Genomic DNA, 101,736 nt, shown 5'->3' with positions numbered 1-101,736 from the left:
TGAAAATATTCTTAAAAATTGTTTGTTTTTTTTTTTTATTATTATTATTTTTAAATAATAATCATTTTTTAAAACATTATTAGTTTGTTCTTCCAAGAATTCCCAAAAATATATAGTATTTTTTTAAAAAAATACCTCATACTATCCAAAGTATTCAATTTTTCATTTTAGTCTTCTCATAAAAAAGTATTCATTTATTTAATTGTACTATCTACTTAACATTACAAATATCCTTCCAACTTACGATATATTACACAAATACCATTATTTTTATATCACACCATAATAAAGTTATTTTAGTCGTTTTTACTTTATTCCTATTACATCTCAACGTAATACTAATATTTTTAAAACTTCGTGTAAAAAACAAATGAATATCTAATTATGGTACGGAGGGAGTAATATAATATACATACTTATTATTTTTATATTATTTATATAATTTCTTATGTCTCACCTAAAAACAATTTTACTAAACAAACACACTCTAGTTTTTCTAAATAAATAAATATGTATATTCTCTAGTCTCAAATTCAAATTATTTTTTTACTATTTTTGTCTATTTTTTCTATCTTATTTCAAAATATCTCTTTCTAATTTTAGAAAATATAATTATAAATTAATATCAAAATACACTTTAAATTTGACTTATATTACAAATGGTAAAAATATAAAAAATCTATTATACAGTTCTATTGTTTCTTAGGGTGTGTTTGTTTGAGGGATTTTACCCTAAATACACTATTCATCCAAATTTTTCTCCCCAAAAATATCAGATCAAATACCTATTTTTTATTTTTTATATTATACTAAAAATCAATTTTACATTCAAAACATCGTATGAACACTTATTTATATCACATCATACAACTATTCAAATTCAAAATTTTTACTATTCAAATCTCAACTCAAAATCCAAACCTCCCAAACAAAGACACCCTTAATATACTACGAAATCTCAAATTTCAACTTTAAAGTGACGGAGGGATTAGTATTTTTAAAAAATTGAAATTACTTACCTATTTACAGAATTTTACGATTTTATTATGCATATTTATTGATTTGAAAATTTACATTAAATTTGCATTAAATATTACATAAATTAATTTAAAATGACACCAAAAAAAAAATTTAAATTATTCTTAAAAATTGTTTATTTTTTAATTACTTTTAAATAATAATTATTGTTTAAAATACTATTCTTTTCTAATAAATAAATAAATAAATATTGAATATATAATATTTTTAAAAAATGAAATTATTTACCTATTTATAGGATTTTCCGAATATTTTTGCATATTATTGATTTGAAAATTTACATTAAATTTGCATTAAACATATAGGACAATTTACATTAAATAAATTAAATATCTCATTTACTTTTTGTATATTTATTTATAAATATTAATTATTATATCAAAATATAGTACAAATTAAGAAAAAAAATGTAAAGATATTTCCTTTAGTGTCTTATAATACAAATAAAAAAAATGTAAAAAAAAATAAAGTATAAGGATATTTTTAATTTTTAAATACAACAACGCAAAAGGTTAATACGACCTTTAGAGGCGGACGGAGGGAGTAATATATTACACACATTTATTATTTTTTTATTATTTACACAAATCTCTATACCTCACATAAAAAAATTCATTCGAACAAAAACACAAAACAAACAAACCCATATTATTACATAAATTAAATTAAAAGAAAATATTCTTAGAAATTGTTTATTTTTTTAATTATTTTTAAATAATAATGATTGTTTAAAATACTAGTATTTTTTTTCTACTATATAAATAAATATTGAATATATAATATTTTTAAAAAATATTGAATACTATGGGTGTGATAAATTTTTTAAAAATTTATTCAAAATAAAAAGATTATAAGTCGCAACAAATAGTGTTGGTAATATAAAAAATATTATTTTTACCTGTCAAATTATATTATCATTCATTTTTCATTGTCTGTCTAAATTTATATATATTTTATTTATAATAAAAATATTTATCTAACTATAATTTTATTCTTCATATTTTAAAAAATAATAAAATATTATTTATATTATCCTTTTTTATTTGTTTCACTATTTTTTATATCAACTTATTAATAAGTTTTCATAATATCTTCAATTTAATCGAAAGTGTTTCAATTACCGTATTGATTTAGTGAAACCAGTACGGTGTGATTCAATTAACAAATATCTGTTTAAGAAAAAACGTAAATAAGAATATAATATATAACACATATTTTAATAGTATATTATGTAATTATATATATAAAAAAAATATATTCAAATTTCATCACAATAGTAATTTAATCTAGCTAATGTCTATAAAGAAAATATTCTATCCGTCTCACTTATTATATTTACATTTTCATTTTCGGCTGTCCACTTATTTTGTTATTTTTATAAAAAAATTAAAAATTATACATTCTAATCTCATTTTAAAATTTTCAATTTATAATTTTTTAATTTTAACTGGAGTAATTAGTTATCTTAATCTATAATTATTTTTAATATATGATAATTATTTTCACTAATACATTCTTAATTATTTACTAATTATATTTCTCTTAAATTCTCGTATCTACGGTAAAGTATACATGATATTTGGGACGGAAGGAGTAGCAAATATTATTATAATTTATAGTATATTATATAACACAAAATATGATATTTTTCTTGTGATGATTTTAATTGTTTCAAGTTAATATACTAACTTAATAATTTATTATTTGTCGAGTGATATTTTGCTAATTACATTAGCTTAATTTACTGATTTGATCGAATCAGTGCCGTCGTATTGAGAATTGTATTAAAAGATATATATATTTTATGAAAAATATATTTAGAGCGTTTCAAAAACTATATATCATATGTTGATTTTAATTCAAATACTTTAGGCAATATATTTTATAATTTTATGTAGCACAATATATTATAATTATAATAGAATAAGAAAATTATACAATATAATACAATATATTTGTATAATTTTTTACCCAAATGTTATTAAATAAAATTATAAAATACTAATAAAAATATTTTTGTTATTTTATCTTGATTTGTATTACATTTCATATAATAATTAATATTCAAATATCAACATCTAAGAAGTAAATGAGACATTTAGAGCCCGATGAAAATAGTATATGTTAATACAATATTTTGTGATTTCAACATATTAAATAGAGCATACAATATAACACAATATATAACTCACACAACACATATTACTCTCTCCATCCCACATAATTTGTTCATATTTTTATATTTTCGTCTGTCCCATGTAATTTGTCATTTCATTTTTTAAAAATATAATTATACACTTTAATCACATTTTAAATTTTAATTTTTTTAATTTTTAAAATTTTAATTAAACTATTTAGTTATCTTAATCTTAATCTTAATTTATAATTATTTTTAATATACAATAATTATTTTTACTAATACATTTTTTAATTACTTACTAATTATACTTTACCTAAAATCTTGCGTCTACTGTAATATACTCATATTATATGGGACAGAGGGAGTAATATACTACTTCCGCCCCGGCTCTAAGGATCTCATTTATTTTTTGCGTGTTGATATTTGAATATTAATTATTATATAAAAACGTTGTACATATTAAGATCAAATAACAAAAATACTTCTAGTCTTATAATACTAAATTATAATGATATTTGTGTAAAAAATTATACAAATATAAGAATATTTTTAATGTTAAGTATAACGACGCAAAAAGTAAATGAGATTTTTAGAATTGGAGTGAGAAAGTATTATCTATATATACATATATAAAAGAGATCGGCGTGGGTCCGTTTAACAAAATCTATTTTCTCATTTTTTTTATTATTATTTTTTTTGATAATTTGAATTTTTTTAATAAAATAAAATAAATAAAATTATAATTAATACATTTTTAAAGATAATAAAATAATTAATTTAATTTTATGATTAAAGTATATTATAATATAATTTTATGTTAATTTATACCCCTAATTAAAATTAGTGAAAATATAATAATTTTGAATTGTAATTTTTATTATTTTTATATAATTATATTGATAATCAATAAAATTAAAACTACGTAATCATATTGTAATCTTAATATATATATATATATACGTCAATAATTATCATAATTTTATAAAATAATAAAAAAAAGAATTATTTTTTTATTCTTAAAATTTTTTAAAATCAAACATATCATTTAGTAGTATCACATAATATTTATAACTAAAAAATTATTTCAAATAATTCAAATTCAGAACTATCCAAACCAAAAATTCTTCTAAAATTCCTATATAAACGCAACAATATCCACATTTGAAAGTATTTTAATTAAAATATTAACAAAAAACACGTACTCCCTCTGTTCCTCGATCATTTATTTTTTTTTTTTATTTTGATTTGTACCATAATAAAGTATTCATTTTTTTTATTAATTGTACTATCTATTAACATTACAAATATTCTTCTAATTTACAATATATTATACAAATATCATTACTTTTACAAAAACTTATTTTATTTTAATATAATACTAATATTTCCAAATCTTCTTAGTAAATACACATACTACACATATTGCATTTCTTCTTCATCCCCCGATTAGGGTTTCTGAACCTTTTTCTTCTATTATTCTTCCCCAATTTCTTCTTCACCAATTTCTCCATGGACGCAGTCGAAGGCAAGACCGCGACGTTCGCCGATAAGGTTGTGGAGAATGTGCACGAGAGTGGAATAGAGAAGACGGCAATGAGGTGGTCCGTACCATTCGTGATACTTGTGGTCGTCAAAGCGGTGGTGGTGCTGGAGAAGCTGCGAGCGGCGGATGCGGCGGCGGCGGCGGGAATGTTCGCCGGAGGTATGATAATATTTATGTTCCGGAACAATGTGAGTCGGCTGGCAAACGCAGCCGAACTTATAGGAATCTATTTGTTCTGCATCAGTGCGTACTTCGCTACCTCCTTATTTCAATTCCCACACCTCCGTCCGTTCTCTGGTTTAACGACTTTGATTGTGGTTTTTTGGTCGCCTCTTCTTTTGTGTCTGCAACCCTAATTGTTTCGTATTTCAAATCGCCGCGGCCGGCGGCCACTTCTGGGCTAGGGAGTGTTTGAATCTGTTTGTTTGTTTTTTGTTTTTTTTGAATTTTTTATTAGGTTAGAAGGTTTATGGAAATTGTTGAATGGAGTATAAGATTTTGGTGAATTGATATTACGATGCTTATTTTAGATATTCCTCCGTCGCTCCGTCTCTTAACAATCTATCAAATTTTAAATTTTAGTCTTTTTTTTTTTTTTTTTTTAAGTAATTGTACTGTCTACTTAACATTACAAATATCCTTCAAATTTACAATATATTATACAAATGTGATTACGTTTATATCATATAATACTAATAGGCTTAATTTAGTTTTTTTATCTTTATTTCTACTTTATTCCAATATAATAAATATTTTTAAAACTCTGTGCAAAAAGCAAATAGACGGATATATAGATATGGAATGGAGATAGTATATATTATTGCCTTGGGTTTTATTATTTGATCGTATTCTAATTTGAATTTCTTTAAGGTTAGAAAATATATATATTTTTATTTTGGGACATTCAATTATAAAGTAAATATTTAATTAAATACATTAATTTTTTATTTTTTTTCACAAATACTCTTATTTTACATTACATGATTACTTTTACACACACCAAAAAAAATAAGAGCAAAAAACGTTACACTATTTTTAACTTTTCTATTATTTTTTAAATACTGCTCCAAAAGTAAATATTTACTTTATATATGAGTGGAGAGAGTATATACTTCCTTCATCCCGGAACTAAATATTCATTTACTTTTTGCACGTAGTTTTAGAAATATTAGTATTATATTGAGATATAGTAGGAATAAAATAGAAATGACTAAAATAACCTTATTAGTACGAGTGATATAAAAGTAATGACATTTGTGTAATATATTGTAAGTTGTAAGGGTATTTGTAATGTTAGGTAGATAGTACAGTTACTTAAAAAAGGAAATTGATACTTTGTCTGACGAACTAAAATGGAAAAATTGATACTTTGTCATTGGACTAACTAAAATGGAAAAATGGATACTGTTATGGGACGGAGGAAGTATTATTTTTTTTACAAAAGTTTACACTCAATATAACATTTATAGTATTTAATATTTTTATTTTTGTTTATCTCATATGATTTGTCATATACTTATTTTTGAAAATAATTATATATTTTAATTAAATTTTAAATTCTAATTAAATTATTTAAATATTTTTATTTATAATTAATTTTATTTATTTTTAATAATGCACTTGGAAACTTTATCTATTCTAACCAAAGAATACGAATGAAATCGGTCAATTCTAATAGATCAGTTTTGGTAAAAATGTTACAACTTTCTTTTATTTTTTCAGTGAATATTTACAAATTTAGGACTTCCTTGTTCTGTTTATTGCAATTCCACTTCTTAAAATGGGTGTCTTTATTTGGAGGATTTGTTTGGATTTTTATTATTCACTAAAAAAATATTTTTAAAAAATACTCCCTCCGTCTACTTAGAAGGTTGACATTTATTTTTGGCGCGGTATTTATGAAATAATAGTATATTAATTATAGTTAGTAGTTAAAAGTAGCGTAATGATATTTTTACCCTTACATTTTTTTTTGTGTAAAAGTATGATGTGATGTAAAGTAAGAGTATTTGTGGAAAAAAGTAGAGTATTTAATAAAATGTTAACTTTGTAATTGGACGTCTCAAAATAGAAATATGTAAACAGTGTAAATGGACGGAGGGAGTATCAAATTAAACATTTATTTTTTATTTTTTATATTATACAAAAAATCATTTACACTTATTTTTATCACATTATACTACTATTTTAATTCAAAATTTTTACTATTCAAATTACAATTAAAATCCAAACTCCCAAACAAACACACCCTTTGATTGTGTTTTCTTGGTTTGATACAACACTACATAACATAATTATCACCACTTGCTAAAACTTTTTAAAAATATTTACTTTCATTATTTTTTAAATATTTTTTAAAAAATTAATGTAATTTTATTGAAAAATCTATTTTTTTCCACTAAAAATGGAATAAATATATATAAAAAAAACAAATAAAATAGTATATCTATTGTTATTAGATTATTTTTTAATTAATATATATTTTTCTTAAATTTATAATTTTAAATAAATATAATAATTTTAATAAAAAAATTATGTGTTAAAAAGCATATATATGAATTAATAATTTTAATACTTTTATTTTATCTTTATTTTAAAGAATGTACAATTTTTTATAAAAAAAATATTTGATATATAAAAAATATAATTACTTTAAATGTATATAAATAGATTTATAAGTTATTAGAAGAAAATATTCATCAAATATTTATTAAATAGTGTAATAAAAAAGAAAATTAATATATATGAAAGAAATAATTTATTTTAAGGGAAAATAGAAAATTAAAAAATTAAAATGAAAAATATAATTTAACAAATACAAAAATTAGCTAATTTACGTGTTTAAAAACTCTTTAATAAGGTAAACAAAATTTAAAAAGCTGTTCGCCAAGATAATTTTTTCAATTTTATAGCCATGACAAACAAATTTATCTAAAAAAATTTTATTTATTTTTTACCTACATCATTAATATTAGCTATAGTATAATTCTCACTCTGTCCCGCAGCAAGGTTGTCATTTGATTTTTTGCATCATTATACTATACATTAAAAATATTCTTATATTTGAATAATTTACTCTAAATATATCATTGTATTGTTATTATAATATACTAATAAATATATTTTTGTCTTTTTTTTTCGATTTGTACTATATCTTGATATAATAATTAATATTCAAATATTAAAACAAAAAGCCAATGACAACCTTGCAGCGGGACAGAGAGAGTACTTATATCCATATATTATTATATTATACAATATATATAATAGCGGTTAGCGGTAGAAATAATTAATATTTTTATTGGACAGTCCTATAATAATATTACAAAAAAAATATATATATTTAAAGGCTCGCTCAAAAACATTGGCCACAATGAATAATGGCGGGACCAGAACAGAACAATCAGATACAACAAAAAGGATTTTCTCCCAGCTGCAAATTTTTATTCAATTCAAATAAATATGTGTATATAAATATATATTTTAGTAGTAATTTTTTAAATTTTTAAATTTTTTTTACTCAATGGTTAGAAGTTAGCTGATCACTATTACCCAAAGGGATTAAATGAGTTCTGTCGTTAGAAGGACTTACATTCTGGTGTAAGGCGCCGCTGTTATCTGCATTTCCCCGGCGGGATTCGACGGCGCCGCTGCCGGGTGTCGGTTGGGGCTCCGGGTGCTTCTCCTGCGGCGACGACAAATGCAGCAGGAATCGGTGGATCATCTCGTAGCTCGTGAACGTGATCACGGCATTCGGGGTGGTTCGCATGAGATTTGTGGCGCATCCGCGGTAGAAACCCGGGACGCCTTCCGTTTTGAACACTTTCTTGACGCAATCGACGACGCCTGCGTAGTGTGAATGAGCGTCGGGATTCCTTAATTGCCCCTGCTCTTGTAGCCTCGATCGGATTACCTGACGCAAGATAACGAGCATTAGGTAATTTCTTTTTTGGATAAACTGATTTTTGTCCCGTAAGTTGACAATTTTTGCAATTTTAGTCCTCTGGTGCCGGAGACGTATTTGCCCAAGTCAGCAACACTGGACGGATATGCAGATTTTTTTTAATTATTATTTTTTAAAAATACAATAAATAAATTAAAATAAAAAAAAAAATCTGCGTATCCGCCGCCACGTATTGCTGACCTGGCGGACACATATCCTCCAGCTAACCACGTAGGCATTTCCGGCGCTAGAGTAAAAGTGTGAAAATTTTCCATTTACGGGACTAATTAACGACAAGCTCCGATTACAGAGTAAAATGATAAATGGTCCAGTTACAGGAGAAAAAAATAAGTTTACCTTTTTTTCTAATATTAAACAATCAGAATGGAAGGAGTAGTGAGAGAGAACCAGACGTACCTCGTGAGGATAAGTCGAGACGGAAGCAACTACTTTTGAAAACGATGAGGCAATAGCAACTTCCCAGGTTCTGAGCTCGTCGATTCTTTTATTTTCTTTTGAATCGAGATAGGAGGGAAAAGGAAACATGTTTTAATCATCCTATATATCGGAAATAAAGAATAAAACGATGCAGAAATAAATGAAATAAACGATTACGGTCCTATATTATACCTCGCTTGGCTAAGTACAATTTTATCCTTTCGTATGTAGGGAACTGGATGGCGACGTGACTAATTCCAGCCAATGAAGGTAGAAGGCCACTGAAAAAAAAAAAACAATGAAACAAGAATACAATACAAGTAAAAAAAAAGTTGCTTTTGTCAATCCATTGCATCGGGGAAGATAAAATTAACGGAAGTTGCTGCAGTCGCTCTATATCAGGCATGCTAATCAGGACAATAATAGCTCAAGTATTAATTTGCTGCAGTCGTTCAGCTTACTCGTTAAATTTCCTGACGTCATTTTTATAAAACCGAACAAAACACTGACCTGTACCAGCCTCGAAATCCTTCTTCATGTAGGATTCGTCTCAATGCAGAAAATATACTCTTGTAAGGAACCACGCCTTGTCTCATTCCTTGAGTCTAAGAGAAATGAGAAAATATCACAATTAATATAACAAGCTATTCGAGATTAAGAACATTCTTTAGAAAAACCGATTTGATAGTCCAAATCTAACACATCTAAGTTGCAGAAGAAAATCCATCGTAAAACAGAGTTTTCAGAACTGCTATGTTTAATTAATAAGCATGCTACCGATGGAGTGAAAAAATATTGTCATGTTACAAAGAACACTACAACCTACTTGAAGTCGTGTCTTGACAACCCATAATGGGTTTATAGCAATCGCTGTTGCAGCACCGGCTCCGGCAGCAGCTATCGCATTTGACGCAATTGATAGCTCGCCCTTGGTACTATCTGTAGCATCGCAAAATGTTAAATTGAGAAACATTTGAGAAATAAAATCAACCAAAAACAACAAAAATTGTTCTAACACATTTGTAGCGAGACCATAGATGAAGTAATGTCGTTTAAAATGAGCTCAGTAAAGGCGAACAGTGGAAAAGATATACGAAACTTGCCATATGTATGTAATAGGTCTTTAAGATGTCCATAAACTGTGAAATACACCTGCCAATGATAGTATTCAAATGAAAAAAAAAAAAAGTTAGCATAAGTTACGCAACATTCAAAGAAGGAAGAAATGGACAACAAAATTGTAAATCGAAATGATACTGCCAAGTACCAACATCCATTATTCCTTTATTCATTTTATTTTATATTTCTTTTTATTGAGAGGGAATGAAGGGTACATTTGGTAGAATACGAGTTGGGGCAATCTCGATGAGTGTGTGTATTTAAAAGTAAAAGTGTTAAATGTAAGACTTCTAAACAATGCGGAAAACAAGCACACTGCAATTGGCGAACCAGCAAAAATATCTGCATTTTGAGTATGGTAAATTTTAGTATATAAGTAGCTACAAACTGCAGTCCAAATGGCACCGAAAAAGGTCTAAATAGGTAACATTCAAATTCCAACAAGAAAATATGGTTTTGTTGTCATTTCTTCCCACCTTCCACCATATATAAATACCTAACACCAAATGTGCCTTCATCCCAAATCATATTTCTCTCCAATCCATACATATATGGAAATAATAATAATAATAATAACAATTACTTAACTATTACCTTGAATTAGAAATTGAGTTCAAAGTTGTTGTATTGAAGTTCATCCCACTGTAAAATCTAAATTTCAACATCACTCTTTCCCGAGACTTTATTTATAATTATATAGCAATATAGAAGAGTCTAAAAATAATTAAATTATACATTTTTTATCACCAAACATCTCATTCTCATACACACCCCAAAGTAATTATCAAAGTGACGATTCTTAAAATCGTGTGGAATCCAATGAATCAAACTAAACCAATTCGATCTGAAGACTAGAATACATCATCCCTTATTAATAAATAAACCAAAAAAGGGGAAAAAAAAATGCATAAAAGTAACAGTTAATACAGTGAAACTAACAACAATTTTCAATACTTGAAGGTAGTACTGACCGCCCAATTTGGGAGTAATGCAGCCAATGTTGGCGTCAATCCACAGTAAAGCCCCTTCACACCTTCGTTCCGGAGTATATGCTGTAGGCTCACAAGAATAACACTGCCTAATTGCCACCAGGAGAATATGCAATATAAGATGCTTCACCAATGCATCGAGGTTACAATAAATTTAATCAATGGATAAAACACCATAATTGACACCAAGAAATTTACAATATAAGATGATTCAATCATGCATTGCCAGCGGGGGTGTAACTATAGGGGGTCAAGGGGGGGATTCTCCCCCCTCCCCTTCCCCCTCTCCCATTTGATTTGGTTATTTCCCACTTATTTTTTCAAAAATATGTATATATAGTTAAAAAAAAACAATAATTGGAGTGAACAAAAAAATGATATAAATATAAAGTGTGGAAATTTTTTTCTAACTAAAAATTGTACTATTTTAGTTCGTTATTTTGCAATGTTCTCAAAATACCGAAACTAAAAGAAAAAAATTGTATGAAAACAAATAGACATATATTCTTATATATTTATAAATAGATTGTATTCTTTTGTAAGTTTGAAAAGTTACTCCCTGTTCTATCAAATTCTCTCGTTCCGTTACTGATTGCGAGAATACAAAATTTAATCAAGACCATCTTCTAAGATTCAATGGATAAAACAATACAACAACAAGAACTGATTAATTTTCGGTTTTCAAGCATCTAGTTATGTAGATTGATCTAAACAGTAAACAGGAATCCATAAATTATAATCAATCCATATTATCAAGAATCAATGTTTTGGAGTTTTCGAACGATCTAGAAGTAAAACTGATATAATCAAACACCTTATCACCCCCTTAAACCTGTGATCTTAAACTTAAATTTTTTAGTCCAGCAAATCTGAACATCTCTCAAATAATTGAGCTAAACAAATATCTAAGCAACTGTAGCTACAAGTAGAACCATCCATTTCAGTCCTGTTAGATAATTCAAAAAATTAGGGTTGTCAGTGAATCTACCTGCACGACCAGAAGACTGCATTGCCGGCAAACCATAGACTTGAAGCCTCGTCTTGATCACATCCAATGGACAAACAAATGTAGCTGCAATTGCACCTGAGGAAAAAGCAATCGCATCATTTCCTCCGATTGAAGTTCAAAAAGCTAAACACAAATCAAATTTCCCCAAAATTATTTTTAAAAAAAATAAAATTAACAAATTACCCGCGGCTGCGCCGGCCGAGGCATCGCATACGATTTCCCTCGCGCTGCGGCGGTCTCCAGAATCGCCGCCGCCCATCCTAAGCAATTTATTTGCACCGATCCACCGGAGAGCGCACCGGAACGGTGAAATTCAATGGAGAAATTGCAAGATCGTCGATTTGCAAGTATATGTAGTCGATTATAACGCGGCAGGCACTGCAGTTGATTGGAAAGTTGTTGTGAATTTCTGACCAGGAGTAGTCAGTCAGTCAGTCAGTCTGGGAGTTGGAAGGGAATTCAAATCGCCATTGTTGGTGGGTCGTTGCGGTTCCAATCTTGCTTTGGAATGAGAATACTTTCTTTTTTTTTCGCGTCTGCTACTGCGAAGAGAATAAAGAAAACCCTATAGGACAAAATTCAAAATACTAGATATTAAAAAAATAAAAATAAAAAAAAAATAAATTATACTCTAGTACAATTTAATTTGTCTAGTCTTTCTATTCTTGTTACTCGCATGTACTATGTCCTTACTTTTTTATTATATACCCGTCAACCAACTATTGTCTTGTTTCTTTTTTAAACACAAATTTTATATTTTTATCTTTCGTTCATTTATTACTTTTAATCTATATCATAGAATTAAGGACAAATTTGTCAATTCACAACAAAAGAACAATCACCTAGAAAATCATGCAAATATATTTTAGAACAATAGAAATTGGACGGAGAAAATATAAATTTATAATTTATAATTTTTTATTTTTTAATTAAATTATTTAGACATTTTAATCTTAATTTATAATATACAATTTTTCAATTAGTTAGTAATTACCCAATACTAAGACTCTCTGCCTAAGGACTACAATATTTGTGATTCAAGACAAAAATTTTTAAAAGTGTGTTTGTTAAAGGAATTTTCTAAACTTTCACTATTAATCAATTTTTTAGTCAAATTAAATATTATTTTTTATATTATATCAAAAATTAATATTATATTTTAAAAATAATATCATATAATTATTTAAATTTTTAAAAATTAAATAATAACTCAACTTTGTGTTTTAAATATTGTGTTTGTTTGTTTATTATTTTGATTTTAAGAATTTATTATGTAAGATATAGAAATATTTTGGGTAATACAAAAATTATATTTTATATTAAACGTAAAAGAATAAAATATATAAATTAAAGATAGTGTTAAAAGATCTGGACAAACATATATATATATGTTTTATTTAAAAATTATATATATATATATATAATTGTCACGTACGAATTTTATAATTAGGGTGAAAGACCCAAGATAGGAGGGGATATGGGCCCGTCGTTGGGCTCGTCATATTGATTAAGGGGTTTTTTAGGGTAGTCGGTTGGACTAGACATTCTTCTAAGGAGATAAGCCGACTAGAGACGGTTGGTTGAGAAGATCGGGCACAGAGGTCGGACAAGACAAGGTCGGACACGGAGATCGGATAAGATAAGGTCGGGCACAGAGGTCGGACAAGATAAGGTCGGGCATAGAGGTCGGACAAGACAAGGTCGGACACGGAGATCGGATAAGATAAGGTCGGGCACAGAGGTCGGACAAGACAAGGTCGGACACGGAGGTCGGACAAGATAAGGTCGGGCACGGAGGTCGGACAAGATAAGGTCGGGTAAAGAAAGATAAGGACCAATACGGAAGTCGAGCGAAGAAAGATGAGATGGCAGACACGGAGGCCGAGCGAAGAAGGGTAAGACAGCCAATATGGTGGTCGCTCGGGTGGACAGTTGAGTAGTCGTTCGGGACTAGCCGTCCATTCAAAGAGGTAAGGTATTTAGAGGTGGTCGGCCGAGCTTGTTGATTGTTGTAATTGGCGCGAGCAGTTAGTGGTCGGTCAAAACACGTATCAACAGATGAAGAACTGGTAGGTGGTTGAGAGTAGTTTCTGTAACCGTTTAGGCTTTCTTTGACGAATATTTAAGGATTTGAGTCAACAACTGGCAGAAGATCTTCAATCTTCAATGGACATCAAATTCAAGTGAATTGCTTTTTGGGATCACCATTTACTTTCTCAATCTATAGTATTTAGTTTCATAATTTATTTATGTATCTATACAGTGTATAGAGATTCTTAATCTCAGGCATTTATTTTATCAAATTCGAAGATAATTTCTATTTTGAAATTTTACTTTTTATTGTTGAAAAATTGCATCAACAATAATAAAAAGAAAATATTTTTATAGGTTGGACTTTATATGTATATTTATAGAATAGATAATTCATTTAATTAGCACTATTTATTAAATTAGAATTTGTCAATATATCACAATCTTTTTTTTTTTTTAAAAAAAAGGAAATATATATATATATATATATATAGTAGAAGATATTATAGTGTGATTAAGTAATAATCAAACAAAAATTGAGCAATCTATCAACATATACAAATGGTGTTTGGCCATTAGGTACTAGTTTATTTAATTAGCTTAAAATTTATAAAATTAATGATAATTTATAAAAAAATAAAAAATAAAATAAAAATAGAAGATATTAAAATAATTACTAAATAATGAAACAAAGACATCATTACATAATTATTACAATTAGTTACTAGTTTATTTAATTGGCTTTAAATTTATAAAATTAATGATAATTTGTGAAAATATAAAATATATTAATATAATTACTAAATAATTAAACAAAAACATCATTAGATAATTATTACAATTATTTTTTAAGTTATGAAAAAGAAGAACAATATAGTAGAAGTCATCTAAAATAAAAGGTTAAATTGCACAAAATTCATCAATAATTTCATAAAATTGCGTCAAATTCTCGTACTTTTAAAATTGCATTAAATTCTTTCGTGATTTCATAAAATTTGCGTATAACCTTCTCAGCGGTCCTTACTTAACTGTATTTGACATAAATGCGCTCAAACTGCGAATAAATTTTAGAATTTTAATTTCTAAACCCCTAAAATTATAAATATATTTATATTTTATATATTTAACCTTAAAAAAAGTAAAAATAAACTCTTGAAACCTGAGAAAAAATAATTATTTCGAGTATATTTACTATATTTTGAGGTTAAATATAAAAAAAAAATGAATATATTTGTAATTTTAGGAGTTTACTGAGATTCTAAAATTTATTCGCAGTTTGGGCGTATTTATGTCAAATATTGTTAAACAAGGACTGCCGTAAGGGTTAAATACATCATTTATGAAATCACGAAAGAATTTGACGCAATTTTAAAAGTATAATACATGATTCGCACTTTTTTAGTCGGCCGGAAGTTTACCTAGAGCACCTTCAGGCACCGACTGCGTATTTTCACGTTATCAAAAAATAATAATAATAATAATAATAATAATAATTAATAAATAAATAAAATTTATAATACATCTTAAAATTATTTACTATCTCTTATTTGACCGAGTTCATGGAAGACAATCTTCCAACATTGTCGTGTTTGGAAGACAATCTTCCGACATTGTCGTGTTTGGAATTAACTTTGAGATCATCATATTCAATATAACTCTTTAATGATAAATAATATTTTTTTATATCATTTAAATTTATTCATTTTTTTTTCTTTTTTTTTTTATGTTATCTAAATTTATTTCAGTTTCTTTTTAATAAAAAATGCCATTTTTTTTCCATTTTTATTTTATCCTAAAAAAAAAAAAAATTCTATTTTTACCTATCATTTAAAAATCTGTATCCGATCAAATTAACACACAACTAGATAATAGAGAGAATAAAATACTAATAATTGAATATTTCACAATTTCCGTTTGGATTGCTTCCATGAAAATCAAATTGGCTTTGTTTTTTCTTTGAAGATCCGTCAAAAAATTCATCTTCGGGATAACATTTTCCTTGCCAAATATGCATACAACAATATTATTGTATAATAAAATAATTATTTCAAAAAGTTTTAACAATTAGCCAACACAATAATCTAAAGATTTTTTTTAAAAAAAAAAAAAAAAAACCCTTAAGGGTGTAAGATATTGTATAATTTAATTATTTTTATACTCTTCTATATTAATATATAAATATTAAATAAAGTATTTAGTGATGTTGCAGTTTAGATTTTATATGAACTTCAATACAAAAATTTTGAACCTATTTTAATTCAGAGTAATAGTCAAGTAATTATTATTATTACCATATATATATATATATAGGGACAAATTTGATTTGGGATGAAGACACATTTGGTTGTAATGTTTAGGGGTGAGCATTTGGATTTTTGGTTCAGATTTCGCCAAATTCGAACTGATCCGAAAATTCGAAATTTTTGAAAAAATCAATCCGAACCGAATCGAAATAATCGAAATCCGAACTAAAAAATTCGAACCAAATCGAAAATTCCGAAATTCTAAATATTTTTATTATTATTATTTCTTAAATTTCTTTTATATTTTATTGTTATTTTATAATATTAAATATATATAATATATAAAAATTAAATATATTAAAATATAATTAATAAATTTGAGTTTTTTATATTAAAATATAATATTTTCTAATAAAATATTAAATATGTATAATAAAAAAAATATATATTAAAATGTTATATTCCAGATTTCGAATTTGTTCAGATTTTAAGTATACCGGTCTTATCCGATCCGAAATACCAAAATTTGTTAAAAATTCAATCCGATCCAATTCGAGAATCCGAAAAATCCAAACCAAATTTTAAATTTTGGTTTGGTTCGGATTAGATTTTCAAATTTCGGATATTTTGCTCACCGCCAGTAATGTTTAGGGGTGGCAAATGGGGTCGGTCCGAATTTTTTCGTATCAGCCCACCCTATCTTATTATGATATGTGCTGGGCCGACATTGCCTGGTTCAGAATTGGGCTTACAAGTTAGGTCCAAGCATGGCCCAATATAAAATTGGGCCGTACCTAGCGGGGGCCGTTTTGATTTTTTTTTTAAAAAAAAAAATTAAATTAATGTTGACAATAAGATTTGAACTCACAGTCACATATATATATATATATATATATATATTGGTGAAATAACACATTTACCATCAAACTACAATTACTATAAAAAAATGTGAAAATGCGCCTAGAAGAAAACCTTGGAATCAATTCGAAGCTACTAAAAATAATATAAATAATATAAAATTATTTTTATTTAATTGTTTTGGAAATTTCGAAACTTATTTTTTATATAATATATATATAATATAATTAATTTAAAAGATACGAAGTCCGAGATCATTCCGTGACTATTGCTATAAGGTTCGAAATTTTCCAAATTAAGTATAAATTATTTTGAAATTTTCAAAATTTTATTATATATATTATTGTTTTAATAGAAAAACCTCGAAAATTTCTGAGTACATTTATTAGTTTCAGAATTTCTGAGACTTTATTATATATATATATTATTATTTTAATTAAAAAAGTTATCTCAAAATTTTTGAGATATTTATTGTATATTATTTATATTTAATTAATAAAATAGTTAATTAGCGATAGAACTAACATTTTAAAATAAATAATTCTTTTTTTTTTAAATAAATCCCATCATTTTATCTTCATCTTGAAAGTTCGACCTAAGGTAAAATATAATAAATTGATTGGAATAAATTATCATTCGAAGTGAGATCAATATGTAAATTTTTTTAAAAAAGAGCACATAACATAATTAAAATAAAAAATAAGGCCACAATCCATAAAAAAATTAAAAAATAAAAATGAAAATGGTCTTACAGTAAAAAAAAGAAAAATCAAATATTATTTTTTTAAAAAAGTTTAATTATTTTAATAAAAAATTATATATGTATTTGTGGTGGGACCCACACCTAAAAACAAAATGATCGCTAAAAATATATATTTATGTTAGATACTCTAATCGTCTCGTCACAATTGATACTATTTATATTTTTATATGTTTTGAAATAATTTTATATTTGGTAAAAATTATTAAATCAAAATATATTTAATAAATATAAATTAATTTAATTAACTACATAATGTATAACATCACATATGACGTAGGACCCACTCAAAATCCTTTTATTCCTATATCTTTCTTAAAAAAAATAAATATTTTTATCTATATTTAAAATTACACATTTTTTATAAAATTGATTTATGTTAATTATAAATAAACAAAAATATTTATTTATTTATTTGTATTATAGAAAATTTTATTATCTACAAAATGATATTCATATTGCATATATTTTTTAATTGCTATATAATTTTAAAATATTTAAACATATATTTTAATTTTTTTAATCATATAGTATTAAATTTATTTTAAAATTATAAATATTATTAATTATACAAAAATAAAAATATCACAATATCATAACTAATTAAATATTTTTACCTTAAATACCGCGTCCCTAATCAAAACGTTCAATTCAAGTGGGACGGATGGAGTATTTTGTTTGTGTTTATAGATATTTATTGTTTTTTAAATAGGATAATAATTATATATGGTATTTTTGTATGAGAACATTTACGGCGTGTTTTGAATTTTGAATTGAGATTTGAATAGTAAAAATTTTGAATTTGAATAGTTGTATGATGTGATATAAATAGGTGTTTGATGTGATATTTTTTGAATGTAAAATTGATTTTTAGTATTATATAAAAAATGAAAAACAGGTGTTTGATTTGATATTTTTGGGGGAAAAAAATTGGATGAATAGTATAAATTCATTCCAATCCCCCAAACAAACACACTTCTAAAAAATCGTGTAAATATACTTTAGGATAATAAAAATTAGACCGAGAGAGTATATATGCATTGTATCATTAATATTTTTTGGCCTGCGTCGTAGTGTATATAGTTAAGTAAGGGTGTGTTTGTTTGGGGGATTTAATAAGATTTCTACTATTCATCCAATTTTTTCCCCCCAAAAACATCAAATCAAACACCTATTTTTTTTTCATTTTTTATATTATACTAAAAATCAATTTTACATTCAAAACATCACATCAACATCTATTTATATCACATCATACAACTATTCAAATTCAAAATTTTTACTATTCAAATCCCAACTCAAAATCCAAACCCCAGACAAACACACCCTTGTAGTATTTTATTACAATCGCTCGTAGTCATATATGTAGTAGTATGATTTTAATGTAAAATTTGAACATCGTATGTTGTATCTTATTATTTTATTTTATTTTATTTTATGTCAATTACATTTATTTAGGATTTTTTACATTTATTTTGAATTTAATTTTTTAGCACTATTTATAAAAGAAATTCTCACTAAAATAAAAAATATTTTTACTCATATTTTAAATAAAAATAAATTATTTTATTTTTTAGAATATATTTATAAAATAATACTAATAAATATTATTTCATCTAAATAATACTCCCCCCGTCCCAAAACTACGGTCTTTTTTGAATTGGACACGAGATTTAAGAAATATTAATATTATATTGATAGTTGGTAAAAAAGTACGAATAAAAAATTTATTTGCCTTTATGAGTGTATTAGTGTAAAAAGTAGTGACATTGTGTAATAATAATGAAATTACAGAGATAATTTAACCGTGATATGAATATTTATGTAAACAAAACTATTATTTTGAGACGAATAAAAATGGTAAAAAAACCTATTGTATTAGGACGAGAGGAGTTATGGTTGTGTTTACTTAGAATTTTTATCGGTTTTTACTATATATAAAATTTTCACCCTAAAAATTTAAATTAATTTTTATTTTTTATATTATACCAAAATTTAATCTTGCAAACATAGAAGAAATAATATCAAACTAAATAACTACTTTAATTTAAAGTTTATTATTTAAAATTCAAACTAAAACCTCAAATTCTACAAATAAATATTATTTAAAATTTTCAATATTCACTTTGGCAGCCGTTACGAATTTTCACGATATAAAGAAAATAATTATTTAAAATTTGATAGTGTAAAAATAAATTCGTAATAACAAGCTAATAAGTTCAAACTTCTGGCAACAAAAAAATAAAATATTTCCCTCTATTCCTCGATTTTTCAAAAAAGACTTTACATATATTTTTTTTGTCTTTTTAAAAAAAAAATATATATATATTATTGTTATAATTTGTAACGAGATTACAGAAATATTATCTCATGGGTTAGTTTGTTACTCCATTTTATTTATTCATTTATTTATTTTATTTTCTTTTATAATTTTTGTCTTTTTACTTATATTATATTAAAAATAATTTATACGTAAGTATCACAATATCTTATTTTTTCAAAAACTATTTATAGTCTTTGTAATGATAAAATTATCAAAATGATTTTATATATTTTTATTAAAAATAAAATATTACTTATTACAATTTATTATATTTTAAAATATTATTATTTTATTTTATTTTATTTTGTTTCATATCAAAACACAAAACAAATCAGTTCTATATATTTTTATTTGTCTAAAAATATGTAATTTTCATTTTTACTAAATAATTATTAGACTTTTTAATACATATTATGGAGTACTTGTTTACAAATATTCGACCACTATTTGTGTATTTAATTTATTAATTTATATTTTAAAATATTTAATTTTATATCATGATTAATTATTATAAACCATTTTTTTTCTTAATTTATTTTATTAATGTTTTAAAATACTTATTTTATACTATTTCCACCATATTGTCCTATTTAATTTAAATATGAATTTTAAATACTGTGTAATTAGTAAGTAAGAAATATATTAATAAAAATAATTATGATTTAATAAAAATATTTATAAATTAAAATTAAATAACTAAATATTTTAATACATAAATATATTATTGTAGATACAAACAATTATGTAAAATATAATTAGTAAATAATTAAAAAGTGTATTATTAAAAATAATTATCATATAATAAAAATAATTATACATTAAAATTAAAATTAAAATTAAAAAATAATTTAATTAAAATAAAAAAATATAAAATATAATTAAAATATACAGTCATATTTATAAAAAGAAAATGTAAAATAAATTAAAATTAAAATTAAAATAAAAGACAAATAAAGTGAAAGCTAGAAAATATTACAATCAATAAATATACTAATAAAATTTATAAACAAATGAACTAATTATATTTGGGAAATGGTGCTCAGTATTTTGAGCTTGAAATAATACAAAGTTATATTCATCATAAATCCTTCAGTGAGACAGTCGTCTCTCTTCTTCTTCTCCGCTGCGACTCTCTCTCTCTCCCGCCCCTTCTTTCTCTCTCACACAGCTGCAATGGCGGCACCGCCCAGGTTACCCCCAAACCTCCTGACGGCGGCGCTGCTGTTCCAGTTCCTCTTCCTCCGCCACTCAGCTGCCGCATCTGCCCATCCCGACGCCGAGCCACTACTGATTTTCAAATCCACCGCCGACCCAAACGGCGTTGTTCTGCCCTCCTGGAACGCCTCCTCTGACCCATGCACATCCGGTTCCTGGGTCGGAGTCTCCTGCATTCACAACCGGGTCGCCCGTTTGGTCCTCGAGAACCTGGACCTCCGAGGTCCCTTCTCCGCCTCCCTCACTTCCCTCACAGAGCTACGGGTCCTCAGCCTCAAGCACAACGGGTTGTCGGGTCAACTTCCGGATCTCTCCAACCTCACAAACCTCAAGCTCCTCTTCGTCGCTCACAACCGCTTCTCCGGCGACTTCCCGCCGTCGCTCCCCTCGCTGTCGAAGCTCTACCGCCTCGATCTGTCGTACAACAATTTCTTCGGCCGGATTCCCCTCGCCGTTAACCGCCTCACGCATCTCCTTACCTTGAGCTTGGAGGAGAACTCGTTTTCCGGCCAGATTTCCGGCTTGAATCTCCCCAGCCTGCAGGAATTCAACGTGTCGGGAAACAATCAGCTATCAGGTGAAATTCCGGCGTCGCTTTCAGATTTCCCAGCGTCGTCGTTTTCAAACGCCCCCAATTTATGTGGTCCACCATTGGAAAAGTGCAAATCAGCTTCCTCCGACCCGACGCAGCCACCAGGCGGCGGAGGAGGCAGCGGAGGAGGAGGAGCAATGGCGTCGCCGGTGACGGGGAGCCAAACGCCGACCGTTTCATCGACTCCAACCGCAATCCCCTCGGAGACGAAACCGCCTACCAAATCACGAAACCGTCACCGGAGCAGAATCAGCTTAATAGCCATTACCGGAATAATAATCGGCGACGTAATTGTTCTAGGGTTTGTCTGTTTGCTCCTCTATTTCTACTTCTGGAAGAATCATTCCAACAAATCGACCTCCGGGAAGAGCATCGCGTCCCAATCGGAGAAGATAGTGTACTCCTCGAGCCCCTACCCAAACCCTAACCCTAACCCCGCCCAAGCCCGAGGCAAAATGGTGTTCTTCGACGGGGAGCGGCGGTTCGAGCTGGAGGATCTGCTGCGAGCGTCGGCGGAGATGCTGGGGAAAGGTGGATTCGGGACGGCGTACAAGGCGGTGCTGGACGACGGCAATGTGGTTGCTGTGAAGAGATTGAAGGAGCTGAATATGAGCGGCCATGGGAGGAGGGAGTTCGAGCAGCAAATGGAGATTCTGGGGAAGCTCCGGCACCCCAATTTGGTGGGGTTCAAGGCTTACTACTACGCCATGGATGAGAAGCTCTTGGTCCTTGACTACATGCCTAATGGCAGTTTGTTCTGGCTACTTCATGGTAAATCACATTTCACTTTTCAATCTACACTGTTCTTGTTTTTTTTTTTACCTCTGCTGATCTATTGAATCGTATAATTGTATGATTTGCATTATCGAGTTTGGACTTGTCTGGCAGTGATGGTGGGGCTGTTGTTTCAGGAACAAGAACAAAAAACTGTAGTGTGGAATTATTGGTTCTTGATGTAGGTTCATGTGCTGTCTGTGGTTGTAAATTGTAGTTTACTTGTGGGATTTCGATTTAGATTTAGAGTAGAGCCGCAAAAATGGGTTGAACCAGTTGGATTAGTATTTAACCGAAGGTTGGGTTAAGCGGCAAATTCTGCCAAACAGCAAGACTAATCTTGAATTTTATTAATTGTTCGAAATTGTTGAAAATTGGGGACCAAAATAGGTTTCGTTAATGTTGAGATATTTTAAACATTCAATTTTAGATTTAGTAGATCTAAGCTTAGATTTGATCTTATCAATATATTAGATTATTTAGATTTGAATGTATCGAGTGTGTTTTATATTGGCTATATACATGTCTCTTATTTTGATGATCAAATAATGCAAATTTTCAGTTTTCGTAGTTTATTTTTACAGTTAAAATGAAAGCTACTTGTGGTTTGTTGATTAGTTACTGCAGTAGTTTTTATGTAATATTCCGACGAATTCTGCTAACAGGGAACAGAGGGCCGGGAAGAACTCCACTAGACTGGACAACGAGGCTAAAGATTGCGGCCGGAGCAGCCCGGGGGTTGGCCTTCATTCACTCGTGCAAATCACGTAAGCTCGTGCACGGAAACGTAAAATCAACGAATGTTCTCATTGACAAATCTGGAGACGCCAAGCTCTCCGACTATGGACTCTCTATGTTCGCCCCCACTTCCTCGGGGGCACCAAAAAACAACGGCTACCGCGCCCCGGAAGCAGTTTTGGACAGCCGAAAACAGAATCAAAAGGCGGACGTGTACTCCTTTGGGGTTTTGTTACTTGAGTTGCTCACCGGAAAATGTCCGTCAGCGGTCGATGGTTGCGGTCTGAGCACGGGATGCGGCGGAGCCATTGATCTGCTGAGGTGGGTGCAGTCGGTGGTGAGGGAGGAGTGGACGGCCGAGGTGTTCGATTTGGAGCTTATGAGGTATGTTACATTTTGCAATTTCAGAATTTTAGCAAGTTGGTTTCGAACTTTAATTTACTTGTAAACGAGTCCTATTTTTTTTATTTTAACTATGGTGTGAGCGAGTCCAATTTTCAATTTTATATTTTTTGTGGGCGAGTCCAATTTCCGAGTCTTAACATTATTGTAAATGAGTTTTTGTTTTCGACTTTAACTCATTGAGACTAGAGCTGGCAATGGGTCGATTCGTATTTGGTTCATGTCGAATTGAATAGTTAAATCATTCAATCCTAACCCGTTTATTATCGTGTTGGGTTTGTGTTGACCCATCTATTACCGTGTCGGATTTATGTTGACCCGTGTTGACCCATAACATAATTAAGTCGAAATCCTTGATTCAAATTCAATTAGTTATGTTATAGTGTTAGGTTAGTTTTTGTTAGTTCCAGTGTGATTTGTATAATGAATTAGGTTGAATTATTTAAAATTGAACTTAGTTTAAATTAATTGGTTGGCTAATTATTAGTAATAAATATTTTACATATATAATAAATATTAATTAATATTAATGTATTATATTCGGGTTAGTAGTGTCGGATTCGAGTTGAGAGCCTCAACTCTAACATGACTATTTTATTATTATGTCGGGTTCGTGTCAACCCGTATACATAATCGAGTTGAAATCTTTGACTTAAACCCAATTATTTCGTATTGATTTATCGTGTTGTGTTAGTTTTTGCCAGCTTTAATTGAGAGCTTTGCTTCTAATTCTGACCCATTGGCTTATCTTCGAATTCTCTAACAAATTCAAGTTATTTTGCAGCATCACTTGAGTTTGAGTGAGATGTTGAGACATTTTAAATATATTTAGACGCCATTTAGATCAGGTCTATTTGATTATATACATTAAATTAGGTCGTTATTATTTGAGTTTATCAAATTCGTGTTACGTCTATTAAGGTACAAAGGCATCGAGGAGGAAATGGTGGGGCTGCTGCAGATAGCCATGGCGTGCACGCAGGCTGCGCCGGAGCAGCGGCCGAGGATCAACTGTGTGGTGAAAATGATCGACGAGCTACGGGGAGTGGAGGCGTCGCCGTCGCTGTCGCACGATGATCTCGTTTCGATCTCGGATTCGCCGTCGGTATCGGAGGATACTAATGGCTAGGTACTCTTTAATCCTGCTTTCGTTTGTTGGAGTAAAACATGCTCTGCATTTGGGATGTCCTTTTAGGGTAAAATGTGATCAAATTGCATCTGTGTTTTATGTGTTTTTTTTTTTTTGTGGATTAAATTCATTGGGAGCAATTTGTGTTCCATATATATCTTTATCTTATTCTCATGGAGCCTTTAGGTTTTGTTTGGTTGGATAATGTGTTTAAAGGAATTAGAATCTGCAAGAAAATATGAATGTTTTTTAGAGGGTAATATGGTAGTCTTCAAGGCAGAATGGTTTTATTTTATTATTATTATTATTATTATTATTATAACGTGGGAATCCGCAGTGCATGCTAAGAATTCGATTTCTTTCCATAAAATTAAATCAAACATGAGAATGTAGTGTAATTGTATTCCAATTCCCCCAAAATCCAAAGGATTACTTACTATGAACCAAACACACATTGTATCTTCTTCAAAACCAAAACAACTTAGGAGCAATTCTTAGCAAAGGTTGTAAAGTACTAGGATGAAACTTTCTTGCAAATAGGAAACACATTGAGTTCATCATCTCCCCATTGTACCTACAATTCCCCAATCTCCTAATCCCTTCTAACAACTCCTCTCTAACATCATTTTTTCCGTACATTCTCGGGTGCGACCCTCCGCCCGACCAATCCGTCCAAGTCACCGTCCTATTCGACGTAAGATTAGGACAAACTTTTGTCACCATTGTCGGAAAGTAGTGCTCGTCCATGTAACACGGAGGCAGGCAATAATTTCTGAATATCGGGTAGTATTTGGTGTCTGAGACCATTATTAGGGCTAATTCTCGGTTGGCTTCGAACCATTGGGACCCTTTACGCCAATCGACGAGCGTGATTGTTGGTCCCATTTTCCGATTGTATCGACCCCGTCCGATCGGCCGGGGGTCATCGAACGCGTTGAGGAAACTTTGGTTTGAGTTTATGAGATAGGCGTAGATCGTCGAGAAGTTGAATAAAGGAATGCACGTTTCTGATAAGAGGACGAACCTTTCGTTCCTAATGTCTAGGAGAGCGTTCGCTAGTAGCCGTCTCTCTGCGTCGACCATGCTCGATTTTCCCCATTGAACCGCCTGTAAGATTTGCGCATTCGTAATGCGAATTTATATTACAGAGTCGTAAAATAGGGTAACCTGTATATGGATACTCTAGTTTGCAAGTTACTATGCTCGAACATGAGTTTATCCAATGTGCACTCAAAGAGTAGCGGTTATATATTCTTATGTCGTTGAAAAAATGTCGATGCATAGAACTCTTTATACTCCTTCCGTTTCATAAGAAGATTTCTATTTTTCATTTATGTCCGTCTCAAAACATAAATATTATTTCTCAATTTAGTAATTATATTACTTATCTAATAATGTGTTTGGATCAGCTGTTGATTAGGTCAATTCAGCATGATTTGGTCAAATCAGCATATGTTAATAAGGTGATCAACAATATTTATGCATATCTCATATAATTATAATACAACATATATTATATTATAACTCAAAGCATATGTAATCTTATAAATATATGTTGATCCCTGTAGCATATGATGATCATATCAAATCAGCACCATTAGCCGAATCAACACATAATCTGCCAGTTCTTGTAATTTACCATATATTACACAAAAATATCATTATTTTTATATAACACAATACTAACAGGGGTATTTTTGTTCTTTTACTACAAATCAAAGTAATACTAATATTAAAAAATATACGTGCAAAAAGCAAATATTACTATTCTTATGTGACGGAGGGAGTATTGAATTATGTGCTTAATTTTTTCTAACATGAATGTAAATTACAACCAAAAATTTATTTTAGTACAAATTTAAAGAGTAGCAGCGGCAGATTTTTACGTCGTCATAACAAACATTAATGCATAAAGTTCTTATATTTGGATTATGTACATATTTTTTTCTAACAATAATATAGATTATGCCATAAAATTTACATACGATATTTTTACGCAATTTTCATGTCATGTTTACCTGACTAGGTATTCGACGCTTATAGAAAACCGACGAGTCGGGTGGTTCATCCTTAAACTCCGGCGAAGTATGTAAGTACAAGGAGAACAATTCTTCATTCCCCTTAAAGAAAATCTCCCAAAGTGGCGCCAACGGCAATCGGCCCCTAGTTAAGAACATAAACGCAATTTTTGGCGTTCGATCAAAAGGGTATTTTGGTAAAATTGGCACTATCGACGCCCTCCACATTAATTCTTCATCGCTCATCGCGTGCCACGCATTTTTAGGAGAAACCCAATCCTCGAAGGTTAGGACACCGGAATTTGAGTTATTACACTTTTGCGCGTAGACATTTTTTGGGGGCGATTCGGAGGGGGAAAATATCGGAGGAAATGCATTGAGAGTCGAGAAGTAGAGGTCTTCGAGAATAACAAATTTCTTGAAATGGTCGTGGACAACCATTCCTAGTATTAGGACAAGAAATGAGAGCGACAAACAAAAGACTATCGTCGTGGTTACTTGGATTTTACCTTCTTTGATTTCGCGACGTATTCGCAACGATAATTCTTTTACGAGCATGGTGTTTAGGGGAAGATAATGAGGTCTGAATTAAGATGTTCGATGTTTTAAGAATTTGGGATCATTTTATATTGAGGATAAAAACAAGAATCTCGTGTATGAGTACGAAGAAATTAAGGTTAGCCTTGGGGAAGTTTGAGGTGAAGTGTAGTGAAAAATGCATGTCTGAAAGCACTGGCCATGAGGACGATGGATTGATTAACAGAATTAATCCTCAATTTATGGATTTCAATGGCAAGCTGCATCATGTTATGTTGCTCAACATTTTTAGGGTTCAAACATACTTTTTTAAGGTGGTTTTTATTTTTTTTTTATTTTTTTATTCTCTTCGTCTCATAGCAAAGTATTTATTTTTCCATTTTAGTCCGTCAACTGTACTATCTACCTAACATTATAAATACTCTTATAATTTACAATATATTACACAAATGTCATTACCTTTATATCATATATATACTAATAAGGTTATTTTAGTCATTTCTACTTTATTCCTACTATATCACAATATAATACTAATATTTCTAAAATTACGTGCAAAAACTAAATGGATACTTACTTTTGAAATGGAGAGAGTATTTTATTTAAGTTGGAGTGAGTTTGAAATTTTGAGTTTATGATTAAAATAATAGTCTATTCATCTTGAAATAGACGACTCATTTGTTTCGAATACAATTATTTAGGTAGTGTATACTAGAAAATTATTAATGATAAATTATAATATTATCTACGTCTATCTCCAAGGGTCTTATTTACTTTTTCGTATTGATCTTTGAATATTAATTATTATATCAAAACCTAGTACAAAATAACAAAAAATTGCATAAATATTTTTATTAATGTCTTATAATACTAATAGAATATCATTTTTACAAAAAAATATACAAATATAAGGATATTTTTAATGTTAAGTATAATGACGCAAAATATAAATGTGACATTTAGAGACGGACGGTTTATTATTTTTTTTATATGAGTATTGTGGTTGGTATATTTAAATATATGAATTAATATATTTATATGGTTAAAAAGAATTTAGAATATATATTTCAATTTTTTAGCATTATAATTTTATATAATATAAATAAATAAATAAAATGTATATATATATTAATTTATAATTAATTTTAAGTAGTTTTATAAAAAAAACAGTGAACTTTTAATGTAGATAAAAAAAAAAAAAAGTATTTATTTATTGAATAAAAATAGAAATTAAAGGGGTTTTATATAAATAACAAAACAAAAGAAAATAAAAAATCGAAGAATGTAAAATTCAAATAATATAAAAGTGCATAAGGAAAAATATAAAACATAACAAAAATGTTGTAAATTCACCAAAATTGCAAGTTGAAAAGAAACTGCTTCAAACAAAATACTACCTATTAAATTAAATAATTACTTCATTAAAAATCAAGTAAGTGTGTTTGTTTAGAGGTTTTGATTTGAATTTTTTATTTGAATAGTTGAATTTAAATATTTATTTGACGTGATATAAATATAAATTGATTTAATATTTTGAATGCAAAAATAATATTTAATGTGATATAAAAATATATATATTTAATTTAATAATTTTTTTTAAAAAAATTATGAATAATAAAAATTAAATAAAATAACTAAAAAAAACATGAAATCACAAATACAAATACAAATACAAAAGTAAACACATATTGAAACAAACTCTTGATTTTTCAAAAATAAAAATAATAATTATTATTATATATTCTCTCATATAAAACGTTATATGTTTAATTTCCTTTTTAACCTGTCATAAAAAAAAAAAAAAAAAAAAAATGTGTTTTTATTGGTAAAAAATTATACTTTCTTCTTTTAATCCAAAGTAGTAAGTTTAAAAATAATAATATTTTTTATTAGTTAATAAAAATGTATAAAATAATTTTGATATTTTTATTTTTTAAGTTTATATATAAATTAATTATATATAATAATATGTGTGTAATTTATGTAAAAATTAAAGAGTATTTAGTATTAATGTATAGTTATTTTTTTACTAAAATAAAAAATATATATTTTTGAGTGAGAAATACAAAATTAGTAAAAAAAATACTTGAGACGATGAGAATAAATTTTTTCTAGTTTTATACTTTTTTTTTTCTATTTTTCATTATAAAAATATAAAGTAACAAAAGTACCCTCTATATTAACATGGGAAAAAATTTTATTTTTTCATGATAGAAAAAAATAAAATTTTTATATTTGATATAATAAATATTTTTGATAAAAAAAAAAAGAAAAAAAAGAAGCAAATAAACAAACTATTAAGATAGAACGTGCTTCAATATTTATAATTTTTACAATATTAAATGATTGTTCTTTTATTATTTCAAAATTAAATTAATATTATTTATCTAATATAATATTTAATCATATAGTTTATTATTTCGCTGGGTTTTTATGGGTCTCATTGAACCCATGTGATGGTATACAATATTGGGTTATTAGGTTTTGGAGTTATTATTAGGTTGAGTCTGTTTGATGTATTTTTTTATTTAAATAAATTTTAAGATATAAAATTTGCAATCAGTACCGTTCTTAATAAAATTGTTCTATGTTTTTTCCCGTAGTTATAGTCAATACGTTGTTGATGAAACACGTAAATATGTGTTTTCTTTACGTTTTTCTTGTTATTCGATTACTAATCCTAATTCTAATCCTAATCTGTCACAACAAATAAAAATATATTATTTACTTTCATTAAATATTATACTCTCTCCGTCCCTTATCTATCTATTTGTTTACTCTCTGTACAAAATTTTAAAAATATTAATATTATATTAGGGGTGTAGTATGAATGAAGTAGAAAACATTAAAATAACCTTATTGTGTGATATAAAAGGTAATGGTATTTGTGTAATATATTGTAATTTGTAAGAGTATTTTTAATATTAGTAGAAAATACAGCTATATGAAAAAAAAAAAATGAATACTTTATTAAATAATTAAAGAACGGGGAAAGTATCAAAATATTATTTAAATAAAAATTTAAACCAACAATATATTTTAAATCACAACCTAAAATCGAAATGTTATATCTCAACCAAATAAAATTGCATTTATTACCCAGCTCAGTATTGATTGGAGTTGATCAGTACTGTGTTGAATAGCCATAATCAATATATAATATATAAAGTATTGGATTAAAATTTCAATTGACGGTTACATGTAAATTGTTTAAACTATCATAATATATCTAAACTATAATTTATTAAATTTATTGAGTTTAAAATACATTTAATAAATACAGATACATGTCTTATATGTGCAGAAATTCGATAAATTATTAATTGGATTATGAAACTAACTAATAATAAACTATATTATATTAGAATTGCGATTCTAAGTTTAGACATGACCACATTACTTTTTCATATTTCATCGTACAAAATGACAACAAGATATTAGGATTTTTCCAAAAATAATTGCGTTATAAGTTTTAAAAACACAATACTATCAATTTTTTTTTTTTTTTTTTTTTTTCAATCAATTATTTCAGTATGATAGGTCTTGAGCTTTAAGTTTAATTTATGATAAGTTCCAACACGCAACACATAATTTAGATAAAAACAACATATATTGTGTCAGATAATATTACGCATTGTGATATGTTAATAGTATTTAAATTCCGATGAGATGTACTGTTTGTTACGTGTCGTTACCATATATATTATAAATAATATGCACTTTTGTACAGAAATCAATTATGATATACTCCCTCCATCCCTTAACAATTTATTCATTTTTCTATTTTGGTCCGTCCAATAACAAAGTATCCATTTCTTTTTTTTTTTTTTTTTTAGTAATTGTATCATCTACCTAACATTACAGATACCTTTCCAATTTACAATATATTACACAAATGTCATTACTTTTATATTATACAATACTAATAGGGGTAATTTAGTCTTTTTACCTTTATTTTTACTTTATCTCAATATAATATTAATATTTTTAAAACTCTGTGCAAAAAATAAATAGATATATAGATATGGGACGGAGGGAGTATAATGTTTATAATTTTACAATGTATTGTAAGTAGGATGATTATGCATCCATATAGTTGTATTGTGGATGCCTTATTACTTATCACCCTATCCTAAGTCTACCATTTTGGGACACATCATTGAATGTGAATATGGTGTCCAACTCAACTTCCATTTTTCTTTTTCTTTTTTCTTATTTTTTTTCTTTTTTTTTTTGTATTTTATTTTTTTTTTAAAAAAATTAATTCTAATTTCTTTGGCTTGGTTGTTTTTCAGTCACCATTGATTGATTTTGTGATAGCCCCCATTTTACCAACATATATATATATATATACACTCAAACATCACAAGGTGTAGTGGAAATCGAATTGGTCCACCCACCAACACGCCCGTGTCGTGCTGCTTTGGTCTGGTCTAATACGCAATTTACACAACAGCTTTTTTATTGGCAAAACCTAGAGCTGACAATGGGTCGATTCGTATTGGATTGAAAACTTTAAACGGGTTAAATTATTCAACCCTAATTCAACTCATTTATTATCGTTTTGGGTTTGTGTTGATCCGTTTATTATCGTGTCGGATTCGGATTAACTCGTATTGACTCATATACATAATTAAGTCGAATTTTTTTATTCAAATTAAATAATATTTTGTTGTGTTGTCGTGTTATGTTAGTTTTTATTAGTTTGAGCGTAAATTAGGTTGAATTATTTAAAATTGAACTTAGTTTATATTAATTTATGAGAAAATTAATAAATTATGATTATTTTACATATATAATAAATATATTAATCAATATTAATATATTATAATGAGTTGTCGTATTGGGTTCGTGTCAACCTGTATACATAATCGGGTTAAAATATTTGACCCAAATCTAATTATTTCGTGTCAGGTTGTCGTGCGGGTCAGTTTTTGCCAGTTCTAGCAAAACCTGAGTATGAGTGTGTTTACTCGTAGGATTTTTGTTTTAAAATAGTAAAATTTTGAATTAAAATAGTTATTTTGATGCGATATTTTAAATGCAAAATTAAATTTTAATTTAATACTTATTTGATTTAATTGTTTTAGGAAGAAAAAAAAATGAAATAGTAAAACCAAATACAAAATTTTACAAATAAACACATAAATATTTTTATTTCTATGTTTTTAATTTATCAATAGAAAATGAGTTTTTTTTTTCCCCATAAATATCATATCAAGTACTATCTCCATTTCAATTCAAACTAATTTTTTACCTATTTTTGTCTTGTCCTATTCAAAATATTTTTTTATTTTAGTAGAAGTAATTATATAATAATATTAAAATACTTTTAATTTTTACTTAAATTACAAACATATCATTACATATATAATTAATTTATACATAAAATTAAAGGATAAAAATATCAAAATATTTTAGATACTTTCTCTAACCTATAAAAAATATATATATATTTAATTTATTACAAAACTTAAAAAAATATTTTGAAATTGACAGAATGACTAATAATTTTATATATATAAAAAAAAAGATACAAACACTAAAAAGAACATACTTTTTTCCATCAATATCGATATCAATAGACATATTTTACTTTATCGATGGACATATTTTATTATTAGATAAATTGTATTTTTAGTCTCGTATCCGATCTTATTTATCATTTTAAAATTTTAATGAATCTTAATTATCTGAAAATAGTTCTGCAAGCAAAATAATTTTGCTAAAATGATTCTCCGGTGCCAAATTTGCTACGTTGGTCGCCGTTGTTGAAGTAGCGCTGACGCAGCTGACATGTCATCGTCACGTCAATGACACGTCGGAAGACCATTTCAGCACAGACCTTTTATTTGCGGGACTATTTTTATACAATGTCCATTTAAAGTCCTAAAATAAAATGTCCAAAGTTTTGATTTTAATTTCACTAACTATTTAATTTGTATTAATTTTAGTAAAAAATATTTTTTTGTAGTAAAATATTACGTAAAAACTAAATAAATTATAAAAAAAAAAAAAAACCTTAAATTGTATGTGGTTGTGATTTCAAATCAAAATCAACATTACTTATACCATATAATTTTTTAATTAAAAAAATATATTTTTCTAACAAAATATTATTTAAAATAAAATTCAAATCAATATTCTTTTTAAATAAATTTTAAACCATAGCTAAATAAACTAAACCCACAAATAAACCAAACAAACTAGCTTATTTTAGGTCACCTGCCACACATTATTCGCCTAGCGTGACTTTCCCATCTGGCCCGATTGGCAAGATATTAGGTTCGACCGGGAATTACCCAGTGCACACTTTCGAGTAGTGGCTGCCGTTTCCCACGTTATAAAAAAAAATAAAAAATAAATAAAAAAAATACTAGTTTATTTAGTTATATCCGTATAATATATTATTTATTTTATATATTTCATTATTTCATATAATATGGAGTATATGCTAACGTAATATCTACCACATTTTTTTTATTAGTAATATAATATTATTCCTAACTTAATAGACAATAGTTATTTATAATTTTATATTACAACGAGTTTGTCTGGTTTATATTTGGAATTGACAGTTTCATTTGAATTTTAAATTAAATAATATTTTAATTTAATATTTTATAAAATATAATATATTTTTATTGAAAATCATACGAATTAGTATTGAAATATTTTTGAAAAAAAAAAAAATCAAACAAACTTACATCATTGATATGTTGTGATAATATGCAAAAAGGAAATTTTCAAGATGCAAAAATGGCAATCTTTTAATATTTTAATTTTATTATTTTTTGGAAAAATGAAATATAACTGTTTAAATGATATTGAGTATTTTCTATTAACAATGAGCTGAATTTAGTGCATTTGTTATATATAAAAAAAAAGAAAACGAGTGTATATTTATTTTTAATAACTCGCAGCCGCTACCTGAAAGTGTGTACTGGATAAACTCAAATCACACTAGGCGAATTATATGTGGGAGGAAACCTGAGAGGTCGGTAGGGGTGAGCATTCGGATTTTCCGATACCGAAAATCCCGAAATTTTTTAAAAAACCAATCCGAACCGAACCGAAATCCAAAAATCCGAAAATCCGTAATCCGAACTAAAAAATCCGAAACAAATCGAAATATCCGAAATTCTAAATATTTTTATTATTATTTTTTTTATTTTTAAATTTCTTTTAAATTTTATTATTATTTTATAATATTAAATATATATATAATATAAATATTAAATATATTAAAATATAATTAATAAATTTGAGTTTTTTATATTAAAATATAATATTTTTTAATAAAATATTAAATATATATAATAAAAAAAATATTAGAATGTTATATTTTGGATTGGTTCGGATTTTAAGTATACCGATCCGATCCGAAATTTGTTAAAAATTCAATCCGATCCAAATTTTAAATTTCAGTTTGGTTCAGATTTCGGATATTTTGCTCACCCCTAAAGGTCGGGAGTTTGAACCCATGACGTCACGGTCATAAGTCCAACCCCTGCACCAACATATCATCCCTTACAGGACTTATTATTATTATTATTATTGAAAAGATGAGAGTTGAATAATCAAAATAAAATAACAAAAAAGTATTGTTGTTTCTCTATATTATTCAATAATCAATTTGTCTATTTTTTAACATGATGACTATGAGTTTGCTCTTTATTTCAAAAGGAAATCAACGTTATTTATTATAGAAAGTTTTTTATAAATATATATATACATATATATTTATAAAATATCACACATAAATATTATTTAAAAAAATTCAAATCAACATTCAATTTCAAATTAATTTCAAACAACAATCAAGTAAATCTTATATAATTTTTAAAATTCGATTTATAAAATTAAAAAATACATATTCAACTATGATATCCTATTAAAAAAATAATAAAATATAAAGTTACAAAATACAAATCAAACACATTATTCATCATAATCACGCTACAAATGGTAAGTGATCAATTTCCAGCTTTGAATTTATTTCTAATGGAAAGTAAGTATTACATAATATATATATATATATATATATGGGTAAACTGGTTTTTTAGTTCCATAACAGACCCCTTATCATTTTAGTCATGTAAGTGAAACATGTCGCAAACTAGTCCCATAAGTGAAAAATTTTCGCTGTTTTAGTCCTCCGGCGTCGGAGATGCCCGCATGGCTCGCTGGAGGTGACGTGTCCGCTAGGTTAGCGTGACCTGGCGGACACGTGGATTTTTTTTATTTATTTTTTATTTTTTTAAAACTTATTTTTAATTTTTTTTTGTATTTTTTTTGTATTTTTTTTATTTGGTCCAATTTAAAAAAATTAAAAAAATGAAAAAAAATGAAAAAAAATAATAAATCCACGTGTCCGCCAGGTGTCGCTGACCTGGCGGGACACCTGACGGACACGTCACATCCGGCGAACCACGCGGGTGTCTCCGGCGTCGGAGGACTAAAACAACAAAAAAAATTCACTTATGGGACTAATTTGCAACATGTCATTTGACTAAAATGATAAAGAGTTCAGTTATAGGACTAAAAAACAGTTTACCCTATATATATATTAAATAAATAATCAATTCAATAGATTGGAGTAACTAATTAAAAACGTACATAATTGTCCTAACGAGTTTAACTACTTACCAAAAAAGGTCAATAAACAGCTGCACTTATTTAATAAATCTTAAGGGTGTGTTTGTTTGGGGCTTGCATTTTAAGTTAGGATTTGAATAGTAAAAATTTTGAATTTGAATAGTTGTATAATGTGACATAAATAGGTGTTGATGTGATGCTTTGAATGTAAAATTAATTTCTAATATTTGATATTTTTGAAATAAAAAAATAGAATAAATAGTGTATTTAAAATTCAATCTCTCAAACAAACACATCCGTGACTAACAGATTCGGGTCCATAACCATAGGTTCCAATGCAAGAGATCTTGTAGCTAAATATATACTCCCTCCGTCCCATGTAATATAAGTGTATTACTGTAAATACGAGAATTTAGATAAAGTATAATTAGTAAGTAATTAAGAAATGTATTAGTAAAAATAATTATAGATTAAGATTAAGATAACTAAATAGTTTAATTAAAATTAAAAAAATTAAATTTTAAATTTTGAAATATGATTAAAGTGTATAATTAATTTTCGAAAAAAAAAGGACAAATTATGTGAGACGGATTAAAATAAAAAAATAAGGACAAATTACGTGGGACGGATAGAATAGTTATATTTAAAAAGTAAGAATTGAGAAATCTATTTATAATAAAATTACTCAATCCATCCGATAATTGCGTTACATTTTATTTTATTTTTTTTCCTTTAAAATAACGTATAATCTATTTATAATCAATAATTTTAAATTATTCATATTTAATAATTAATGAAATAATAATTAAATTGCTACTATTTTTTTTTTTTATTTACCTCATTACATTATTATTAATTTTATAATAAATTTTAAACTCTAACTTTATTTTTTTAATTAAAATATTACTATTATTTTAAAAAATTTCGAATTAGACATTATTGCATAATCAGTCCTAATAGAAAATATATTATTTACTGTTATAAAATATTACATCAAAACTGTTTAAAACAAAAAGTCAAATTCAAACTAGACTAAGCAAATCCTAAGAACATAAAAAAATAAAAAACCAAAGGTGTGATTCATTTTGATTTTAAAAGTATGTTAATATATTCGTTAGAAAAAATAATATTCCATTTGTCACAGAACTATAGTTTGAGTTGCATTTGTCATGGAATTTAAGAAATATTGATATTATATTGATAGTTGGTAAAAAATACAAGTAAAAAACTTTTTTACCCTTGTAAGTGTATTAGTGTAAAAAATAGTGACAATAGTGTAATAATAATGAAAAAGTAAAAGTAGGTTTACAGTGATATGATTATTTATAAAAATAAGACTATTATTTTGAAATAGAAAAAAATGATAAATATGACTATTGTATTGGAACGGAGGAAATATATTTTTTTATTAAAAATATATATATATCACTTCAAATTATTTTACAAAAACAAAAAAACTCTTAATTTCTAATAAAAGTATATTGCTCTCCAACGAAGATTTGAAATCCAGCATTTTGATTAAGTCGTCCCATAACTTTTCACATAATTTTTATCTTTCTATATTTAGCAAATAATTATAAATTTTAATCAGGTTTTAAATTTTATAATTTATAATTTTCAAAATTAGTTTATTTAATTATTTGCTTTGTAATTTATAATTTTTTTTAAAAATTATACGAGACTCCCTCTGTCCCATTGAAATAATAGTATTTATTTTTTGCACATAAATTTTTTAATATTAGTATTATATAGAGTTGTAGTGTAAAAGATAAAAATACTTTTATTAGTATTGCGTAATATAAAAATAATGATATATGTGTATATATTTAGATTTGTCAAAATGGGTTAGTGGGGTGGATTGACCCACAATCCACCCTAACCCGCAAATAAGCGGGTTGTTTGCAGGCCAACCCGCGGCGGGACAGATAAAAATTTCATCAGCCAAAACCCAACCCACAGGCGGGTGGCGAGCTAAGCGGGCTAAACCACGAGTTTTTTTTTTTAAATATTAAAAGAATATTAACATTATAAATATTTTCTTAATTAATATTTAAAAATAGCTAAAAATAGTTTTATTGTAGAATTTAAATAATAAATAATTTAAAATAAATAAAAAAAATATAAAAATTCTCAATTCTAAATATTATTACTTGGTGATTTAAAAAAATTAATAATAAGAAATACTCAATTTAAAAATAAATTAAAATTAATTTTATGAATATGTAAAATTATAAAATAATAAAATGGAAGACAAACAAAACAAATGATGAAAAATCAAAACAAATAACACTGACATGGATAACAGAGTTAGAGAAGAAAAACAACGTGAAGACAATATTGATAATTTATTTAAACTTATTATACTATAAATTTTATTTTATTTTTGATATTTTTTACTCTTTGTACGTTATTTATAAATTAATTGTATTTATAATGGTACATTTTTAATTTAAATAAAATTAAAATATATTGTGATATTAATATTTGATTAGTTTTATTATAGTTTTTTAATGTGACAGTAAAAAATGGTAAAAGATAAATTTAGTTAGACGAGTGAGCACCAATTATTATATTTTACTTGGCCCGCGGGCTAACTCGTTCCATTGCGGGCTAATCCACCCTTAACCTGCGGCCCACACGATTGACCCATTTAGGCCCGCATTTTAACGGACTTAAAAAGTCACAACCCAACCCTCCTTAAAAGTAAGGCGGGGCAGGCTAACCCGACAGGCTCAACTCATTTTGACGGCTCTAAATATATTGTAAGTTGAAATGATATTTATTATATTAGGTATGTAGTACAATTATTAAATTAAAAAATGACAACATTTCAATTATATAGAGAGAATATTTATTTTTGTTAATACAATTTTTAATTATTAACAAATTATATTTTTTAAAATTTGCATATCTATAGTAATATAGACATTTTGTATTTTTTAAAGATAGTATTTCTTTCGTTTTAACTCAAAGTACAATTTTTATCATTTTTGTCCGTTATATTCCAAAATATCACTTTCTTATTTTAGTAAAAGTAATCATATAATAATATTAAAACATTTTTAATTTTTACCTAAATTATAAACATATAATTACATACAATTATTTTTACATTAAATAAAAAACAAAATATCAAAATCTCTTAAACACTTCCAATAATTAATAAAATATTATTATTTTTTAATTTACTGTAAAATTACAAAAGGCCGATTTGGACCGAGAGGGAGTATTAAATTAAAATATTATTTAAAAAATAAATAAATTCAAACTAATATACGAAACAAACGCATTCATAGTCTACGAAAGACAGCTGTTACCTCACCGACAAACACACAACCATATAAATTCCACACCAAGTTGAGTGTACAATACGTAAACCTCAAAATTGAATTCTATGCATTGCATGCTTGTACGGTACAACCCCTCTAAGATTAACGCTGTTGGACGTGTGACGCCACGGACGTCTCGTACGCTGACCAAACATTTTGCGCATGCCTTGTTACACCCACCCACACATATAAATAAATATTTTTATGTACGGAATTTTATTTAAATTTTCATTTAAACCATCATTTTAGTTTTAAATTAAAATAAAAAATTTTAGATCCCAATTTTAAAAAATCGTTTATTGAAATTTTTGTAAATTTGAGTATTAGCGTGCTAAAAGAGAGGATGTAGCACACGTGCCGGCCCCGCCCCTCACGTGCCGCGCGCAATCGACAAGACGGAAAATATGAGCTGACATGGTCCATTGAGCCACGTCACACGCAGTTAAAGCCTATTCGCCACGTGTCCATCTATAAATTGTGAGTGCATTATCCATCGCAAGTTACGGATTCGTTCTTATATATATGTATTTAATTTATTTTTCAAAAAATTAAAAGATAAAAAAAAATTAAAATAAATAAATTTCTGGGAGAGAGAAAATTCCTGAAAGGGTGAGAAGATTCTGAAGAGAAAAAAAAAAAAAGAATCCCTACCTTTTGTCCGGTTGATTTGTGTGGGGGATGGCGACGCCGGGGATACAGAACGGCGGCGGGGTCACGGTGATACCGGCCTCGCCGGTGGTGGCGCCGGTGGATCAGAGCAGTCACGCTGCTGCCGCCTCGAGGCTTTCGTCTCCGATTAGGATTTTTTTGTTTTTCCACAAGGCAATTCGGGCGGAGCTGGATGCGCTTCATCGGACAGCCTTGGCTTTGGCGACGAATAGGAGCGGCGGGGACCTCAAGCAGTTGATAGAGAAGTGTCATTTCTTGAGGTCAATTTACAAGCACCACTGCAATGCGGAGGATGAGGTTTGTGCGCATATTTCTGTCGATGAATTTTGTTCCACTGTCATTTGGACGGTTATTGAGCTTTTTTTGAGCTAAAGTATGTGTTATTGCTTTATCAGGTGTTTAGTTGATTTAGTTGATGTATTTGCAGCAGTATTAGGACTTTTAGCAAAGTTTTTTGGACCTAGAAATTTTAGGTGATTTATTTTGTCTTTATCGGTGAATTAGTTTGGCTAGCAGCTAACTGAATGATTTTAATGATAAATTGGAAGGATTTTTATGTAAACTTCATTGAATATGTGAAGGCTTACGCCATTGGTGTTGTTGAGCGGTTGGTGAGGTTTATTTATTTCTTTCAATACGCAAAGTTTGTACTGCAGCTCGACTACTGTTAATTTCCACGGAATTTTATATGCATTTTGTTTCATTTACTATTTTTCTTCATGATTACCAATTGGTGATACCAAGCAGAGCAAGACAGATTAATAACATTTTGAAGAAATTTAAGGATTCACGCAAGTACAAGTGCTGCAAGCCATGTGTAACCCATCCTTTATTCAAGTTTAAACTTAAATTTAATAATTTTGGTTGTTTTTTCAAATGAAATGCAGGGAAAATATTTCTTGATGGATTTCTTTTGGTTTGATCATTGTGAAATAGCAAGAAATGAACATGCTAGCTAATCCTTTTAAGGTATTTCATATTGGTGGCAGGTTATATTTCCCGCGCTTGATATCCGTGTGAAGAATGTGGCGCGGACATATTCCCTTGAGCATGAAGGGGAAAGTGTGCTTTTTGATCAACTGTTTGCTTTGCTTGAAAATGATGCGCAAAATAAGGAAAGCTACAAGAGAGAGTTAGCCTCTTGTACAGGAGCTCTTCAGACATCAATCAGTCAGCACATGTCTAAGGAAGAGGAGCAGGTTGTTTGATCTCTCTGTTTTTTATTTTATTTTTTTTCATATTTTTAAAGAAAATTGATGGTCATGATTCTTTGAGCAACTGTGCTAATGCATTTGAAATGATCAAAATAAAGTTTCGGTGGTGTCGTGGTCCACGATCCACTCAAGTTCGTTAGAAGAATTATACGCACTTTATACTTTCCGCACTCCGCACATATAGGCGATAAAATGTTGGAATCTTGTGCTCGATTCCTTAAATATGGGCCTGATATCTTTGTTGATTTTGTTCGTAATAACATTTTTTCTATTTTAAGACTATATTTTGTTTTACACGTGGCAGGTATTCCCGCTCCTTAATGAAAAGTTTTCATTCGAGGAGCAGGCATCACTAGTTTGGCAATTTTTGTGCAGCATTCCTGTAAATATGATGGCAGAATTCTTGCCATGGCTTTCATCATCTATTTCACCAGATGAGCGGCAAGATATGCGTAAATGCTTGCACAGAATAATACCAGATGAAAAGCTGCTTCAGCAGGTTAGATGCCTTTGACAGTTGACTGGAAACACAAACATGAAGCCCATGTGGAGGTTCTCACTTGTTTTCTTTGTTCTTAATGAAGGTTATATTCAACTGGATGGATGGAGTAAAGATGAGCAATAAACGAAAACGCTGCGAGGATGATCCTGGACTTTCTAGTAGCTCGCAAGAATATGGGCCTTGCTCTTGTGAATCCTCTAGGACTGCAGACACCACTTCTCTTTTGTCTGATTGTAATGTCGTAAAGTCTCAGGGCTGTCACCCAGTGGATGATATACTCCACTGGCATAAAGCTATCAAAAAGGAACTGTGTGACATAGCTGAAGCAGCTCGAAATATAAAGCTGACCGAAGATTTCTCTGATCTTTCTTCCTTTAATAGGAGGCTGCAATTTATTGCTGAAGTCTGTATTTTCCATAGGTAATTACTATGTTTTCAGCCTTGCACTTATACGATTTCTTCATTGTCACGATTTTCCTGAATTTGGACTATTTTGAAGCAGGGGCTGGCATGTGATATAAGCATACCTTTATTGAGCGTATTTTTGCACTGTCAAGGAGATGTCCTACATTTACGTGTGTGTTTGGAAAGAGAACTGATCTAATAGTTTAGGTGGCTAGAAGATGGTACTGATCTGATTGTGGCATTATAAATCTAGTTTTACTGTAATGATTAGTTTCATCAGCAATGATGGGTGCAAGTGTCGCAGATGATTTTGTATGATAACACTTAACATTTCCTGTTTTTTGGATATCATATACCACTTTAGGGATGATTCATATCATTTAACTTTGCTGCAGCATTGCTGAGGACAAAGTTATATTCCCTGCAGTGGATGCCGAAATATCTTTTGTCCAAGAACATGCAGAAGAAGAGAACGAATTTGATAAGTTTAGATGCTTGATAGAAAGTATTGAAAGTGCTGGAGCCAACTCATCGGCAGAATTTTATTCTGAATTATGTTCCCAGGCTGATCACATAATGGAGACAATAGACAGACATTTTCTCAATGAAGAAATTCAGGTGAAATTATCTGCATGTTTTTATCTTTCACCTATTGAATGTATAGTTCTATTGTATGGCATTGACAAGCTGTCAACTCCTGATGGAAGAAGGCATTTATTGTAAAAGATTTTTGTTTGTTTATGTTTCTTAAGTCTGTTCTATACACACTAATTTTCATTTAATATATATTACATATAATTTATTTTCATTCAAAATATTACATCAACTACCTACTTATACAAAATTTATTTTTCATCATAATATCACATCAACTACTCATTCATATCATATCAAACAAAGTTTCATTCAAATTTCATTTCCATAACCCCTAAACACAACAAAAAAATTTAGATTTGGTTCTTCCAGTGCAATATCTATATCTGGATCTTTAGAAAGTGGTGGTGTCATGGACTCAAATATAACAAGGCAAATTTCCTCAAATTGCACTGCAGGTTCTTCCACTTGCAAGGGAACATTTCAGCCCTGAAAGGCAGCGAGAACTCCTGTATCAGAGCTTGTGTGTGATGCCACTTCGACTAATTGAATGTGTGTTACCGTGGCTGGTCAGATCAATGAGCGAAGAGGAAGCTCGGTGCTTCCTTTATAACATGCATATGGCTGGTAGGTTCTTCCTTCTTAAACTTCGAACTTATGCACCAACAACTGATGCTTAGCCTGTTCTGACCAAATTAATTACTGCAGCTCCAGAATCAGACACGGCTTTGGTTACTTTGTTCTCTGGCTGGGCATGCAAGGGGTATCCTAGAAGGGTCTGCTTATCTTCAAGTGGTATTAGTTGTTGTCCTTCAGAGGATATTAAAGAAACCCAAAATCAGCTCAATAAGTTATGCCGCCACTGTCCCTGTGCAGCTGCGAGAAATGGAATTTTCACTTCTGAGCAAGCACGCAAGTGCGAGAAGTCAAACATGGAGAAAGACTTTTCATCTATGGGTATTGATGCTTGCAATGCTTCAGGGATAGAATTCCAGAAGTCCTCTCTCTCTAGCCAATCCTGTTGTGTTCCAGGGTTAGGAGTCAACAGGAACAACCTCGGAACGGGTTCTTTGACAATAGCTAAATCGTTGCGATCTTTATCTTTTGGTCCCAGTGCACCTTCTCTCAATTCTAGCCTTTTCAACTGGGAGACTGACACTACCTCCAGTATTAGTGGTCATACAACACGTCCAATTGATAACATTTTTAAGTTCCATAAGGCAATCCGGAAAGATTTAGAGTTTCTCGATGTTGAATCAGGGAAGCTTGGTGAATGCAACGAGACTTTCCTCAGACAGTTTACTGGAAGATTTCGCCTTTTGTGGGGCTTATACAGGGCTCATAGTAATGCAGAGGATGATATTGTGTTCCCAGCCTTGGAATCGAAGGAAACTCTCCATAATGTTAGCCACTCCTATACGTTGGATCACAAGCAAGAAGAAAAACTCTTTGAGGATATCGCATCAGCATTGGTTGAACTTTCTCAACTTCATGAAAACTTGAATGTGAAAAATGTGAATGGAAACTTGGGTGAAAGTCGATTTGGTTCATGCAATCGGGTCGATTGTTTGAAAAAATATAATGACCTGGCAACAAAGATTCAGGGGATGTGCAAATCCATCAAGGTGACTTTAGATCACCATGTCATGCGTGAAGAGCTTGAGCTTTGGCCATTGTTTGACAGACATTTTTCTGTTGAAGAACAAGACAAACTTGTTGGCCGTATAATTGGCACAACAGGAGCAGAGGTTCTCCAATCGATGTTACCCTGGGTGACATCTGCTCTTACGCAGGAAGAGCAGAATAAAATGATGGACACATGGAAGCATGCGACTAAAAATACCATGTTTTCTGAGTGGCTTAATGAATGGTGGGAAGGGACGACTGCATCATCATCACAAGCATCCACGTCAGAAAATAAAATCTCACAAGGTACTTGGGACATTAGTTTTTCGGCATTGTACTTTCCATTATTATGTGTTTTGGCTGATGCTTTATAAATGATATCTGTCTCATTTCAGATTTTGATGCACATGATTCTACGGACCATAGTGACCACACTTTTAAACCTGGGTGGAAGGATATATTCCGGATGAATCAAAATGAGCTTGAATCAGAGATAAGGGAGGTATCTCGTGATTCGACTCTTGATCCTAGAAGGAAAGCCTATCTCCTTCAGAATTTAATGACCAGGTAACACATTCTTACAAATATCTGTTTTGTTAACTTTCATCGCAATATTTCCTTTTTGTGTTAATGTACTGAGCGCATTTGACTTACTGTCTGTGTAACTGTTGTTCAGTCAATGGATAGCGTCTCAGCAGAAATCCTCACAATCAAAATCTAGTAAAGCTGATGACGGTAAAGATTTATTCGGACGTTCCCCATCATTTCGTGATCCTGAGAAGCAAATCTTTGGATGTGAACATTACAAAAGAAACTGCAAGCTTGTTGCTGCTTGCTGCGGGAAGTTGTTCACATGCAGGTTTTGCCACGACGAAGTCAGTGACCACTCGATGGACAGGTTGGACTTGAGTACTTTTTTCTACTTTCTACCCTCATCCAGCCCCCTTGCCACCATCTTTTAAGTAATTATATCTATTTGTAATTTTTCAGGAAGGCAACGTCTGAAATGATGTGCATGAAATGCCGGCAAATTCAACCGGTTGGGCCAGTTTGCGCAACACCTGCATGTGAGGGACTCTCAATGGCTAAATATTACTGCAGCAGCTGTAAATTTTTTGACGATGAGCGGTAAGCTTTCAATAGATCTCAACCAATTTGCATTGATAAGCTTGGATTGCGTTTCTGCACGTTTTTCTTTATATAATTGTATTTTATGTGCATTGTATGTGCATTCTATCCTCAATTTTACTGTTCACAAGAATTAGTGAGATTGGTTGCTTATCTAAATAATGCTGATTTAACCTTTATTCTAATTTTCTTCTTATTTATGTGTTTACCTTAGGGAGGTCTACCATTGCCCTTCCTGCAATTTGTGCCGTGTTGGAAAAGGGCTTGGTATCGACTTCTTCCACTGCATGACCTGTAACTGCTGCTTGTCGGTGAAACTAGTAGAGCACAGGTGCTGGGAGAAGAGTCTCGAAACAAACTGCCCAATATGCTGCGACTTCTTGTTCACATCAAGTACGGCCGTGAGGGCGCTTCCATGTGGTCATTACATGCATTCTGCATGTTTCCAGGTTTGATACTTTCCCTTACCTTTTTCTTCGTTAACTTGTGATCTTATTTAAAGCTGCTAGTGCTTGTGCCCGTGATTTATCGCTGGTTTTCGCTCGTTCATGCCAGGCATACGCCTGCACGCATTACATTTGTCCGATTTGCAGCAAGTCGATGGGAGACATGTCGGTAAGGATCTGATCCTCCTAGTAAATTGCTAATTTTAGTATGCGGTGAATTAAAGCTGTCGCAAATTCTGTTACCGCTAAACATTTATGTTTTATATTTTGCCAATCCTAAGATTTAGCTGGCTTGAAGAGGTTAAAGAAAATCTTTGTTTAGTTGGACCTCTGTCTACATAGATATTTTTGGAGTTTTGAAAATTTTTAAAAATAGTAAAAAAGTTGGTATATGATCCGATATTTGGTGAAAGAGAATAGGTATTTGACTTGATATTTTTTATATAAAAAAAAAAACTGTTCATATACACTGTGAGAAGGAGGCTAAAGAAAATTTTCGTCTAGTCAGACCTCCATTTACATAAACACTTCGGAGTTTTGAAAAACTTTGGGAATATCAAAAAGTTAGTTTTGATGCAATATTTTGTTAGAAATATTTGACATCATATTTTTAAAAAATGTACTCTTAAATACCGTAGGGAGGCTAAAGAAAATCTTTGCCTAAGTCATATCTATATTAGAGATTTTTGGAGCTCTGAAAAAATTTAAGAACAGTACAAAAAAATTAGTATTAAATAGTGATATTTTGTGAAAGATAATATTTATTTGATATGATATTTTTAAATAAAGTTACTATTGATAAATATTGTTGTAAACGGAGGCAAAAATTTGGGGTGCATCTCATGCTTAGTGGTTTTAATTAGTGGTTTTAATAAATTCATCTTCTAACTCAGGCCTATTTTGGCATGCTTGATGCTTTAAGAAATAGGGCATTTGATGTGATATTTAAAAAAAAAAAAAAAGAAGAAATTATTGTCGATAAATAGTGTCAAAACTTTCTAAAGTATCGGCATAAACTGAGGCTTAAGTATGGATAGCTCTTGGCGTGCATCTCATGCTCAGTGGTTTTAAGAAATTCATCTTCCAACTCAGGTCTATTTTGGCATGCTTGATGCTTTAATGGCGTCGGAGGTCCTTCCAGAAGAATACCGAAACCATTGTCAGGTTCGAGCATCTCGACTAATCCATAACCTGTTAATACTACAAATCTCTCTCTCTCTCTCTCTATCTATCTAAAATGTGGTGAATAATTAATTTGTCAGGACATCCTATGCAACGACTGCGATAGAAAAGGAACAGCACCATTCCATTGGCTGTATCATAAATGCAGCTTCTGTGGTTCTTACAATACCAAAGTTATCAAGGTTGATCACCATAGCTGTTCTTCATGACTCGTGTAAGATTTTACCCCTTTTATGTAATTTTTCAGCAATATATATATATATATATATATTCATTTTATGTAAGAAAATTTTGTTTGTGTTTTTTACTTTGCTGAGTATAGATACAGAAATGTGTGTCTCCTAGTCCTCCAGGTTAAAATCTCATGAGCATAGAATAGGGAACGTCGATATGATATTGATGGGTTTGTATGAATTACTATTATATATGTGATCACTGAATCTATCTTTTCGGAATTATACATGTTGAGCACATTCCTCGGGTTTCTTCATTTGGTGGATTTTTGTATTTGTATTTTTATTTTTTGATAAATTAATTGTTTTGAATTATTGTTTGAATAGTATGTTAATGTGATCGTTTTGTTGAAAATCGTGTGAAATGAACAGTGTTAATTTGGAAGTACGCAGCAGTCCACGGCAAGTATATTTGTACGACTTTCGGTTTTAGTTTGAATAGTTGTATGATCTGATATGATATGAATAGGTGTTGATGCGATGTTTTGAATGTAAAATTGATTTCAAATATAATATAGAAAATGAAAAATAGGTATCTGATTTGATATTTTTGAGGGATTAAAATAAAATGAATAGTATATTTAAAATTCCCCAAACAAACACACCCCTTAGGGTGTTGCTGACTTGATTCGGTTATCACAATTTATAAAAACAGATAATACTACATATTTTGATTGTTATAATACAATATAATTTTTAACGAAAGAATAATCATATTTTTATAATGATATGGATATTTATGGAAATAAGACTATTGTTTTGGGACGAATAAAAATAGTAAACAAGACTATTATATTTAGATGGAGGGAGTATTATAATTATAGAGATTATAACATATTATTAATTTAAGTACAATAATCTTATTTATACATAAAAACAAGGTTGCGTCTCTTCAACCCCAAATTTGCGGTTGTCCACCAGTCCGGCCGGCAACAGCAGGTTTTACTATTTTTTAAAAAACAAAAAAATTAAATAGAATTTAATATTTATTATAATTATAGGGAAAAAAAATATATACAATATATATGTCATTTTGTAAATAATAAAATTTTTTATAATACAAATAAATAAAAAAATTTAATATATATGCTGGATGTAATATAAATTCATAATCAAATTATACAATATAAATTTTATCAATTAAATTTAATACATATTTATATTATTTTATTCATTATCCATCAAATCCTCAAACCTAAACACAAAAGAAATAACAAAATAAATAAAAACCAAACCCAAATTCAAATTTCCCAAAAAAAACACACCCTAAGATATATAAATTGCACAATATATATTCTTTTATGTGTGTTTTTTTTAAAAAGAATAAAATAAAATAAAATAAGACTGTCTTTGAATGTTAAAATAATAATAATAATAATAACTAATAGAAGCCCTTTTTTTTTGTCTTTTGTTTTTTAAATCCCTTTTTTTTTTGTCTTTTGTTTTTAAAATTATTATATTATTATTATTATTATTATTATTGTTTTTACACTTCAATGAATATTATCGAAGAAAAAAATATAATATATATAAGCACAAACATTATATATATTATATTAATTAATAAAAATTTAATAATTTAATACAAAATATTATATTTATATTATGAAGATATATTGTACCTAATATAAAAAACACACGTATAAAAAAAAAAATACAAAACAAATACACTTTCATAATGTATTAATTATAAATTATCTTCAAACAATGGGAAAAATTAATATTCCATTTATATTGCAATTTATTTAGATTTTATTTATATAATTATTTTTAATTTTTTTTGATATTATTTCCTTCATTCCCTAAAATTATGTCAAACTATTTTTTTTTATTGCTAAACGTTTGGGGGATTGGATTGGATTTCCACTTTTTATCAATTTATTTTTCTCCAAAAATATTAAATCAGATACTTATTTTTATCTTTTATATTATACTAGAAATTAATTTTATATTCAAAATATCACATCGTTACCTATTTATATCACATCATACAACTATTCAAATTCAAAATTTTTACTATTTAAATTCCAACTCAAAATTCAATTAAGATCGTTTGGTTGGTGATATGAAACTTAAATAATTAGAGTTTAGAAAGTAATGGTAGCTGATTAAAATATTATTTTATTACAATGTTGTTATTTTTAAAATGAAAATTTAAATATTTTAAATATTATATATTAATAAAATATATATAATATAAATATTCTTTTACATAAAATATAAAATTTTTATATAATATATTTAAATTTTAATTTATCATTAATATAAATTAACTCTATAAAAAATAATAACTCTAAATATAAATAAAAATACTTATTTAAAAAAAATTATAAATAAAATAATATTGACCAGTAAAATATTATACACTTTAATAGAAAATAGATAAAAAAAAAAAAAAGAAAAAAAAAGTATTTATTAAATTAATTCTTTAAAAAAACAATATACATTAAATAGATTTGTTCTATTATAATACTCCTTCAAATCAAATAGAGTACCTTTAACTTTTTTATTATTATAGAAAATTTTCAAATTTTCAAAATTTCCCCATCATAACCTTATTTATTTATTTTATTTATTTATTAAGGGAGAAAAAAGAAAAAATTGTGAAGGCCTGTCATTGGTCGGCCACTCGTCGTCGTCTTCTCCTCCTTCTCCTTCACCCCGCCCAACTCCCTCCCAGTAAGCAATTTTCTCATAAACCCTAGATTCTTTCATTCTTGATGTTATTGTAATTGTTTTGGGCGTTTTGAATTTGGATCTTAGAGGAAACGGACCGACTTTTAATTTCATTTTTATTTTACTCAGTGTTGTTGAATCATATTCCTATTTTTGGATTCTATTGCATCGATTACGACGAGATTTCTCAAGGGATCCGACGTATTGAATTTCTCCCCTTCTAGCTCGTTTATCGCGGCGATTATGAAAAATTGTATTGCGTTTTTGGTCGCAGATTTGCAGACAGGGGGACCATTTGTGCGGTGATAGTCGAGGATTGATTAATTTGGGCGGAACGTTGTCCGTATAGCTGAAGGACGAGGAATTGGTTTCGGAGATTTCGGAAGGGGGAAAGAAAAAGGAAGATAGGTTTTGTTATTATTGTTTTTTGGAAAGTATTTGGACGAGGAAATTCCAAGGCTGAATTTGGATAGAGGTTTCGAAAATGGAGGGGACATCGGCGCCGGCGATGAGGAGAGACCCATATGAGGTGCTTTCTGTGTCTAGAGATGCTTCTGATCAAGAAATTAAGACTGCCTATAGAAAGCTTGCTCTCAAGTATGCATCTTACATTTACTTCTTTTTATGTTTTTTAATTTTCATTTTGTTACATTTTTAGTAACCATTTTATGAGTAGACTTAATGTGTTTTTTAATCTATGCAACGTGTTCATGTATTCATGCTTGGTCCACAGTCTAATTGAGTAATCTGGTTACTATGTTTATCATTTCTGTTGTCGTAGATTTTTGTGTTGCCTGGATTGAGGTTTTTAATTTGTATTTTTATATTTGCATGAATTGGCTCCTGGAAATCGAAGGATTTTTAATTTTTTTGCCCTTTATATTTCCGATTGTATGGTAACATGATGCTTTTCTTACCAAGAATGAGGAATTGGTTTCACTTTATGTTTCTCTGTTATAAGACTTCAACTCCTTTTTGAGGAGAAATTGCCGGTTCCGCATTGCGCGCACACACTCACAGCAGAAAATTTGATATTGGGTGGTTGAGGAAAACAAAATATCAATTCGCAGGTACCATCCAGATAAGAATGCCAACAATCCTGAAGCTTCAGAGCTTTTCAAAGAGGTTGCATATTCATATAGCATTTTATCTGATCCAGAGAAGAGGAGGCAATATGATAAGTCAGGATTTGAGGTACTTTTGTATCTTATCTGTTTGTCAAACTCTATGCACGCACACACATTCACCTAGTTGTTAACTATTATGATATGGACAATAAAAAGATGTTCTAGAAGTTTGGTATGTTGTTGGTTGGTGATTTAAGATGTCTTCTTGTGCGTGTGTGTGTTTCTTTGTTTTAATGCTTTTGAGGTGAAAATAGTTATTGAGTGCGATGTTTGGTTTGGAAAATGGGCATTGGATGTGATGTTTTTGGAGGAAAAGTTAATAGATTTGAATAGTATATTTTTTGGGGTGGGGGTGGGGGGTTGGGGCTCTTAATGTAAGAAAGAAGCTTCTATAAGTATGTTGCCTTTAATATTGTTTATATCTACCCTCGTTGCGGCTCGCTGTTAACCGTATTATTTGGTGCCCTTTGTTTGTTATCCTGACCCTCGTTGTTAATGGTTATAAGGCACTTGATGCTGAAGGACTGGATATGGAAATTGATTTGTCAAATCTTGGCACTGTCAACACGATGTTTGCAGCATTATTCAGGTTTTACTTCCCTTCATAATTCGGTCTTTCCATGTATTTAGCTTGTTAGTTTTTTAGTTATATTTAATTGTGCAGCAAATTGGGTGTGCCTATCAAGACTACAGTTTCTGCAAATGTTCTTGAAGAGGCTTTGAATGGAACTGTCACAGTCAGACCCCTTCCACTTGGATCTTCAGTTAGTGGAAAGGTTTGCGTCTCACTTGGCAGGATTAAAAACGGATAATATTACCTTTTCTCTTTTTCTTTTTCCGACGACGATATTTCTGTTAATATTCGAACAAGTAGGTAGAGAAGCAGTGTGCCCACTTTTTTGGTGTAACCATCAATGAAGAACAAGCTCAGTCAGGAATAGTTGTTAGAGTTTCATCTGCTGCGCAAAGCAAATTTAAGGTATCTATTGCTGTTACCCAGCTGCAATTCAATTTAAAACCCCCTGTGCTGTCTATAATGGTGAAATTTTGCGCTATTTGCAAGCTTTGCTTCCGTATTAAATTTCTATTAGTGGTTATTTTAAATTTCAAAGCTAATCTGGAAAAGACTCCCGTCTAATTTCAGTCAGCTGTTTATTCATCAAGTACAATGAGGAAATAAGATTTATAAAAATAGCACCTTAACTTTTCAATTTTGACGTACATAAATCTTAACGCATGATTTCTAAACCAATGGTTCTGTGCCATGTGATTTTCAGCTGTTATACTTTGAGCAAGATGCAAACGGGGGATATGGCCTCGCCTTGCAGGTACTTCTCCATTTTTTGTTCAGTTATTGTATATCTAATGCTTTTCATTCCTTTATACCCACGTCTTTTAAGTATTTTAAGATGAAATTACAATTCTTATAATCTCATCTATTATCACTAGTACCTATCTATCTCAGCTCATAACCAAGAAATAATACTATCCCCGTCCCATAAAACCAGTACCATTTGTCTTTTGCTATCATTGTATTTAACACTAAAAATATCCATATATTTGTATAATTTACTTCACAAATGTCATTATATTTGTATTATAAGATACTAACAGAGGTAGTTTTGTCATTTTTTCTTGATTGGTACTACGTATTGATATAATAATTAATATTTAAAGATCAATACGCAGAAAACACATGATACTCTTCTTATGGGATGGATGTAGTATATAGATTATAAAACTTGGCTTTTGTCCAGCAATTTATTGGTGAAATATTGTATCGGTGGCAGCGCACATGTTGATTCACAGATACACATATACCAATAGCATTTTTTTTATATCTTTATGATGCTTCCACTTTGCAAACTTTTGGGTATTAGCCCGCGTCTTGCTTCCGTCTATCCTGTGGAACACTTACATAGGTCCTTTTCCTAGTCCTAACCCTCAAAAAAAAAAAAAAAAAAAAAATGAAAAAGAGGGTGTCTGTTTCTTGGCCTGAATTTTGTGGATTTTTTGCCTGTTGGACTGCTCTTTCTCTTGTTCACTGCATCCCTGGCCTGCTGCCTTGTGTCTTGTATGCACTCAACTTTTGCCAGCATCCTTGTGTTTTCTATCTGCCTGTTGGACTTGTGAAAATTTGAGTGGCTACACCACTATACCAGCACATTTCTGTTAGGGTTTTCTGTTCTCTTGCTTTATCTGTAAGTTCTGATATAGTTGTAAATAGCGCACAAATAGCGGTGTAGCGGACAGAGCAACAGTAAGCCAATACCACTGTTCTGCGATGCCGCTTTTATGAAATTGTGGTGTAGCAGCTTTTATAATCTTTATTATAAGTAAAATTTAGGTTTTACAATATACTATTATATATTTTTATATGGTAAATGTAGATTTTATTCTATGATTTTATAATATATAATAATTACTTATAGATCTAAAAAGGACAAAAAATATTGTGCAATGTGATGAACATACTATGAATAAATGAATGAAAATGAATAAGAAGATGAAGAAGAGAAAGAATATTCATTTGATAGTCGAGGAAGAAAATTATTTATTAGATTTTGAAACCGATTAACTTCAATTATTTATCAAAGTAGTGTGAGCTAATTGTTTTTACTTATATACCTATTTATGAATTATGATAATTACATACTTTTTTTTTTGTAATTTATTGGTTTGAATGAAAATATAAGATTAATCTACATGTTTTTCATATGCATTTTTTATTATAAATTTGTATATATAATAATTTTTATATTTATATTCTTAAATTTTTGAACAACGGTCATTCCGCTATCTGCTATCCCGTAACAGTATATAATGTATGAAATTTTGAATCATTAATCTCGAATTATATTAGGTAATTGTAGTGACAAAATGAATTGAACATGGACCATTTACACACACTGCGATGATGGGTTTTGGTCCCATTTTCAGTCAAGTCTGTATAGTTTGGACATAATTAAGTAAATGTTATCCTATTAGGATGTTTAACTTATATTGTCGTAGCATTTTCAAAATGTTTAGTCCACTTTTTACGTATAATTTCTTCACCCACAATTGGTAGTGAATGAATTCTATATTTGAAATTTGCCTCATTTTGGGTACATATTCTGCTGCCAAAAATGTATAGGAAGAAAGTGAGAAGACAGGGAAGGTCACGTCTGCTGGAATGTACTTCTTGCATTTTCAAGTGTACAGAATGGATTCAACTGTGAATGCGGTGTGTAATATTTCGATAGATGTCAAATTCTATGGTTTATGGCTTATGCATTTCTTTTTGCTCTTAAATGTTCTAACTTAAACGTGTAGTTGGCAATGGCAAAGGATCCAGAAGCAGCTTTCTTCAAAAGACTGGAAGGGCTTCAACCTTGCGAAGTGGCTGAACTAAAAGCTGGCACTCACATATTTGCTGTTTATGGTTTGAATTTCTTGTGCAAATCACTTTTTTTCAATATAGTTTTAGCTACGTTTGCAGTATCTCTTAATTCCTTCCGGGCTGAGGTTTTATTGTGCTTTCTTCAGGTGATAACTTCTTCAAACCTGCCTCCTATTCCATTGAGGCTCTCTGTGCAAAAACATATGAGGATACTACTGAGAAGCTTAAGGATATTGAAACTAAGATTTTGAGGAAGCGAAACGAGCTACGCCAGTTTGAGACAGAGTATAGAAAGGTAATCTTCACTCGGCCTGTTTGTTTTAGGTTTTGTATATGAGTGGTTGATAATGTTCTAACTATGCATTTCCCCTTCTTCCATGATTTTCAGGCATTGGCACGATTCCAAGAAGTGACAAATAGATACACACAAGAAAAACAGTCTGTAAGTTTGCTCTGCAAGATCTGTCGTGATCATAAGTCTCACACATAGTGTCTTATTAGGGTGTGTTTGTTTGTCGGTTTGGATTTTCGTGTTTGGATTTTTGAATAGTAAAAAGTTGAATTTGAATAGTTGTTTAATGTGATATAAATAGTTGTTATGTCATGTTTTTAATGTAAAATAGATTTATAGTATCATACAAAAATAAAAAAGTGATTATTTGATTTGATATTTTTGAAAGGAAAAAAGAATGTAATAGTCAAGATCTGTTGTAAAACTCAGAAAAGAACACTTAATGTAATTGAAGATCTTCCGTTAAGCTATGTCATAAAATGAAGAACCTAGTCTCGTAAGTCTCTAACGGGAAAATACCTTCAAACCCCCGAATTCAATTTTGATACTCCCTTCGTCCCACTTATTATATCCACCTTTCCATTTCTGTCCGTCCTATTTGTTTTGTCATTTTTCTTTTTTGGAAAAGAATTATACACTTAATTTTATTTTAAATTTTTTAATTTATAATTTTTTTAATTTTAATTAGACTAATTAGTTATGTTAATTTTAATCTATATTTATTTTTATTATACAATTATTTTTACTAATATATTTTTAATTATTTACTAATTATACCCCTTCTAAATTTCCGTGTCTACGGTAAAGTGGACATAATATCCGGGACGGAGGGAGTAACAGTTGCTCATTTTATCGAGTTAACTTCATGGCTTATTTGCATCCTGCCATTTTGTTGATTTCTTTTAATTTTCAGCACTACTTCTATGCTTGAACAGGTTGATGAGCTGCTAAACGAGCGGGACAACATCCATTCTTCCTTCACAGTTACAAGGTCGATGATTTCAAGTGGGAGCGCACATTTCAGCAATGGTACTAGTGGCAGCAGTAGCAAAACCCTGGGTGAAGGTTACAAAGCAGGTGAAAGTCCGGGAGAGGAAGAAGGTGGCTCAGATTCAAAGGATAAATCGTCGAAGAAGAGATGGTTTGGCCTTAACCTGAAAGCCTTTGAGAAAAAGTGAAAAGGTATTAAAATTGTTACATTAAATATTTGTTGAGGTTTGATTCCATGTTGATTCTTGCGTGCATACGCAGCCTTCGTGTTTTTTCAGTGTGGTAGTATGCTTTTGCTGTTCATACATTGCTTCTTGCTTGCTCTTGGGTATCTGAGGCCTTTTTTTTTTTTCTTCTTTAAAAAAAATTTATTGTGCTTAGGTTCGTTGATGTGTAGGATTGAATGTTGAATGGTTTTGTGCAGTTAGAGAGATGATATGTGTTTGGGGAGGAGCTCAATATTTCTGAGGTAGCTTATAGAAAATACAGATGAAATCAAACAGATACACATATTTGATTCTGTTGTAAAAAGTTATTTGATTTGATTGTATTTATTCAGATGTGATTTTGCATTTGGCACACCTCTTTTTTTTCTTTCAAATCTGAAAGTTTGGATTTTGATTTTGTCCGGTAATTGTGAAAATTTGAGTCAAAATAATGTTTGAAATGAAATACTTCCTCCGTCTAATTTCTATTGTCCTAAAATATATTTGCACGGTTTTTTAGACGATTGTCTTTCCGTTATGAATGACTAAATTTGTCCTTTAAGTGTATGGTAGATATTAAAAATAATAAATGAATAAAGGGTAAAAATGTAAAAATTTGTGTTAAAAAAGAAAATAGGACAATAGTTGTTGGAAGTCCAAAGTAGGATATTAGTTCGTGGACGGATGGAGTAGTATTTCATGTAACTGTTTAATGTGGTGTTGATTTTCCTAGTGAACTAACACATTGTTTCAATTATTAGTTGAAACCACTTGTTGATAATTCTATATATATATATATATATATATATGCTGAAGTCAAATAATATTCCTTTAGTTCTGAGTATAGAAAGATTAAAAAAAAATACAATTTTTTTTAAAACTTATTTGACTTTTTGCACGTGGATTTAGGTCTTTTACTATTTTATAAGTATAGAAAGATTTTTAAAAAAATAAAAAATACAATTTTCCTTTAAACTCATGTACTTTTTAGTCTTATTATTTGTAATATTGTATAAAGTGTAGAGATATTTTTTTATAAAGTAAAAAGACTTTTACTAAAAAAAAAAAAAGATAGAAATTGATACACTTGAGTTGGATAGACAAAAAACGCAAAATGGTTACATAGGATTCGAACGGAGAGAATATATGTTGTGCGGACAATTGTCAATGTGCTATCCGTGTTCATGTGATTTATGTGTATTATATTAACAAAACTTGTGTTTTGCATAAAATTATATTTTATTAGCATCTTAAAACTAAATTCGGGTTTTTAATATAATTTGTTTGGATGTGTTTCAAATTCGGGCCTTGTTTACATAAAAGGAAGTTATGACATTATTTATTTTATTTTATATATATATATATATAATATAAAATTTATGGTTGCTATTCTTTGATTGTCAATTGGATAAGCCATATTAAGAAGTCTTGTGACAGACTCGACAAACAAGACAGGTTTTGAAACTTAGCCTATGCTAAATGGGAGCTCTTATAATTTTGCATTTATGGATGTTATGTCATAATTAATTAAAAATGTTAATGAAATTTTTTATCATTTTGTGTGTAGGGCTGAAATTTTGTTTTGAGTGTTTTATCTTACAATAGAGAGGACAAATTTTACGTTAAGAGCAATGAATAATATAATTCACATTAGTTTTAAGTGGCTTTACATTACAAAAAAATAAAAATAAAAAAAGTGAAAAATATTATCTCACCCTAAATGAATTCGATCTATATAGATTGTGCAAAAGTAAGAATTACCATAGAACTCATTTTTTTATGTGTTGCAAGTAGATCTTAAGTTTGCAAATATAAATAATTTCATATTTGGGTTAATATAAATGAGCATAATCATCCAAGCACACAAAACCCTCTCACTACTACTATAATTTTGGCTTCTAACTCATTACATTGTGAATATAGCTGGCAAAAATTGATCCGCCTGATAATCCGACTTAAACCCGACTCAAAATAATTGGATTTGGATTGAAATTTTTGATCTAATTAATAATTAGGTCAAACTCGTCGTTTAACATGTTTAATTAATATTATTTTAAATTTAAATATATTTTTAAAATTTTACTAATTCAATTCAAATATTCAGACCAATTTTATAAAAATAAAATAAAAAAATTTAAACTAAAATTCTACAAAATTAGAATTAAACAAAAGATTGTGTTGTGTATTATTATTACGTGTTTGTTAATTTGACTATTGAATATCGAGTTTAATGATATGAATAAATAATTTTTACTTTAATATGTATATATAATTGCATTTGAAATTTTTGTTAGTAAAAATTGTAATTTTAAATTAAAATTTAAAAATTTTAGACTTAAACAGATGATACAGGTGGTCAGATTCAAGTTGATCTTATTAATAAAAAGTCGAATTAAAGTTGCAAATATCAATACATTTAATTAAATGGATCAAGTTCAGATGAAAGTTTTCTAACTCATTTATAGTTGATCCGAATCTAAACCTAATTCGATTATCGGTCCTAACTTTAAAGTAGTAAGCAACAAATATTAATAAGTGAACAAACCACACATTTTACATGGAATTTTTGCACTTGAAAACCAAGTCAGATAAGTCACAATACATCAAACCACACATTTTACATCAAAGTGAGAATAGAAATTTTAAATAATTGATACTATGAGAAACAAACAAGTCAGCCCAAGCTCCGACAGGATCATCCGACTTCATCAAAAACCCATGTAAATTGAAAATGTCAACGTTAGAGTAGTCATAATTAGGGGTGGGCTTCGGATATTTGTAAATATACTGATATTTGATATCCAAATCGAACCGAACAAATACTCGAAATCGTGAACCATATTTAGAACCGAAAATATTTGTAATATTTGCAAATAATTCGAACCGAACCGAAATTAAAAAATAATTAAAATTTTAATTAAATCAAAATATTTACAAAATTTTCAAATATCCGAACCGAAACCGAACCTAATATAATTATTAATATAAATTTTAAAATATAATAATATAAATTTTAAAAAAATATCAAAAACCGAAACCGAACCGAACAAATATCAAATATGCAGTATTTGTATTCGAACCGAATTTGCTCGATTAACCGAAAATTCGGTTCAGTTCAGTTCGATTCAACGGTTCGACAGCTCAATTCGATTCTTTTCCCACCCCTAATCATAATTCATCGACAAGAGTCAATACACAACAGATTGCTATCATCACAACGTTAAACATCACAAACCATAAAAGATTGCATACGTAAAACATTTATGTAAATGTATATAACACATAGATATAAATATTTTGAAAGATGGAAATGAGTTTTAGGTTTAACTCGTGACCCTGAGCCCATGGATCAAAATCCCTCGACGCCTTTGCATATATAAGAAGGGTGACAAAATTTCCTACAACAAGATCCTTTAGAAGTAATAGAAAATATTTATCCACATTGTCATATAAACAAATAAAAATAAAAATTATCCACACCATTTATCATTTTCTATCCCAAGGAAGAATTAGTCGACATGTTAAAATTATCACTGTTAAAAATTTAAGGGCTGATAAACAATAAGTTGAAGTTCACTTACAGTGATTAATTGTGTTTCCGCTCATCCGTCAGCTAGCCTTTACTTGTTCGCCGTTGTTCTTCTGCTGCATTGGTGCATCGGGCTGTTCTTGTTGCGCCGGTACGCACGGCCTCCAAATGGTATCGTTGCCAATGTCCATTAAAGCAACTCCTTTGGTCGCAAGGTCGGCTCTGATCTGATCACTTTTTCCGAACTCCTTGTTTTTCCTGGCTAGAGTTCGTTCGTCGATGGAATGGAGAATATCTTCTTCGGTTAGACCTGCCCTTTTCAAGGCTCTGTCTTTCAGCTGTTGCAAAACCTATATATGATTGGGGTGTAAATTACGAAATTTGTCGAAGAAAAGGATTGATGCGGATGGAAAAAGTAGAGTGAAGTTTTTACCTCGGCGTAAGTTGAATGGGAAAGCAATCCGAGAACATCCAGCACTTCTTTGACTTGTTTCTCTATATCGACGAGTGATTTAATGATAACTAATTGCTGTTGCTTCTGCAGCTTCTTCTGAAAGTAAGGAAAACATATATCTAAGAAGTTCGAACATTTTACGGAGAGAGAGAAAACAGGTGTGTTCACTCAACATAAAAAAAAATTTATACGATTTTTGATTAATATTACAAAATAATAAACATATACGCTTCCAAAAGTCAAATATAGAAAAATTCAACCTAAAATATCATTTTTTATATTACTGACCGTTTTTCCATATCTAACAAATAACGCAACTAAATCTAAATGCTGAGTGAACACACTCAAAGGGTCTATTTACTTTCCTCCTTTTTTTTCAAAATTCTTTACTATGCTACCATCACGATTTCTTATAAAAATATCACATGAAAATATAATTTGAAAAAAAAAACAAAGCCAGAGAGTTTTGATTAGTGAGCTTGCCTTGAGCATAGTTATGGAGCTGTTGATAAATCTCAAAGCTTCTTGAAGCGCAGCATTTAAGATCGTTGGGGTATGCAAATCATCCGCTAATTTCATCTCGAATTCGTCGTGTAGCTTAGTGATGTTCTGTTGAGCAGCAGGGCTCACCCGAACAGTTTTTCCGTTCGTTCCAATTTCATCTTTCAGCGTCAATAATGCATCCTCGCAGTCTTTCAAAGTCTGCCAATAATTGAAAACTGATAATAAATATGTTCATTGGGGTTGGCTTCTCAACCTCACTATTCATCTGTTTTTTTTCTATAAAAAAAATTAAATCGAACACTTATTTTTTATTCAAAATATCACATCAAACACTTATCAAATTTAAACTTTTACTATTTCAATCCTACGCATCCAAACACAAGCGTATAAAATAAATCGGCATCTAAATACACATCTAAATAAATCTCAACCCCGACTATTTTTAATCAACAAAAGGAGTGTTTTGGACCTGATATATATAAAACACAGCTTCCGAGGAAATCTCAATCTGCGATATCGAATAATTGACTGGAGAGCGGTAGTGAGTTCCGAGCAGGAAATGTCTCAACGCAAGTGGATGGTATAGCTTCGTAACCTACAGAAAAAAATAATATATTAAACAGCAACGATCACAGAACGAAAGCAAAATGATTATTACTTATCAAGGATACAGTTCCCATCTTTTTACCTCACGAATGGTGAAAAAGTTTCCCAGAGACTTGGACATTTTTTCATCATTGGCCGTAACAAAGCCATTATGTATCCAGTAATTCACTTTACTATCTGCGCACGCGGCACAGCTCTGAGCAAGCTCATTTTCATGATGAGGAAATATCAGATCCATCCCGCCGCCGTGAATGTCGAAAGTATGAGTCAGGTAGTGCGCGCTCATGGCACTGCATTCTATATGCCACCCGGGTCTTCCCGGACCCCAGGGGCTACCCCATGATGGCTCGCCCGGCTTTGCAGCCTGCAAAAGGTATTTATGAGAATTTTATCGAGGCATAGAACAATCAGATTGTCGTATTATAGCCTTTTTTACCTTCCACAGGGCAAAATCAGCAGGATTTCGCTTTCTCTCATCAACAGCAACTCGTTCCCCCGCTCTGTTATCTTCTAGCTTCCTTCCGGATAGAAGACCGTAATGTGGGAATTTATCTACAGAAAAGTAAACATCTCCATCGACAGCATAAGCACAGCCATTGTCAATGATCTGTAAATTTGAATGAGAATAAGTAGGGTTAAAACGGTGATGAAAGTTTGTGCCAAAAGTAAAATTAAAGAGCTTCAAAGTTATCAAAAGGATTATATACAAATTACAAACATAACCACTACCATAACGATCACAATGAAAATTTTATAAGAAGAAAACATCAAATATGAATAAAGAGGTCTTGGTATACAAATATCTAGATTACAAATGTACAAGAAAAATAAATGAAAATGTGTTATCGTTACTTTAACACATCATATTAAACTTACACATTAAACAATTTCCACATCAATTAATGTCATGATTGAATATACAAAGAGCACGACAAAATAAAGAATATTCCCAATATATATATCGAAATCGAATCATTGATCATTAGAATTTAAAGAATAGGAAAACAAAGAAAGTAAATAACCTGAGCAATCATGTCCTTAATCTGATCCATATGCTCAGTAACACGAGGCTGGTGAGTCGGAAGAAGGCAATGGAGATCGGCCATGTCCTTAAGGAACTCTTGGCAGAACCGCCCACTTAGTTCTACTGGATCTTCTCCAAGTTCGTTTGCTCTACGAATAATCTGAATATTTCAATACTTTAGATCCAAAATTCAGTTTAATTAATTTACCATCAGATTCAGATCATCATTAATTGATAATAAATTTGGTAAATGACAGTGTCAGAAGTAGCGGAAAATTAAAATTCTTTATTCCAGAGCATCTTATCCGGAATCTTACAAGCGGTACTGGGATGATTATATCACTGGTTAATTCGATGTAACGGATTTACATAACTATTAAAATAACTATGACATTCCAAAATGGAAACCTGATATAGTAAATAATAATTGACCTTTAGTTCACATATCAGTAATTTTCCTACTACATGACAAGTAAAATAATAATGATCGGAACTCATCTCTCAAAAACCAGAACCCGAATTTTAACTTAAACGAATCAAATGCAAGCACGAAAAAAAAAACAAGCATACTCTTTCATTATAAAATGCATAAAAAGTTTCAGCAAAATCAGTCATGAAAGAATTGTTACTCATTGATCTACAATGTCAAGATACAAACCAATGCGAATGCTAGACTTTCCTGCTGAAAAATTTAAACTCTTCAATGAATCAGTAAAAGCATCACCCTAAGGATAACTCACCTTGTCATCGACATCAGTGAAATTGCGCACATAAGCCACCTCATAGCCCAAATATTTCAGATACCTACAATCATTGAATTTCAGAAAATATTTATTAGATGAAGATCGCAGTCTTCTTCTTATCTCGCTCTGCTACAGCTCTCACAACTAAGCCTTTTACTTTCAATTCAGAAGCTTAGGACAAAAGGCATAAATGACACATATCAACCATGCCGTGCAAATCAAATTACCACGATCCTTAATTCTTAGATGAATTCCAGAAACAAGCTTCTTCTAACATGGTTTCTTGATGCCACACCACAACCATAGTTGCTAATAGCGCGCTAACAGCGGTGGCGCTTTTACGCAATAGCTTTTAGCAAAGGGGAGCATAACGGAATCTTTATTATAAGCAGGTTTATATCTTACAATATAATATTATATTTGTTATTTGGTAAATATATATTTTACATTATTATATCATAGTATACTATAACTATTTCTAACTCTAAAAGGGAAAAGGATATTATGCAATGTGACAAACATACAATTGAATAAATGAACAAAACAAAGAAGAAGACAAAGAAGAAAGAAGAATATTTATAAAAGTGTATAAAGATACGGCAAAAATGAAGAAGAAAATTATTTATAAGATTTTGAATATCATAGTAGTTGTGAATCACAACACAACATAGACCGCATAATTAGTAATTACGAAATAAAAAGACATGCCTTGAGATGTTTACCATTACGAACACATCCAAGTTTTGATCACAAATAACTTTCTATCTCAATTTACACTGTCGAAGACAAATGCAATGAAATTTTCCCCCATAACCACACTATTACCATTAAAATAACCATAAAAAAAAATCACGAATTAAACACCCATTCTGCAATTTACGATTCCAAATTCACCTAAAAGAACTAAATTTTATACACACGCTCCCAATTCAATGCTATGCGTTAAAAAACAGCATAATTCATCCTTATACACACCAATTTAATTCAAACACAGCAGTAATTACAAATAAGATGCATATACACGAATCCAGCTCTATTCCCATACAGTCAAAAGCGTGAAATTGAAGCAAATAATTCAAATTGCAAACCTGTAAAGAACATCAAACGCGACATAGGCACGAGCATGGCCGATGTGGCTGAGGTCGTAAGAGGTTACGCCGCAAACGTACATTCCAACTTTTCCCTCAACTAAGGGCCTGAAAATCTCTTTCTGCTTCGTCAAACTGTTGTATACTTGAAATTCCGGCCTCGCCTTCGCCATCTCTGTACGAATTAAGACGAGAAAATCTAATCTTTATGTAGATCGGAGGGTTTTTAATCCACCCGGAAATTTTCACAAGCAAAACCCTAATTTTAGCGGCAGCATTAAGCTATGAAGAAGGCACACTTCTATTATACTAATTTTACTTGTGTTTATTACATTTCCTCGCACGTGCGAATGTACATTGGTTTATAACTGTTTGACCAACACAAAAGTCAAAAGTTTAATATTCATCATTGCTATGTTTATCTTTTAATTTCCGTTCGTCGACTATATTTTTTGTAGATAAATTATATAATTTAATCTTATTTGTAATTTTTAAATTTATAATTTTTTTTAAAATTTTAATTAGACTAATTAATTATTTTAATTTTAATTTATAATTATTTTATTATACAATTATTATTTTTACTAATAAATTTTTAATTATTTATTAATTATATTTCTCTTAAAATTTCATTTATACAAGGAAAGTGGACATAATATTCGGGAAGGAGGGAGTACCCTCTGTCCTGCTAAGGTCTCATTTATTTTTATGTTATTGTACTTAATATTAAAAATATTTTTATATTTGTATAATTTTTTTCACAAATGTCATTATAATAGTATTAAAAGACAAAATTATTTTTGTCATTTTGTCTTGATTTAGACTATATTTTCATATAATGATTAATATTCAAGACCAACATGCAAAAAATAAATAAAATCTTTAAAACCGGACGAAAGTGAAATAATACATTATACCTATTATATTTATCTAACAACTTTTTTTATTAATTGTTTTATAAAATTTTCATAATATTTTATTTTATGTTGTAGTTCATCTATTTTTATGTTAGCAATGACTAAACTGATTTTTTAGTACCTTTTAGTGTGATGCCGAAAAAAACTGCGTGAAACCCGTATTACTCCAGGAAAACAGGTATCCACCCGGTCAGATACGTAGGATATATACACATGGATTTTTTTTTTAATATAATTTTTCTTTTAATTTATGTATTAAATCCATAAATTTAAGGTTTTAGGGCTTATAAAAATTTTATGTAGATTTTAGTTTGTTGATCAATCCAATAACTAATTTTAATGTTTAGTAAATAATAAATTTTTTTTTATGAGATTTTTTAACCCAAAAAATTAATTTTAAAAAATTAACTTACCCAACGTTTAGCAATAATATTTTACTTTAAGGAGAAAATTGTTTCAATATAACTAAAATTTATCAATTTTGGTTTCAATATAAAAATTTTATCAATTTTGGTCACAATATAACCAAAATTCTTCATTTTTGGTCATAATATAATATTTTTATCAATTTTACTCCCAATATAATCAAAACTCATTATTTTTTGTCTCAATATAATCAAACTTTATCTTTTTTATCCACACCGTCAATTAACCAACAGAAAATGCTGACGTTAACTTAACGGAGTCGAGTTGGCAGGTAACCTGGAATGAACACGGCCGAATACCTTAAAACATGCCCGTGAACATCCAAGTCAGCATCCGCAGTCACTGTACAAGGCCGAGTGACATTTAACACAGCCGTGGAAATTGATTAAGGCCATGTTTCCTGCCTGTGTCTAAACACGGCCGTAATCAATTTTCACGTCGAGACATGTGTATGTGTTTGTGCGTGGGTATTGAACTCTGAACTGACCGGAATTCATGGGCGGCTTCGCCGAAGACGGCGGAGAAGCGGCGGTGGATGTCGGCGTGGGAGTCGGAGGTGAAGAGCAAGTACTCGACCCAGCCGACGTCGCCATTGGGGCCGATTTTGTTCTTGCCGTAGACGAAGGGCCCGGTTTTCTCCTTATCGGCGATTGGGAGGGAGAAGAATTCGAGGGCCTGGGATTCGCGGGCCGCGATAGCCTCAGTTGGGACGCCATGGTTGATGACTTTGAAGAACCCGAATTCTTCGCAGGCCTGGACCAGCTGCTCCCGGAAGTCCGGCTCCGACAGGTCGATCAGCGGGACAGGAACGCCGCCGCCGCCGGGAAATAACGCCGGGGCGGTGGAGAACTTGGAGAGAACCACCATTGGAGAAAATGAAGAAGATAATTAATGCCAGTGAGGATGAGATTGGTCAGAAAATTGGAGTTGGGAGTTTCGATGTGGGAGCTACCTTCTTACAGGGTTTCTCGAAGAGTGAAAGCAGATTTTTTGGGGATTTTTTTATGCAGGTCCATGGAGCACGAGGACCTGATTAATCCGCACCGTTGCGGACAGAATTGATTTTTTCCCTTACTTTAATTTTGCCCTTCAACATAGTAATCCATATCACACATATATTAATATATATTTTTTATTATTTGATAATTATTTTAACATGTTTTTATTTTAGCTAAGTTATGATTCTAATTTTACAAATTTAAATTTATTGAAATATTAAATTTTTACATTTAGTTTTATTTTTAAATTATATATTAATTTATTAAAAGACAGGTAAAATATATATTTCATATTAAAAATAAATAAAAATAAAATAAATTTATTAAAAAGTAAGTATAGTAAAATAATAAATTACACAATATTTGGCATAATAAATATACTAGGATTTATTTTTCATTTTTTTTTATAATATATTAATACAAAAATTATTATATTTTTTAATAAAATGCTACTTTTTTCACATAAATTTGTTTGATTGTAATTACAAATAGAAATCAATATTCTTCTCTTTTTAATAAAAATATATTATTTATTATAAAATACTTCATCCGTTTCATAAATATAGTCTTAATTGAGTTGTACACAGTATTAAGGAATATTGATATTATATTGGTAGTAGGTAAAAAGTATGGATAAAAGATTTTTTTGCCCTTGTGAGTGTATTAGTGTAAAAAGTAGTGGTAATTGTATAATAAAAATAAAAACATAGCGATAGTTTTATGGTGATATAATTATTTATGAAAATAAGACTATTGTTTTAAAATGAATAAAAATAGTAAATATGACCATTGTATTATAACAAATAGAGTATTATATTAAAATATTTTTTAAATAAAAATATAAATCATATTTCAAACTACAATTAAACAATATAACAAAATAATTACTTTAATAATACTTTCATAATTCACAATCCATAATAGAAAATCTCAATAATACACCAAAGGGAAATAATTAAATATTTTAAAATAAACTATACCGGTGGGTGTGTTTGTTGGAGGGATTTTGCAAAAAAAAAATTATTATTTATCCAAAATTTTTATTCAAAAATATCAAATTAAACTATTTTTTATTTTTTATATTATTTGAAAAAATCAATTTTACATTCAAAACATCACATCAATTCTTATTAATTTAAAATTTTTATTACTCCCTCCGTCCCATTGGAAGGGTGACATTTGTTTTTTACATGTAGATTTTTGAATATTAGTATTATATTGGATTGTAGTAAAAAGGACAAAAATACCCCTATTAGTAGGGTGTAATATAAAAGTAATGACATTTGTGTAATATCTTGTAAGTTGAAAGGTAATTATTATGTTAAGTAGAATAGTACAATTACTAAATTAGAAAATTGTAACTTTATTTTGGGACGAACGTAAATAAAAAATAGTAACATTTCAATGTGACGGAGGGAGTATTTAAATTCCAATTCGAAATCCAAACTTCCAAACAAACACACAGTGTCTTTTATTGTTTTACCAAACCTTCTAGCACAAATATTTAATACATCCAGTTAATTTTGTAAAATTATATTATGTAAATTATAAAATTGTATTATATTAATTATAGCACAAATATTTAATACATCCAGTTAATTTTGTAAAATTATATTATGTAAATTATAAAATTGTATTATATTAATTATCAAAATTAAATTAAAAATCTATACGTAGACACCGTAAATTAAAATAAACTCAAATCTAAATAATTAAGAGTAAATACAAATTTAAATATATTAAAATTAAATATCTAAAAGTATCTCAATAAATTTTAACGGTTAATTATCAAATATCCAAAAACATTGGTGTTTTCTTTTTCTAAAAAAAATACCAATATATATTTCTAAAAATATTAATATATTATAAATATTGATTATTTAAACATTTTTATTATTTTTTTTTTAAAAAAAAATTCTCTTCAAACCACCCCCCTCCACCAAAAAAAAAAACCCATCGTTTTTGGGCAAAATCAACATTCGGCCCATTGAGAGAGAATGAGCGGGCGATCTGTTTGGGCCACAAGTGCAAACGTCAGCCCAAATGGAGGATGAAGAAGGCCGAATCCAATACCGGCCCAGATTACATTAAGTCAAAATTGAAAGAACTCGTTGACCGGATAAAAGCTAGAAGACACGTGGCAGACAGCCACAATGTCATGACTTTAGTGTGCTCTTTTATTAAATTGTATTCTTTATCAATTTTTTTTTAATTTATTAAATATTTATTTTTTATTTTTAATATTATCTTTAACTATTAAAATCTCAAAATAAAATTGAAACCCTAACAAACACAACAAAAAAAACGGTTATTCTTCAATTTTAATATACCTAACAATGTGTGTTTGTTGGAAAGTTTGGATTTTGAGTTGAGATTTGAATATTAAAAATTTTGAATTTAAACAGTTGTATGATGTGATATAAATAAGTGTTGATGTGCGATGTTTTGAATGTAAAATTTATTTTGAATATAATATAAAAAATAAAAAATAGATGTTTGATTTGATTCTTTTGAGAGGAAAAAATAAAATTGAATAGTGAATTTAAATTCCAATCTTCCAAACAAAAACACTAACACATAAATTAAATATTTTCTTTGTTCATTTTTTTAGTATTTGCAAAAAATTACAAATATCCTTACAACTTACCATATATTAAACTAATGTCATTATTTTTATATTACACAATATTAATAAAGTTATTTTAGTCAAACTTACCATATATTTACTAATACATCAATAAAATATTAATATACTTTAAATTCCGTAAATACTAAATCAAATAAGTATTTTTATTGAAAAGTACTAAAAATAAAAATAAGTTGAAATATTTTCTAAAATTTAATTAAAAATTTAAAAATATATATAGTTAAAGTAATAAATTTGTGATAATATATATTGAATGAAAAATAATACTCCATTTGTTTTTATTTCAGTAAATGTACATCCATTCAAATATAAAAATACATTAATTAAAAATTAATTTATTAACTTTATCCAAACAAATAACAAAATAAATTTAATCGATAGACTAATTTTTATTTATTTATTATTATTATTTTTTTTAGAAAGCTGGAAAATCTATTCGATTTATCGACCAATCATTCGTCAAACCGTAAGAAACTATTTCGAAAGGCAACAAACCCCCTTTATAAAATTCCAAAATAGAGTATAGTATATGATACAAACTAAAAATAAAAAAAAAATAAAAAATATAAACCATAAAATTTCTAGCCAAATTCGAAAACCTTTCATAGGCCAATTTACCTAAAATGGATGTTAGAGAGCATCTTCGTTAACTTGATACATATCAGGAGTAACTTCAGTCAGCAACAATCCTGGAAATAATGCCTGCAAGAAATCCCAAGAATGATTACAACAATGGAGGGCTAGAAGATGAATTTAATTAAGAAATTGAATTTTGAAGACGATTCGATCCGTTAATTTGCTTACATTCAATTGTTTCTGAACATTCTTAGCCCTCTTTTTTGGCCGTCGCGACGGTTTCTGCCCTGTTAATTTCCAGATATCTTCTTCGATTTCAGTTTTTGATAGAGGAATTGACAGTTTTACCCTTGCCGTAGCCCTAGCTTTTCCCCTTTTCTCGCCGCCGGCCGTCGCAGCAGCACCGCCGCCGCCGCCGCCGCTGCTCTTTTCTGGAATTTTACAAACAGCTCGCCTTATCCTCAGGTTCCACGGCCTGTATGCATCGCCGCCGTCGACGGAGGCGGCAACAGGCGGCGACGTCGGCGGCTGCGGCGGCGGAGGAATCTCTTCTTTTTTGTAAATAGAGTTTTTCAGTATTTCATCCACCGTGGTTTGGAATTCAAGCAACAGCTTCTCTCTTGTCGCGGAGATTCCGCCGTCGTAATTGAATCTCCGGCGAACAAGCGTCGTCGTCGTCGTCGCCGGCGGCGGCGCCGGCGACTTTGCGCTAATTTTTGGAGATCTATATGAAGACTCCGAAGACGAATCTCTTTCTTTTCTCTTTCTTCCTTTATCTTTTCCGATTCGAAGCGGTTGCGTAAAATCGGTCTCTCCGCCGGCGGCGCCGCCGTGGCTGTGATCTGAAAAACACGAACTATCGGCGGAGCGGCGAATAGGCGAGATTCGATCATCTGAATCGTTCTTCATGGAGCAATATAACCGCCGGATTCCCCACCGGCGATCCACCGGCGTCGTGAAATTCCGAAGCGTCTTAGATCTCTCCGTTCCCGTCGCCATAACCGTTCGTCCGAGCAATCGCAAACTGAAAATTCAGTAATGGAGAATTTCAATTGCTGGAGAGATTCAGAAAATTTTTGGAATGGAGAAGAAAGGGCAAGGGAGGGTTTGTCGGTCGAATTTTTCTGCAATAGCCATGGCAATGAATGGGCTGAGCTGCAGTTTTTATATACGGAGGTGGAGACTGATTCGGTTCGTTCGACCCGGATCCGAACCGTCTTCGGATAAATTCGGGTTTGGTATATAGATGCGACTTTTGAAACGACTTGTTGCTTTTAAAAAACGTTTTATGTCAAAGCACGGGTGGCTCACGTGCCTCTAAACCTTCGTTTTTAAAATAGCGGCTGTTAGCGTTGATACAATTCGGATATTTGGAAATGTGCAGGTATTTGATATTCGAATTGAATCAAACAAATACCTGAAATTGCGAACTGAAACTAACCGAAAATATTTGCAAATAATTCGAATTGAACCGAAATTAAAAAATAATATATTAAAAAATTAATTAAAATTCTAATTAAATCAAAATATTTGTAAATATTTCAAATATCCGAACTAAAACCGAACCGAATATAATTATTAATATAAATTTTAAAATATAATAACATAAATATATAAATATATTCGGTTCAGTTAACCAAACCGAAAAAATATCAAAAATCGAAATCGAACCGAAACGAGCAAATATCAAATATGCAGTATTTGTATTCAAACTGAATTTGCTCGGTTAACCGAAAATTCGGTTCGGTTCAGTTCGATTCAACGGTTCAACAGTTTGATTCAATTTTTTTGCCCACCCCTAGCGGCTGTGGCTGCATCCGTGAATAAATTTATTCAATATTGTGTTGAAAATACATAAATTATGGTAAAATTGTCTATAATTTTTATATGGTTTGAAATTTTAGTGTAGATTTTTTTGTATTTTAGAAATTTTATAGCGTTTCTTTGTATTTTAAAAATATTGCATAAAACTTTCGTCATGTAAAAAATATATAAAGAAGTTTCATGCAAAATTATTGACACTATAAGGAATGTCATGCAATTTTAAGTTGAGTTTCAAAACACTATATGATGTGTTCATTTTAAAAAAATATCAAACACAATTTTTCTAAGAAAATAATATAGTACAATTATTAATTTTATATTATCTATACAATTTTATATATTTCGCATAATTTTTTTTTTTTTTTCTTTACACTAAAGAGTACATAAAGCAAACAAATCCCCTTTTTCTTTTATCTTTTAAATGTTAGTTTGTAAATCCATTTTTTTTTCAAAAAAAATATTTTAAAAAATACTAATTTAGAACTTTAGATAGTTGAACTTGCCACCTTGAGGTCATGAATTTAATAATGAGATAAATTTAACATAAATTCCCATTCAATTACCAATTTATACACTATTTTTCAATAATATATAGCATAATCTATTTTTTTAAATTAACAATAAAAAATTATTTTGTAATAATATAACATCAAAATAATTTGTATTGAATTATTGATTTTTTAAAATGAATAATATATATACTATCATATCAGTGTATTTATATTATATATTTTTAATAATATTTATAGAAAACCATATAAAAAAAAACCAATATTACTTTAACTTTGTGTGAAAACTTCCCTAGGTTCAAAACATGGAAATGAAACCTATGAATCAAATCAAAATGATCACCAATATATATATACATATATATATTTTAAAAAAAATGATTATACAGTGCATACACGTACACTGTCGGGCTTAATTTGCAACGTATTAGGTTCGGCCGGAAGCTTACCCAGTACTCATTCTCGAACAACAGCTGCGAATTTTCACATCATAAAATATAAAAGAAAAGATAGAATGAGAGAAAATGCTATTTCATTTCAGTATAAAATCTATATATATATATAGAGTGTGTTTGTTTGAAGGATTTTGGAGGATTTCCACTATTCATTCAATTTTTTCCCTCCAAAAATATCAAATCAAACACCTATTTTTTATTTTTTATATTATACTAAAAATCAATTTTACATTCAAAACATCACATCAAACCCTATTTATATCACATCATACAACTATTCAAATTCAAAATTTTTACTATTCAAATCCCAATCAAAAATCCAAACCCCCAAACAAACACACCCATAATAGATATGTACCTTTCATCATTGATCGATCACTCTCAACATGTGTGCAAGGAATGAATACTACTCAGGTTACACGTTGATATCCAGACGTTTCGATCTCACACCAGCCACATCTTGGGAGCTGTTGTAGGTGAATCTTGGGACCTTGTAATTGTTGCTGGGGGTCGACATGGGTTGCTGCGGGTACAATGTTGGAGGCGGCGTCAAGTTTCCCTGTGCCGGAAGGGGAGGAAGCACGTTTTGGTTGTACCCATCGCCGGTTAAACTGTAACACAACACAGAAATGAGACATAGTAATCGACGGATAAAACTGCAGGTATTATTCAACTTGTATCATTCTACATTTCATGCTTTAAATGAAGTTTCATGTTAATTTGATAGGTCCTCTCACATTTCACAATCATAAAAATAACCAGAGAAAGCAGGAAGGACAAAAATAAGGCGGAAACTGTGCGTTCTTGGCTACACTCTTGTTGGAAAAGAACAAACTCAAGTCGAACATAAAGAAACTAATGAAAAAATTATTGGTTATAAACATATCTAATTCAACATAGAATGAGGTTTTTTTGAGAGTTTAAAAGCAAATCGTGCGATTTTTACTCAAAATTAACAGTGTCGTTTTGATCCATACACTGATTTATAAAGACAAAAAACTTGAGTATGGAGATGTTAAAATGAACAACAAAGATGAGGAAGAAGCCCCCTAAATTAAAATAAGTAAATTAACAGTGGGATTGAATTTTTGAATAGTAAAAAGTTGAATTTGAATGTGATATAAATAGATGTTAATGTGATGTTTTGAATGTAAAATAAATTTTTAATATAATATAAAAAAAGAAAAGTAATTGTTTGATGTGATGTTTTTGGAGAGAAAAAAGAATTTGAATAGTAAAAATTTGTGGTAAAACTCACAAAAGAACAGGAACACTACATAAAGACTTTTGGAGTTTATACAAACACTAGGATATATATATATATATATATATTACAATCATTTCATAAAATGGGTTTTAAGTATCTCATATTTTAGAGGGAGTGAGTTGCAAACTATCCATCGATAAATGAAAGTAGTTTTGTGAAAATGTTACTATAGCTCAAGTAAAGTGCATGCTTGATAAGTTTCGCACGAAAGCTTTATTCAATAAAATGCAATGCCTATTTCAGAAAATCTGAAACAGATAATGGCCAGAATAAGCTATTTGTGTTGCATATCATACCTTGAACTTTTATACGACTGCTCATCATCACTTATAATTTCACTTGATTGAAACAATGGGCGATTAACTTGGGAAGACCAAGGGCTGGCACCAGGCAATTCGTCGGAAAAGTATCTCCTCCTGATCAACTGCAAACAACATCAAACTCATCAGAACTGTGCTCCCAAAACAAATGAAAGCATGAGCTTGAAGCCATACACATACCGTTCTAAAAAATTTCAAAACTGCTTCCTTGTCGTATCTGGCACCTTTTGCAGCCTGAAAAAAAAAAAAAAAAAAAACTACTCATTGTAGCCATGGGAAGGAGATATCTGAAACCATATGAGTCATTGTTATAACTCACTGTGATTCAATAAACTATATGCTTCATGCTTATATTGTTTGTCCTTATTTCATTCCTAAGCCATGATTGGATTGATCTACTTATAATCTTCAAGGATTGAATCTCAAAAATGATTATTTTTCTCTACATACTGGAAAATTCCAATATAGAAATAAACAAGTATAGTTAGACACACAAGTATGCAAACCACTCATCAAACTTGAGTAAGGCTCCGAACCCAGATTACAAAGCGGCAATAAGATCCTCAGTTAAGCACCTACAGTATTATCATTACTTCTCATAAAATCAAAATATGTTATGTATAAATGATGCAAGGCAAGTCCAAAAGTTTCAAATAATGGGGTATTGCAAAGCTAAGCAGTTCATTCATATGTAAGACGAAAGTTAAGAACTAGTTAAACATGTTCAAAAACTAAACTTACTGCCAGAAGGCCTCCACCGGTAGGGAAACTCTCAGTGAGTGGAAGTTCCTCACTTGATGGAAGTAAACCCTGTTTCTCAACCCATTGACGAGCAACATCAACAAGATTCCCACTGCTTCCTCGTGCGCCCTCCTTTGAAGCAATATCCGCTTTGTTACCAATAACAATATAGGGAACTGGAAGCCCCCCTGGGCCTCCAGATGCTAAAGGAACTGAGAATGTCCCATTTGCTGCGATTTCGGCAGCCCACTTCTGCAAGCTGGTTTTTGTCCTTCTTTGAGAAAGATCATGAACAAACATAACACCTAAAGCCAGATGCGAAAGATATTGACTTACAACCATGAACCTTAAGAACAACAAAAACAAACTTCGAAAAAAATTTAGCTTGAAATATATGAAACAATTCAACTAGCTCTAGATGAAATATAGTTATTCAGTAAGAGAAGACTCAGTACTTATATATCAGTGGATGAGTAACTCAGGTACAGATCAGTTAAAAACAATATGCACCATGAAATGAAATCTACCTAATTGCGAAAATGTTTTGCTACCTATCCATGCCATGCTTTAAATACGTAAATAAATCAAGAAGACACAAAACCCCACGATTACTGACCATTGATTTGAGAATAGAACAGAGACCGGCAATCTTTATAGCGCTCATGTCCAGATATGTCCCAGAGTTCAACGAAAAAATCTCTCTCATTATCACCATTGATGCTGCTTGATGAACTACCGGAACTTCCATAAGTTATATGCTGCAAATCAAAACAAGTGGTCTTGCCTAATTTACAAGAGTAGCTCTGACTTATTCTTATGAAAAATCAATTGAAACCTACCTTGACACTAATAGTACAACCAACTGTCTGAGGAGGTCGAGCAATGGAAGAGCCTTTCATAATTAGATGGACAATAGAAGTTTTCCCCACACCTGGCCAAGGATTCAAATAGATATGTAACCTTATAATATTGTTTAAAACTGCTGTTAACTAAACTATTAGACATATGAGAGAATAATAGAACTTACTACCACAAAAAGCCAGTAGAGAAGCTTAGGTTAAAAGAAGCCACAACAGCACACAAACTATTATTTTAAATATATATATTATTATGAAGGGAAAATAAAACTTTGAAGTTCACTCGTCAGATCTTTTTGAAATCTTGCAATATCGAAATAGAAATCAACCCAAAGGGCGTGCATGTAGCTACAAGACTGAAGAAGAGTAGAAGACTAAAACAGCACTTTGCTAGTTAATCACAAATATATGTTTGCAGATGACACATGGCTCATAACGATCTGGTAAACTCACTTATACAACACATGCTTCATGTAGCGATAATTGATTTTCAACAAAAAATAACCATAACCAGACCCTGTTTGATAAAGGTGTTCACAACAGCACACAAAATATTATTTTAAATATATATTAATATGAAAGGGAAAAAAAACTTTGAAGTTCACTCGTCAGATCTTTTGAAATCTTGCAATATCAAAATAAAGATCAACCCAAAGGGCGTGCATGTAGCTACAAGACTGAAGAAAACTAAAACAACAGTTTGCTAGTTAATCACAAAAATATGTTTACAAATGACACATGGCTCGTATCGATTTCGTAAACTCTGTAATACTCCCGGAGTTGGGCTGGTACTAGGCCAACTCCCGTGGATGAGTTGGTGCCAGGCCATCCGAGATTGATCAGAGGTTAAATGAATTAAATAGACTACTCATGTAAACAATGTGCACATTTATTTCCGAAAGCCCTATTGAAAGAAGTCTAAAATTAAACGTGCTTGCTGGGTGACCCCATGGGAAGTTTTCCAGGGTACGCGTGAGTAATAACAGAAGCGCTAGAAGGACTTGTGTTAACCTGTGAGGCTAGTCTACCACATCTTGACACGCCCAGCTTTTCGTGGTTTGCGGGCCGGGTGTCACAGACTCACTTATACAACACATACTTCATGTAGCGACAATTGATTTTCAACAAAAAATAACCATAACCAGGCCCTGTTTAATTAAGGTGCTCATTGATCCCACTCTATTTATCTAGGAGTTGGTTGATAGTAATCCAAATTTATTAAGATTGAACTTTTGTGGAATTCGGTAGGCATTGTCATGCACGAACATAATAATCTATATGCTTATTAAAGGGTTAAACATAAATTACCCATTATGAAATTTCACATTTCTCAAAAACTAAAAACCTATTGAAATATATATATATATATATACATATGCAAGTAATCCTGTTATAATTTTCATAAATATTATCCAATTTACCTCTTAACACAACTTCTTGCACATTTAAGTAAATATGAAGGGATTATCTGCATATTTACTTTTCTCAGTTTTTTCTACTAAAAACCACGAACCCTGCTGGAAATGTTTATATTTAAGCCATAGGTTAAACAGCAAGGGTGCTCCATATCATTCAGAGATTAGACCAATACCACATCGTAGCTCATTATGGCAAACACCATGGATGATGGAACATGGGATATGCTACTTAACATCAATGTTATCATTGAGAAGGCACAGAACACTCCATCGGAAACTATAAGCTACTTATATTACTCTAAACCATCTCCTATACAGTTACACCGCTGTTATCTCTTGCATTCTTAGTCTTCATCGACTACAGTGATTAATCTCATTTCAAATTATCCATATAAACTCATGAAAGCCATTATTCTTGACTGTGCTTATGCGATGTAAAGATTAGGTTTTAATCAGATCCGTTTGTCCCCATAACTCATGCCGACGAAATCAATATAATGATCCCAATCTCATCCAACATTCTCTCTTGAAGAATAACAAGGACATATTATTGTCATTGTTTTCAGTCACAGTGTCGACCCAAAACCTGACCTTATCTAGATGATCCATGCACTTCGGTTACAAAAATAGAGCTATTATTTGTTTGAATATCAAATTAACAATTCTACACTAAAATATAAATCCTTAAAACTTAAAAGCATCTTGAAGAAATGCAAAATATTCAAATCATCACCTAAACAATCCAGACAAGAAAAAACAAATGACAAAAATTTCGTGAAGAAACATAAGATCTCTCAATCAGAAGTTACCTGAGTCCCCAACAAGAAGCACTCTGACCTGCCCAACAGGAGGTCCACCATTTTGTTCTTTGCTCTCCCTTTCCCTCTCCCTCCAAAACATTTTTCTCCTTCTTCAGGAACACAAAATTAAAATGCAGCCACCAATAAGAATCTTTACAAAAATCTTAACTATATTCAGCTAGGCGCTTCCTCAAGTCCCATCAACCAATTAAATCTCCATGAATGACACAACCTTCTCACTATCAGTCTTTCAGTTTCCAACCCTAAAATCAATTCATGCAAATAACAAATTCAACTCAAAAAACGCAGCATAGCAAACCAAATCTAAACAAAAGGACACTCAAAAACCGAAATTCCATAGATAACAATGCAGAACAATGCTCCTGCAAACATATTCAGTGAACTGGTACTAAGATCTGAATCAAAAACAACATTGACTATGCATAAAAGTTCTATTCCATTCAAAATGATAAACCCTAGTAGGAATTCCAGCATTTCTTCACATAATAGCGGTATTCAAACTTGGTAAAATCAATTATTCTCTAAATCTTCAATGAAAATGCTGTGATCGACATGCTACACTCAAATTTCAAAAGAACAAACGCCAAATTAACTAGCAAAAATAAAGCCCAGAGAAAAATGCAAACGGATGTCAAATAAAATACTTTACAATTTAAAGAACACCTCAGGCCAATCCATTCAACGGATTATTAAATCAGATTAATTCGGTGCAAACAAGAGTAGGGACAATTTTTTTTTTTTTTTTTTTAAAAGCAGAAATTCAAAACAAATTGTGGATTGGAAGTGAGAAAGCTTACCAGAAAATGGTGGTAGATGAAGCGCGAAGTAGCGTCGGTGGATTTTGAAGGCGACCAAGGGATATATGTTGTAAGTTTTTTTTTTTTTTTTTTTGTTTTTTTGTTTTTTGTTTTTTTATCGTTGATTTTTGGTACCTAAAACCCAATATAAGCTTAAAAAACTCAGTCATATTCATTTTTATATTTTTATTATTTTTATTACTATTATTATTTTTAACACAAATTAGCAAGAAATTATTAATTTATAAGGTGTGTTTATTCGGACAATTTTGATTTAGAATAGTAAACTTAATTAAAATAAATATAAAATATATTTTTTCATATAATATAATAAATAAAAATAAATTTTTAATTTAATATATTTTCAAAAAAAATTAAAATAAATAAAATCAAAAGACAAATCACGAGTAAACACATCTTTAAGCTTTTGCTACACAATATATATATATATATAAATTGATATTTGATATTGTAGTAATTATTATTTTTTCATTCTTTTCTTTTTTTTTGGTTTGGCAATATAAGAAGCTGTGAATTTGAATATAAAGATAAAAAAATTAAATTATTCTTATAGTATAATACAAAGCTAATGATATAATACCGTTAGTAAAAAAAAAAAACAAAATTACTTTATTATTTTTATAACAAAATATTCAATTTTTTCATTTTACTCAGTTTCATAACAAAGTATTTATTTATTTATTTTTAAGTAATATCACAGCAAATACAGTTACAACTTTCAATATATTACACAAATGCTATTACCTTTATATCACATATACTAACAAAGTTATTTTAGTCATTTCTACTTTATTCCTACTATATCCGTTGTAATACTAATATTTTCAAAACTAAGTAAAAAAACAAATGAATATTTAAAATTAAATTTATATCCAAACTATCTTTTATCAACCGTTATTTTGACATCCAGAGCGCCGCTCACGAATTTTTCCCTCTTTCTTTTTCACTTTCCTCTTTCTTCATCCTCCGTTGTTTTATTTTATATTTTTAAGTTTTAACTAACACGGCCGTGTTTATAAAATATAGCCGTGTTGGGTCGCCACGTCAGACCATTGAGTCCACATCAGCAATAACGTCGTCAGCAGTTTCTTCCGTTGTAAGTTGTAAAGTATTGATTTTTTCCAAAGTTATAATAATATAAATGGTAAAATCTTGTGTTGCAGCCGAACAAGAATCTCCTTAAGCATCATATTTCCCTCTCTCCTCTCCCACTAGGGTTTAGGGCTTCTACTTGGCGCAGGAAGGTAACGAGCAGCCATGGTGGGCAAGAACGAGAGTGATGGTGGGGCCGAGAAGTCGTTGGATTTGTTTCTCAAAATTGGTTTGGATGAAAGGACTGCAAAAAATACCATCGCCAACAATAAGGTTACCGCTAATCTCACCGCCGTCATTCACGAGGTGTGTTTCCCCTGCATCTGGTTTCACGCAATGATTCATTTTATTTTATTGTTTAAATTTCGATTGTGTGTTTTTTTCTTTTTTTTTTTTGCTGTGCTTGTTGGTTTTGTTGATAAGTCTGCAACTTAGGGTTTATTGGAAAATTAGGGAGAAATGTTAAATTGGTTATATGGATTGCACGCCAGTATGGGGAAGAATTTTTGGCATAAAGAAATGTTGGGCGTGTATTCTTCTTCTTATTTATTTTATTTTGTGTTGTTGATGTGTTTAATTTGAGATAGCTTCTGGAGGTTATGTTTTGAATGGAAAATTACTGCTGGATGTGATGATTTTGGATGAAAATCTTACGAATTTTGATAAAAATTTGACGTATACATGAACGATATTCTTGTTTGTCTATAGTTCTTGATTAAATTCTGGTTTATATGTATTCTTTCAGTTTATAATTTTCGCTCTTTCTTTATCCTTTATGTTGCTTGATGAGATGATATAAAATTTTAACTAAGGTTATTAGGAAACAAGCTTCTTCGACAATACTATGCAGACACGAGAGTTATGGAAGTACATGAGGATAATTAAGTGGATTTTATGATTTTAGAGCAAGTAATATTGTTTGGGAAATTTTGGTGTGGATTAAGAGGAAAGTGCCTAGGAAAATCTGTTGAACTGGGTCTTACTATTTTCCCATTTATTTAATTTAATTTGGTAATACTTTTGACTGGAAAGATCTTATTACGTGGTTCTGCGAATGTGACTTTGCAGGCTGCCGTAACTGATGGATGCGATCGGATAGTTGGAAATCTACTCTACACGGTAATTTGGAACTCTCACCAGAAAACTATGTTTGACTTGTGGGGTGTTAGGGGTTCGTTTGCGTAAATTGGTCTGTATCTGGTTTCTTGATTCATAGGCTTGGTTGATATCGAAAGTATCTATAGTTACACAGCTCTAATGGAATCTATTTTGGATGATAGTTGCCGATGCTGCATTACTTTATTATTTTTAATTTTTGTTTGTTATTAATGTTCAAAACTTCTTTTCTAATATAGGTTCACTTAAATTCTTTCGGCAGGTTGCTACTAAATTCCCGACAAATGCTCTTGTGCATCGGCCTGCGTTGCTTAAATATGTTGTTTCATTGAAGGTGGGATATTTAATTTTTCTTTGTTTACTATGTGTGGTGCCTTGGCTGTATCTTTTCATAGTGTCAAAATTTGTTGCCATTTATCGCAAAAAATAATTAGTCCCTCCCTCTCTCTCTCACTTTCTTGCATAGATTAAAACTCCTGCTCAATTAGAAGCTGCTTTTTCGTTTCTCGCTGCTACTGCTTCTGACAGCTTGAAGGTTGATGATTTTGAAGCAGCTTGTGGTGTTGGTACGAGACAGCATTTACCTCTTGCTATAGTCTGCCATTGTTTTGAAACTGTTATACACTTTAAGCAAGTGATCTGTTGCTCATCTGCCCTATCCTTACCATATCTTTCATCACGATGATGAATCTTGTCTTGATTAGGAGTTGAGGTTTCCCAGGAGGATATTGAAAGTGCAGTGGATGAGATTTTTGAAGAGAACAAATCTTCTATTATTGAGCAGCGGTATCGAACGAATGGTTGGTTTTTTGTGCAACATAACCTCTAACTGTTCTTTTCATTATTCCTTCTATATGTGGACTTTTTAATTAGTTGGTACTGAATGCTCAATTGAATCTTTTGCTTTCTGAGGAGATTTAGCAGAACAAAACACATATATATTTCGAAAGATTATGGAATAACTTAATCAGTGAACTTTGCGCATAATGTTTCTATCTTGAGGGATATTATATATCAGTTTGTATCTATTCAAGCTTCTAAGGCTAAAATTGCTGGTTCCTTGATTTTGTATGATGATAATTGGCTTTTATGGTGAATGACATTATATGCAGTTGGTGAACTATTTGCTCATGTGAGAAAGAAACTTCCGTGGGCGGACCCAAAGATAGTCAAGGTAATCATTAATCCCCATCATTTTTCCTGTTGGTTAGTTTTCTTAGGACAAGTTTGATCAGATAACAACATTGACTTATCTTTCTAATTAACTTCCTTTTTATTTTCTGGCTGAAGCAAATCATTGATGCAAAATTGTATTCCCTGCTTGGTGAAAGAACAGCTGCAGATAATGAGAAGCCACAGAAAAAGAAAAAAGAAAAGCCTAGCAAAGCTGAGGTGAGCTAAACTGATGGGACTTGAGGATTCTTGTTGAATATTTGCCATAGGAGTTGCTCTTCAGAGTTCTTGAATGCGTGCTCTTAAATATTTAGTTTTCTTTACTATCTTTTTATTGTGCCAGCATTCATTGGGTTGTTTGTTTAGTGTTTTGGTTTGAAATTATATGAAATTGTGTTGATGATATAAAAATTATATTTTATGTTGAATGTTAACTTTTTGTGACAGAATATAATATAATATATTATATATATTGAGAATCGTGTAGGGAAAAAAGTGTTGGGCAAACAAATCCTATATTTATTCAATTTATTAATAAGTATTCACATGTAAATTTCAGCTTTTCTGTGTATTAGCCACACGTATTGCGCGCTTATGTTTCAATTTATCAGGAAAAAGTTGTTGAAGAGGCAGCAAAACAACCTGAAGAAGAAATCAATCCATACTCAATATTTCCTTCACCGGAGGAGAACTTCAAGGTAGGAGAAATTGAAATGTTTCTTCTGTTGTCGTAATAATGCTTGGAGTGTTGACTCAGAGAGTTGAAAGGTCTAGTGATAATTTGGTGGCAACCTAGGTTCCTATGGCATAATCTCTGAGATATGATTAGGATTTTATATTAAACTTCATGAAACTTCTTTAGCATATATCACGAAAGGAGGAATTAAGGTACTGTAATTCACACTTCAGCACAACTTGTTTCCGCGATTCCTTGAACCTTGCCAACTGGTACTTTAGATTTTTCATTGTCTTCTTTTTCTTACCTATTCTCATGATTTTCAGGTGCATACTGAAATATATTTCAGTGATCGACCAGTGCTTAGGGCTTGCAATTCAAAGGAGATACTTGACAAGCATTTGAAGGTCACTGGAGGAAAAGTTTTTACGCGTTTTCCACCCGAACCCAATGGATATCTGCATATAGGCCATGCCAAGGTGTATATGAAGTTAAATTTATATACATTCTTTATGTTGCTAGTTATCTGAATCGCCAATTTTGTAGGCTATGTTTGTGGACTTTGGCCTAGCAAAAGATAGAGGGGGATGCTGCTACTTGCGGTAAATGATATTCTTACTATTCTAGCACATTCTTTTCCATGTGCTGATATCTGTGTCACTATTGCTTATTGTCAATCCAAATATGTTACGTTATTATTTCAGAGTAATGTTCATGAAAGTCTGTTTTTATGTTACTTTTTTCTGATTTAGTATGATCAATGAAACAACACATGAAATATAAAATCTACTTCTCATGTAGATCGGATGAACTTTTGTGAGAGTAAAAATGATTTTGGCCCAGATGTTCTAATAAATTAATGACCTTTACTCTGTAAACTGAGAAAACGAATTCCTTTGTTGACAATGACTTGACCATTGTCGTAACACTTTTAATATGCCCTTCAAAATAAATGACAACTTTTAAATATCAGTTAGAAAGTTTTATTTTGTGGCAGTTTATGGGTGTGAAGTTGAAATATAAATCTTGGGTTAGTTGCATCAACACTGAAATCATATTTCCCATGCTGTGCTTGCTTAAAAGTTTGAGAATTGTCTCAAATGTTTCCAAATCAAGCTTGTGGAAATATCTTAATTGGTCATGGAAGAATGGATAATGCCATTCAAATTTGTTTCTTCTGTTAAAAAGTTGGTAAATGAGAATGGTTAGTATGAAAAGGAAAGTGAGAAACAGTTGATTGTTTTGAATTGCAATAATGATTTTCCCATATTGGAAATTGGTTTGATGTATAGGTATGATGATACCAACCCTGAAGCTGAGAAACAGGAATATATTGATCATATTGAAGAAATTGTTCGATGGATGGGGTGGGAACCCTTTAAGGTATAAGTCCTTCCGAAACGATTCTCTTTTTACTAGACGCACAACACTAATATATGTGAATAATTTCAGATCACCTACACTAGTGATTATTTCCAAGAGCTGTATGAATTGGCAGTGGAGCTTATTCGGCGTGGTCATGCTTATGTAGACCACCAGGTTGGTTCTCACCAAATTTTCATCTCATCGCTTGCCCTGCACTTTTGGTACTTGTTGAACTATTTATTTGATTCTCTAAATTTATATTATTCCTTTGAAGTAAAGAATGTTGTAAAAGTGAGACATCAGATTATGTTTGTTGCGCATATGTGGAATTTGGGTGTGATGATGAATGCATTTTTTTGTTTAATGCAGACACCGGAAGAGATAAAAGAATATAGGGAAAAAAAGATGAACAGTCCTTGGAGAGACAGGCCAATTGAAGAATCACTTAAAGTGTTTGACGATATGAAGAAGGGACTGATTGAGGAAGGGAAAGCAACATTAAGAATGAAGCAGGATATGCAGAGTGATAACTTCAATATGTATGACCTAATTGCTTATCGCATCAAGGTTAGTATTCGGGTGTTGTAACTATGACGTGAATTGCTTAAAAGGTTTACTAATTTTCTTCACCATATTGTCATTGTCCAGTTCACGCCTCATCCACATGCCGGAGATAAATGGTGCATCTATCCTAGTTACGATTATGCCCACTGCATTGTTGATTCCCTTGAAAACATTACTCACTCGGTAAAATGTGTTCTCTTTCTCTCTCTCTCTCTCTCTCTATATATATATATATAAATAAGAGAATACCACTTTTTCCCCTTGCAGTGCTCGTTTTGCATCATCTATAATGTTTTCTTTTGAATATATATTTTTTGCTCATTATTAATATTTTTGGTTGGTTGTAGTATGCCACTTTAATTAGCTGTTATGCTTCTTAGGTGTTATTAATATATGTGATCGATTATTTTATGTAGCTGTGCACCCTAGAATTCGAGACACGGCGTGCATCATATTACTGGTTGTTAGATGCACTAGGCCTTTATCAACCTTATGTATGGGAATATTCACGACTGAATGTGACCAACACAGTGATGTCAAAGCGTAAGGTCTGTTGAAGTTTTAGGGAATGTTGTCCCGTGTTGTTCAACTTTATTTTTATTTTTTCCTTTTCTTTGTTATGAACTGATCCTTTGTGGCATGTTACAGTTGAATCTACTTGTAACCCAAAAGTATGTTGATGGCTGGGATGATCCCCGTCTCATGACACTGGCTGGATTGCGGCGTCGGGGGGTTACTTCAACTTCGATAAATGCTTTTGTTCGGGGAATTGGAATAACTAGGAGGTGGAATTTCCTTCTCCAAACCAATCTTTTACACTTATGAATCTTTGTTCTATGCTTACGAATTGATTTTTGTACTGCAGTGACAGTAGTATGATTCGTCTCGACCGTCTGGAATACCATATAAGGGAAGAATTGAACAAAACTGCCCCTCGGGCAATGGTGGTTCTTAATCCATTAAAGGTATGTATTTTTAGCATCTATATGTGGCTATTGTTTTTAATCGCCTTTTGTTTTCCTGATTGTATGTGAATTTTGCCCGCAACAATCTATCTTTGCTTCCCTGTTGGTTTTCAGGTTGTGATTACAAATATGGATGCCTCTGTGATGGAACTTGATGCAAAGAAATGGCCCGAAGCTCCTGCAGACGATGCATCTTCATTTTATAAGGTTTTCTTATGTTTTTATCTATCCCTATTTTGAACCCTGAACAGCACTTGTTGTATTGATTAATAATGTATTCCTGAAAAATCACTGCTGCTTAATTGCAAGTTATAATTTGATTCTATTTGCTGTTTTTTAAGGTTCCCTTTTCTAAGGTCGTGTACATTGAAAAATCAGATTTTCGGGTGAAAGATTCTAAAGATTATTATGGCCTTGCTCCTGGGAAATCTGTCCTCCTTAGGTGCCTTTTATTTTTGGTTTGAATTTTATATGCATCATTGATCGTTCATTGGATTGAAAGATTTCAATATTGTGATTTAGGTATGCGTTTCCTATCAAGTGCACAGAAGTGATATATGGTGACGATCCTGAGACTATTCTTGAGATTCACGCTGAGTATGACCCCTCGAAGAAGAGCAAACCGAAGGTGGTTCCATCTGAATAAATTCTTAGTCAAGTATGAATTAGTCGAAAATTTATTGAATGTTCTCCAATTTCTGTAATTTTCTGTTTATAGGGGGTTTTACATTGGGTCTCGGAAACTTCACCAGGGGTTGACCCCATCAAGGTCGAAGTTAGGCTCTTTGACAAGCTGTTCATGTCAGAGGTTTGAACTCTCAGCGACTTAACCACATCTGTTCAACTCTCTGAGTCTTGCAAGTTCTTGGTTTACAAAACTTATTGGTGTTTGGTTTTGCAAACAGAACCCTGCCGAGCTCGATGATTGGCTCAAGGATTTGAACCTGCACTCAAAAGAAGTTGTGAACGATGCATACGCAGTGTCTTCATTAGAAAATGCTGCTGTTGGCGACACATTTCAGTTCGAAAGACTTGGTAAGTTCCTCACCTAAACTCTCACACTGCACTCATCCCATATTTTGTTTAGTTAAAAAATAGACTAAATAATGCTACACTAAACTGTCGAGCTCAATTTCACAATTTATATACCTTGATTCGAATAAAGTTCCTGGTCAAGCTGTATTTTTTTATTTTTTATTTTTTTTGTCAATTGTTCTCTCCTTGCATTCCAGGCTATTTTGTGGTTGATAAAGATTCATCACCAGAAAAGCTTGTGTTCAATCGCACTGTTACACTACGCGATAGTTATGGCAAAGGAGGTAAGTGAAGTGGAAAGCATCCAAAAATTGGACGAGGAGACAACATCATGTTTTCAAGTAAGCTTTCTGGCAATCATGTGTGATTAAAGTCACCCAAAAAAGGAATTTTCTTCTTTTCATTTAAGAAAAACAGTGATTGAAAATATAAATGTTAAAGACAATCAGATAACGACTGCAACCAGGCTATTGTTTGATATGGTTTGAAGGTGTGTTTGTAAAAATACCAACTCATGTTCTAATCCACACTTGTTTGATTTTACTTCAACTTTTAAGCCTGTTGTTGCTGATTTTCCTGAGTTTTTAGTGCTGTTGATTTGTTTGCCTGCAGTGGATCACAGCCGTTGATCTTGTGCATCTACACGGATCACACAAATCAACGGCTGGGATTCTGTGCTGCCCACATTTTTTTGGTCCTTGCATTGGTTTTCTTGAGAATGGAAAGTATGCTTAGAATATACTCTTTTAGTCCACTTAAGTATAGATATAGCAGTCGTTGTATTTTAATTAAAGAATAATAATGTTTTATATTTATAGATAGTGTATAAATGTTTAAAGACTAAAATACTCTTAAGTTGCAAGTATTTTGGCATTTCAAAAAAGGAAATGTCTATTGTTTGTTGCCTCTTAGAGGAAGTTCTAATAGCATATGAAAATACAACAGATAACACATGTTATGTACAAGGTTAGTATATGCTGGCAAATTTATTTTATATGTTTGTTGTGTTATTAGACCTTGGGTGCCATATGGGCTACCGTCGGTATTTGTATTATATGAATATATATATTGTGTTGTATATTTATACATAATGGATTGTAGGTATAATTTATTTATGTATTGATAGTGGGAAAGTGAGAATTTTCTTGTCTTGGGAATTAGGAATGGATCTGAAATTTGGGGTGAGGTGAAAAGTGAGGTGGTTAGTACAGAAGGGGATGGGAAGGGAAAGAAGACAGAAGATGAGGGAGAGATCAACGGTGGAGATTTGATCTCAATGATTAGATTAGAATTAGATATAGATATAGATATAGAGAAATAGAGTTTGTTCATTTCCTAGGTTTATGGAAGTAAGTGGGGGGCCCATACCCAATATCCATAACCATAACTATATCCCTAGTGGGGCTGGTTATGGTCTGTCTAGTCTATATAGAAAAGGAATGTGACTGTTGAAGAAATCTTTAGTTAGAACTTTTTATTTTGTTATTTATTTATTTTTTTTTAAAGAATTGAATTGACTTAAATTTGATACTAAGTTTAGGTATTGAGTATTGGTGCATGCATTCCTGTCATATCCACTAAGGGAAGCCTGAAAGCTCTCTGCATGGAAAATTCGAATAATAATAATAATAATAATAATAATAATATTAATATTTAATAATAGTATAACTAATGCATGGACATCTATCTGTCTATCTAGTCTTAGGGTGGTGGGATTGAAGTTTTCATCAATTTATGAAGATACTAATTATTGAATAGGAATCAAGAAGAGAATTTTATTGGAAAAATAATAATAATTGTGATTTGTGTTTTCATAGGCAGTTATATTTGATATTTTGTTAGAGAAATATAGTTTTATTTGCTAAAAATAAATATATTTGTTGTTCGTATGTTGATTAAGGAATGATAGTATTTTATATTTGGTAGAGAGAGGGTGTGAGGGTGCCCTTTTTTTTTTTTTTTTTTTTTTTTTTTTTTTTTACAGTAGATTAAAAAGTAATAATATTTTATTGGTGATTGGAAATGTGTATATGAATATTTTATGTGAAAAATAATACACTTTTATCGGAGTTATTTTATTGGTGATTGAAAATGTGTAATAGCATTTTGATATTTTTGCCTTTTGATTTTAAGTACAAAGTAATTGCACGTGTAATGATATGTATTTTAGTATTAGTTTTTTTTTAAAATAAACAATAGATATTTTTGAGCGGGATAAATAAAAATGGTAAGAATGATATTTTGACTTAAATATTACAAAAGAGTAAAAAGTAAGATAACATTATACTGTTCATGTTTACTAAATAAGGAAATGTATCTATTTGTAGTGAGATAACCCTAAATGGCAAAATGTGTATTCTTTGTGGATGATGCAAATATATTTTTATTCAAAATGGTGATGTTTATATTTAGTAAAGAAAATTAAAAAAAAAAAAAAATTCAAGGAGAAGAGCTTTTTGTATGGATAATTTGGTAGTACTGACTCCGTCCCGGATATTTTGTCTGTTTTATCGTAGACATATTAGTGAAAATAATTATCGTATAATAGAAATAATTATTGATTAAAATTAAGATAACTGATTAATATAATTAAAATTTAAAAAATTATAAATTAAATTTTTAAAAATAAGGTTAAAGTGTATAATTATTTTCCAAACAAAGAAAGTTACAAAATAAATAGGACAGACGAAAATGGAAATGTGGACATAAAAAGTGGGACAAAAAGAGTATTTATTTAAAATTGTTTATTGTGTATTTAACAACAATTCAATATTATACATACAAGGGCGATTACAGAGCTAATTAGATAGAGAATTGTATACATAATAAACTATTAAAATTTTATGTACTACTCCCTCCATCCGTCCCATAACAAAGTATCTATTTCTTTTTTTTAGTAAATGTACTATCTATCTAACATTACAAATACCCTTACAACTTATAATAAATTACATGCCATTACCTTTATATCACACATACTAATAAGGTTATTTTAGTCATTTCTACTTTATTCCTACTATATCCTAATATAATACCAATATTTCTAAAACTACGTGCAAAAAGCAAATGAATACTTAATTTCGGGACGGAGGGAGTATTATAATTTTCTATTAAATACTATTGTGTTACGCTAACATGTGATATACAATAAGATCTAACGGTGATACGTTGCGTGTTTATGCAAATATGTGCTCGATATTTATATTATTAGTACCTTATTATATTCTTTAAATATATACTATTGATCAAGAAGATTACTTTTCTCTAAATTTTAGGGTTCAAATACTTTCATAAGGGAATATTTATTTATTTATTTATTTTTCACTAGTCGACAATTGAATAATTTCCTTTTAGGTGAGTATCCAAAATAAGCTTCGACATTTTCTGGTTTAGCTCAATCCTTACAACATTCCAAAACTTCAAAATTACATTCTTTTAATTATAGTTGGCCATAATAATTTATCAATCATCAACTGATTAAATTATTAGGGCTTTTAGTAAAATTGATAATTATCAACCAATCATATATGTAACCATAATTACACACACATTATAGTGATGCCAAAATCACCCATAAAATTTTGGTGTATTTATTTATTTTTGAAATGAAAAAAAAGTGTTTTCTTATGTGTTTAACTTAAATTTTAAAAATTAAAGACAATATTTTATCATTATTTATCTGTAAAATTGCATGATACCAAAAAAAAACATAAAATAATAATAATAATAAAAATAAATAGAAAATGATTTGGATTCCAAAAGCCCAATGCACAAGTTAAGATCCTTATATGGAATCATACTTAATCAAACAACAAAGCATTTAATGGTCCACTTGCTTCATTTGTGAAATTCAATATGGACCCACCATCAAACTACATCCACTCAAAATTAAACAAAAAAGAAATAAAAAAAATAAAAAAAAAAGAAAAAAGAAAAAATCCTTATTTATTTATTTTTATTAAAAATAAATAATGTAACGTCAATATATATATTAATTAAAATTAATCAGCATCGTACTAATTAGTCATAATCAATATACTCCCTCCGTCCCATAACAAGATATCCATTTACCTTTTGCGTTATTGTACTTAACGTTAAAAATATCCTTATATTTGTATAACAAATGTCATTATATTAGTATTATAAGACACTGACAGAAATATTTTTGCAGTTTTTCCTTGATTTGTAATACATTTTGATATAATAATTTATATCCAAAGATCAACATACAAAAAGTAAATGGATACTTAGTTATGAGACGGAGGGAGTATAAATAATTCTTTTTCAATGTATGACTATACTTAAATAAATATGTACCTTGTTGATTATTATTACATACTATCAATACATACAATATAATTGTATTATACTCCCTCCGTCCTAAAAGTATAGTCTTATTGTATTGGACACGAGATTTAAAGAATACTGATATTATAAGGGTAGTCGATAAAAAGTAAGGATAAATGACTTTTTTGCCCTTGTGAATATATTAGTGTAAAAAGTAGTAGCAATTGTGTAATAATAATAAAAAAGTAGAGATAGTTTTATGGTGATATGATTATTTATGAAAACGAGACTATTGTTTTGCACAGACAAAAATGGTAAACAAGACTATTGTATTGGGACGAAGGAAGTATTAAAATTAACGATAATATATATTATATGAATAATTATTAATAATTATATATTAATTAAGATTAATTAAAACAATGTTATGTAAATACACACATTATATATTCATGCCCATCTACTATTGTTTTTTAGGCAAGATAGTTTGATAATTTTTTTAAATAAAATATTTTTAATTATCAAGTACAATTTTATAGGACCATCCCTAACTTCTAAGATATTTTAGGAAATAATTTGAATAGGAGTCTTCTTATAAATATGCAATATTATTAATTTTCATTTCTATCTATATAATAAATAAAAATAATAAAATAATGTTGTCACGGTTCTAATTAAAAATATTATTTTATTCAAAAGCATTCCTTTAATAAAAGTTATCCAATAGAGAAATACTAAAATATATTTAATTTTTACAATTTTTTTTTTTTTTTGTACTTGCAAAAAGCAAAATATATTAAAATCAATATTGCAACCATTCATTAATTAATAAAATATTTTCGTTTATGAACTTGTGACCGTAAGATCATAGATTCGAACTCTCTGATATTTTCGAGTGCCACACATGATTCGTGTGACTTGCCAATCTAGTTTGCAGTCTATTAGAATTGTACAATTCATTATCAGTTTTCTTTTTAAATAAGACATCATATTGTATACATATATATATTTATTTGAAATATTATATCAAAATCCTGTCATCCACACAGAATATTATATATATATATATATGTTTATTTGAAATATTATATCAAAACTTTGTTCTCTATTCAGAATATTACATTCAATACCCATTTATATCCTATCAATCACTCCTTTCGATTCAATTTTTACTATTGCAAAATCAATACTCCCTCCGTCAATCTATCAATTTTGCCATTTAAGTCTGTCCATCGCAAATATATCCATTTCTTTTTTTTTTTTTAGTAAATGTACCTTCCACTAAAATATAAAATTACTCCACCCTTTATATAATATTACACAAATGACATCTAATAACACCACTTAATACCATAAATATTAAGGGGTATAATAGTCTTTATGTATATTAATTGTATCACATATCAATATAATACTAATATACTACAATCTATGTGCAAAAAATAAACGGATAGATAAGCGGTGGACGGAGGGAGTATAAAATTTCAAAAAATACATTCGAAACATATCTAAACACACCCTTTTTTTTTTACAAAAAAAAAAAAAAAACTCCTAAATTGGATTAGCTTAGGAAAACTTTTCAACAAAATTTCTGAATTAGCCATCTCCAATAGGTATATGGGCCAAAAGGTAGAGTCTTTATTATTAGGAAACATGATAGTAACATATCATAAGCATCAAAATCTTACATATTGACTTAGCCTATCAATCAATCAATCCCACATTTTCAAGAAAGAATACTTTCCATTTACATTTCATGCACACACATATATATATATATATAGATAGATACACAAATTTGTATCTCTATATATATACATATAAATGTGTGTGTGTGTGTCAACATATATAGGCCATCCCAACCCTAACAAGCCACAATTTCATCAAGATGATCAATTCATCGACAAATATCGAACTTTTCTCCAACTTGGCTTCAATGGAGCCTTTCAACTCATCATCTTCTATCTTGCCATTTTTATCGAACGATAGTCACCAAACTACTTTTCACGACGAGTTTTTGAGATCTGTGGCGCCTCCCGTCATGCCCATTTTCAACCCCTCGACGCATCTTTTATCATCCGTGGAGATCATGGCTCCCGAGTCTCAATTTCAACCGAATTCTTCCCCTTCCGCTTCTTCTGCAATCCACGAACTTAATAACAAGAATCACATGCAGGTATCTATCTATATATATATATATACATAAAACGATATTTTTCCTTTCTCGTTCATCATAACATAGTTTATTATTCTATTTTAGGATCGTTCGAATATGCTTAAAAAAGTGAAAAGTAATAAAAAGTGGAATTATAATTCTTTCAAATCTTTTTTTTTTTCTTGACGATGTACTCCTTCTATCCCAGTTAAATTGTACTATTTAGCTTAGTCACAAAGTTTTAGGTATTGTGCAATTAGTAAGTAATTAAAAGTATATTAGTAAAAATAATTATGATCTAATAAAAATAATTATAGAAAGACAAATTATATGGGACGAAAATAAAAAGAGTAGACAAATTAAGTGGTATAGAAAGGAGTATATTTTAGTCATCTCACAAATATATAAAACTTTTGTTTATTTCTTTGGATTTGGTTTGAGAAAATTTGGTTTAGGTTTTGTATTTAAATAATATTTGATAAAATATTGTGAGAGAAATATATATATTTTTCGAAACACAGAATTCAAATAGTAAAATTTAAAAAACGCGTGAGTATGTATATATATATATTGTTGTTATTGAAGTGTCTTTACTACGAGTAATTAGACTGGATAGACTATTTTATCTATAATACGCCACATATTCGCTTTGAAAGATTAATAGAGGACGTAAATTATTTTTAAATTCTCGATTAGAATACTCGTATAATCACTACAAAAAAAATAGTATATTTGTAACGGAATTCCGTTCTTAAAGTTCACGTAGCTAACGTAATTCCATCTCTAATTCTGTCTCTAATATCATTAGTAACAGAAAAAGTGAATTTAGGAACGAAAAAATCTCGTTACAAAATTAATAATTTCTTGTAGTGAATTATAACGGATATTTGTGATAGAATTATGGAGGAAAGAAGAGAAAAAAAGAGGGCAAAATGGAAAGAAAAGAGACACGAGAAGTTGTTCATGTAAGAGCAAAGAGAGGGCAAGCAACTGATAGCCACAGTTTGGCTGAAAGGGTAAACATATATATATATCTTCGAATTAATTAATTTAATTTCTTTTAATATATATATATATATGTGTGAAAATAAAATAAAATAAATTAGAATGGATGTATCTGATTTTCATATAATTTTTTTTTTTCCCAAAAAATATTTTTGGGAATTTCTATAGTTAAGAAGAGAGAAAATAAATGAGAAGCTGAGGTGCCTACAAGATCTTGTTCCAGGATGTTACAAGGTAATTTATTTATTTATTTATTAATTAATAGTATTATTAATTTTATAAATTGATGTAACAAAATTAAATTAATTTTTTTTTTTTTTTTGGTTTGATTAATTTGCAGACAATGGGAATGGCTGTAATGCTGGATGTGATCATAAATTATGTAAGGTCTTTGCAGAATCAAATTGATGTAAGCTATTTCATAAATTAAATATTCCTATTTTTATTTTTATTTTTATTTTTCATATGTATTAATTTTAATTCTTTACATTTATTTATTTATTTGATTTGATTTTTTATTTTTTAGTTTCTTTCCATGAAACTTTCTGCTGCAAGTTTGTTCTATGATTTCAATTCATCAGAAGCTGAAGCCATAGAAACAATACAGGTTATTTTTAATTTTCATGAAATTCTCCATAATTATATCCCAATTTAAATTTTAGAATTATATATATATATATGTATGTATAGTGCTAAGGCCGTGTTTGGCAACAGGAAAATACTGCACAAGGGATGGAGAAACTTGTGGGAGAAAGCTATGGAGGAATTTCACACTTCCAAACAGCTAATTGGCCTATCTAATAATAAACATAAATAATACTGATTTCTGATCATATTAAATGCTTGCTGCAGATTTCAATTTCCACACACAATATTAATATATATTACCAAAAAAAAAAAAAAAAAAAAAAATCAAGCAAGAAGTATAAATATATTTGACTTGATTTCATAACTATATATATGATATGGTTTTAATTTGATCTTGATTTGCATATATATATATATATATATTTGTATTTTGGAACATATTATTAGTGGTTAATGTTTGATTATTTTATGTGTGTATATTTCAATTTCTTGGTAATTTATTTTAATTTCTGCTAAAATATTTAATTATATTTTATACTCCATTCGTCTCAGAAATATAGTCTTAATTGGGTTGGACACGAGATTTAAGAAATATTGATATTATATTGGTAGTCGGTAAAAAGTATGGATAAAAAACTTTTTTGCCCCTGTGAGTGTATTAGTGTAAAAAGTAGTGAAAATTGTATAATAAAAATGAAAAAGTATGGATAGTTTTACGGTGATATGATTATTTATGGAAATAAGACTATTGTTTTGGGACGGACAAAAATGATAAACAAGACTATTGTATCGGGACGGAGGGAGTATTATTTAAGAATCTTTATGACGTTACAAATGTCCAAATACTACGATGATAATTGTAACTATGTGTCAATGTGATAGTTGTGTATCAAGAACTGTGTTGTATCATTTTCATAAGCAGTGAATAAAATAAAATAAAAATAAATAAATAAATATATAAATCTTATTGATCATATCGACAACGAGAGAGCGACGTGCGTGCATTAAAGAAATAAATAGAATTCTATGATGCTGATCGGATTAAATCAGTATCGTACTAATTTGATTTAGACCACACATGTATACAGGGCAAAGATAGCGCATGATAACACAATATACCATACATATTTTCATAATATCATTTTATATAGTACAATCTTTAAAAAAAAAAATAGTATATTTGTAACGGAATTCCATTTCTAAAGTTCACGTAGCTAACGTAATTTCATCTCTAATTTCGTCTCTAATATCATTAGTAACAAAAAAAGTGGATTTAGGAACGAAAAAACATCGTTACAAATTTGATATTTTCTTGTAGTGAATATATTATTGATTTTAATATAATAAGCATATTTATATAGCACAATACAATATAACCTGCACAACATGTGCTTCTGTATTATACACCATTATAATAGTATGTTATATAAAAATATGCAGTATGCTTTATATATATATATTGACGCACGACGGATTAAATTAATACCATGTTGATTTCTACCGCATGATTTTTTTTTTTTTTTTTTGGGATATAATCTAATATATGGTGGGCGTTTGGATCCAACCCAACCCGATTGGATCTAGATTAATCGTGTCGGTGTTTTTTTAAGTATGTATAAAAGTTTTGAATTTCGAGTACTTAATCAAAAACTCAGATCAGGTATTGGGTATGAAAATTCATACTTGAAACTGGATTGAATCTCCGAATTTAATTTAATTTGAATTTATATAATATTTTATAATAAAAATATATATTACTTCTTCCATAAATAGTTAAAAGTAGTGTAACAATAACTTTTACCATTATTTTTGATGTAAAAGTTATAATGTGTCGAAAAATAGAGATATTTGTGAAAAATAAAATATTTTAAAAATAATTACTTTGTAATTGGATAACTAAAAAAAATATTGTAGACTAGTATAATATAGTTTTTTAGTAATAATAGTAACAAGTATTGATATATTATATAGTTTAGATCATAACAAATTTAATATATTATATGATATAATATTAATAATACCATATAATATTCATAAAAAATAAATAATTTGAATGTAAAATTATTACTTTACTAATGTTTTATAATTTGTTTTAGAATAAAGTTATTCATTATATGGCAATGGCTTATTTGATTGAAAATAGTTGTATATTTATAATTATAAGATAAAATTTATTACATCGGTATTACGTATCAATGACTTATTTTTATTATGATTTTACACATAGGAAGTGCGGCGGTTAGATCCTTGATTAAGACTAATCATCGTATGATAATAGTCCATACAATATATGCTACAATTGATTTTATTAAACATACATATTAATTTAGTATAAGTACTACATGATATAAATTAATGGTAGATGATAATAATTCACTCGGGGCATTTTGATTTAAGTCCAACCATGCATTGTAAAGTAATTTTTTATGCTGATTAGCTATAACCGACACCTATGGATGGTTCAGTACCGCACATTGAAGATACTTTGAAATGTTAAAAAAATACCGATACTGTACCGAAAATTCGGTATACTGGAAAATTAATATACCAAAAAATCGGTATTATAGATATATATTGATACTGTACCCACAATTCTATATACTAAATACCAAAATATTAAAATAATATACGATATTTTTGGTATATATCGAAATATCGAAAATTTTCAGTATTTCGATATATACCAAAAATGTCAAATGGGATACTGTTACTGTAGCGAAAAGTTTAGTACCGTATCAGTACTAAAATTTTCAATATAATGAAATTTTGGTATTTTTAATATTTATTCGATACATTATACTACGCGGTGTTTCGATAATTCCATATTCTTTTCCATCTCTAGAACACCTTTTCCATCCCTTAAGAAGATAACACAAATAATGTCAAAGTATGTTGTGTTTCAATCATTTTTATTTACTATTTAATCTTTTATTATTATTTGAAAAAAAAAAGAAAAAAAACTTTCTATCTCAAATAATTTTAAATTAAAAATATGAAATGTCACTTGTGAGATTAAATAATTAAAGGTCATAATCAACCATTTTAGGGCCCCTCGAATAGAATTGCCTTGTGGATAAGCCTTTATTTATTTATTTAAAGCTTTTTATTTTTGAAAAACTTTGGTTGTTGCTTCCCCTTTTTGCCAAGATTTCTTTATTTTGCCTTTTTGTAACATGAAATTAAATTGTCATTTTCCATTTGGTAGGATGATAAAAAGGATAAGCTATGTCATTTAATTTGGATGGAATACTGTGTTAATAATAGCATCGTTGACAAAATATCGACCTTTGATTTCAGTGTTGATTGAGTCAAATTAATACAGTGCTAATTTGATTCAATAAATACATATATACTACAAACAATACATACCTGATATTATATAATAATATAATATACAATACATATTTTGACAATATATAATATAGGCTAAATTATTTTTTTAGTCCCGTAACTGGACCCCCTTATCATTTTAGTCTCGTAAGTGGAGCATGTTGCAAACTAATCCCATAAGTGAAAAATTTTCGTTGTTTTAGTCATCCGGCGCCGGAGATGCCCGCGTGGCTCACCGGAGGTGACGTGTCCGCCGGATGTCACTGACCTGGCAGACATGTGGATTTTTTTTTTTTTTCATTTTTTAATTTTTTTTTTAAAACTTATTTTTAATTATTTTTATTTTTTTAATTTTTTTATTTGGTCCAATTAAAAAAATTAAAAAAAAATTAAAAAAATGAAAAAAATAAAATAAATCCACGTGTCCGCCAGGTGTCGCTGACCTGGCGGGACACCTAGCGGACACGTCACCTCCGGCGAGCCACGCAGGCATCTTCGGCGCTGGAGGACTAAAACAGCAAAAATTTTTCACTGCGACAGACTCCACTTACGAGACTAAAATGATAAAGGGGTCCAGTTACGAAACTAAAAAAACAGTTTACCCTGTAATATAATTTCATATAACACAATATATTATTCATTTCAGCACTATTTCTATATAAATGATACAACATATTGATGTGTTATAAAAAAAAATACACTGTCCGTCTTGTCTTTTATGTATACACTGACTGAATTAAATCAACACCAACACCATGCTAATTTGACCTAATAACCGCAACCAAAGATCAACCATTCAATCAATTTATATCCAAAGGTTATATTAAAAATAGGATAAAATAATTGTCATTTGAAACTATTTATCATAATAACCTTCTTTAAATTAGTTACTCCCGCGGTAAAAATTCAAATCAATATTTTATTTCAAGTTAATTTTACTAAAACATTAAAATATTATCAGTATGGTATTGATGCATTACTGTATCAACAAAACTATATGTTTTGTGTGTAACAAAATTATAATTTGTTAAAATGAACACATATTCTATAAGTTCGAATCGAATAAAGTGTGGGTTTCAAATTCACATGATTTAAGTCATTGCTAGATCATAATGACAAGTGTGATTTTAATTAAATAAGAAATTGCTCGAACCTTTATTATAAAATTTCAAAAGGAGTCGTCGGTATAATTCAAGAACTATAATCACAATTAAAATTATTTAGTAAAAAATCTTATCAACAAAAGAATAATTTCTATTTTCAAGGGATGTGATCAAACAATAAATTTCACACTAAAAATTTATATTTTTCTATCCTAGTAGAAGGTTATAAATTTATAATAATATGCCGTATAATAAAATCAGTATTGAGTTTTAAATTTAGTCGTCACCTTTTATTCAAATAGTATTTTGATGTGATATTTTACGAAAAAAATACTATATTTTAATTTATTGAAAACTATATAGAACAAATAATATTGATTTTAATTTAAAATGAGAACAAACTCAAAACTGAAATAGTTTTCGAAGAAAGTTGAAGATATCCTTAAAAGTGCACAACAATTTAAAATATATATCTACCTTATAATGCAAAGAATTTAAAGTAAATGAATGCACATAAATGTGAATAAATAGATCCACCAAATGCAAAAATAATTGTCTATCTTACAATTATTTTGAGTTTTTAGGATAAGGCCTAAGCCCATAAAAAATTGTTAGGTCATTTTAAGGAAGCTTGGGATGGGTTCATTTTTATATTTTGAAAGTCTTGATGTTTATTGTTTTTTAGTAAATTGTAAAAAAAATAAGTTGTCAGCTTGTTTCGATTCTTTTTACCTTGTTAAGAGCTCGTTTGCTAAGTTAAATAAGCCAAACACTAAAACAAATTTTAATATATTAATGCACGAGCTCAAATTTATTTCGGAATGTTCAATATTATTGAGTTTAAATTTAAATAAAAAAAAAATCACTTTAACGATTCAAGTCGAATAAAATACAAACAAAATAAACACTTAAAAAGCCGAGTTCGAATAAATATTTTAGCTCATACCTTTTAACGAACTAACACGAGTTAAGCTCGAACCCTTTACTATCTGAGCTTAAATGTGCTTGATTTGGTTCGAATCATTAGCGTATATATATATATATATATCTTAACGAACTAATATGAGTTGAGCTCGAGCCCTTAACTAAAAGTACATCTCATGGCCAGGTTCACATTATTCACTAGACTTGTATTTTAATCTATATTCTTTCTCTAATTTTAAAATATCTTCGGACATTTTTATAATCTCCCTCTCATATCATTTTTTTCGACTTTTCAGTCTCTTCCTTCTGTGAATCAAGAAAAACACACGCGCAACGTTCCAAAATATCAATTCAATTAGCAAACAAAATAGCATCAATTAGCATATAATGTAAGAAGTATAAATAAGTAAAATAAACAGTATCAACATATTTAGAATCACATGTTTAAATATAATAAAAAAAAAAATCTCCATCGATCCAACATCTTGTGCACGAAAAAGGTTTCAACATATCTTTCGAATACAATTTTTTTTGGAATATAACACGACAAAAAGTAACTACCAACTTTTTTCGCGATCTAACTTATCAAATAATATATACTAAAACAATAACAATATATTACAAAATGGTGAATCCAACGAAAATCAAAACTAAACCAGAATATTGTAAAACTTAAAATATCATTAAACAATGCATGTCTCAAGATGGTGTTGCGGTGACCGTTCTTTTCAATTTTCGAACAAATACATCGTATACCCTCAACCATTGTCTCTTACCATTCCAACCCAATTATATCCACCGGCTAACTCCTTCCACTCCATATATTGAAAAGAGACAGTGATTGACCTTCTCATTTGATATCGGGGCTATTGTGACGGATTAGGATTAAATGATCGAATAATAAATGAAAACGTAAAAAAAACACAAACTTACGTGGCAAATTTACGTGGTTCACCGACAATATATTTACTACGTCCATGGGCAGAAATAGATAAAATATTTATTAAAGACGGTTGCGTTACATCTTACATATTTCATATATCTAAGTTTATTCAAATAAACTAAGGGTGTGTTTGTTTGGGGATTTGGATTTTGAGTTGGGATTTGAATAGTAAAAATTTTGAATTTGAATAGTTGTATGATGTGATATAAATAGGTGATGATGTGATGTTTTGAATGTAAAATTGATTTTTAGTATAATATAAAAAATAAAAAATAGGTGTTTGATTTGATATTTTTTGGGGGAAAATTTTGGATGAATAATGGAATTTTATCCAAATCCATCAAACGAACACACCCCAAGAGAATATATCAGACGGGCTTAACCAATACCAACTTTAAAACCCATAACTCAACCAAGTGACAAACTAGATTTAAG

General features: G+C 29.7%; 10 protein-coding genes across 17 annotated transcripts; 5 read left to right on the top strand and 5 right to left on the bottom strand.

Annotated features, from left to right (window-relative positions):
- Positions 1 to 7,966: 7,966 nt before the first annotated feature.
- On the bottom strand, positions 7,967 to 12,753 carry LOC127261615 (nicotinamide adenine dinucleotide transporter 1, chloroplastic-like). Its single transcript, XM_051289887.1, has 9 exons — positions 12,403 to 12,753; positions 12,199 to 12,294; positions 11,193 to 11,299; positions 10,202 to 10,254; positions 9,929 to 10,037; positions 9,613 to 9,707; positions 9,295 to 9,383; positions 9,082 to 9,176; positions 7,967 to 8,634 (listed from the first exon to the last, which is right to left on the bottom strand). Exons 1-9 carry the CDS (start codon positions 12,476 to 12,478, stop codon positions 8,242 to 8,244), a joined length of 1,113 nt encoding a protein of 370 aa, XP_051145844.1. The 5' UTR covers positions 12,479 to 12,753; the 3' UTR covers positions 7,967 to 8,241.
- An 8,791-nt stretch (positions 12,754 to 21,544) lies between these two features.
- On the top strand, positions 21,545 to 25,529 carry LOC127261605 (probable leucine-rich repeat receptor-like protein kinase At1g68400). The gene is made up of 3 exons (XM_051289877.1): positions 21,545 to 23,012; positions 23,681 to 24,137; positions 25,077 to 25,529. Exons 1-3 carry the CDS (start codon positions 21,608 to 21,610, stop codon positions 25,282 to 25,284), a joined length of 2,070 nt encoding a protein of 689 aa, XP_051145834.1. The 5' UTR covers positions 21,545 to 21,607; the 3' UTR covers positions 25,285 to 25,529.
- Positions 25,530 to 25,749: 220 nt separating this feature from the next.
- Positions 25,750 to 27,743, bottom strand: LOC127261676 (glycosyltransferase BC10-like). Its single transcript, XM_051289972.1, has 3 exons — positions 27,303 to 27,743; positions 26,309 to 26,391; positions 25,750 to 26,227 (listed from the first exon to the last, which is right to left on the bottom strand). The coding sequence occupies exons 1-3, from the start codon at positions 27,741 to 27,743 to the stop codon at positions 25,750 to 25,752; spliced, it is 1,002 nt and encodes a 333-aa protein (XP_051145929.1).
- Positions 27,744 to 40,314: 12,571 nt separating this feature from the next.
- On the top strand, positions 40,315 to 47,992 carry LOC127261738 (zinc finger protein BRUTUS-like). Its single transcript, XM_051290087.1, has 14 exons — positions 40,315 to 40,732; positions 41,425 to 41,634; positions 41,954 to 42,148; positions 42,234 to 42,571; positions 42,952 to 43,174; positions 43,609 to 43,777; positions 43,859 to 45,082; positions 45,172 to 45,343; positions 45,453 to 45,674; positions 45,767 to 45,904; positions 46,119 to 46,353; positions 46,460 to 46,519; positions 47,443 to 47,514; positions 47,613 to 47,992. Exons 1-14 carry the CDS (start codon positions 40,445 to 40,447, stop codon positions 47,739 to 47,741), a joined length of 3,675 nt encoding a protein of 1,224 aa, XP_051146044.1. The 5' UTR covers positions 40,315 to 40,444; the 3' UTR covers positions 47,742 to 47,992.
- A 2,321-nt stretch (positions 47,993 to 50,313) lies between these two features.
- Positions 50,314 to 56,587, top strand: LOC127261839 (chaperone protein dnaJ 15-like). Its single transcript, XM_051290255.1, has 12 exons — positions 50,314 to 50,444; positions 50,716 to 51,038; positions 51,512 to 51,635; positions 52,075 to 52,157; positions 52,233 to 52,344; positions 52,443 to 52,547; positions 52,846 to 52,896; positions 54,705 to 54,794; positions 54,884 to 54,992; positions 55,097 to 55,245; positions 55,339 to 55,392; positions 56,178 to 56,587. Exons 2-12 carry the CDS (start codon positions 50,926 to 50,928, stop codon positions 56,418 to 56,420), a joined length of 1,233 nt encoding a protein of 410 aa, XP_051146212.1. The 5' UTR covers positions 50,314 to 50,444; positions 50,716 to 50,925; the 3' UTR covers positions 56,421 to 56,587.
- Positions 56,588 to 58,981: 2,394 nt separating this feature from the next.
- Positions 58,982 to 66,816, bottom strand: LOC127261758 (cysteine--tRNA ligase 2, cytoplasmic-like). Of its 4 annotated transcripts, none has more exons than XM_051290124.1 (12): positions 66,682 to 66,816; positions 66,217 to 66,578; positions 64,387 to 64,561; positions 63,296 to 63,359; positions 62,554 to 62,715; positions 61,968 to 62,138; positions 61,614 to 61,895; positions 61,395 to 61,520; positions 60,905 to 61,123; positions 60,401 to 60,517; positions 60,020 to 60,317; positions 58,982 to 59,141 (listed from the first exon to the last, which is right to left on the bottom strand). In XM_051290124.1, exons 2-11 carry the CDS (start codon positions 66,443 to 66,445, stop codon positions 60,048 to 60,050), a joined length of 1,815 nt encoding a protein of 604 aa, XP_051146081.1. In that variant the 5' UTR covers positions 66,446 to 66,578; positions 66,682 to 66,816; the 3' UTR covers positions 58,982 to 59,141; positions 60,020 to 60,047. The 4 variants fall into 4 exon arrangements, with proteins under 4 accessions (XP_051146081.1, XP_051146082.1, XP_051146080.1 ...); XM_051290125.1 differs by lacking the exon at positions 58,982 to 59,141 and adding an exon at positions 59,564 to 59,836; XM_051290123.1 differs by lacking the exon at positions 58,982 to 59,141 and having other exon boundaries at positions 59,859 to 60,317.
- Positions 66,682 to 71,105, bottom strand: LOC127261759 (uncharacterized). 3 transcript variants are annotated; one of them, XM_051290129.1, is made up of 3 exons: positions 70,179 to 71,105; positions 69,993 to 70,076; positions 66,682 to 66,816 (listed from the first exon to the last, which is right to left on the bottom strand). In XM_051290129.1, exons 1-2 carry the CDS (start codon positions 70,947 to 70,949, stop codon positions 70,005 to 70,007), a joined length of 843 nt encoding a protein of 280 aa, XP_051146086.1. In that variant the 5' UTR covers positions 70,950 to 71,105; the 3' UTR covers positions 66,682 to 66,816; positions 69,993 to 70,004. The 3 variants fall into 3 exon arrangements, with proteins under 3 accessions (XP_051146086.1, XP_051146087.1, XP_051146085.1); XM_051290130.1 differs by lacking the exon at positions 66,682 to 66,816 and adding an exon at positions 68,719 to 68,737; XM_051290128.1 differs by lacking the exon at positions 66,682 to 66,816 and having other exon boundaries at positions 69,852 to 70,076.
- Positions 71,106 to 72,784: 1,679 nt separating this feature from the next.
- On the bottom strand, positions 72,785 to 79,053 carry LOC127261597 (small GTPase LIP1-like). Of its 3 annotated transcripts, none has more exons than XM_051289869.1 (8): positions 78,960 to 79,011; positions 78,151 to 78,251; positions 75,906 to 75,997; positions 75,683 to 75,824; positions 75,067 to 75,371; positions 74,506 to 74,559; positions 74,302 to 74,429; positions 72,785 to 73,349 (listed from the first exon to the last, which is right to left on the bottom strand). In XM_051289869.1, the coding sequence occupies exons 2-8, from the start codon at positions 78,239 to 78,241 to the stop codon at positions 73,154 to 73,156; spliced, it is 1,008 nt and encodes a 335-aa protein (XP_051145826.1). In that variant the 5' UTR covers positions 78,242 to 78,251; positions 78,960 to 79,011; the 3' UTR covers positions 72,785 to 73,153. The 3 variants fall into 3 exon arrangements, with proteins under 3 accessions (XP_051145826.1, XP_051145824.1, XP_051145825.1); XM_051289867.1 differs by having other exon boundaries at positions 72,786 to 73,349; positions 78,151 to 78,404; positions 78,960 to 79,053; XM_051289868.1 differs by lacking the exon at positions 78,960 to 79,011 and adding an exon at positions 78,826 to 78,923 and having other exon boundaries at positions 72,786 to 73,349; positions 78,151 to 78,404.
- Positions 79,054 to 80,130: 1,077 nt separating this feature from the next.
- LOC127261773 (glutamine--tRNA ligase, cytoplasmic) lies at positions 80,131 to 87,515 on the top strand. The gene is made up of 23 exons (XM_051290151.1): positions 80,131 to 80,378; positions 81,141 to 81,191; positions 81,451 to 81,522; positions 81,655 to 81,754; positions 81,893 to 81,988; positions 82,301 to 82,362; positions 82,479 to 82,580; positions 82,973 to 83,059; positions 83,364 to 83,516; positions 83,584 to 83,639; positions 84,330 to 84,420; positions 84,490 to 84,576; positions 84,772 to 84,969; positions 85,051 to 85,149; positions 85,383 to 85,514; positions 85,615 to 85,751; positions 85,832 to 85,931; positions 86,046 to 86,138; positions 86,273 to 86,373; positions 86,454 to 86,559; positions 86,650 to 86,739; positions 86,837 to 86,966; positions 87,164 to 87,515. The coding sequence occupies exons 1-23, from the start codon at positions 80,238 to 80,240 to the stop codon at positions 87,256 to 87,258; spliced, it is 2,379 nt and encodes a 792-aa protein (XP_051146108.1). The 5' UTR covers positions 80,131 to 80,237; the 3' UTR covers positions 87,259 to 87,515.
- A 5,497-nt stretch (positions 87,516 to 93,012) lies between these two features.
- Positions 93,013 to 95,274, top strand: LOC127261856 (transcription factor bHLH75-like). The gene is made up of 6 exons (XM_051290278.1): positions 93,013 to 93,429; positions 94,305 to 94,424; positions 94,582 to 94,647; positions 94,754 to 94,822; positions 94,940 to 95,020; positions 95,128 to 95,274. Exons 1-6 carry the CDS (start codon positions 93,142 to 93,144, stop codon positions 95,212 to 95,214), a joined length of 711 nt encoding a protein of 236 aa, XP_051146235.1. The 5' UTR covers positions 93,013 to 93,141; the 3' UTR covers positions 95,215 to 95,274.
- The last annotated feature ends 6,462 nt before the right edge of the window (positions 95,275 to 101,736 follow it).

Source organism: Andrographis paniculata, unplaced genomic scaffold (genome assembly GCF_009805555.1).
Source record: "Andrographis paniculata isolate CXL003 unplaced genomic scaffold, ASM980555v1 Contig64END, whole genome shotgun sequence".
NCBI classification, from domain to species: domain Eukaryota; kingdom Viridiplantae; phylum Streptophyta; class Magnoliopsida; order Lamiales; family Acanthaceae; genus Andrographis; species Andrographis paniculata.
Note: the sequence above shows the minus strand (reverse complement) of the source record. Positions and strands in the feature narration are given on the sequence as shown.

What these genes read in the sequence shown, in the direction of transcription:
- LOC127261615 (XM_051289887.1), bottom strand. Translation starts at nt 12,478, where the DNA reads ATGGGCGGCGGCGATTCTGGAGACCGCCGCAGCGCGAGGGAAATCGTA. An exon ending in GCAGTCTTCTGGTCGTGCAG is followed by an intron (nt 11,300 to 12,198) that starts GTAGATTCACTG and finishes GGTGGCAATTAG; the next exon opens with GCAGTGTTATTCTTGTGAGC. An exon ending in TCTCGACTTATCCTCACGAG is followed by an intron (nt 8,635 to 9,081) that starts GTACGTCTGGTT and finishes ATCTTGCGTCAG; the next exon opens with GTAATCCGATCGAGGCTACA.
- LOC127261605 (XM_051289877.1), top strand. Translation starts at nt 21,608, where the DNA reads ATGGCGGCACCGCCCAGGTTACCCCCAAACCTCCTGACGGCGGCGCTG. An exon ending in TTTGTTCTGGCTACTTCATG is followed by an intron (nt 23,013 to 23,680) that starts GTAAATCACATT and finishes TTCTGCTAACAG; the next exon opens with GGAACAGAGGGCCGGGAAGA. An exon ending in TTCGATTTGGAGCTTATGAG is followed by an intron (nt 24,138 to 25,076) that starts GTATGTTACATT and finishes ACGTCTATTAAG; the next exon opens with GTACAAAGGCATCGAGGAGG.
- LOC127261676 (XM_051289972.1), bottom strand. Translation starts at nt 27,743, where the DNA reads ATGGTTGTCCACGACCATTTCAAGAAATTTGTTATTCTCGAAGACCTC. An exon ending in AGCGTCGAATACCTAGTCAG is followed by an intron (nt 26,392 to 27,302) that starts GTAAACATGACA and finishes CAAATCTTACAG; the next exon opens with GCGGTTCAATGGGGAAAATC. An exon ending in CTAGACATTAGGAACGAAAG is followed by an intron (nt 26,228 to 26,308) that starts GTTCGTCCTCTT and finishes CTCAAACCAAAG; the next exon opens with TTTCCTCAACGCGTTCGATG.
- LOC127261738 (XM_051290087.1), top strand. Translation starts at nt 40,445, where the DNA reads ATGGCGACGCCGGGGATACAGAACGGCGGCGGGGTCACGGTGATACCG. An exon ending in TTCTCAATGAAGAAATTCAG is followed by an intron (nt 43,175 to 43,608) that starts GTGAAATTATCT and finishes ATTGCACTGCAG; the next exon opens with GTTCTTCCACTTGCAAGGGA. An exon ending in CTTCAGAATTTAATGACCAG is followed by an intron (nt 45,344 to 45,452) that starts GTAACACATTCT and finishes ACTGTTGTTCAG; the next exon opens with TCAATGGATAGCGTCTCAGC.
- LOC127261839 (XM_051290255.1), top strand. Translation starts at nt 50,926, where the DNA reads ATGGAGGGGACATCGGCGCCGGCGATGAGGAGAGACCCATATGAGGTG. An exon ending in TATAGAAAGCTTGCTCTCAA is followed by an intron (nt 51,039 to 51,511) that starts GTATGCATCTTA and finishes ATCAATTCGCAG; the next exon opens with GTACCATCCAGATAAGAATG. An exon ending in ACACACAAGAAAAACAGTCT is followed by an intron (nt 55,393 to 56,177) that starts GTAAGTTTGCTC and finishes ATGCTTGAACAG; the next exon opens with GTTGATGAGCTGCTAAACGA.
- LOC127261758 (XM_051290124.1), bottom strand. Translation starts at nt 66,445, where the DNA reads ATGGCGTCCCAACTGAGGCTATCGCGGCCCGCGAATCCCAGGCCCTCG. An exon ending in TCACTGATGTCGATGACAAG is followed by an intron (nt 62,716 to 63,295) that starts GTGAGTTATCCT and finishes TGAAATATTCAG; the next exon opens with ATTATTCGTAGAGCAAACGA. An exon ending in TTAAGGACATGATTGCTCAG is followed by an intron (nt 62,139 to 62,553) that starts GTTATTTACTTT and finishes TCAAATTTACAG; the next exon opens with ATCATTGACAATGGCTGTGC.
- LOC127261759 (XM_051290129.1), bottom strand. Translation starts at nt 70,949, where the DNA reads ATGGCGACGGGAACGGAGAGATCTAAGACGCTTCGGAATTTCACGACG. An exon ending in ATGTTCAGAAACAATTGAAT is followed by an intron (nt 70,077 to 70,178) that starts GTAAGCAAATTA and finishes GATTTCTTGCAG; the next exon opens with GCATTATTTCCAGGATTGTT.
- LOC127261597 (XM_051289867.1), bottom strand. Translation starts at nt 78,241, where the DNA reads ATGTTTTGGAGGGAGAGGGAAAGGGAGAGCAAAGAACAAAATGGTGGA. An exon ending in GCTTCTTGTTGGGGACTCAG is followed by an intron (nt 75,998 to 78,150) that starts GTAACTTCTGAT and finishes ATCCTTGGCCAG; the next exon opens with GTGTGGGGAAAACTTCTATT. An exon ending in TTTTGAAATTTTTTAGAACG is followed by an intron (nt 74,430 to 74,505) that starts GTATGTGTATGG and finishes TGTTGTTTGCAG; the next exon opens with TTGATCAGGAGGAGATACTT.
- LOC127261773 (XM_051290151.1), top strand. Translation starts at nt 80,238, where the DNA reads ATGGTGGGCAAGAACGAGAGTGATGGTGGGGCCGAGAAGTCGTTGGAT. An exon ending in CGGACCCAAAGATAGTCAAG is followed by an intron (nt 82,363 to 82,478) that starts GTAATCATTAAT and finishes TTCTGGCTGAAG; the next exon opens with CAAATCATTGATGCAAAATT. An exon ending in TAATTGCTTATCGCATCAAG is followed by an intron (nt 84,970 to 85,050) that starts GTTAGTATTCGG and finishes GTCATTGTCCAG; the next exon opens with TTCACGCCTCATCCACATGC.
- LOC127261856 (XM_051290278.1), top strand. Translation starts at nt 93,142, where the DNA reads ATGATCAATTCATCGACAAATATCGAACTTTTCTCCAACTTGGCTTCA. An exon ending in GCCACAGTTTGGCTGAAAGG is followed by an intron (nt 94,425 to 94,581) that starts GTAAACATATAT and finishes GAATTTCTATAG; the next exon opens with TTAAGAAGAGAGAAAATAAA. An exon ending in TTGTTCCAGGATGTTACAAG is followed by an intron (nt 94,648 to 94,753) that starts GTAATTTATTTA and finishes ATTAATTTGCAG; the next exon opens with ACAATGGGAATGGCTGTAAT.